The sequence below is a fragment of the Amblyomma mixtum genome, chromosome 6 (assembly GCF_055824585.1).
Source record: "Amblyomma mixtum isolate Tamu chromosome 6, ASM5582458v1, whole genome shotgun sequence".
Classification (NCBI taxonomy): Eukaryota; Metazoa; Arthropoda; class Arachnida; order Ixodida; family Ixodidae; genus Amblyomma; species Amblyomma mixtum.
In genome coordinates, this window is record NC_143017.1 from 112,195,984 (window position 1) to 112,340,162 (window position 144,179).

Consider the following 144,179-nt stretch of genomic DNA (forward strand, 5'->3'; position numbering starts at 1 on the left):
CGTTTCTTTACTTTATCGTCGTGCTTTTCTCGCAGCGAAGACTAAGCGTAACAATGAACAAAACTATCTCGACAAATTCTATCAAAAGTCCTGAACTCCTGTATTTGCACTCTTACCACCAACTCGTTTATGCGCATTTTACTCACTACTTTTCCCTCGCTCTTCATTCTCCAGATACCATTCCCAGAAATTCTCGACAAGTGCATTTTTCAAAGGGAAATAGTTTACAAGCGCAATGTTTTTTTTATGTATCGTGAGATTGCACTACAACAATCAATATATGCCCAGATCTCCCCGATGCAGGGTTCTATTTTCTTGCTACCGACATTTTTTTCTGTTCTCAAAAAACGTCCCTCATTGCTTTTCTCTGGCAGCCTTAAATAGTCGATGCGAAGATTTTGCTACACATCGAAAGAATAGACCACTACCTTCAAGCTATCCATAACACTACCTTACAATATTTTAATATTCAAGACTTACGTCCAAGCATACTGAATTTGAGTGCACAATTCTATACCAAGCATGCTGGCGTGACGGGGGCGCATTATGAAGTGCATTTCGTCCTCAGTTTCCCCATTCAAGCTTTTCTATGTCAATTTGTTGTCCTTCGCTCGCGGGAAAAGGTATTTATGAGGCAAATTCTTTTTGAAAACTATTCTAATCATTCTCCCGTTATTCCTGGAGAATGTGGTATAGTTTTCTATTACCTATTCGCCTGCCTGCTTCTTCCTTGCATTTGCACTCATTTAGATAGCCATGATTTGGACGCGTGCACACGCCCGCAGAGACGCTGACGGCGTCTATTGAAAGTTTGGTTTAGTTTTGGTTTATTTGGGTTTACCGTCCCGAAGCAACTCAGGCTATGTGGGACGCCGTAGTGAAGGGCTCCGGAAATTTCGACCACCTGGGGTTCTTTAACGTGCACTGACAACGCACAGCACAAGGGCCTCTAGAATCTCGCCTTCATCAAAATTCTGCCGCCGCGGCCGGGATCGAACCCGCGTCTTTCGGGTCAGCATCCGAGCGCCGTAACTACTGAGCCACCGCGGCGGGGTAGTTTTAGTTTCCGGACACTAAAAGACATTTTTCAGTGAAAATAAATTTCTGACTGTTTAGAATAACTATGTGAAGTGGCATAAACAGCCACTGATTGAAGCAACGTCCAGTGATGTGTACGCTTATCGCGTGCAGCGTCCTCATGGACAAGCATCTGGCCTTCATTTGGGCGAATGTTGTGCAGGTCTACGGAAGCAATGCAAATCCCTGCGCCGTCTGCGTGTCTGGCCTGACAACCCGCGAATAAGCCAGCCGGACACTTGACCGACAGTGGTATGCTTCAGTAATTCGGAAAATCGGGGACACCAGAACCGGCTCTGGCTAGTTCTGTGAGCTGGGAGTGGGTATTTGGGCTGTACAGTTCGAATAGTTCGAATAGTTCGAATGTCGCATGGAACTACGCCGTCACTCTCAACCGTACAAAAAAATTTTTGACTGCCAGTTGTAATTAACTAAGAGGTTAATGATAGGCAAGCTGCGTGCTAGCATCGGAAGTGGTTCATACCTTACTTCGCAGTAATAAGCGCGCTAATGGAATTTAGTGAAAGATATTCAAAGCAACTACATTTTTCAGCCACTTTTAGTTGGTTAAGCAGGCGCTCTGATACCGTTTATTTTCTTTTTAAAAACTGTAAAATTTAATACGCAAAACTTAACTTTCGCCATAGAGGGCTTTTTAAAGCCTTCTAGCTACTAAAGATAACAGAAATATTATCGTTGCAAGTGAGTTGCCTAAGCCTCCGCGGTTGCTCAGCGATTATGGTGCCCGGCTGCTTACCCGACAGCCGCGCGTTCGATCCCGACCGCGGTGGTCGCATTTTCGATGGAGGCGAAATGACAGAGGGCTGTCTACTGTACAGTTTCAGTGCAGGTTAAAGGACCCCAGGTGATCGAAATTAACCGGAGCGCTTTCATACACCGTTCCTCATAGCCTCAGTCGCTTTGGGACGTTAAACCCCACAAACAAAAACAAAACAGGTGAGTTACCTGGTGCCCCCACGAAGCGGCTAGTTTTGCCGCGAAGGGTCAAGAGCATACCTTCATAATTAAATATGCACGGCGGTCGACAGTGTTCACCGTAACGCTCACCGGTAAATTGCGGCAGAGAACCGGCATTCGGCATCGGCAACTGCTGGTCGTGCGTATGGCCGACTACATTCCGACTTTTGGATACTGCCGTAATGAAGGAAAGAAGAATTTCGGAATGGTTGCAGCCACTTAACCGACTCTTCTGCAGATATCGTGGAAGATCAGTGCTTGGAGTTTAAAAGGAAGCCACGACAAACTAAATGACACCGTCCGTGTCCTCAGCTGCCATAATTTTACGATGATCATAAATGTGCAGGGTCGGTAAAAGTTCCCAGGCCACAGGGTCTGTTTTTTAGCAGTATAGCCGGGCAGTTACAACTTCCTCGAAGCTCAAAATACGTCTAGATGGTAGAAGAAGTACCATTCTAACTTCTGAGATCCTTGATAGTTTTACAGGCATCATAAGTACCCGTCTATACCTACGAAAAGCATAACCTGTGCCCTGGGAACTTTTGAGCAGCCCTGTACATGTTATCTGCACGAACATCTATGTCTAGATCGGTAAGTGGAGGCAATTTCCTCGATCGTTATTGCCATACTTACTTGCTTACTCATTTCATTTATTTCATTTATTCTACCCTCAAGGCCCGAGGGCATTGAAGAGGGGCGTTACGTCACTGAGTTCCTTTACTCTCGTGACTTCTTTGCAATAATCAGCTATTTGAGAAGAATGCGATTCAACATTACTTCCCCGAATATATCACTGAGGCGCGGGTACGCTGCTGCCCGCACGTCGTCGCCTTATAAGCGCTGAACCGGCACAGCGCCGGCCGGTACCCAAGCACTCCGCACCCGCAGCCGTGGCTCCGTCAGGGATTCCGGGCGCATTCGCCGGCCACTACTTGGAGACGTGATGTGCCTGTGCGAAAGGCCGTCAAGCACCCGGCGGTTATGGCGAACCCTGCATCTCAAAGAGTGGCTGCGGGGCCCACCGAATGCAGGTCCCGTCTAACGCGCAAGCTCTTTTATTACGTATTTTGGCGTTCTTGTGTTTCAGCTGCCTTCCCACAATTCTGCCTTGTTGCCAACCAGCTGAGGTATCCTGCTTGCCCGTATGTGCACTCAGCTGTGGTTCCGAGCTGCTGCAGTCTTGTGTGGCATTTTCTATCGCTATTTTCATCCTTTTTATTTATCTTAAAAAGGCGTGCTCGTTCGGTTTAGTTTTTGTTCCTATATTTTGTACGTCTATTGCCGCTTATGTCAACCGACGCGGAGGTCCTTTTCATGTCACCCAGTTCCTCTTTGCACAGAGAGACTGAGCAGCTTTAACGGCGATAGCCGTCTCATGGGGGGGTCAAAGCTAGCGGTGCAGCATTTTGCCGCCTTACCGTTAGCAAGACGGATGCACACTGCACCGCACTGACAAACACATGTGATGACCCGGCTGGCCATCTGCCGCACTCGGCCGTGTTTATTCTTTCTTGCAATCTACTCCGTTATCCCAAATGGAAGATGGAACGATTTTTAAATTGCGTGAAATGGATTGGATGGGAAGAAGGGACCTTGTAAATCATGTGCCATTTTTTTCGGGATTCTCTCCATAAAAAGAGCCGAAATCGCTTGTTAAAAACCAGCCACCGACGCACCCTCGTGGCTTCCAGGAGCACCGGGTGGGGGGACGGCAAAAAGGGAGAACGGGCGGAAGTGACGCCATCTGCGGAGAGTCGGCCGGCCTTCCGGTTTTGCTTGCTTGCTCCGTTCCATCCCGCGCTTTGGTTAACGATGGATCGAATGAGCCTTCTGCCAGTAACTCAGAACAGGGGAAAAGTTGTCGAAAGAAGTTGCATTCCAAAACTTCTCTGAAAACAGACCCACACTCGCCGACACAGGAGAATAACTGGTAACATAATACCAGTTTTCCATGTCCGTAGTACCAGTGGAAGCGTGATGAACGTACCGAACTCTCATGAATAACGACCCTCTCGAACATTTATGGCGATACAAAACAGACAACAGACTAAAAAGCGAGAGATGCAACCGGAGCTTTGCTTACCGAGGTATTCGACACAGCAATTTCATGCATGATGGCTCGTTCCTGAGGGTGCATGGGGCCGTTCTACAAAGAACTTTCTCTGTTATCGCGCCATTTATTCGGTTAGCGACCGCTTGATTTTGTCTAAAGGACGCTGACGGAATATTCTCTTCCGCACGCCCAACAGCTTCCATTATCCCCTGCCTCGAAAGGCTTTTGAGGCATTCTGCACAAAGCACCGACTCCGGCTGCAATTACCACTTTACGAGTTTTCTTCATGGCCTGAGGCGAAGAGGCTGAAGAGCGCACAGGCTCTGCCTTGCGTATGCGGGCGCATCAGAGCTCCTCCAGAGCCAGCTTTATAGTCGCATTCGGGCGCGAGCGGCCGTTTTAACGACAATGCGGGCCGACGCGGTGGACCAGAGTTCCACTTTTCTGCCCTTGAAGGACGCTGAAGCAGAAGTAATAGCTGCAGTAACCTCGAGAGCACTCTTTAAGCATGAAATGCTTTTAGCGCCCTCTAGGAAACTGAGACTAATATCGTCTGCGAACCACGGCGAACCTCTGGCCGAACCTGAACTCGAACTTTGAATTGTTTTATTTGCCATCTTTAAAAAAAAAAAAAAAACTTGAAGCATTCCACAATTTTCCGTTTGATTGGTATTAAGCAGAAAATAACTTTGCCGTACAATTTGTCTGGGCGGGATGCGAACCAGTGCACCAGCAAACAGCGCAAGTTTGTTCCCCGACGCTTTATATTAATCGGCCACGGCCGCAGCCTCTCGCTTTACATCGTCTGACGAGTAATCTCTCGCGCTACTTGTCCTAAATCATCGTCATTGACAGCTTTTATTCCTTCGTTCACTTTATGTAGCCGCACATGAAGGTGAGAAGGCGGCCACGAGTTCCGAACGCGTTGCTAAGGCCTGTCAAGAGCGGGCGAGTGCTATGGCGCGTCAAACAGCGAAAGCAGCGAGGGACTTTGAACACGAAAAACAGAAGCGGCAAAACACTGCTGCACGTACTTATAACACGAAGCGCACAAACAAAGCTGAGCCCACTAAACAGCTAAGGAAAGGAGCTATGGCGGAGGCTACTCAAGCCGCCACGGAGACCATGTCCATGCACTGCTTAGCTCGAAGATGAGAAGCGGGTGAGGCCTGGGCAAAGTTCAGCAGCCAAAGGGCTTGGGCAATGGCAGAGTGCGGCTGCCTTCTATGAGTCGTCCCCGAATTGACTGCGCAGTGAGCAGGCCTGCTCCGAGCAACACTCTGTCCACTAGTCCTCGAGAGGCTCTCTCTGTTACACGATGAGAAAGGCGGCTTTGCGGCGGGGTCCGACACTGGGACCTTACCACGAGTGGTCATTTATAACTGAAGCCCCTTGTAGTAGGTGTAGAAATCTAATGTCGCGGCAAGCCAGACCAAGGGGGAGAAGAAGAAAGGGAAGAGAAATAATAAAAGGAAGAAGAAATAATAAAAAGCAAAGAAGAGGAGGCGGAAAGCCCGCCCAGAAAAGAAAAGAAAGGTGAAGAACAGAGAGGAGCTGAGATTGAAGAAAAGAAGAAAGAACCAGATGAGAATGAAAAAAAGGAGAAAGAAGTAGCGAAGAAGGCGGCTGAAGTCAAGCCATGCCAAGAGGGAGAAGAGGGAGAGAAAGAAGAAGAGAAGAAAAAAGATGAACAAGAGAAAAAAAAAAGACGAGAGAAACAAGGGAAGAAGGGCAAAGAAATAAACGAACATCACGGCTTTCGCCAAACGCTTTGAGCAAGCCGTAGCCTTGTTTAGTCAGTTTCTTTTTTCTTCTTTGTTCCGCCATTGGAGTTGGATGTCGGATGTTTATTAACAATGAGACACAAGAACTGTGCTTCCATTCTGAGATGACGTGAGGCTAGTTCACCATGCAGCGCTGTCGGATGCGCGCTCGCCGAAGGGTGTCGCCACTGCTGTCTGGTCCAGTCAGTGCTAAGTGATGGCAGTAACTCGGTAATGCCGACGGCATGAGACCGAACAGCGCAGTCGCTCACACACGCAGGCACAGAGGAGCAGGCCGAGGCTCTTCGGCGCAGCAGTCGGCGGCGGCCGGCGCAGCGACGCAAGGACGAGCGCCGCCGTTGAGCGTTGAGTCGGACGTTGCCAGGAGCAGCGGCTGGGCGTCCGAGCGTGGTGAGACCTCGGCAGCGCATTCCGCAAGCCGGCCGTGCGTCGGGAACGTGCAGTTTCTGCGGAGCCGAATTGCGGCCGAGGGCCGGCACCGACGCCACGCCTGCGGAGTGCACGCGATCTGCGAAAAGACACGCCAGTCGTTTCAGGAGCAAATGGGCGTGCACGGCCACAACCTTCATTTTCGTGCGCTCGGAAAAATTTTTGAGACACAGCCTGAAACCTTGAAAAATGTGTGGAGCATACTTTTTGTGCACAAAAAAAAAATCACGAAGGGCTAAACCTCAGCGACAGCGACAACTATAGTGCTAAGTACACAATACACCTTGGCGACCAGACGTTGCATGAACCCGAATCCCGAAGGTTACAGTTAGGTATTCCGAAATTCGTTGTCGAACAGATTGCACCGTATTCTTAGTACGTCGGTAATCGTCATCGATATTACTTGTGCCACTACGAGTCTATCAAAGAAATTGCTCCGAAAATGTTAATAACCGTCTCCGTTGTGCCCCGCAATCGAAACTCTCACAATATTACGCAGTTCTCTCTGCCACTCATGCGCACTTGGAACCACACAAACGCTGTTTCTTTTCTGACTATCGATTGCAATACGCCGTCTATTCATGAATGGATGAAGTGGGATAACGCTGTCGTTGAACTGGATAACAACGTGTTTCTAAGCAATCGAATCAGGTTTCCCGCGCTAAAAATTTTAATACCTTCACCTTTCTTACCTCCGAAGACCCATTTGCTTGCTGAGATACAGCGTTCTCGGAGCAATTTTAGGGAATTTTTAAAGTTGCTCACGTCATTTTATGGCCTTCTTGACATATCAGACGAAAGAAATAGTTTTCTCGGAAGAGCTTAAATGCTTTATGAGGTGGCCAGACTTGGCCACGACAGTGGGGACGGATCGCCTTCCCCCAGTAGTTTGAGCAGGTGGGAAGCTCCGCTTCTATAGGTGTACGTTGAGGTGGACCTCGTCCGCCCGCTTTTATGCCTTTCCAGGCAAGAGCAGCGACGTAAGAGGGGATGAAAACCCCGTAGGGGGTTATGGGAAGCTGAAGCTTCCCTATTTGAGAATTCGATCCCCAGGGTGTAGGCAAACCATGCCATATGTTTTTGTGTTCGCATTTAATATGGCAACTTAAAAAAATATTAAACCCGCGACGATATTCAGTATTCGACGATATTAAGATGTCATTTTCACAGTGTAGCTGTTAAGCGCCCGTTCATAGATTGAGCTGCGTCTGATGGCGGTGTAACATATCACGTGCCCTGACGTCACATGCACCTGAGCAGAGACGTTGAGTCTCGTCACCGGCGTTGTTGAAGCGTGTCACATGACCCTGCGTCGTGACGTCATCACGAGCACCGAGCCGTCTGAGAGCACTCCTCGCTCGCAGGTCACGTGACTGCAGGTTGACGGCCGTAAAAGCGCAAATTGCAACAAGTAGCAGCTGTGCTCGTCAAACGCATTAATAAGAAATGATAACTGTACAAGTTCTTTTGTTATACATTAAAGCCCGCTTAAATTTCTATATTGCGCCTACTTACGGGCAACCTTTGCACACAATGCATTATGCTTACCTATCAGCGCCAAAGGTAGAGACTGAGAGCAGACGCAGAGGTGACAGATCTTTGGCGCTGGCGGTTCAATATGTGTCACCAACTCGCCCGTCTGGCTTTATGTTCTCTCGCTTATGTTGTGCCTGGCTCTTATGTTTTCAGTGGCCCATACTATCCAGAATCGTGCTATGTAATAACAAAATAAATTAATGAATTCAAGCAACTGCCTTTGTCATTCAATGATATTCCGGATCCAACGGCATAGTTCAGACGGGCAACAAGAAGCAAGCAGATAGGACTGCTAGGCGCCCGAAGGGATACAGACGCCGAATCTGCACAAGTATCTCACCTGCGGGTCGGCCACACAGAAGAACGTGAACAGCAGGATGCCCTGAAAGAGGCAAGAGGAAGTGAATGCATCTCATTGGGGCGCTGTCATTCCAGTTTCACCCCTGCAGCAACGAGAATCGCGTGGGCATGCATCAGCTCTCTCGGCTGCACCGGTGAGGAGAATAAAACGGACGCCTGCGGCTCAGTGCCAAAGCGGTGGCCTCGCGTTGCGAACTGGAATTCAGCGATACTGTTGTTGCTAATACTGCGGTGCTTTAGCGGCAATGAAATGGGTTTTGCAAAGCCTCGACAGGGGCTGGAAAATCTTCAGCCAAGAGGTGGAAACGCAATGGAGAGCAACCAGGCATGTTACAAACATGGCGGGAAAGAAATATAAAGAACAAAAGTTCAACATGCAGGAATGATACGAACCATATTTTTATCAGCCCATGTGCCGCTGTATGTAGGGGAAAGCTCGTTATATCTAGTGTCACTTGCCGGGGCATTTTATTTTCAGTTCAGACATGGCAGTTGCGCGAAACACACACACACGACAGGTTACGGGACGAGCGCAAACTTACAACTGATGATGTATAATTTCCACACATGATGTATAATTTCGATGCGCATGCTCAAAGTGCATTCTATTTTCTTCCTTTAAATATGTGCTTTGCTTTTTAAATAAAATCAGTTGTAAGTTTGCACTCGTCCCGTAACCTGTCGTGTGTGTGTGTTTCGCGCAACTGCCATGTCTGAAATATTGAACCAACTAGCCCGACAACACGTTCTACTTATTTTCAGTTCTTTCTTCCCAACCTCAATATAGCATTTGTTTTGTATGTAGGGCATGGTAAGCGTTAAGCCATAATTGTTTTTTTCTTTAGGAATCCTATATCCGTCGTCTAAGCGCTGACGGGGGCCGCTTTGTGCGCGGAGTTAATAGCGCGCCATGGAAATCAAATGAACTTAGCGAAAGCTGCCCTTAACAGCAAGTATGAGCGGACACGACCAGCGCAGGAAAGATGACCATCGTGAAATGAAAGCGACTACTGAAGAGCAACTAATCAAGTCAAGGAAGAACGTAGAGCGTAACGTGACGAGCGAGAAGCGACATCAACGGTTGGTCTTGTCGGCAGAACCAACCCAACATATGATGTAATTAATTAGTATATCATGGACAACGAATGATGATGCCCGATGGTGTCAAACGACCGTTTTCTTACTCTGATGTATCTCACATATGAAGAAAAGCTCTTGAACGCCATTTTAAAGTATTTACCTTAGCTTACTAAGCAAAGCCAAGATAGCAAACTCTCTTTAATGCCCCTTTAACTAAGCTAACGCAAGCAACAAAGCCACCGCATCATCAGCCTTTGCGTACAAAAAGTTCAACTATTTTTATGATTTAGCATGTATATATATGAGACGGATCCCAGCCCTTTCAGCCGGCGCAGCCATTTACTTCGCCCTTAAGTCAGCCAACGGTAGTTTACGGTATATGTTCTTGCGACTACGTTATAGAAGTGAAGTTCCCATTTCCTTATCTCAGGAGCAAAGGCCAAAAACTGAAAAACCGCATTTAAACTGCAAGCGGTTTAGATAGCACTGACTATTTACATACCACAACTTAAGAACGTTCGTTTGATTTGCATGGCAGCTTGCTTTCGGTTTGGTTTGGTTTGGTTTGGTTTGGTTTATGGGGTTTAACGTCCCAAAACAACTAAGGCTATGAGAGACGCCAAAGTGGAGGGCTCCGGAAATTTCGACCACCTGGGGTTCTTTAACGTGCACTGACATCGCACAGTACACGGGCCTCTAGAATTTCTCCTCCAAAGAAATTCAACCGCCGCGGCCGGGATTGAACCCGCGTCTTTCGGGTCAGCAGCCGAGCACCATAACCACTGAGCCACCGCGGCGGCCCTTGCTTTCAATGGTACGCCAATTTTAAGCGCGGAGTTTTGGTTGGCTGTGTATTCCGACTAAGAGGAGCTACGAGTATGGTCTTTGTTACGAAGCGCTTGTTTTATGAAAAGAAAGCTAGGTTATAGCGGTTTGACTTAGTGGTTCGCCTGCTGCGGTGGCCTAGTCATTTGAGTGTCCGCCTCACAGGAGGAAGACTTGAAATTCGACCCACCAGTTTTAATCGATGGAACCTTTATCCAGGCCTGATGCTCAGATTTTCAATGGTGAAAATTCTTGAGAAAAGGGGTCTTTGATCTACACCCCTTCGACAGACAGTTGGTGCGTCGCAACTCTAATCCGCCATGTACGGCAACGCCCATCTGTACCCCCTCCCCCTTCACTGTTTATTTAATTTATAATGGCGTGCCTCGAAACCTTATGGTTCTGCGACATAGTATGGCTTTCTAAATATTACTACCAACTGACCGTTCACGCGCGTATGTAGCCGACTATCTGTGCTGAGTAGATGAGCGGTGTATTAAGTATCACAGATGGCATTGACTTGGTCCACTGCATGTGGCCCAGCCGACGTGCCCAACTTTGAGTCTGAGGATGGCACGAAGTGTAGCTTTGTCTAATTTCCCGTTAGTCGACCTCGACGTTAGGGCTCCTCGTTTTCGCCGCTGAGCTTGCAATTTGAAGCTTGCAAAATTCGTCTAAGTCCCTCGGCAATTACGATGGTTAAGCCTAAAGCATGCGAGGTCAATCACCGACAGTTTTAACGAAGCAGCGTTGAGATTTCGATCTCTGATTTGCTCGCATCCGCAAAGCTACCGCATTACGGTACGGCCCATCGTTACTGGCCTGCGCAGGTAGCCAGCGAAAACTGCGAGGTGGCAGCTGCTCACCAGGAGGCTGTTGGTGGCGGCGAAGACGCCCTCGAAGAAGGAGGTGGCCGTGCTCTCCAACGCGAGCACTCCGAAGAACCAGTTGACGGCTAATAGGGGCAGCAGCACGACGCCTGCCCGCTGCGCGCACCTGGGTACGCGGTGCATACAGTGAGTTGCGCCGCCTGACTGAGACGTCTTCATGGACAAGTTCGTGCATGTGAGAACATCAAATGCGCTTTCTATCCACACAGCTGACAAGTGCTGTGGCTAGTAGCTTTCATATTGGAAGATTTATTATTGGAAGTAGCTTTCGTATTTGGAAGATTTCGTATTGGAAGGTGTATTGGGAGAAAGCATAAGCGCGTCGTATATCATGGCGGCAGATATTCGTTGGAGGGCAGGTTTGGATAAGTCGGAGCACTTTCCTCTCTTCGAGCCGTCAAATACAGCTGAAGGTGTTGCTTGTTTTACCACGATCGAAGTTCTGCTTCGGGCTAGTTAATCCGTGCTCACAGATATTCAAGAAACAGTGCAAAGGACGCGACGAACGAAAAAATGGCGCTGACTGTCAGCTAATTTTATTCAGTGAAGAAAGCACATGTTCATAGCCTGTGCAGAAAAAGTCTATCGCGTGCAAAATGACCAAAGAGAGGCCAAGCGCTATGGCGCGTATGGTAGCGAAAGGGGTAGCGCGTATGGTAGGGCATAAAGTGACAGCGGTTCCTTATATTGTCGCGTAAAAGCGGCTCAACTAGGTGGCATGTGAAACCCGAAATGCGGCGAGGGCAGCCGAGCGCGCTGTCTATCTAGAAAAGGAGCGGCTGACGCCGGGTTTGACTTCACAAGCCTCGAAATCAGCCATACAGACTTCGCACGCTGCTCAACTCGAGAAATAGCAGCGAGCAGAGGCACCACCTTTAGACTCAAAAGGACCTGACCAGCACTCAGTTGCGGCTGCCACCATCTATAATAGCCATCCTAGAGAGCGCTGTGCCTTTCCTGCAATTCATTTTATGCTGAAACCTACTTTCAACGATGAGATATGGCAGGAATATTTTATCTTGGGGTGATGTTATCTGGCTTGGTCATTAAAGCAGCGTCCCTCGTTTGTTCAGCATATAGATTATTGCAGGTAAGGTGAAGCTCACAGATACTAGTCTTGCACTGAATTCGACGAAAGGCATCTTGTAAAACAAGATTAGCGCTTTCGATTGCCAAACATCACGCAGTCTATATCTAGCTTGCACGAACGCCGCACAACAGAATGATCCTTACAGCTATCGGCCTTCTTAACGCTTGGGGACAGTCTGTGTAAATACAGGATAACACTGACAGGTGTGCTATTGAATCCTACTTTGATCTTCGTTCTCTAGCTAAACTTTCTCATTTGCTGTAGTTGATTTTCATAAATGCTAGAAATCAGTGACGGAAAATAAGCCGTAATGATTAGGCTGGCCATTTTGCATTTATACCTCGACGTATGGGCAATATTTCTGAACGGCAACCTAGAGAGTAGTCCTCTGGGAAGAAAACTGGGAAGGAATTATGGCCAAAGCATGCTCACCTGATTTTGTCGATGTCATTTTTGTGCGTCGTCGGCTTTTGAGCGAAAAAATTCCTCAGCACAAGCACCATCAGCGTCGTGTTGGCCTGCATGCGTACGAGGAAGTCACTCGTTAAGACATGGTGTTTAACGGCAGCCACAAGCGCACTTCCTGCAGCTGTGAGCAAACAAAGGGCCTAAAGGACAGCGGAAAATAGTCACAGACGATCAATGCGATTCATGCGGTGAAGTATGGGTTAGCGTCATTGTTCCCCGTGACTGCGGCGGGCGGCCTTACCGAGTCCATCAATCACCGTGTGGCACGCCACACACCCTCGCCAAACTGCCCACAAATAGACTCTTATTGGCAACTGCGGTTTTAATCTCGTAACCTGTCTCCTCCAACCGGCTCGCCCTCTCTCCTGTTCTCTACTCCCGTTACCCTTTCTCTCCTACCCTCCTCTTTATTTTCCTCTTCCTCTCACCTTTTCTATCTCTCCACCTTGTCTACTTTCGCTTGAAACGTGAGACGCTTCCAGTTTAGGAAGCATAAAAAAATCGTAATAATCTTAATTTGTCCATTAAAAAACGAAGGAGGGAGCTGCAGGTAAAAGACGCATGACAGCTTGACCGGAGCACACAGTACCCACTACGGGGCAGTACAGGAACATACATGAAGAGTTAGGCATTTTTCAAGTAGACAAACAGAAAACTGCAAAATTATTTACATTCATGCAATACAAAGTGCCATAGTTCACGAAAAGTAGAGCGACCTAAATCAATTCCTGACGTATTTAAGTTAATAAGAAGTTTAAGTGAAATGTAAGATAATGATTTCATGCGATAATTGGCATGACGAGTGGCCACCTTCCAGAATTCAGCGTGGCGTGTGGTATAGGATGTAGCTTTTCGTTCCAGCTGAGCTAGGTTGAGAAAAAGTTACGGTTTTCTTCAATTCACTCTTAAATGCGACACTTAGTCTATAGTTTTATATTTTCCATGCAGGTATTATGTGTCCTTGAAGGAACAGATCGTGAGTATCAAAGCGGTAAATAACATCAAAAAGAAGCCTTAATATCTTTTTCTGCCGCATGAACGCCTTTTCCATGTTTGTTGCTGGATGTTGTAGAATCCCATAATAAAGAGCGATAATATGCATGAGAATAAAAAAGAGTATTGTATAGACTCTTTCTTACGCTAATTGGTAGCATCACTCTACATCGCGATAGAACAATTATCATGACACACAACCTCTAAAGAACAGTAAGCATTGCATGAAGTACATAATAAAACACGAACAAAGTTGTGCAAGACAGTCTTCTTGGGAATACAAGTAAAAGCACCACTTGCATAATAAATGGTCTCCTATGAACAACATAAGGATAAAAGAACAATAGGAAAGCGAAACATAAAATGGACAACCGAAACATGCAACATGCATAGGTTTATTCACAGCAACAGTCCATTCCTCTTACCGCGCGAAGCACCTTCACGCCCTTTTAGACACGTCTCGGCCACGCAGGATACGCTTCCCAGAGCCCTGTCACACTACAGTAACCTTCCACACATTACCGCTATCTGTTCACGGCGCGGTGAGAAAGAAGTTAGTTCAGCCTTATTCGCGCTAACGTGAGTTATCAACATACCATGACTGACAGGGTGTTGTGTTAAATTACAAGTTGCAATCTTCCAAGGCCGCTTTTTTCTTTCCTTGCTCTTTTATGGTTGCCATGGTCTATTTACGTTCTCATTTCCTTTTACTATTTTCGTTGTAACATGTTATGGTACTTTTGCGCTTGTGTACCTGTGTAGCTGAAAACACTTCTTGCTTAAAAACCGAGTGTACTCTGGTGTACACTCCCCGTCAAAAGTAAATGGAAGTCGACTTTGTCAAAAAAAAAAATTTATTTCTTTAAATCTAAAGCATAGTGGCCCATGTTTGTTGGTGAACAGTGCAATTCGCACAATAACAATTAGGCTGCACTTATGTATTATTGAAGGATGCATGAATAGGGGGGCAATGATTAAATTTTTTCGATAATATTGCCTTTCATTTACTTCTGACGGCACCTGTACAATCGGTTTTCAAGCAAGAAGTGCTTTCAGCTCCCTTTCTTGCCAGATGAAGGAAAACATTGTCCAGAAACCCCGGCGAACCTGAAGCCGAACACGGGGGCGAACGTGATGCCAAAACTGAAGCCGAATCGCGTGCCGGCGCTACCTTCCCTGCTTCGGCTTTTGGCTGGCACTGGTAACGCGGGTCGCTACACTTAAAAAACAGCCAACAAATCCGAGGGCGCTGTCCAGCTCAGAAAACTGGCGGATGACCGAGGCTCCTCAAGACTCGAATGGTGGTTACCACCCCCTGTGAATCACTACGCATTTCCTGCAATGCATTTTATGATTAAATCTACTCTCAGTAACGAGGTAGACGTCAATTTTTTATTGCCACTCTGTCACCTGGTTGCAATTTTTTCTCGATTCCGGTAAATTCCGTTGTAATCACTTCAACCTGGTGCTCCGCCCACGGCCCTTGACGTATTCGTCAGCAGAAAAAAAAACTTTGTCAAGACGGAAAACACCAAACATGGGTACTGTTTTTTTACTTTAGTGCGTGAAGCTGAGTACGCGTCAGTGAGGTCATACTTACCACAATGAGAATTGAAATTGGGACGATGAATGAGAGCAGCATTCCTCGCTGTATGGAGAGCCAGCAGCTGGAAAAATAGGTTGAAATTCACACATATTTCTATCGTTTGATCAAAACCGTTACTATCGTGGGGCGATGAGAAATGAATATATCCGCTGCTAGCATAGAATGCTTCTAGTTGCAGTAGAACCAACAGTGAAAACAGCATGTTTGCTTTCAGGATTAGTAACATAACTACGAGCTCTAACTTTGAGTGCGCGCTTGAACAGCTGTCCGCAGGAATAGGCATGCGTGTTGTATTCCTCAGCTGGAAGGTTGTTTGCGTTAAAGTCAGTTGTAAATTTACCCTTCGTCTCTGTCTTCTTGCTCCTCTCGCCTGTTTTGCGTTTGAATGATGTATTGTACTACCTTTCAAGCAATAAATCTTCCCAAACATACATAACCAGTGCCACACTGACTTTAATAGAGATCTTTTTACGGACAAAAATGATTGCGCATCAAGGTGAGCCTGTATAGATACAGCCAAATCTCCACCGTTTGATTAAAGGGATCAACTGTCTGTTGCAATAGTGAAAAATAGAATTTCTTTTATGCGTACAGAAAGACGACACAATAAGACAAGGCAGACAGGACGGAGCGCAATCCCGTCCTGCGCTCCGTCCTGTCTACCTTGTCTTATTGTGTCGTCTTTCTGTGCGCATAAAAGAAATCTGAGTATGAACCAACTAGCCCCACAACGCATATTACTGGAAAAATAGGAAATGAGGGCTTCTCTCATTACGCATGATGCTAACAGAATCGAACCGTGAATTCGATAACAGATTAAGCCGGTTCGACTTGACGCGTGTCCACTCACTATCGGCGCGTCTCGTATCCCCTCGGGTTGATGAGGACCGACAGCAGCACGACGAGTCCCGGCAGCGCCCACGAGAGCGCGCAGTAGAAGCGCGTTCGCGGTGGAGGCGCACAGGCATGTGGAGCTGCCCGGGCGGATGTGCGAAGCAGACACCGGTGCAGGTGCAGGCCGTACGACAGCATCCAGAAGCTGGCCACCAGGAACAGGTAGTGCAGCACCAGGGCCACACTATAGCACACCTCCTGCGCGCAATTCGTTCGCAGTACACTCGCAGTGCACCATTGTCTACCGCATCGAGAACACTCCACTCCACTGCCACTGCACCCCTGCGCTTCTACTTTCATTTGATCTCCTTGCACAGGAAGCTGTAGCAGGGAGAAGCTCATTTTATCCTCTGTGTTGCAAAGCTCCGTGAAGCTAACACATACTTTTAATATGCTTCAATTGAAATTTGTATTTCTTTTCGTTCAATTTCTGGAGATTATGTTTATGATCAAAACCCTGAGAAATTTCTCCCGGACAATTCGCGAGAGTGCCATACAGAATTGTAATTGCTGCATCTTGAACTCCGTCACCAAGCTTCTCCGTAAAATATCACCACTGCATTGCATATATAGCCAAGAACACTTTTTGATCTTGTGCGCTTCAAGCGATTTGTATTGAAATGAGTGACGCAGCAGCCCAAAATAAACTACATAACTAAATCGCAATAACTGTGTTCGAGATAGCACGAAAATTTTTAAGTAAAAATCACGCGCATTAAGAATAAACAAATATGACCCTCTCTTGAGGATATTTCAAATGTTGGTACGTGCTTAGTTCACCTTGTCTCATTGGCACGTAAAAGTCAAACCTTTATTGCTCAGATTATACAGGAATCAAACTAAAGTATCGCGAACTTCCAGTTATGTAAGTTAATATATTCACATTTAAAACCCAATTTAAAAATTTTGTTATCACAGCTAAAGTTTCAGTAATGAATGTATTGCCAATTAGGAAAAATAAACATTTGGTTCATTTTGTGGTGCTAGTCCAAATTGTCAGAAAGACCAACCCGAAGACCTAGAACCAACTTGAGGCAAACACCGCTTCGCAGAATATCTACAGGGCCGCAGTCTTTTGCAAATGCCGTCGGGGGTTATGCGAAAGGGTGAATTACAAGTGCTGGGCCCCGCATACTCGTTTCCTATCCGCAGCAGGCAGGGGCAGGGGCCCCGTCCCTGCAAAGCGCAGGAAAGTGTGTAAAAAATAGAAAAAAAAAGATACGACGCCCGCATTTTAATAGGCTCAGCTTTAAAGGACGAACTTTCAGCGAGAGAAAAAACAAATTTCAAATTTCACTTTTTTTTCAATCTCTTTATCCCGTTTAGGTCCAGCGTGGCTGTCTTTAGATGCCACACTTGTTCAGCTAAAAATAATCCTTAAGACAGCACTATCGAGCGTACTGAAATAGAACGGCCAAAGAACGCACGCTCTTGAAATTGTCAGTTGAGTCAGTTTGATCTTATTAGTTACTCTATGGTACAGACTTCATTCAACAAGTCTATGATGCCTGGAAAGTGGCCCCGCTGGAAAGCACTGAGTACCCACTGTGCTTTGCTCTGTGCTTTCGCTCTAACCCACTGTGCAGCTGCTACTAAGAAGTTTTCGTGCGCCAAGAAAGGTCACTCACACGAACGGACGTTGCGTGCACTCCCGCGATGTAAACCATCTGGATGAAGGCCACCGACGTGAGCAGGTTTATCTTGATGACGGAGCTTTCCGTGATGTCCCACCTAAAGTGGGCGAAGAAAGAGAAAATATCGCTGCCCAAGAAAAACCAACCAAAATTCCCTGCGCTTTTCTTGGCATCAGAGATTGATGGTTTCCTTCATATATATGCGTCAATAAATTTGTGCTTCAAACTACACTAGAAATAATAAAAAAAAAACTTCAGTGATAACTGTTTTGCGAAATTACTTTGTAGAATTCCACATGAACACTGTTCTTAATGTCGCAGGGTACAACATCGTCGTGCATAGCTAATTTATTTGAGCCATTATCAGTTTTTGAAACATATATTCATATGCCGAGACTATCACTGGTTCAGTGTCGTTATCCCTGAAATCTCGTGCTTTATAATAGAATCTGCCAGATAAGTAACGCGCAGGGTCCCCAAGAGTGCGGTAGAGAAATACACAGGGCTAGTGGCGAAAACAAATATTTTCTTTGAACTCTCTAATACCTAGAGCTCCCTCCTTACTGTAGCAACAAAATTTATTGCTCAGGATTTTCGCCATCACATATGTTTCTGTGAGTGCGAATTGCAAACGATCAAGCATGCCATTTATTTGCTTGAGAGTTTCTTCAGCTCCCTGCTACAATAGCCATTCCTTCTAAAGGGGCAGAACAGGTGAACTTCTCTGTAGTTCGAACGTGTGTGGACTTGTCCTAGTTGACAGTGCACAATGAGGTGAGGTCAGCGCAGCGCAGAAAAAGATAAACACCCTCAACGAAGCTCGACCAACGGTGCCGACATCTGCACATTCGTCGGTCTACTGCTGAAGAGCACTCTTAGAGAAATGTGTCACCGTAATAAAGAAGAGACAGTTGGCTGTAGGAATTCATCCCTACAGTACCTTTTCAGTTTCCGACAAGCGTGTCGGCTAGTTACAGAAGTCTAGAATGACTGACGTGCGAAGGAGTGGGCTAGGAGTCACACCATCGACATCAGTGACTGACATACAACAGTGGTGCGAGTCGCATCAAAAGCAAGAAGGCCACGATTCCATCAACTGAGGGCGTGGGAAATTTGAAGTCCGGCTACAAATAGTAGACACTTTTAGTTGGACGTACGCAGTGAGCTTGCGCACGCAACGACACCGCGGGTAACGAATGCGCATGCGCAGAACGCAACGTATGTAGCCGCGCGTTGCGGACGCCCGCCCGCTACAAAGCATAGCGTAGCGTACGCAACGCGGGACGCTACGTGCTGCGTAGAGAACATGGCGGCGACCATCTCGCCCGCTTCGGACCGATTTGACTTCGCCGCTGCTTCCTTCAACGCGATGGCTCGCTCTAAACTGTGCTGCTAGCTTTTATTTTGTCTACTCTCACCCACACACCAAAATATTAGGGACAAATGCCCCTTGTTTTTCAGATAATGAGGCGATTTTTGACCTTTTAAGCCTAACTGACGTCGTGTACGTTTATCGTCATAGCAACCGCACCTGTCGAATAATTTTTTTAGTCATGTGCCTACTTTTGCACTTCATTAAACATTATACATTTTTTCCTCCATTAAAAAGAGTAATATACTATTCATGTTGTCAGAAAATGAAAAATGTTCAGCCGAGCGCTACAGCGCTTTCAGTGTTTTGTCACTAGATGGCGACAAAACACAACACGCTACGCGGCTGCTCTGCGGCGGTACGGCCAACTATAAGTGTGACGGGGGTGTCCTTTACAGCGTACGGAACGTAGTGAGCGTTGCACTCGCAATGTCGCTACGTACGCAGCAACTAAAAGTGTCTAGTGTCAATGCGACGTTCACACACGGGAACAGAATGCCTCTCTAAGTGCACACCTTTTCATGCGAAGCCAGTTTAACCTCAGGGCCATTTTCTGTTCATTCCTGAAGCGACTTGCACTTGTTTATTTTTGTCTGTAGGGCTGAACGCTCGTCGTTCCATTCTGAAGTTTCAATCCGCCGCGGTGGCTCAGTAGTTAGAGCATGCAGCTGATCAGCCTGAGGATGCAGGCATAAATCCCGGCCACGGTGGCCGCGTTTCAAAGGAGGCGAAACGCTTGATCCAGTCTGTTGCGCGATGTAAGTGCACATTAAAGATCCCCAAGTTTTTAAAATTAATTCGAGACCCCCCACTGCAGCGTCCACTTCTTTCTTCCTTCATTCAATACCTCTTTCATCGCTTCACTGAAGGCGCTAAGGTAAGACAGAACGAAATCTATATAGAGCTGCTGTGAACTGAAATTTTATTACACATCAGGGTATATATACAGATAATGGAATGGGGGCGCCAGCGCTGGAAACGCATATGCGTGTCACATTTCGCTCTTTATCTCGTCGTTCTGCCTACGTTAAGCGCTTTGAAGTTACACAGAAGAGCAGCTCTAACGAATCCCTTTTCCTGCACTCCTGACGACAAATACCACACTCGTAACCAGTCATTACTAATGTCGTTATCGTTATGGCACTTCGGTGGTGCCTGAACGTGAAGCCCCTCACCTCATGTTGCACACGTAGACGCTGAAGGTGAGCACGACGGCTGCGAGGCAGACGACACAGCCCCCCGTCATGACGGCGCTCCCGCGGTGGCCCGACCCGGTTCTCTGCTCAGAAACCAGCCGCCATTTTTCTCCGCCCTTTTCCGGGCGGCTCAGGGAAGCTCATGCATTTGCAGTGGGCCAGGTTGGAACCAAAGAAAAATAAAGAATAAAAAGCTGTAGAAAGCAAGTGCGCTTCGTGTCGCTGCCCTGGCGATTCAGTAAGACAGGAAGAGCACTGAAACACCTGGCTGCGCTAAGCGTGGCTGGCAACAAGTTTTGATTGGATTGGTCAAAATAGGATGTTAACAGCCTACGCCTAGCTTCAGAAATGACAACCATGAAACGGCTTTCTATTCAAGTGGATGGTTCATCCGTGCTATAAATCGAAAGCGAAATATCCTTCATCATGGAATCGCCTCATCATATTTAGATTCCTGAGCCATAGTGCCGGAGTCGAATTGCGGGAGGCGTAAGAGAAGCGTAATCCACTCATTCAAGTAGTCTTCGTCCAGCTTCAGTTCTAACACAGTTCTGTTATAGCTAGCGCATGCTGATGTTGGAGGACGCAAAGAAGGCGATGCAAAAAGAATGCAAGCAAGCTATAATGTTTACGTCCGCCTTTCTCATCATCTGCGTGTGTTATGCAGCTAGGAATGCGTATCAAACAAACTATAGCTTCGCTGCATTTTTTTTAAGGTGCGCATGCGCATCAAGAGCAGCTTGGCGCCCGGGAACTCGTTCTTACTCGAGACATCCACGTTTTGTTTTTGAGTAGTTGGCCCTTCTGTAAAGAGGAGTTCGCCCCGTCAGTGATCAACGCGCGAGCTTCGTGCCAGGGCGGCGGCGTATAGGCGTCGTGTTCAGTGTTTCGAAAGGCAGAAGGCTGCCAAGCCCAGACTTCGCTAGGTAAGAATTGGGGGAGAGGTACGCCAGGTGGCGCTCAAGTGAGCCGCCAGTTTGGAGCAGGGCACCTTGAGCCAGTCCTTGCGGCGCACGGCGGCCACGTTTCCGGACTGCAGGCAACGGCAGGTGACTGTCTGCTCGGTCTGGTCCACCAGGCGGCAGTTCTCGCTGGACCACAACCTTCGGGAAATGAGAGGTATCGCTGAAGAAACGCTTCTGGTTGCATGGAAACTGCGTCTCTGTAAAACAATTGCTGAGAAGGCAAACCAACACATTGCCAGAGGTATGCTTCGAGCACCTTTGTACCCCGAGCATCAAAGCGGTCATCAATACTGCCACACTAACAACAACCTCAGTGGCGCCGTCACGCGGCTAGAGTGCATTATCCGGCCCGGCGGTAGCCTTGGGCATGCGAGGGGCTAGTGATTTTCCTTTTCCTCCCCTCAAAACCCCTGTAGCTTTGCGCGTCCCAACGTGTCTCAGTAATTTCTCCTGTGTATGTCAACCGTTTTAGGTGACAACACGATCTGCAGCGGCTGCGCACTGGCGGCGTTTCCTGGGGGAACGCCATCGTTACTGTAGAGAGCGGTGGTGCATTTGTCAACGTTTTGTTCATTAATGATTACCCATGCGCGCGCAGTCAGAACCTCTCAAATGGGGAATAAAGTCAGATTTAAGCGAGCTGTAATTATGAGTGATATTTACCTACCATACGTACGAGGCGGTGATGAACATTGAGGATGGTGGTCAGTAGCAATATGTGCACTTTGTGCCTGCCTGAAGTGTAATGTATACGAAGCAGCGTTGAAAGAAAACCCGCTAAGCTTTCAATCTTCAGCGCATATTCCCAGGCCACCTTAAAACGAGAATAGTCGTACACTTTATAAATAAGGACTAGAGACCGACATCGATGCCTAAAGGTTTGACGAATACACACTCCGTAAGACCTTCTAGTCAAAACGTCCATTATGCTATTTTCTCATTGAAACAACAAATTAAAAGGTGAAAGGTTTTATTGTACGAGTGGAAGATGCTCACAGTTTATGGCGGCCTGACATTATGTGTAATTGATGATACATTGCAGTTAACATTGTTTTTGCAACTTTCAGGAGCCCGGGAACGAATTTAAAGCTTTTAAATGGGACAATTCAAGATGAAGTGACCAAAGTAATGGAAAACAGCTTCCTATCATTACGCTTTCTTCTGTTCTCACCGCGTATGTCGACACTGCGCTTGTAAAGTTGCATGGATCATAACTTAAATACATTCCGTCTTGAGCCAACTGACGTCGACGTTCCCAACTGGCCCTGTGTATGCTGCTGGTTTTTACAAAATGTGAGGGAATAAGAAATTCGTTGTGTACAAAAGAATGCGAACAATAAAAATTGGTTTCGAACTGAATGGAATGTTCTGGAATAGTTCAGATTAATTCAGAAAATTTTCGAATACCAATACAAGAAATTCTATCTCAAAACACACGCTTGTCCAGAAAACAAACATTGCAAACAAATTTAGTTTCCACTGATCATGGGCCATCATCAGGCCTACCAGGCATTAAATAAGTCAAGGGTAACCGTGTGGCAGTAGCAGTAAACTTTATTTTGTAGACTAAAATCTCATTTACAATAGGTTGAATAGTTACTGTATTCAATGAAAAAAAGGACGTCTCAGTTTGGCTTGAAGCTTACATGGCAAAGGAACTTCCTAAAACAATCTAAGGTGGAGGTGACGAGATACCTCTTGATGGGAGGAGTGAAGACAACGGTCGATAACCTATGGGGCAAGGCGCAAGGCACTGCTGGCAAAATGCGACAAGACGGTTCGTGAAACGCGCACAAGAGCTGCTGCCTGACTTGTGGTCCTTTACGACACAAAGCGCCGGTTGTGGAATGCAGCTCCAAGCGTAACGCTCACAACGACAAGTGGCTCGCTTATGTGTCGCGTATCGATTTCGCCGGACTGCAAAGCCCCTCAAAAGGCCTAAACGTTGTCGCCAAACGACTGCGCATAAATGAAACCACGCCGTTAAGTCTGCCCCGCACGGAGAGTTGTTTGTACGCAAAAAGGCGCAGCCTGTAAAACGCGCGTGGTCGTGCCGCCAAACGTGTCCCTTCATGAGCGCAAGAAGCGGGTGCCATAAACGCCCATGAAAGTGCAAGGGCAGGCAGTCGATTCTGTAAGAAGGTAGCCAGTTTACTGACATGACAAGTGCAAGATGCTACAGTTTTCAAATGTCGCGATGTTTCGCTGCGAGTTTAAATAAACAAGAAATCCATTATTCCTGAATTTTAAGGAGGTTCGAATAGTTGAAATAATAAATACTGTTCGCAAACTATTGGAAGTTTTGAATCTTGACATACCCTTAGTTTTTACAGAAGCGGTGCAAAACTTTAGAAGAAATTCTCCTTAAGTCGTTGTCAAAACAAAGTAGAGTATCACCATTAGGCGCATTACGTATACTAAAGGAGGGCAAATGCACCATCCACTCCTCTCCAAGTTAGCCATGCCTGGGGCCAGCAAGTTTCCCAGTCTGAATAATTTTTCTGCCCGCACGGGATACGGCGCTCCTGTCCCATGCGTCTTCACTCAGTTAACCTAACGACAGTTCCGCGCATACCTGCTCATCGCTATGCATGCTCCTCCGAAGTAGTCCGGAGCAGGCTTGTCTAGAGCGCTCGAGCGGTGCTCTATAACCGAAACTATGCGGAGTGTTACAGCGTGTTCTGGGTTCCACAGACAACGCTTGCTCTGTAGTGAAGACTTGTAAACATTGAAAATGCACTGCTACGAGCCTCGCAGCAGTGACAAAGAGACTGAACCAAAAAGTGTTCCGCTTTTTGTTCAACGGCGTACAGCCCCAGCGCGCTAGACAAGCCTACTTCTAACAGTAAATTTCTTACTTTTTGTTCCCGCAGCGGTAGCATAAATTGCAGCTTGTTTTCGAACGCGCGCTACCCTTGACTATTAACGTATTTGCGATTAATATTGGTATCGCTTCCCAAAACCCGTATGCAGCAAAGCAAGTGTAGGCCCACGAGATGCGAGGTTTCCAATACCAACTAATATCCCCTGCAGAACTTACCACGTCGTGTTCCACACAGAGGCGCATTCGAGGACCACGGGGGGATGTTTGCTCTGAAACCAAAGAAACACGAAAGTGTTACGAAGTTCATACGCAGAACATTGTTTGGGGCTGGGAACACCAGAGTCCGTGGAGAATGAGCAAATGCGCTGCTTGTTGATCCTTCCCTGCCTCCTTCCACCCTGTCATCAGTATGTGGCAGCGGCAGGTGTACTTGGCCGGCGACAGGACTGGCCCCGTGCGAAGCAAGCTAGGGAAACTTCGATGCTTGACTTCGAACCCTTCGTCCTGCTCATAGCAGACGCCTTTGGACGCGATGAAATGCGCGCGTGTAGAAAGAGTTAGCAAACGTCTAGCTAGAGCTAGCAAATGTCCAGCAGAGGAGAGGAACGGGCTACCCATTGGTGGAGCCAGTACTTTGCGAGAAAAAGCTTCTTAAGGCGAAAGCCTTTATTGCCTCATACTGTCGTTAGCAGACGAGTCGGCAGCCGTGTCGACAGACGCGTCGGCAGCCGTGTCGACAGACGCGTCGGCAGATTTCTCCACCCTTCGGCGTCACTGCTTAAAAAGAAACTGCGCTGAGGGTGGGAATCAAACCAGGGCTTTTGGCATTTGAAGCGGAGACGCTACCACACCGCCACGAAGGCTCAAGGTTCGAGCATGAATAAAGGCGCATCTAGTGAATGCATGGGTTTCATAAATAAAATAAAAGGAATAAAATGAAGAAAATAAAAAATAAAAATAAGAAAGGAAACAAAAATAAAAACAAAATAAAAATAAGATATGAAAATAAAAACAATAAAAATAAGAAAAGAAGCAAAAACAAAAAATAAAATATGGAAAATAAAAATAAATAAAAACAAACAGTGCGTCAGGAAACGTATTCGCCTTGCAGAACTTCAGAGAGCCAAAGTGTCCCCTGAATCTTGTCTTCCTATTCGCTACTCCTCTGCGTATTGTTACGACTCAGCTTGAGACCCGCGTTTGACCAGACGACGACCCCAAAGAAGCATGCCGTGCGCTCAGAAAGTGCCTGCGGTATTTTCTCACGCTTCGCTGGTTGGGGATGAGCATTCCCGGAGAAGGACGCCCGGGGTCAGCGACCGAGGGCGGACGGAACCAAAAGCGCCCGTTCGGGGACCAAAAGGAACGGAGCGGAAGGGACTAGCCGTTTCTGTCAAGAGCCGATCTCACCGTAGACAGCTCGTCGCCGCAGTTGAGGCCGCGGCGTCGCAAGGACGAGCCACACTGCAGGAATTCGCAGCGGAGTTGCAATTTCTCCTCTCCCTTTTCCACGCGTGGACTCTGCAACAGGTGCCTCCGTTTGCTGTGCTGTGCTGAGCTGATCTGTGCGCCGTGTTGAATTGTCGCCTGGTGAAGGGGCGGAGCCTTAGGGTATTTAACCGGCGCCCTAAGTGAGAACGGACGCTCTGGGCCTTGCCGAAAAGGCCCGCCCAGACGCTCGACGCTATGAACTCTTAACTTTTGATTCTTTGCTCTTTTGTACAGTATGTAATTAAGTTTGTTAAAAGTGCCATTAAACACGCTTGTTTTTCGTTTCCCAAACTCCGAAGCTGCAGACCTTTCCTCATCCCGGACGAGCCCCCATGGTGATGCAGCAACTGGTGGCAGCGGTGGGATGCTGCTACCCGAGCTATGATAGTATAATGCGCTTCGCTTGGCATCCCGCGGTTGCCGAGGATAGCGCACCTTGCTGCCAACCAAGAACTACCGAATTTTACCTGTTCTGAATTTACCTGTTGCGAATTTTAACATACGACAGAAGTGCTTAACTGTGCAGCAAGACTGTCAACTGGACTAAGTGGTAAAGATTCATGGTGGCACACACCGCAAAAAGACGAGGAACCAGAGTAAGAACAAGGACAGCGCTTGTCCTGGGTTTTTCCTACTCTGGTTCTTCGTCTTTTTGCGCTGTGTGTCACTATGAACAACTGTGCAGAGCGTAGAGATGTATGTAGATGCTAAATGACACAGCTGGCTTTTTAGCAGCTTGAACCCAAAGAATAAATAGAAAGAGGACACCGGCATTGATTGCGAAAAATAATTATATGAAGTGTACAAAGTAGAGAGAACGCGTGTTTCGCCATTGATTGAACAAAGTTACTGCATATGTCCCCAAAACATGTCGGCCACGCACCTGGCGGTAGTTCATGGTGACGTCAAAGTGAGAGGAGAGGTTGGCGGCGCCAGCCTGAGGAAGGAAGGAGACGACGAGAAGGTCGCTGTGGAGAAACACGGCATCGTTGTCGAGAAGGCTGCCCAGCCCACGGAGGACCAGCACCGCGCGCACGCTGCCTGGCGGATAGTCGTCTGCAAAGGCACCGCGAGAGACTCTCAGCCGAGTCCGGTACATGCACGGCTAGACATTAAAATTGCATTAAGCATCGAATGTCACGGCACTTCATAGATGTAAATAAATGAGCAATGCTAGAATTCAAAGCCCTCAGAGCTGGAAACCATGTCAAGTACGCCTACAACTTTATTAGTGGTGCACTTTTCTGTTCGATAAAGCCTGACATTTCACAAATCAATCAATCAATCAATCAATCAATCAATCAATCAATCAATCAATCAATCAATCAATCAAGCAAATCAATCAATCAATCAATCTCTAGTTCAGGTGCCCACCACGAACATAAAGAGATATAGAAAATGAACCGTAACACAAATAGAGAAAGTCGGAACATTCGGCAGGAATCATTGAAAACCAGCTGCCAGTGAAGTTTGTAGATAACAGATAACAGGCTAAGAGAAAAGAGAAACTTTTCCCCCTTTTTTTTTAATTAGTAAGAAAATCGTACCTCACCCGCACCACTAAAGGTTAGTGAAATATTGAGGAATATGCGCAGAAGCGTAAGCATATAAATGTATTTAGTAGACGCGGGCAGACACCGAAGCTAGCACATTGCCGAAGGAAAAGAAAAAGAAAGTTGTCAGTATTATGCATAAATGAGAAAGTCAGCTAAAATATAACACTCGTCAATCATAAAACAACAAACAGTTTTCAAACATCTATAAACTATAAAAGTGCCGACTGTGGAAGACACCACTTACGAGGTGGCCCTAAACAGATCATCAAACAAAAAGTATCCTTGAACGAATTCGTAAAATAAAAAGTGTTCTCAGCCTCGTCGGCAACGCAGAGTCGGGAGAAACGTCAAGGAAGACTCGCCAGAGTTTGAATCTGCATTTAGGCCAGAGAAAAGGTGCAGAGAGAGAGAGATGCATACAAATGGAAAAAGGAAACGAACCTCAAAATTTCCTTGATAATCTCCAAACGGCACCAACACGCCGAAGAGTGCGCCAAGAGAGGCAGAGAAAGGACCTTTTTCTTTTTTAAGAGCGTATATATCAAGCGCCCAGCACATGCTGCGCCTGGATGACGATAAGCGAACTGGTCATCCGGCTACACGACGACATCCAGGCACTCAACGAGGACGGGTGAAGGAAAAGGAATGAAGAGAGTGGAAACGGTGAGTGGGCAGGAGAAGAGACAGAGCTCGAGATTGCCACAGGGAGCAGGGCAGTTGCAAGAGAAGATCTGAACGCATTCAGAAGACCAAGAGCCGGCCAGTTTTGCACGACTGAGTTTTACGAAGGATGTGCGCTGGGATTACTCTGAAACATGTGAAGACCCCGTATGTGATGCGTTGGTATAGCTGTATGCTGCCGTCTGTGTGGATAGCGGCGGTGAGTGAGGTAGTGGCCGCGCCTCCCTGCAGCTGTCATTTGCCTCAGGGGTCATGTGATGGGGTCAGAAGCGGTTTTTGGAGGAAACGGATGGACTCGTTGATAGGTGGAGGCGACATAGGCATGCTAAATATAGATCCGTCGATCTTGTACGGCGTTGTAGAGACGGGACAGCTGCTTGTCTCTGAGGAGGTGGAGCAGAAAAAAAAGAAGAGGTAAATGCCGTTGAGCGTCTGGAGCGGGGCTGGCATAGCTGCGACAAAGTCGCAATGAGGCCGGCCCTTCTAGCTTCTAGGCCATGCAAACTGCTCACTTCGCTAAGGAATCGTAGCGAAGTCGCTGATTCATCAGCGTTAGATCGAAACACGACTGAGCCTCACAAAACTAAGTGAAAACCCGAAAGCGCGTCGCAGGAAAGCTAGTGGAGGTTTTACAGCTCCAGGAAAGTGGTACAAAAAAGTTTTATTCATCCATAAATTTCAAAATTTTGTTTTATTGTAGGACATCATATTGCAGCTCATATACCTCTATTTAATGACATAAATAAAAAATTGATATATATTGCTTGCGATGTGAAAAAAATTGCCGAAAATTACGTTACTCCTAATGCGAAATTTGAGCGCAGCTCATCAGCTGTTTCGGCTTTTCGATAGATTGCGGCAAAGAATTCGAGCAAGACATGTATGTATATGCAATTAACGACTTCTTATTTTTCACACATATTCCTTCTTCAAGAAACACTCCACTAACAGTTCTTGATTGTCATGAAGTAAACTTTGTGGACGGAGAAATAGATGGATTTGCTCGATTTGCTGCACCAATGTCCGGTTCTCGAATACGAGGTGTGTGCAAGTATTTCACGAGGTTGTCACATTCGTGGGTGCTGGTGGTGAAAAACATTTACTGTCTATTTTTACAGAGAGGTGACTGGGGAGGGCCCTATTGAGGTAAGTGCCCCGGGGACTTCCAGCGGTCCGGGCGAGTTGACGGGGAAGCTTTCTAAAGCGTGAGCTGGTGAAACCGATGAGAGACCAGAAATCGGTGTCGCCTGAAGAGGGAGGGGCAAGCCTCATCTGGCCGCATCGCCCTAACAGCTAGCAGCGATGCACGGTGGCACCACTATCGTGAAAGCTTCGATGCGCCGCCATGTACACAGTGGCTTACGGTAATCGCCACTGCACTTGTTCGCGCCGACGTGTTTGGGTAGCAGTTACATGGCGGCTTGAGTAGCGGTCACTTTTTTGTGAAGCCAGAACACCAACTACTCCGCAATAGCAACTACAGAGCACTTTGTGCCCGTGCCGTTTCTGGAGCAGCCTGAACAAGATGGCCTCCAGAATCACATCACTTCGTCCACGCTTTTCTCACGTGCTGCGGTACTCGAAGGGCTTCTCCTGTATTATTCTTCCTGCATGTTTCACTCCACAAGGTGTCCCTCCCTCACTTCCTACCTACTCATGGTCCCCGTACCACGCTGTCAGTGGCCGTGACCACTGAAGAAAGAGACCAGTTGGTTGCGACACGTCGACTTTTCAATTGAAATAAAGCTTTGGTTGGTGTCGACGATGCGTCATTTATGATGAGGTAAATACCAACTAGCCTGGCCACACTTTATTCAAACACTGCGGCACGGCACACTTCAGCCGGCCGCGGTTTATTCTTCAGGGTTGTTTGTTGTAGACCAAGCAAGCAACATATGCGTGACGCCTAGATGGCCATTTAAATTCCAACATATAAATCTCAGAGTAAATTTATATTTAAAGAAAGGTTTTCAGTGTCGGATAATCGTGCTGCAAGATTATCTGCATTCGCTGTTTACGGATAACGCACACTCATAAGAAAGAAATCTCTTTGGAGAGGTAATTCGGAAACTTCATTTATATACAGCCATTCACAATTTTATACTTGTACCGCTTGATAGAGTACTCACGGATTTTCTATGTTTAAAGGTTGATAGTAAAGCAAAGCACTGAGAATCAAGAAAATATCGATTATCGAAATCGTTTTTTTTTTCTAAATTCAGTACATACCACGTCTCTAGACCATTCTGAGTCTTACGCATCACGCGCCTCCTGAACAAATTGTGATATGAGATTTATGAGCCACCTCGCCGAAAACAATGCTCATTAGGATTAAGCCGACTCAAGTAAAATATTTGAGCCCTAACGTACCTCATCATGTTGGTTTACAAGATGTGTACTAATAATTTGCATGCGATATCTACTGAGCACGCTGGCAACGCAGATCATCTTTTATTTACAGGAATGCCCAAGCAACTACAGGTATTTTTCGAATACCGCAAACCCTAGTGTCTGAAGCTTTCCTATCCGTTTATGTACGTTCAGTCGGCAACTAGATTTTAAATGCGATGCTGTATCATGAGCGACAAAAAAAAGGAATTCAGTGAGTGGGTGGGTTTTTTCTTAACAATATCATGCTTCAGGCGCTGCGTTCATATTACTGGCCGTGACTTAAATGCATTTAGACCACTGCAGCTATGGCAGCTTTCACAAATGTATACGCAATAAAAATGTGCTGAAATCAGAAGGGACCTGCACAAAAATAGCTCCAAGTATGAAGGCGAAATTAACGCATAAAACTGTCCTTAAGACATCTATGTTTTATGGTAGCTATGGTAAGGCTTTGGGGAGTGCGCCCGTTCGTTAGCTTGTTTTGGAATCGTGGAGGCTTTAAATTCCCAAGATGCACTGGTTTGTTCTCGTAACAAATTCTTACGGGGTAAATAAGTGAAAAGAAATACAACTGAGAATACCGCTGGTGCTCGTGTACCGGGCAGGGAAAAACGAGCGCGGTTCAGCGGCCACAGCTTCACGAACTGCACAGAACAGGGCGCTATCGCAGCATCTTTCAAACTGTTCAAAGTAATAATGGCGGTCAAAGTGCAGAAACGTTTCAGACTAACCGATGCGATTAATGTGCACGATGCCAGGCTAACGGCGCCCCTTCACTTATCGACTTTAATTGATTCAGCACAACGGTCATTACCGCCCTCATTGTGTTACAAAAGCGCTGGAACTAAGCAAAACGCTGCCTTCCTTCCTCTGGCCCCTAGATCCGGTAACTTAATTTAGCGGGTGGTCCGAATATCGGCCCCCGCGAGTGAAGTAAGCAAATAAAGATAAAAGTGTGCTTCAGGATAAGACCGCGCGCATAAGCTAGACTCGGAGGAAAGCAGGAGCAAAACGCTCCCCGCGTCAGCAGAGCGTCGAGAGGCCGCCCTTTGTTAACGACGACGACGAGCAGCGCTGACACGGCAGAAAGGAGCCGACCGGGCATCGATCCTGCGTCGCTAGCGAACCGCCGGACAAGCGGGATGCACCTCCCCATGTGCAGCAGGCGCGCGCTCCGATACCGTTCGCTAATTCGACTGCAGCGCAGGCCGAGTACGAGGCGTTTGCAGCGACGTCACAGCGGTCGCCATGCTGGAGCACCACGGTGACTGACACCGCGGTTATCTGTCGCCGCTTGATTGCAAGTGCACCATCACAGAACCCACAAAGTCGTGTGCGACTACCAGACGAGATTTTTCGCTGGGCAAATCTTTCACACGAAAAGGAAAACGTGAGCGATATAAAGAGAGTCCAAAAGCATGTGTTTACTCCACCGCTGCCTCAACATCTCCGCACCAGTACCAATAAGCGCACTTAATCCAGATGGATGGATGGATGGAAAACTTTATTAAGCAAGCGAGTTTGGACCGTGCAAGGTCTCAGGGCCACCGCACAGCCCTCACATTACGCGCATGTGTCCAGGCCACGTAGGGAAATTAGTTAGTTGCAATCGAACTCAGTACTTTGCCTTCTAATTCGCATTAACTTTAGAGCAACATTTTACGGAAACATTTGTAGTGCATAGGGACTGTGCATATGCAATATTATAACAAACGAGGGGGTATATTGCGCTCTCCGAGCAAGAACGCGAAGAGAAAGGCATCTTTGGGAAAGTTTTTGGCGGATCTTAAGCTTGCTTAGGGAAGTTCGGTGTTGTTAGGCCACCGCTCTGTTGTTTGGCATCTCTGCGTTCGCATTGAGACGTCTGGCCTGAGGTATGAAAATTTCTAATCAATATAATCGTCGAGAGTAGGTTAAAACATGAATTCAATTGTAGGCATTGCGCAGCGCATCTAGGACAGCTGATAGGTGGTGGTATCAGCGCACCGGTAAAGGCGCCAGGACCCTTGGCTGCTGGACGCAACCCTGTATCAGTCAGCTTTTGTTCTTCGAGCTAGGCAGCGCACAACTCCCTGGCTGTTTCGCGGCTTGAGGAGGTTCCGCCGTCAGCGCCTTACTTCACCGATTTTGGCAGTTTACGTGCATCTGTGGTCCGGTCTGGCGATTCGGCTTTTCGTTATGGGCAGTGCGCTCAGCGGTGAGGGTGTGCGTTTATGCACAAGGTGAATTCTTTTCTTCGCTGCTTTCGCTGTTTGACACGCAGTAACAGTCATCGGCCTTCGCCTTCCGTTGGGCAGTCTCGGCCACCTTGGCGGCTTTCTCACATTAGTGTGCGGCCATATAAAACTGCCGTTCGCAATTAAGTCGACCCTTTTCATATCTTGACCCAACCGGCTCAAGCGTACGGCTAAGGCGGCAGCTCTACACGCGCCGTACCTTTGGCAGTACGGAATGAGCGCAAGAGAGGTAAGGAAAACAACGACGTGAGAACACGCAGTGCAGCATCCTACGGCGGTGGCCGCGTGGTGCGAAGCATCGAAAAGAGAAACCACTCTGTATGCGGTGACGCTGACTCGAATCCTGGTCGAGGAAAGAGTGCCTTTTTTTTTCTGCACGCTACCACTCTGATGGTTAGCTCGGAAGTTTTCGGATAAGGTCCCTGCTTTTTTTCGATGACGTTCGCGCTGAATTTGGCGATAGTGTGAGCAAAAAGCATATCACGCTTAATGAATGATTGTCTGTGATTGTGTATGACGTTGCTCCGGCGAGTGAGGGCAAGCTGATAATGTTAATCACAATCTGAGGCCCCACTCATGACTCTGAGCACCACTGTGGTGGAGGAGTGGTCATTAACACCTACTGCATGGAGTACTGTGCGCCAGTGTCTTGGAGCGCACTCGTCTTGTGCATTCATGCTTTCCTTTCAACGAAACGTGGCAGGGAAGATAATCCACGAGAAGATCTCATCAGTGAAGCACCGTGGCAAATGAGTAACCAGCTTGGGCGGGGTATGTGACTTCTTCCGCGCATAGTTTATTGAACTGCCTGGTTAAAAACATAAATGAGAGATGTTTTCTGGGGCTAGTTAGTCTTGTATTGTAAATGAATGGACAGAGCATGGCTGTGTTGATGTACTGCTGCGCGTCTCTGTATTTATGAAGCAAGACATCTCTGTATATGTTCGTGAGGTCTAATAAATGTCGGTTTTGAATTCGCATGAATCTCCAAAAGGTATGAACATTTCTATTATCATTATACGAGCCCGCCTGCAGCCTTACCACATGCTACTTCGCTGTTTTACCCACGGATCTCTAAGCTGAAGGCGGGTTTCTGATTATTTGATTTGTCCCGGGCGAATGTTGGTTGGGTCCCCAATGGTATGCTCACATCTCTTCTCCTAGAGACGGCTCATTTCGACTTCCTGAACGTGTTCGTCATCTGGCGGCTTGAGTCCTGCTTCGCGACACTGAAGCAACCGCCTGCAGCGATAGAAGACTCGTGTACCCTTCCGTTACTTCCTGATCCCGCTAACAGTGGCCTGAGGCGCGCATCGTTTAGGCTTTTTCCACCTGCACGGATTCTATATATCACGCAGCGTCAGCCGTGACGCTCGTCAGCGTTGATCAGAAGCGTATATCAAAGAATAAATAAAGCACACGAAAATAAAAACACGAAATAATGGTAACTACAGACCACTACTTGCGTTTTTTTCCTCTTTGCTTATTGTGCGTTACTTCAAGCCTTTCATAGAACTCCTTGTGACGAAAATATTTCCAAGAATGGCCACTCACAATACTGCTTTGCAAATAAGTGAGCCTCGATGCTTAGCGAATAAGTGAGTGGGACTGCAGTTAGTGTAATATTTGGCACGAAAGCATCTCGCGGCAAAGATAAAAGAAGAGGGAACTTTAGCGAGCCACTCTTGTTCAAAGGGTCTTAACCAAAGCAGTACAATCGAGCCCACTTATAACGGCTACAGCTACAGTCGAGCCCACTTGTAACGAACGCAGTTATCACGAACACTGGTTTATTACTTACGAAAGCGGTATCACAGTCACAATACGAATTAGGACAAGGGCACTGAGTCACTGAGAAAACGAACAACTGAGGTCGCACTACTCATTTGCAGCGAACGAGAAGGCGCCGTAAACGCATCCTCACCACCCAGAAGCTCGCGCGGACCATCCAGAAGCTTCCCACCAGCGCGGACACCGAAGAGCGTCTACGAGACCCCTTGAAACCGCTGCAAAGTGAAGCTCCATAAAAAAGTAATTAAAAAAGCTGCATTTAAAGTTTACAAAATGGCCGTGCCAGCGTAAGCCGACGGGCAAGAAGGCGGACAAGGTCAATCAGTGGAACAAATCGCACAAAATAGGAGCAAAAGCGTTAAAGCGAAACTACTGCGCACCAGCGGTGATCACGCAATGACAGCGATGTGAGCGGTGACAGTGCCATTGTGATGCAGTTTATACGTTCTGCGCGCACATGCGGTGCACGAACTCACCAACGAGCGGTGATGTTGTCGGAAAACCACTTTATTAGGCGAATGTTGATATGTGGACTCTCTTCCTAGATGTGCAGCTTGCCAGGCTGTGCTGTTGTTGCTGTTGTGGATGATGACACGACGTTGTAGAGCCATGAACTGACGGAGCCATTCAAGTAACATACGAGCATTCCCTTAGTTACAAGAGTCCGATGAAGACGACCGGTGGCAAGAGGCCGACATATCAGGAGCTGCAATGAACTCACTAACCGCGGTTAGTTATATCGCGTGCCTGTGGCATATCGTTGGCTGCAAGAGCCTTGGCGAGGAGTATATTACCCCGCTGCAGAGTTTGGAAAGCGCCATGATAGGACACCTTTCAAAGAAGCAGACGCGGACTATGCCCTTTTTAATTTTTTTTATGTGGGAAGACAACTTACCACGGACTTACGATACAATGTACAGAATCCGCATGACTATCACTATCGTTACAAGTGGGCTCCACTTTATTAGGATTTTGAACTGCATACTGTTTTGTGCTATATCTCACTGTGATTTCTCAAACCTGTTTTCGACATTATCGCTTGGTTTTCTTTCTGAACAATTACACCTCACCACTGACTCCCATCAGAATTTTAACCCCTAATTCTAATTAACAAATGCTCGAATCAACAATGAAGATAGCAAAACAACATGCATAGCTACTGTACTCTGGAAGCAAACGTCCTAATGGCCATGCAAGGTTGGTCTCCTAGCGCAAGTGCAAAAGGCCTGCAAAGCGTATCTATTTGCTTTATGCTTCGTGTGTTGTGAAGAAAAACCAGCATATACAAGTCTTACTTTGAAGTGTTCGGGAATCTTCGAATGGTACCGAAGTATCATTAACAGGGACGTTTAAGTGCTATGTCGCACACGGTCTGCACACGAAACACTCGCGCTTAATCGCGCCCTCTGACTCGCATGTCGCTATACGATACAAGACAGTACTCAATAGTTGTCCGTAGCGTCGCTCCTCGGCGACTGATGGAAAGTTAATGACCTGCTTCGTGTTCCTTTTTGTGGGAGTGAACTACTCCGTATTCTCCTGGTGGCAACGGAGATTACCTGAGAGCGTCTTGATTTAACTTCTTCTCTTGATTATACCGAGCCCTAATGAACGAAGAGCACCAAAGTCTCGAGCGCTTTCTTGCTTCTGTTTTGGAAGGAGGCACTTCGTGATTCAAATTCGCCCGTCGACTCCCCCTTACACTGTTCAGCACTCCCCTAGCGCCTCACTTACGTAAGAAGAGAAACTGCTGGAGCACTAAAACGAATTTCGTGTAAAGCCGGAGTACCCGAGCAAGTTCCGCATGATGGAAAGCGCATTCAGGAATTGTTCGGCTTCCACCCGAAAAGCGCGCCCCACTCAGAGGTACCAAAGCACGGCGATTAGGTGATCGTGTATCCCTCTACGCACGCTGACGCGAGGTAGGAAACTCTACTTCAGGTAAAAGACGATGCGTGAAATGTTAGTCAGGAACGCGAGTGTTTACTCGAGATCGATACGCAAAACGGATGCGCCAAGTCATTTAACACTGTCACCGTAATGCAAGTCATTTAAGAGTCGAAGCGAGGTGGCTAAAGACACGGCCGCGCTCAGCTAAATGCATGCATGATTCATTAACAGATGAACGGTGCAGTACGTAATCACGCACACCAAGAAAAGTTCACGTTTTAACGCGAAGCATTCTTCAGCTACATCTCCCAGATCTCGCGATGTAACCGGCTAGTCACTGCGCCGCCGCGCACTCGCCGCAGCTGAAGCGCCTCGTGCGGCGCATGCACACAAATTGGCGGTCGCATCACCGGCATGCTGGCGCTCGCTCGTCGAACGAGAGGCCATTCGGTGCGCCACTGCCATAGCGAACTTGAAGAAGTCGTCGTGTCGGACGAGATGGGTCCTCGCACAGAACAGAAGGCCCGTAAAGAAAGCGTCCACGCGCAGGCGCCGAGCGCCGCCCATACGCAGCGAAGCAGCAACAACGCCTGCAACAAATGCGGGTGGTCAACCGCCGCAACTGCACACTAAAGGCTGAGAAGCGACGGCGACGACAGACGCGAGAAGCCGCCCGACAACGGCGCGCCCACGAAACCACTGAAGAACACGAGACGAGGCATGAAAAGATGCGTGAAGCTAGGTGCCATCGTGTGCCAGAACAACCATCTACTGGCAGAGTCGATGCCTACTTTGCGAAGCACTTCATGCAAGACGAATCCTGAGTGTCCACTAATAAAGGTCTCACGCACTCGGGCGACCGCCAGAACACCTATAAGTCCTGATTAGTGATTCATACAAGAACTTTGGCTTTTTACAAGCATGACTTAGCAGCTGCATGAAAGTAACGCCTTTTATGTACACTCCTCCGAGGACGCGCTTTAATGCCCTGTCGTCTGCTGAATCGTCGTGATGAGTTTTGCAGCTGTCTAAAGTACAACTTTTGTGAAAAGTTTGAAACCCAGAGAGTTTGCTTTTGAGCCAAGCCGTGTCGCATGTAATGCACCCTTAGTGATCAAAATCTCCTGAAGGCAATAAGATTTCAGGTCCTGCCCCCACCCCTCCAGTCGGTGGGCCTTCCATGAATGCTACAGCATCTTACTACACGACTTAGAAGCAAACCCACGAGCCCTAAACTTTTGACAAAGGCTGTACAAAGTTAAAAAAAAATTATGCGCAGCGTTTGCAGTACCATAGCGGAGGCAACGCTGGCAGCAGAAAGTATAAGCTGAAAGGTTTTAACGCCACTTTCTGCGCATCTTGTATCGATAACAAACCGTTGAAGCATGGCATTTATTGCGTTTCTCTGTGGAAGACGTCAGCAGAGCATACTGTATAAAAGACATCAATTTTTAGATGGGCAGGTGCTTACTAGCGAAATAGGTTTGAAGTGGCTCACCTGCCAGCCTTACGGCAGTAATCTGTGAGTCATTTGTGTAGAGTAGCACTGGCTGTTCTTTGAGTTGCTTTCGCCGCAGGTTCAGCACTGCGAGGAAGCGTGGAAACACAAGATCAAAGTGCAAGATCAGGTGCAAGTGCAAGATCAGTGCCAGAGACGCTCTTCTAAACCTTCCGTGCTTTATAGTGCCCTGTCGCTCAATATGGAGCATGAAATAAATAAATATGTCGATATAACTTCTCAACAATGAGACATGATTATTTATCTGCTCATACTTGGCTACAAAAGAACAGAAGGAAGATCACAGATAACGGCTGTCGTTTCTAGAGGCTGCCTGTGAAAATACGAACCTGAGCACCTAGGCCAACGGACAAAACGAATTTCCCCATGGGTTCTAGTCCCAGATCAATGTGTCTCCTGGTTCAGCAGTTCATCCAGTAAAATGGTAAGCTGCATGGGTTTGCGTGAGCTGTTCACAAGTCAGGTGACGCATTGAGACAAGAGAAATAACTTAGTCGAGGTCTATGATGCGGACACTGATCAGTGTCAAGTGAAGCTATTCTTCGCAAGAAATTGAAAAAAAAAAGGCTTTACAATTCTACGAGAACTCTTAGCCGCGAGTTCATTTACAGGAAATTCTAGTCGTCGCTGTACAGGTACCCCTAACACGAAAGAAAACAGCCAGTAACCTCAAAAAAGTCTGAATTTTTCGTTAATTCTGTACCAATGTTTAAAATCATGGGGATATTACACGCCAAGGGACAAACTCGTTAGAAAACGAGAAAAACTACGCACGTAACACGTAATTATAGAGTAACGCTAAAAGTCCAAACTTTGTTCTCTTAAATATCGCAGGGACCTCTGTGTTGTAAAACAAGGCGTGTGGATCACATTAATTCGTTCGGTCATTCTACAGTTTCCAAGGAAGGAGGAGGAGGTAGAAGAGGAAAGGCAGGGAGGTTAACCGGAAGAATAATCGGTTTGCTACTCTACACGGGGGGAAAGGAGTGAGGGGATAAAAAAAAAGAAATAGAAAGCAGAGTAGCAGTAAACTGAAGTCACTATGAAAAGTCAACGTTCGTTAAAGTCCTACAGTTTCAAAGGGCCGTATTTGCAGCATTTCCTTTCGCTTCCTTTTCACTTCGTCCTCTGCTATACGTCACCGCTCCCGTTGACGTGAGCAGTGGCAGATGACGTCACGTTGGCCGTAGCAAGAGCAGGCCCATGATGCCACTTAAATGCACAAGCTCGCACCACGTCCATAGCGTACTGGTGGATCGGCGTGGATGCGGACGATTGTCCGAACATGACTATGCGTCAACACAACTTTGACGAGCTTTACTGGAGCTAATTTAGACTCGGGAAGGAAACTGTGAGGTATTTATGGGATGCGGACTGGATGCGGCAGGATTAGAGGCTAGCGGCAGCGCTGAGATTAAATTGACCGTGCCTGTGGTTACTCCGCCTACTTTTGACTCCCTCACAATTGACGTCACAACGAAATAAAATGAAAACGAAATGAATCCGCTAATTACGGCCTCAGATTTCTTTATGAAGCGCACATATAGAGAAACAGCTTGGTAACAATATGGGCGCTCGCAGGGACGGCTCCTTTCATGTAGTAACCGTACCCCCACCTGTCCGTCATGTAGTCTCGACGGCCGCTTTTAATATAAAGAAGTGAAACATCTCGCATTTGGTTTTCAATAATGACGCCAGGGACTACGTCATTATAGAAATGAGGGCCAGACATACGATTCCAATTAAGACACAGCGCTCCCATGTGGGCGAGGCAGCGCGCGAGCGTGGTAGTTGTGTGTCACGGTATACTAGGCCCCGGAGTAATATAAAGAAATAGTAAGAAAGAAACAATTTAATATAAGAAGCATTTATTCGCTTAAAAGATCAATTTAACGGATTATGTAAAAGACGGAGTATTTACTCCATTGCCTACCCCCAAAGGTTGTTCCTGCTGTCGCTGGAAAAGAAAACTAGCCAAGAAATGTATGAAAGAACGGGAAGTTTAAAAGCTGGGGAAGTTTTCCGAAAGCAAACAGAAGACTTATAAGATCGCATTTTAGCTTGCTCAGCGGTCGCATAGAAAAAATCATTAAATATCAAATTGCAGTAAGAAGAAGGAAAGGTTTCTAAATTTTCTAAAACAAAAACACGAAAGGGTCCCGCAGCAAATGCGGCTCGCCTCACCAATGTTTTCGGAGGCCGAGAGTGCCACCTCCTTCAGGTCGCTGAGCCTGAATCCAGCCAGGGCGGTGTCCACGAAGGCGGACAGGCTGAGCACCATCTCGCCAGCCTTGGCCGTCAGCAGGGACTGCGAAGGACGCCCCAATCGCCTTAGCCCTGGACCCAGGCTATACAGGTTGCGCAACAGTTCGACAGGCGCAAACCAAATAGAACTTGTGATGAGCCTCCTCGTATCTTGCTTTTACATCGAACATCGCTTCGTGCCACACCGTATGTTTACACTTTTCCCTTCTACTTGCTCCCGCCTCGTTTTCTACCTTGCTATTTTGTTGACCTAACAATCTTTTTGGCCTCCCTATTTTTCGGTTCGTTCTTACTCATCGCTTGGATTCTGTTTTTTTTGTACATGAGTAGTTTACTTTTGCATTTTTGTTCTTTTCTCTCTATATTTTGTTCTTAAAGTATCTTGGTTTAATGCAGCTATTTTTGAGCTTGTTCCTCCCGTTCATGCAATAACCTCGCTGTGAGATTTGCGTGGGGTACTCTGAAAGAATAGAAATCCTGCAACTTCGCTCTTCGTTAGCGGAGGGAAAGGTTTTCATTTATTTGCAGGCGTTTTTTTACTTTAGTTATTTTTGTTAGAACGCCAGCCTGGCAATTTCATGCTGCTTGTGGTACTTGCCACGTGCTTCAACACGAACGCTTTTTCTGTAACATTAATATAAAACCAACTGTTTGCATCCAGGTGTTAACTGCATACAAGCGACAATTACCTCAAAAACATCATAACTTTCCCACAACCTCCAGCCGGCCGACGTCCCCACCTTTTCTTTTATTTAATTACTTTCTCTCTCTCTCTCCAAGACCTTAACTGGGATGAACAGATACTCGTCAGCCCAATATTTTACTGCAGGCCACCTGCTGGGAGACCAAACGAGAACGTGAACTGTAGTTCGCAAAGTAACCACGTGTCACCCCTAGTTTGCATGTGTCAATTATAGCACAGCAGCGGTGCATCACTCATGCGGCAGTGCGCTTTTTCCACCGTGCAATACCGGCGTAGAACTAATATATATAAAAAACATGCAGGTAGCATGTTGGCTACGATCACAAAACTTACAACTTTTCTGGACTCTGACGTGAACCCCACGGTCTTCCTCGTAAGGATTTGGTTCACAGATTCGAGCAAAGACTGCAAAGAGAGAAAAGACGATGGCACGCCGAAGTCACATTAAAAGTTTCTCTCACAGAGCTTCAAATTTCAGATTGAAGAAAAAAAAATGACTGTATCCGAAAAGCAGAAAACGCCATCAGTTCTTCCATTTTACCTAAAATGGTGACATGTGCTCTCTCCAGGCCGTTGGTAATCGCCAGAGTCAAGTTTCTTTCGAGCAAGACATCATCGCTTCATATTAAAGCCATGATTCCGTGTCATTAGAACGGCGGCTCTGCCTTTCGGCGCTTAGGAGAACTGACTGGCTGCTGTTCGAGCCACGACATGCAGAAAAGTTTCCTATCAAAAGTTTCGACACAAACCTCAAGTTTAAGTATCCTGAGAGTTTTCTGTAACGACGCTTGGTAATCACAGCGTAGCAGGATCCTATCCAGCCCTAAACGGCCGCATTTCGACGGAAGCTGAATGCAAACTGCCGCTTTTTGTGTGGCGCCACTGTACGCTATACAGATGGTCGTGTACTGCCCGACGTCCGCAAATATTAGAGAAGCACAAATGTGTCTAATTTAATCTTGAGCCCTTCATTAAATCACCGCCTTTTCCCTCCATCTCCTTTCACTCATTCCTCTACTCCTCCTCTCATGACACTGTTCATGCGTCCAGTGTGAACCAGAACGTGTGGCTATCCTTTAGCCATAACCACACAACTGAGCTCGCGCATTTATCCATGGCAGTGCACGTTAGAGAGGCTCCATTGGAGTCGCTGACGGCCCACAAGTCAGCAAATACAATGAGGATGTCTTGTCATTATAGCAAAGGACGTAAACCGACCACCTGGGGTTGTTCTAGAGACCTCTTCTGCCACAGCAGCCACAAAACTCTCCATAAAACTGTGTATCGGAGCATGACTCTCTATTAAGTTCTTTCGGCTGCTACAGACAGCAGCGACGTGCAATGCTATTCCTATTGGCCTATTTAGACGCTATTTGTGCTTTAGACAAACTCTAAATTGCCCGAACACTTGATCATCCCGCAGTACATGCACACAACTTGACTTCGGTCTCATCCAAAGAAGCCATCATGCAGTTAACTATTGCGTTGCAACACTCTTCAATACCGCACTCTTTTCTACCGCCCTTTTTCCATCTTTGCTTCCCTATTCCCTCCCCTACGCATCGCAGCATGTCAGCGAATATTCACGCCTGCTAATAAGAACTCTCTCTCTCTCTAGTTGTGACTGGCCAGAACTTTGATAGTAGACTGTCGCGATATCTGCGGCGTTCAAACTAGCTGTGCAGCAAACACGAATATGAAGGAGAATTTTTTTTTTCCATTCACCTCGTCCTTGGAAGGAGGTGATAGCGTGACATGCTTTGTTGGTGCAGCGCAGCACATTCTCAGTCTGGTCATATGTATACTGCTAGCCGGTCTCGACCACGGCTACTTTGGTGTTTCACGCGTTGCTCAGTCGATTTTATTTTCCCTTAGCGATGCTTTTGGCTGCCACCTTCAGCTCACGTGCGGCTACGGGACGCAGCCGTTAACAATAAAAGAAGTCCCTCTGTGCTCCAACGTCAAGTTCGCGTTTTGTTCCAGGGTAGACGATTTCTGGCCTTCGAGTCCTGAAGCGTCGCCAGCCGGTGCAGCACTGGTGTCGCCGAGCGCATGGGGGATGGTCGTACCATGCATGAAGGGTGACCGATGATGATAAGGATTGAAGCCCTTCGCCTTTGTCTCAAGGGGTTATGAGTCGTCACCACTGCTTACACGCAGTTACTAATTTCGGTCAAATGTTTAGGGGAATCCCCCAAGGTGGAGTAGATTTGTAGTAACGGAGCAATTACTCATTTGGATCCATTTGCTCAGTTGCTAGAGCGACTGCTCCGTTGAAGCGATGGTCTGGGTTCGAATCCCGGACCAGGACGAATTTTTCTTTAACTACGAAGTTTCTGAGAAAGCTGTATAGCTTTCTTTTGTAACCGTATACCTGCGCTTGGGTGGATGCAAATGAGTAATTGCTTCCTTATTACTAATTTCAAGGACCGTTAAGCCACGCCCGCATGGAGCTTTTCTCGCATGCGGAAATGCGCCGCGCGGGATACACACGCGCCCGCGCCGCCGAACTTGCATCAACACGGGCGTGAGAAGCGTCCATGATAGTGCGAGAAACGCTCCGAGCAGGCCAAGCTCTAGGCGTATCAATGCAACGACCTGCAATCTTCCCAGTGGCGCTGCCAATGTAGGGCCGTTCGTCGTCTGTCCACCCAGTTTCTTACAAGTGGAGTTCATATCCGGAAATATCCGTTAGAAACACTGTTTTTATCCTTGCATCAATGGCCGACTGGTATGAGGGCTCAGCCGAAACGCCTACTGGGTTCACGCCGACGTGCCTTCGAATTTAGCCAGGAATTCTTGCAATCGTTTTTTTGTTGTAGATTACCGCCTTCAAACGGAAATTCTGTTCCGTTCTGTCTTCAGTGTCCACTTTCATTTCCTGTCATTTTTTTGGGTCCTTAAAGTTAAATTGCTGAGAATGGAGCCAAAAGCATATTACGTCTAGATGCAAAAGAGAATTGGGAACCACCTTAAATGCCTTTCAAAAGTCTAATACTATCTATACCATCTGTCTCTACAAATGAAATGGTGAACACAAGGGGACTTAAGCAGTTGTTTCGCACGTTATCCAATCCAACTTTCAGCTTTGTTCCTTCAACTGACTGAAGCGATTCTTCACAGTCGACGTTTAGCTTTCCGGCGTCGAAGGCGAACGCGAAACATGCATGCTGTCGTGAACACTTCGCCTGCCCTCTCGCACATACTACCGCTGCTTTCCTGTCAACGCTACCATATGCATTGGCTTTAGCATCAAGGCTCTGCTGTTAAGCGACAGCACAATGAAGTCCCTGGTTCGAATCCGATTTAGCGAAGTTACAGTAAAATCTACAGCTGTCAAGGGCACGTTGCCAGTTTTCGGGGCTTCGGCGTAACACAGCACCGCGGTGATTGATCAGCATGCAGCGAAATCATGAAATGACGTAACTGAAACGCTCCATAGCGACGCGTCCCGCTCACTGGCCTGGACACAGCTGAAGTAACGAGTGGCAGTATAGTGATTGATATATCACAAGCATTTACCAGAGAAGAGCATAATGACTAACCAGTATTATATTGATCACGACCAACAGCTGTCGCTAAATATCGTATCACACACAGCGGTGACTGTCCAGAAATGTTTGCTTTGTTTTCGAAGTCATAACGAGGTTACACGATGACACAGCTGACATATTAAGGCGAAAGCCTTTAATGCCTCATACTGTCGTTAGCAGCCGTGTCGGCAGCCGTGTCGGCAGATTTATCCACGTTTCGCGCGTCACTATGTAAAAAGAAACTGCGTCGAGGCTCGGAATCGAACCAGGGCCTTTAGCATTTGAAGTGGAGACGCTACCACTCCGCACGAATGCTCAAGGTTTGAGCATGAATAAAGGCGCTTCTAGTGAATGCGTGGGTTTCATAAATGAAATAAAATGAATAAAAAATAGAAGTAAGAAAACAAAAAATAAGAACAATAACATAAGAAAAGAAACAAATATAAAAATAAAATAAAAACAAAACATGAAAAAATGAAAACTAAAAATAAAAAGACAAGAAAATAAACAATAATATGAAAAAGCTAAATATAAACAATAAAAAATAAAGAAAACAATAAAAATAAGAAAAGAAACAAAAATAAAAAGAAAAATAAAGTATGAAAAACAAATAAATGAGAAACAATGCGCCAGGAAACGCTTTCGCCTTGCAGGACTTTAGAGAGCCAAAGTGCCCCCTGAATTTTTGCAACTGACTGCTGGCACAGGCAGAAGAATCGACTGGTGGGGGAGTGAGGAGACAAATACACGGCGCTAATACACCTCACGGGGAAGTCTTCCAGCTCTGGAAGGGGCCGTTGGCACGCACCTGCACGAAGGCGATGTCGAAGCCATTGCGAAGCCTCAGCGCCAGCTTGGTTCGAAGCACCGAGCTGAGCGCGTCCATCGTGTCCAGCCGGTCCATGGGACTGCGCATGTCTGCGCTCGCCAGGTACCGCGCCAAGTCGTCCGCCAAGTGGTACAGCCCCTCGATCAGATTGTTGTGCAGGTGGTAGTATATCTGCGAACACACGAACGAGCCGCGTCGCCATCGCAGGCCAGTGCAGCGAGCTCGCTTCCCAATTTGCAGACAGAAAAGCCCCATCGATGGAGCGTTTTCAGGGGCACAGCTTAAACGCCGTCCTTTGACGCGCTCAGGCAGCACAAAGGCAACCTTTACAAAGTTCGGCGTTGATTGGTTGAGAGAATGGTGAATTCTGTTCCGATTGTTCGGTCATTGAAAGCATTCGCTAAGCTCGCAGTATCAGCCCTTCCACCGCAGTTATCAATGCAGAAAGGGGTTCACCAGTTGCAGGTGCTGCCAAACTCAGTCACTCCCCAACTGCTGTGATTAGGAAAGTTGAAAACAAAATTCCTACGAACACTTTTTTCTGACCACCAACAGGGATTATGGACAAGCTATTAATGTGGAGTTCCTTGTTGGGGTCAAAGGACGAGAATTCCGTTTATAATTTTCTTTTTTTGAAACCGGATCTGTGTTCTTATCAAATCACTTATCGTAATCAAACTTTTTCGCTAACCATTAGCAAAACATGCTGCATACGGATGCGTGAGTGAGAATTTTCTCTCTGGTGACATTTTTTCATAATAGCCCAAAAATTAGTGGTTTACTTGACCACCAATGAGTTCCCGACTGGCGACATTTTCTTTTAAACGTTGCATTTTTCCGCTCTGCTCCTTCCATCATGAAAAAACTTACAGCCGACGAGCCGGGTAAGCAGCACTTCTAGAACATTGTTCGTCTAACTAAAAAATAATGTTCAAAAGCCACATGCAAAGAAAACATAAAACAAAAGCTCTCAGTGAGACATCTGGACGTTTTGCGCTCACTTGCAGCGAGTAGAAAACCCACCAGGTTCCTGATGTTGGCGAGCCTCTCTAGGCGGCAGTCGGTGAAGTCCGACGCGCCCCAGAGGCCGGGCGAGTAGCAGGGCCGGTACACGGTCCCTTGATATCCCCCGGGGCAGGGCTGGGCCGCAACGACACCGCATTCGGTCTGGTTCCAGCCCAAACCCGTCGACTCCACGGCAGGGTCACAGCGACTGGCCGCCTGCAGCGTACGGAACACATCTAGTGCACCCTTCGCGCTGTCGAGGTCGTAAATCCCAAGTACCGTGGAGTGAAGCCACGCCGCGTTTACGTGCCACTGGAACGTTAACACGTATAGGAGAGCCCACAGTAAAGTAACCAAAACGCGGTGGGCGCGCAAACGCACAACATAGACACCGGAAATCATTAACACAAACGCGTTTAGAGCACCGCGTGCAATCGCTGCCTTCGTCCTTTCGACGATCACGAGTGGGCTCCCTTCATCTTAGTTGCGTGGAATTGCGGGCGAGGGAGTTTTTGAGGGAAAGTAGATCCCGAATGGTATGTTTTGAGCTGAGTATGTTGGGGGTCAGCTCCTGCGTACTCCAACGGGAAACGGTGGATATTTTCGCATTAATGACATCAGCCCAGCAAAGGGAGCAGAATGCGGATGATAAGCAGTGAAGCTTCACGTCGAACGAAGCAATCGCTCTTTAAAAGGAAAGGAGTCGTCTTATTTTACGCTCTAACTGAAAAATTACAATTAACAGTTCCTGTTCTGACGTTGAGAGAGTGGTATAGAGACTGTTTTACATAAGACTGAACAAAATTTTTAAAAATAGACTTCTTTGAGTTAGAATAGCGCTTTTTTCGGCATAGCATTGCCAGCGGTGCAGTACATCAGAATAAAGCTAAGACTTTCTAACTAGCAGGCTGATTAACTAACACTGTGTAGTTAACTTTTTAGCTATTACCGTTTTCTCCTTAGTCATTGAGATGCATGTAGCTAACCGTAAGTAATATGCAAATCAGTTTTTAGAATTTCGAAAACGCGGTTTCCTCAGGCGCTGTGGCTTTTGCATTTAATGATGACACCGAACTAACTAGCGTTAATTATCACTTGAGAATCCCTGTCGTGTCCCTCAGTCATGAAGGCCGTGTTATGAGCAACATGAACGCCACCGCACGAATAGACCGCGTCAAGGAGCCGAACCGTCCTTCCTGCAGAAACCGATAGCGGGAGCACGCTGTATAGCGTCAAAGTGGGTCCAGTTTTAAGGCGAAAGCCTTTAATGTCTCATCGTTGTAAGCAGCAGTTGTCGACAGAGAATGTCACGCTTTTCAGTTGGTCGAAACGGTCGTGACGTCACAGTGCGCCAATTTCAAACGGGGCCAATTGTACTTTGGCTAGTAACCATGCAACCAATTGAAGGGACCATATAGTGATGCTCCAAGTAAGTGGGACTGAGCTTAGTTAATTGCTTAATGCTAGTCAGGCGATATAAATAAATAAAACCTAGTAAGAAATTGGTCGAGCTCGGGAATCGAACCCCGGTCTTCGGAGTGCGAGACGAGCATGCTATCCACTCCGCCATACCAGCTCGATGGTTTGGAATGAACAAAGGCACGTCTAGTGAATACGGTGTCTCCCCTCACTGCAATCCTCCTCCCTTCCCTTCCGGCGAGGTTTAGGTGTCCACCGAGATATGAGAGAGAAATACATTTCCTTTCCTCAAAAACCAATTTACCGACGAGCGATGGTGGTGGTGGAAAACATTTATTTACAGATAAACTTCGGGAGGTGAGGTATGAGCTGACCCAAAGGGGGCCAGCCCTCACAAGTACTAGGTGGAGGTCCCTAGTTGGGGAGCCCAGTGGCGTCGGCCGCTGCCCGGGCTCGCGCGACCAGGGCCCGTTGGGCCTGCAGGTCAGAGCAGCCGAGCAGGGTCGCCTCCCAGTCCTCCCGGGTTGGGTTGGGGTGAGGGGGGATAGCAGGGTTGGAGGGGCAGGCCCACACCATGTGGTAGATGTCCGAAGACTTCTCCGCACAGTGCGGACAGCTGCCAGAGAAAGAAGGGTCAAAGTGTTTTAGAGCTGCCGGGCACAGCAAAGTATTTGTATATAGGCGAAGCAGAAGCCGCTCCTCCGCCTTTGAGAGACCTTTACACGGGCGGGGATAAAGACTATGGCCAGATTGATAAAGTAAAGAAATGTCTTTAAACGAGTAAGCTGGAGAGAATTCGAGTTCCTGATCGTCGGGGTCGGAGGGGAATGTCCGGTGAGAGAGCGCGCGGGCGGCGGCGTCAGCTGCCTCATTTCCCTCAAGGCCCATGTGAGCAGGAGCCCAAACGATACGCCGGTGAGCGGGGTCCCCGGTATAGACGCTGTTTTGGAGAATGCGGTAGGCTAGATACGGTACCCAGCCCTGCTCGACGTTCCGACATGCCCCTCGCGAGTCGGAAATAATTGTTTTTGAATTGGAATGAGATGCAGCCAAAGCAATGGCGACCTCCTCCGCGTGTGTTATGTCACGGGCTCGGAAAGTAAGGCCGTTCACTGTTTTGGATTGGTGGACCGAATGGGCGATGGCGTTCTATGGACTCCCTGGCAGCGTTGCAAGACGCTCTCGCGTTCCACTCTTAGAGGCGAAGCTTAACATCTTAACCACACATCAGTGACCACACTTTAGGTCGAAAAAGTGCACCCCCCCCCCCCCCCTGAATTCACTCCCACTTCCTCCGTTCCTCTACGGTGCGGTTCAGGTGTCCACCGAGATGACAGAGATTTACTGCGCCATTTCCTTTCCTCAAAAACCGTTCCTTTGAAACGGCAAGGCATCGCGCCGAACGGGTGGTGGCGTTCCGTGGACTCCCTGGCAGCGCTACAACACGCTGTCGCGTTCCACTCCTAAAGGCGAAGCTTAAGCTTAATTAGCAGTTAATTAGTATTCAGGCATTAATCAGTAATTAACCATTAATTAGTGATTTGTCATCACTTAGTAATTAGTACTCAATTACATGTGACGCCACCAGTGCCACAGAAGCACTGAAAGTGGTGCGGAAAACGCTTTCGCCTCTACGCACTTTAGACAGTCAAAGTGCCCCCTGAATTTTTTTTTGAATCTGTTGTAGATAAAAACTATGACACCCCCTATTCGAAATCCATGCCTTGTCCGAAAACTTGAAAATTAATTCGATTCATTTTGAATAATTTTGAACTTGTGCCACTTGGAATAGAAGAGTATTCGTTTCGCTATTCTAACATTGGCATATTCGCACACCGCTACAACAAACGGCTAATTGGACAGCTTTATTTTAATGAGCGCCATAGATAAAGCTTTTCGGCGTTTAAAAAAACGCAAGCGAAATATGAGAAAATCCCACGCAAACACGCGCTCGCGCACCGCTGCAGCAGCGGTCTCAAACGCGGAATTCGTTAACTTAGCCGCGTTCGGTGGCGCCCCGAACGTGACGGGGGGAAGACAATGTAGTGGGATTTGCCTGCAAAACTGAAAGTAACGCCTGCCGGTAGGCCACGTTCAGTGAGGACAATAGCGGGAGCGCTGGCTCCTTGTTGCGAGCTCCCGGAGAGCTCGAATCGGCTCTGGCTGCTAATGCTACACGCTCGGCTCCCGGTGAGGATGCCATTTCATACACCACACTTCGCAACCTTCCTGACTGCGCCAAAGAATTCCTCCTTAAAACCTACAATGATGCATGGGACAGCGGCTGCCTGCCCAGCTCCTGGACCTCCTCCCTCATTTCTATGATTCCAAAGCCGGGCAAGCCTCCCTCTCTCTCTAATCTCCGCCCAATGTCCCTGACATCATGTGTTGGTAAGACCCTTGCCACATTCAGCGGAAAAGCTACCGCGGTGTGGTGCGTATCGAGAAACTGAGGATTGTTCGAGAGGATCATGACGGCGACAGTTATCCAGAAAGCCTCCCCTGCTTTACGGGCAGCCGCGACCGGCGTTTGCGAGTCATGAAAAACTGAGCCAGATGCGTTCGCAGAACAACGAGCTGCGGCCATCTCTGCACCTCGTCAAGGCCGCCATTTCGTTCCGCATTTGCCTTTCCAAAAGGGGATGTCGCAGAAAAAGGCGAGGGGGGAATGAATCCGAACCGATGGTATGTGGGCGGTCTCAATGTGGCCACGGCTGGCGGCACAAATCTCCGTCCGTTTCTGCAGCACCCTTAATCTCCTCCCCTCCTTTCACACCGAGATGCCAGGCGTCCAGGATGGCTGAAATGGTTACAGCTGTCGCGAGGTGTTGGACATCTCGCGCTCTGCAGTGAGGTATTGCAAGAGAACACGGCAGTAGCGTGACCCGTTCGCTCTTGCATTCTGTGTTCCAGATGCTGGCGCCGACCCCTTGCGTCAAGACGGAGCGCATAATCATATGACATGGGGAAAGCAGTGGGGAGTAGGGAGGATGCCATGGGAAGAGCATGACGTGCAGACTGTCGAGGTAGCGAGGCCACCAGTGGCTACCGAAAACAATTACGACAGAGGAAGCAGCGCCAATGCTGCTTTCACGCATTCTCACCTGTACTGCGGCGTATCTGTCCCGAGGCGATTCACTTGTTGTTGGGGTGACCGCATCTACGCTGCCGTCCCCATCAGATGCGTCGGCCGTGGCAGCTGCAGAGGCGATGTCTCGCGCTCCCCGCATGTAGGTGCCACGGCTACCGGTTCTAGGAGGGTTCTCCGATGGCGAAGGGCCCGGAACAGAGCCGCTGGTCGGTACGGCATCCAGTGGTGCTGGTGGTCCGACGGTTTTCGAGGCAGAGACAGCGAGGCGGGATCCCGGTTCGCCGAAGTCTTTCAACCGGTGAGGAGGACCTGCAGTTTCCTTCGACCAAAGGAAGGAAAGGAAGGAGATCGGATACACGTACAGGCTCCTTAAATGTAACTGCAGCCGCATACCGTCAGGGTGCGATGAGTAATCAGTGCTAGCCGGTAAGCGCAATGATTAGCACAATGATGACACCGTGCTTGACTGCCACTCATCTGCCACTGATGGAGCACAAGGGGCGGCAGAAGCCTATGAATGATTGGCTGTATTCCTGGTTGGGGAGTGTAATGTGGATCACGGACCGGTTTAGTGCATCTCTTTCGAATCAGGGTGCCCAAGAGCTATTTCAACGGAGGACGGCGATCAGGATACAATGGCCGTGACATCGAGCTGATAGCCAGCTGTCTTTTTGCTGGGCATTCCTTTGTTGGGGGTAGTGGAGAATGCGGACGCGACGAAAACACCGACGACGACAACGCGAATTCAGGGCAACCACGAATGCGAATAGTGCTCTGAGCTAGCTGTAAAGGCCTACATTGGCAGCATATCTCCTTGTCTGAGGCAAATAGTTGTGGACGCCATAATTTTTATGCTCTAATATAGCACAGCTTTCCGCGACAGGTTCGCACATTTCGTCTTTTTAGTTTAGAAATGAGCATACTCTGGATGCGCTAAGCTCGTTCTTTATTACATTGTAGGCATTTTTTGTTACTTTTTTAACCGGATAAGGCGGAAGAAGTTTGCATGCAGCAGCTCACACACGTCTCCAGAAATTCGGAATAGCTGTGGTACAGTTCGCTTCTTTTGCCACTAAGTGGCGCGCCAAATTTAGCATTACAAGTTCGCCTGTCAACGGGAGGGATGAAAAAGAAAAAACACAAGGTGGTACCACAGGTTCGGTCTGAGTACCTCTTCAGAGTTAGTCCACTCGACGTCGGCGTACGAAAAGGCTACGTGTGGACTTAATCGCTTCTAATTCCTACAACGCGGAGTGGGGAGGCAGTGTTCTCAAGGCATCAACGTTGGACAGTATTCCTCTGTATTTGAAAGAATGCTGCCTTGAAAAACGGGAAAAAGCAATTGGACTGGAAAAAGCAATCGGAAAAAGCAACTGGAAAAAGCAATTGGAGCACTACACTAGTTAAGGTTTATGTTCACCTCATAAAAGCAGCTCCTAATTAATTTTGTCGCCTCTTTGGGCTCGCATTGTTTACACTTTGAAGGCTTTCGTATTATATATCGGCAAGGCATCGACATGCCCCTCTCATTATCTGGGAGATTACCTGGTACCTAAATCCCGACGAGTGCGTTAATAGTGCAGTTAGTAAACAGAAAAAAAAAACGGAATGATCAGACATGTGATGGGGCAATTCTCTGAAAGTCACTGTTTCATCTCTCGTGTGGGCGCTTCAACTGCGCCATAGAGGACAGTAGGAAGGAAAGAGTGAAAGAAGGAAGAGAAAAAGAGGCAACACAATGGAGGGCTCCAGAGTAATTTAGACCACCTGGAGATCTTTAAAGTCCCCTGACATCGCTCAGCACACGGGCGCTGTTAACGCCTCGCTTCAATCGAAACGCGGCCGCCGCGGCAGGGTTCGAAGCCGGATACTACGGCTCAGTAGCCGAGAAACCATAACGGCAGAGCCACTACCATGGGCATTGCATGCAAAGCAAAGTATGCCGCGTGGAAAGGTTATTTATTTATTTATTTATTTATTTATTTATTTATTTATTTATTTATTTATTTATTTATTTATTTATTTATTTATTTATTTATTTATTTATTTATTTATTTATTTATTTATTTATTTATTTATTTATTTATTTATTTATTTATTTATTTATTTATTTATTTATTTATTTATTTATTTATTTATTTATTTATTTATTTATTTATTTATTTATACTGCAATGCCACGAGGCATTTTAGCAGAGTGGGATATGAATACAAAAAAAAAGGAAAATTACAAGTACAAGTGTCAAAATCCCAAGCAAAAAGTTCAGAAATAAAAGTCACAATATTGAACAGCCGCTCATCGGCAATAAACAGAAAATAATACGGAGCACAGGTCTCAAAAGTGCAGGAAAAAAAACCTCAGACAAAGAAGGAACAGTATTACCCAAGCGCTCATCGGCTGTAAAAAAAGAAAATAATACGTAGTGCAACCATTACAACCAGTAAGTAACAAAAATATTTAAACATGATTTAAACCGAGAGAAGGCACTGCCAGTTCGCTACTTTGCGAGAGGGGGAAAGGGAAGAGGGGATACGAAGAGGAAGGGGAAACACGGTGGGATTACTGAAGTAGAAACCCAAGCCGTCTCGCGTTCAGTGCGCGCAGACGTGCGGAAAGCCATGTAATGCGATCAGAGCCAAGTATAATCGCCGGGCATTTGGAACTGACATGTTTACACTCGCCTTGGGTTGCAGCTGCCTCCTGCGCCAATCAATGCCTGTGCCGGCCTGTGTTGTACGCCTAATGGCACGCACACGCTTGTACTGGCGACGTGCATGTTGGTGTGTAGTTCAATTCAATTTTATTCACTACGCTCATCTGGATGGTTTCCTGGATAAAAGCTGCTATAGTCGGATACAACTTAAGTCTGCAGTGAAGCTCCGCCCACATTCAGCCTCCGGGCACTGAATTCCTCCACGACAAAAAAGTAGTCCGCTGCTTAAACGTTTCTTGTTGCCTAAACAAGAAGCTTATCACAAGAAAAAAATTACGAGTTATAAAACTTTGATACGTGGATTGTTCGATATAATCAAACATTAATAAGCTGATTTCGTTCACTGTTGCGATTGCCCAGCGGAGTAATACAGAACGCCGCGGGCCGCTGCCAGGTGTTAGCAACTGCTGTTTTTTTAAGTTGTATCCTACTATAGCGCAGCTTGACTAGGTCCAGGAAACCAAATACAAGGCATAGCATACAGCGTGCGACAACGGAGTAGTAACCATCAGTGACTAAAACACAATAAAATAAATGGTGAAGTTCAAAGCACAGAAAAAGAGGGAATGATCAGGTACAAACGTAAAAAAATATCCCTAGTTATACTGACGAAAGTAATTAGGAAACAAAAATGGAATTGCATTCAAAATATGTAAGAGAGAACATCTGAGAAGAACGACGAGGTAAACAACAAAGGAAATAATAGTACTAACAATGATATGAAATAAACATAAGTGTTCACAATTTTACAAAGTAGCTCCGTAGTTCCTTTCTTTTATAGCCAGTAGTGTTCTGAGATTGATTTAATGTACAGGGAAGGTTATGAGTTAAAGAGTGTAATTTATAGTTACTACGCAACAATGACATGGCCCATACACCCTGATATCGTGTCTCTATCAAAGCCTGGCGTTATTCTAAAAATGCCAAGGTTGATAAACAACTTTTAACATGGGTGGACGAAAAATTGTTTAGTTGAAATCAACTAAATTCGTATAGCCTATCTGCACGGATGATGGAATGTGATTGGAAGACGTTTGTGCACCGCCCACCACGGTGTCGCATCGTGAACGTAATTTTTGTTGTGTTCGCTGCAGGCGCTACACGGAGTATACAACCACGTCACAGTGACCGCTATTTTGATGAACATTCAGCACGGAGAAAGGCCGCGTGCATGGCTATAGGCTTATCCCGACCTGCTCCGGCCTGCACTGCTGAAGCTGCACGCGGTACAACAAAATTGCGCATACGAGGACACGTGAATACCCCTCCCCCGAGAAAACGACAAACAACGCTGTTAAGCGCTGCACTTGGCGTGTGAGAATGGCGCCGATTTTCCGATTCGCTACGTCCCCGACGGCTGTCGGCAAAATTTGATTTGATTTGATTTGATTTGATTTTTTTGTTTCTTTTCTGATACAGAAAGAGGAGCAAGAGCAAAAGGCGAAACGCCTGACGATGGCTCTTGCCCCGCATACAATTTGGCACAAACAGACATTTAACATAGATTTATGCAAAAAGTGCCACACCAAGATGTTCGGGGGGAAATAAGAAAATGTCACAGCACTGAGGGAAAAAAAGTTAAATAAATTATGCAACGCAAAAAAAACGCGTATGTAGCAAACAATAGACCGTACATGCCGACACAGAATAAAAAGCAAATGTTCACAATTCTGAACATGGTTGTTGCAAGTTTAGCAACATGATAGCAACATCATAATAGCAACACACAACAGCAAGATTCAAAACGATAATGCACTCCCAGAAAATACAAACTATGAACAGAAACATGGCAGATTAATTGAATTCCAACTTATTTTTGAGCAGCAGAGCTTTAAGCGTGTCAGGGGCCACCTACCGGGAGTTCGGACGCCGCTGTCCGAGGCGCGGCCAGCTTCCGGTCGCCGCAAGCAGCCGAGCTGTTGGTGGCAGTTCCTGGAGGTGCTTCGGCATCGGGCACCAGTGGCTCAGCTTGGTCAGGCTGGCTGTCTCCCGCCTGGAGTGGCTCCATGATCGGCAGGCTTCTTACTGCCGGGACGAAGGGAGGGTTGGCTGACGTCGGCTGCGAAGGCATCGCTGAGTTCCCCGAGGATGAGAGGAACGACATGGCTTGGCAGGGCCCCACGGCACATAGCAGGACTGCCATTCGCCACATGACTGCGAGAAAATGAGGATATGCTGCAGTGTTCGCGACATGGAAACAGATCATTCGCGGGCCCACCACAACAGCCGTCATTTGTGTGCGGTAAACTGCGCGTCTTATAGACCTTATGCAAAACTGCTGCCATCTACCGGAAGAAAACCGAAACGATCAAGCGACGCCATGTTGGGGGCTTGTGGCCACGGAGTCAACGTAGTTGCTTGGTGCGGACCGTGTGCGATCGGTTTTAAGTTTTTATTTTTTATTTTTTTTTTAAGTTTTTATTTTAAGAGCTTTTGATGGCTTTCGTGCTTTCTTTTGCTTGGAGAATGCAAACACTGATGTTACAGCCGTGTCAGCATACTGCTCCCACTAGCTATGTTCCTCAGGAAGTCATTTTCTGTGAAGTGTTTTAGCAAATGCGGGCAGTCGCAATGATGAAAGGGGATCCCTCTTTATTTCGATTAGGCATGCTTTGCGCACCTTCGACTCATCTGGGATGCAGTGGAAAGGCACCTGCAAAAGGAAAACGCACAGTAAAGTATGCTGCATACCTGGAAATATTTTTTCTGCATTTGGCTCAATGCATGCTTTGCTCAACATCTTGTTTACATTGGAACTAAGACGAGATTTTGTAGTTATGGTCTTCTGAAGACTGCTGCTTAATGCACAATTGCGAGATAACTTCGTGTACCATGCTACAGTGAGGTTAGTTATCTGAAATAAGTCAGAACAACAATTAGTCGAGATTAGGGACGTTATAAGCTGTTTTCAAATTTACATAAAGCCTAAAATGCCTGGTGATAGCATAGCCACCTGATCAACCCGTTGCGGTGGGTCAGTGGCTAAGGCGCGCGTTGTACTGCTGAGCCGAAGGACGTGGATTCAATCCCGGCTGCAGCGGCCATTTTTCTGATGGAGGCGAAAAACGAAAACGCCACTATATTGAGGTTTCGGCGCACGTTATAGATCCCCAGGTAGCGAAAATTATTCCAATGCCCTCCACTACTGCGCGCCTCATAGCCCAGGTGTAGCTTCGGCGCGTTAAAATAAAAAAAAAACAAACGACCTGAACATCTGTGTTGCTCGCATTTCTGCTCCCCACGATAGTAGGTATTCGGCAAAGTGATGACCCGACCATGACTGCCGACGCTGCATTGTGGGTCACGCCATCGCTTGGAAAATACGATATTCACAAAATACGCGGCGATCGAGCAGCCGACCACAAACGGTAAATGATCGATTTACGCTGCCTACTACGTACGTTAGTTACTGACACGGGCTACGCGAAGGTCCGTTGCGGATCCGTTCGCCTGTGACACTTCGCAAATTTAAGATTACATAAGACTTGTATAAAAGAAACCGAAGGTTCCGGATAAAAAAAAAACAGGCACATGAAGCCGAGCGGCAGACGCAAAACTAATCCCGCGTGAGAAACTACTAGCTGATCGATGCAGTGCGCCGTAACTGCTAGCAGGCAGGAGAGCTCCTCGGCAAATACAAGACAAGCAAACAGCCCACTTATTAATCTTTTTAGTTCTGTAAATGTTATTTGTGTTGTAACTTCGTCTACGATCTAATTATTAACTCTCGAAAAGCACTCAACACCCGCAAGAGGCTTCCCGCTGCCTCGCATCGTGCTCCAGGCGAGAAACAAAAAAAAAAGGTGCACGAAGCTAGCACTCTTACCTTGTTTCCTTGGTTATCATTGAGTCCTCTTTGTGTGCAGCAAGATACAGAGCAATATTTTGGCCTCTTGAACGACGATAAATGGCAACGTGTGCGTCGCTATTCACGTACTGCCATATACTGCGGCATCCGGAAGCCCCCAACATGGCGGAAACGCGCGCGGTCAACGCAAGGGGGCGCCAGTTTTTGCATAAGGTCTATTCAGTTATCTCAAGTCTTAAAGTCGTATTCAAAACAAGGTTGCGCGAATAGCGATCTGAATGTCTGCTTGCCTAATCAGTTAAAGAAATTGAGCACTGTATTTTGAACAAGTGAGAAACAAGTTTTGTATTATCCTTCCAAAACTGTTTCTGCAAACCACTTTATCTTGGCCCCTTCTGTTTGCGAACAGATAGACCGCAATTTTTTTTCGCCATATCAGCACGTATACATGACGTCTTTGGTTACAGTGTCAAATGAAATCCTTTGGCCATCTGGCTACGCGCTTTCCTCAGTGCTACGCCAGGCATGCGGCAGGAGGGAGGGAGGGGAGCATAATTGAATTTTTCCTGATTAATGGCTAAAGCCACCATAATTACGTGCCTATACATAGATGCATGCTTTTAATGTGCACATATCGACGTAATTCTTCTCAGCGCCGTGTCGAGGTAGCGAAGCAAAAGCACCGCATGGCGTTCTATCGTGTGTGGTGCGCGAGCGTGGTGAACGCAGCCACCTACCGTAATGAAGCTACTTGCGTTCTCGGGCGAGTGTATAAAGTGGCATCGATTTTGCAACTCTTCAAAAACAGCTTCTAGAAAGTGTGAGCACTGATGCCTGCGTCATCTGCTGTACTCGGCTCACTAGAAGAACAGTCTAAGTCACAGGCGCCTCCGCCTGTGATTTAGTCACAGGGGTTCCGCGTTATTCTACGCAGCGGCATAGCTGGTCGTATAGGCTATACATATCACACAGCGATGCACTCGTTCTCATACGAGCGCTCACATCTTCTAACGGGTCGTGGCCAGCATTCAGCATCAACGTCAACAATGGCAACGCAGTCACCCAGGAAGCCGTCATTCTGTAACTGGCACCCAGCGGCCATGGTTTCAGCGCGCCACGGGCGGCCGCTTTTTGTTCTGCTGCATTTATAATAACTTCAGAGTTAAATTCAGGCGCTGACTTTGCAAATAGGTGTTTTAGAGAAAGAATAGGACGAAGCTCCACAGAAGCGTCTTTCATTAGACGCATTTAATCCGAACAGAAACCCAGTGGTGTTATAACTGCATTAAGTGCTTTTTTTTCTCCAGTCTTGGAAGCTGCGTCTACCGGCAATAATAACCATAATAAAAATATTACTAAACTTATTTTTGAGTGATGAAGTGAAGAAGTTCAGGAAAGAAACGAAAATTCTGCTTGAGAAGTTCTTGATTTCGTTGGTTTGGTTTATTGAGTTTGACGTCCCAAAACGACTCAGGCTATGAGGGATGCCGCAGTGGAGGGCTGAGGAAAATTTCGAACACCTGGAGTTCTTTAACGTGCACTGACATCGCACAGTACACAGGCCTTTAGCATTCCACCTCCATTGAAATGCCGCCGCCACGGCTAGGATCGAACCCGCGCTTTTCGGGTTAGCAGCCGAGCACCATAACCACTGAGCCACGGCGTCTCTTTAAGGCTACGCACCAGGAAAAATAAGCTAACGTCTCAGAAACAGAAAAGTGCAATAAATCAATTAAATCTAAAAATAAAACATGGTTGTAGGGCTGAAACCAATGCCCAAGAAGAGTGCACATAAAATAACATATTAGAAGGCACACAAACAAATAACTTTAACAAACAGAAAGAATTTCACTACACTGAAGTAAAAACGTGTGTGAATTACAATCGTGGTCGTCCATGAAAGGATACATCAGAATGTTTTACATTGTTCAAAATTCCAACCGCAGGATTCCCATGACATCTGGGAAAATGATCTTCTGCGTACACATTACATCGAAGGAAGATATTTGGGAAACTTTTTAATATCTGTGCACTTTTACTAAAAAAAAAGTTTGAAATCCAATTTAGAAAACACTTCGTGTCTCAAATCTCTTAGAATGTCAAAGCTGTGGCAGTTTCCTATATAAGATTTTTTAATTCATTAATATTAGAAGTGCATGTGCAAGCGGAAATGGCGAACGCTGCCACTCGTGGCATAATGAACATAAATGTGCCACACCACCTCGGATATAAAATAACTTTAACGCGTCAATCTTGGATGTGCTAACATTCAAACTGTCCATCGATAATCGCCCAAGAGTTTTTTGTCCGTAACTTTCATCCTTGCCATAGTTCCAGGTTCCTGTTTCCGTAAGATATTTTTCTACAAAAGAATGCCAGTTGGAGTAGAAGATAAACTTCATCTTTAATGTCTTAACCTATAACATAAGCACAAACATTACAAGCATAAGGCTTTCACTTCTATTCAGGAGTATTTTATAAACAATATGGGGGAGGGGTGCTTCTTCCGACATTTTCAACACTCCATGGCATCTATTTTAGTCTAAGCTTAGTTTGAAGATTAGTACATATAGTTTCCCCATAGCAATGGACAATAAGCCATTGTCGTCGATAATGAGAGGCTGCGGCGGCGCCTGTGTCAACAGACTCGAGGTGGGGGATTCTGGCAGCAAGGCGTGCAAACATTTATTTGCCGGCGGCGGCTCATCCCTCCTGACGAGATTCTCCGCCGGGCTGGCTCTTCTCTTCTTCCCTGGGCTAAGGCGTGTTTCCCCCTTGTTTGTCCGCATCGATTCGGAACCGGCCGTGTGCAGTGTGTGCCATCCTTGTCGCCCTATTGGCTCCGCTGACGCTAATTGACGCGATGGGCTCTGACGATCTTCTTATCTCGTCGATGAAGACAGACGGGCCCACAAGAGGGGCGGAAAGCGAAGAGTCACGGTGCAGAGGAGTCCATTCCGCCGGCCCGTCAGACAGGATGGAGGGAACCCCGCTGCGTTTGTCTCGATTTCCTGGGGCCGGTGTGTCGCTGCGCCTGGAAGCCCATTTACGAATCCTGGCCAGTACAGAGTGCTTGGATACGCAAGAGCATGCATACCATATTGAATGTCACACCTTGCTGCCGTGATGCTGTACATCTACACCTTCTTAATAATATTTACGCCGCTCACCTAGCCTATTGCCGTTCAGTTTAACATCGATATGCACAACGTGGGAGATGTCCTGCCTACGAATCTAATTTACATTCCCTGGAACAGAGGCATGATTACAGCATTTTCCCGCTTTAAAAAGTCAGCTCCTTTTCTCTCCGCTGCTGCGCTCATCGCGGATACTCGGGGGACTAAGTTTACGCCACCGCACCGAAAGTGACAAGCTAGCAGCTATATAGTTGACAGAGCACTTAGTGCGGAAACAAATGATGGCGCGTCAAGTGGCGAGGGACGTCCGAAACGAGTTTCCTAACGTCAGTGCAATAAAAAGAATTTATGCCCACTTAATGCTGTATTGCTCTCTAGCGCAGCATATAGACTCACACCCAAGCCTTCGTCGTTATGTCACCGTAACGTCGTTAGCCGAACACCAACTTTCACATCCAGAGATATGTGGTTACCCCGAAACTTTACCTTGAGTTTGCGTTAGTCAGTATAGCAACCACGCGGAGCTCTGTTTACAGCAGGGCTTGGCTGCTTACACCAGCAGCGATGTCTCGTATCAGCCACCGGTGCTACGGCCAGGCGCTCGAGCAGTGAGAGAAGGGCGATGAGCCGCGTGCGCGTTTGTTCGGCAACTTGTACTCTTCGCTTACGAAAGAGTAGCCGGCACCGCTTTAACGAATGCTTGGCCTCTTGGGACAGCACAGCGCGAAGCGCCATTTCCGGCAGGCCTCTCCACAGAGACTACAGGTAGGAAATGGCCTGTACTTCTGTCTCGAGTTCCCCTCATTGCTCTTCATACATCGTCATAGGCCGTCGTCATGAAATGGATGAGTGTGTCTGTCTCATCTGTGCGCATATGGGGCTCATCACCGCTACCCCACCCACGAGGACCGGAACCCTACTCACCCTTCATAAAATAAAAGTTTTCTACCACCACAAAAAGCACCACCGCTGCCCTGCTCGTTCTGCGCATGCGTGTTACCTCTTCCACAGCACCGCTAGATGTCGCGAGACGGAGGTGAAGATTCACAAGCTCTTTAGGCTCCCATGAACTGCTTGCAGCTCAGTAGCGATACGAATGACAAAGAGTTCCGGATTCTATACTTTCTTAACGCCGGACCGTACCGTTTAAGCCCGACGAGAACTACACAAAACGTCATGCTTTAAATGATGTGATCTGTGGTCACTTTATATCGACCGAACTGAAATCACGTCCTAGTCGCTAAAAGAGCCTCTGTACGCGTGTCACTGCGGATGTTGCTTACGTTGTCATATACGACGGACGTTCATGGCACTTTCTGATTATCACAGACCTTTTTTTGGGTGCATGGGTAGTCATGAATATGAACTGTCATTTCCGATAAACGCGGCCTATCTTTCCAGTACTTCGGTAGCCAGGATTAAAATATACCCTTTTGCAAGAAATACGAGTCCTCAGCAGGAACAAGGACGGGAATCGCTCGCATCATCAAAAGATTTAAATGCACTGCGCAACCCACAAGCAAATCCCCTCAGGGTGCATATAAAAGATAGAGGCCGCAACGACCCCATTTCAGAAGGTAATTTTTCACAGAAAAACTAAGTTGGGCGGAATTTTTTTATGAATAAAGTTCAAGAAAAGCATCGGCCAAAAAATAAATGCCTGCCCCTTTGGCCCCAACCAGACCCTCCTAAGGTAGCCCATAACCCCGACCCACCATTTGGCATTTTCCGTGCCTTGTTCACGACCTGTTCCTAACGTCCAGCGTGGTGCCCTGCGCGCTCGCTCTTTCAAGCTTCTTGCTTCCGTCGGACCCACTCTGCCAGATTGGATCCGCGGGAGACGCTCTGGAGCGAGACCGCATCCATTAACCAAGAGTTGGAAGCGGCGTGCTGCCAGAAAGCTGACCCTAAATGCCTTTCGGCGCTTTAGCCTCCTCGCTTCGAATACAAGGAGGGAATGTCTGCTGTCGCCCTTCGACACATCGACAATACGTTGTACAACCAGCCTTTCTCCGTGGCGGATGAGCGCTGAAACCCTGGTGGAGGTCGGTGAAAACAATCTGAACAGCCCAACTGCGTGCAGCTGTCACAGCAGGCGTGTGGGGGGGAAAATTAGTAAACAAAAAAAACTACGGCTTCTATTGTATGTAGTCATCCACACGTCTAACAGTGACCCCGCCATGTCAGCGACGAACCGAGCAGCACAGGGCAGGCCGGGGGGGGGGGGGGGGGGGGGGGGCAACAGCAAGAAAGGTTACATCTCATCTCGTCGTCGAGATGGGCCTGCGGCAAGAAACGGATCTGCAAGTACAAAACAAAAATTGCGGAAAAGCCTGCACCGAGACAACCCGTGCCCTCTATTGTCGGGTAGGCATGCCTGTGCTTATACGGGAGATAGGCAGGAGTTCAGGTGTCCCTAATATCCCCCAAGCAGCGAGATGCAAGGTTGTGTTTTGCGCTGAAGTGGTAGATGGTGCCCGTCTGATTTCAAAACCATCCAGGTGAGCACTCGAAGTACTCTCATGGTTAGGCTGGCTATGGTCATTGCGGTTCCCGGTTAGACTCATCGCCGCGGGGCGCAGAGGAAGGGACGGAAATGCACATAGCGGGATAATTCCCGATCGCAGACTGTCCGGGGTCAGCTCCTGGGAGCGCAGAAGTAATAAATAACCTGCTTCGCAGGCTTCAAACGGTGGAGAAAGTTTCGGGAAGCAAGGTGTTGGGTTCGCCGATCGCTTCAGCCTTGAGTGCAGAAAAGTGACCAGTGCCGGAAAATTCTGTTTACAAATACTCTGTTCACGTAGTCTGATCAGCCACGCCAAAGGCTTCGCGAAAGTCAGGGAGACAAACAAACATATATCATATTTTCCCGGGCTTCCGGTGTGTTGCTGTGTGAACACTGCACATTGCTATTTCCGTCGAACGTGCTCCTAACAGCTATAGATGTACAATGTGGTGTCTATTCCAACATGTAGCTCATGTGACGGCCGCACATGACGCGAAATGGAAAGCCCATATTGTCACGTGAGTGGGGCTACAGGCACGTATGAAGCCGACGAAGTCGTGGCAGCACAAGGCCTAGCGGTCATGGCACTCGAACGAACTTCTTACGGGGCGAGCATACATGTTGCCCCACAGACAAACTCTGCAGTGGCAATAGCAACAAGTGCACACAGCGGCCGTGGAAGATGGGAATCCGTGCGGATCTTGGCTGCGTTCATTTTAAATGCATAGGGTAGAATAAAGTTCAAAAAGAAATACGATTGGTCTACTTCATCCTTAAGAGTAGATATAACCATGAAATGCCCTGCAAGACAGGCGCAGCGCATTCTAGATCAGCTCACTGGTGGCGTTATCCGCAGCGAGTCTTGAAGAGCCTCCTTTATAAGCCACTTTTCTTAGCTGGACACAGCGCTCAACTTCCAGAGCTGGTCATGTGGTGTTGAAGAGATTCACTGGTCGCTGACCATGGTCAAACACAAAATTGTGTTTGACCATGGTCAATGACCAGTGAATCTCATCAAGACATGATTCCTGACCAGACGCTATGCCGTCGAACCCTCGACTGGTCATGTGGGGATTCGCACCACTTCACACAGTCGCTGAAATTCGCATTACCAGAAACGTAAACGTCCGGTGAATTTTTTTCGCCCGATTTCTGTCGTGTTGCTGGGAAACTTAGTTATATATAGAAAGCCAAGGTAAAAATCACATCACTGGTTCACAGAATTGCCGCATGTGAGCTCGTCGTTATGTCTTAGCCCTTTTCTGAATTCCGCGCTTCCGAATGGAGCGGCCACCACAGCCTGTGCAGTCGGGAGCACAAACTGTTCCCCTCAATTACGGTGGCGTTCCCGTGTGCCGGGAGAGATGCACTCGCGGACATTAGGGAGGCGTAGCGGTGACAGCCACGGCCGGATAACTAATGGCGCAGAATACAACTTGCATGCTTCACGAAGCGGCGTCTTCAGCTTAGTACACACAGCTACTTTGTTCTGGCCTGTGTTGGGACAAATGACTATCATCACCCTTTAAAATAACACGTGCTCATGCAGCACGATCCAGCACTCTAGTCACGCTGCAACCATTCGGTGATGACGCATTCTTCTGAAGCACTGCGCCGGAGCTCTGTTTCCGACGGTAGTAATTGCTAGCGCACAAAACAAGCTCAACTTTCTCGAAAACGCATATGATTCTCTAGAAAGCCTTCTCTCGCCAAGAGACCGAATCTTCAGGGAAAAGAAGGGGTGCGAACCACTTCCTGAAAAACAGGAGCGGCTCTCAAAGCAAGTACAACCGCGAAACAAAGATGGCGCCGAACAACTCGCTGCATGCTGCGAAATCCTGCATCTGCCCCTCCTTAATTCAAAGGCGGCAAGACCGCACAACAGGATTGCGTGCGAGCTTTCGGGACATGGGTCTGTTTTCTTTCGATGGGTGCATATCTTAGTACATAAAATAATACTTGCAATATGTTAGGCGCTGCAAAAAAAGTGGAAGCGCTAACGAGCTCAGCGTCGACATTATGATGAGCTTCGCAAACCGCGTTTCGAGTGCATTAAGCAAGGAGAGCTTGCGCGATCCGAGTGGCCTTAGTAAAGCAGTTTGTTTAAAATGCCTGCGCAGAGGCAGCGTGTCCCCTAATGCCTCGCGAAAAAGGGCGCTGTCCTGTGTTTGGTTTTATGGCCCATAAGCTGCTGAGGCGAATATGCGCCAAACACAAGGTTAAAAAAGTCTGTTCGTCGTATTAAATAAAGTATCATTCCTAAAATGTTTAGTTTGTTTCAAACATTTGCTTTCTTTAAAAACCCCAAAACATGCGACAGATCAACAAGCGCATTTTCACCTAGGTGTAGCATTGAGTGAAAAGGAATGTGGCCGCTGTACGAAACAGTAAAATATTTTGTCCTGAATTTTTCGAGTTTGAGCTTGAAAATAAAACATATTTTAGTGTGAGGTCGGCTCCACATTTTCCACAAGGAGGCCTGCCTTGTTTCATCAGTATGTGTCATGTGTGCGCGTCTTATGCGAAGACGACATTAGATTTCTTAAAAAAAACGCTCCACTTGTCTGCATGGCTTCCATTTTCCCAAGACGGCCTTTGCGAAGTGTAGCTTGTTTTTCAGTTCATTACCCTGCTCCTTGTGCCATTTGTTCTTCAATTTACTATGCATCAACTTCATGCAGTCTTTATGCGGTGCGTTGATTTCACCACTCAGAGCTCGTGCAGTACATAAGTCGACTCTCTCGCTATCATCTATGCCGACGTGGCTCGGGAAACAGCGTAATCTTATACATCCTTGTGTTGTGACTTTTTCTCTGTCGTGTATGGCGCTTACTACTGAAGGTTCAACTGCATTTCTTGACTGTAGCGCTGTGAGTAGGCTCAGGGAATCAGTGTAGATTGTGCTGTTTTCTATGTTCTCATATACTTTTCTGCTCAAAGCCATACACGCTGCATAACATTCGGCAGTAAAGATGCATACATAATTTGGCAGTCCTAATGTTGTTGTTCTTTTTTTCCATTTCCCCTGTACTACTACACTTCCGACGTGCGTTGCTGTTTTTGAGCCGTCTGTGTAAAATTACACGTAACTTTCATGTTTTTCTTTTAGAGCCAGGTATTTTGTAGCAAGAGCTCAAGTGGTGTTTGTTTTTTACGAAAGCCTATAAGCATCAAGTCACCCGATGCGGGAAGGCTTAACGTGGGAAGTTTCAGGCAGAGTATCTAATATTTCTAGTCTGTGACATATATCTTCAAAGCGTAATAACAAGTATTTTCAGTAAGTATGCACACGTAATCATTGCTCTCCTGTTTCCAAGGTATGTTTGAAGTTTCTAAGTAGGGATTTTTGCGGGGGATGTTCTGTATGCACCAGTTTTGACACGTAGACCTAGGATTTTTACAGGATCCAGATTTTTAAGGTATGATGGCATCAATGTATCAATGTATCAATGGTATTGTATAGTATGGTATGGTATGGTATGGTATGGTATGGTATGGTATGGTATGGTATGGTATGGTATGGTATGGTATGGTATGGTATGGTATGGTATGGTATGGTATGGTATGTATCAATGGTATGATGGTATCAATGATATCAAACAGTATCAATGTCTATAACAAAAAGAAATCTAAGTTGTGTTTTTTGTACGGATGTGACAGTACGATCCTCAAAACAGTCACTGAATATAAGTACTTGGGCGTCGTGGTCTCTGGGACCTCTGGGATCCCAGATCTCTTGGGGAGATCTGGGATGGTCAGCTCATGTAGACTATGTTGCAAACAAAGCGGTGTTGAAGTTAATGTATCTAAAACGGGCCCTGTGGTACTGTACGAGGGAAGTAAAACTTTTGGCTTGTGTGATGTGTATTCGCCCAATCTTGGAATATGCGAACGTGGCATGGTTTCCGTTTGTCCAAAATCAGATTTCTACGCTCGAAGCTGTCCAGCGGTAGGCCACGTGTTTTATCTGAAACAGATATCATCGCACCGAGTCACCCACGCAGATGCTGACCGAGATTGGGCTTCGTACACTAACCAGCTGTGCGATGCTACAACGGCTGAAATTTTTATACCTTATCTTGTATAACATGATTAAAGTAAATCCTGATACCTACTTTTCTTTCAATACTTCTAGAGGAATCCGTCATAAGCATCAATTCACACTCCAAGAATATTTTTGTGCCAATAATACATACAGTTCTTTGTTTTTCCCGCGAGCTGTGCAAGATTGGAATTCTTCAGATCAGAGTGTGGTCTCGAAGTGTACTATTGACAAATTTGTTGAACTTGCTGGCAACTCTGGACTGTCAACAACGAAGATGTGTTGTCATAACTAATTTGTCTGTCTTCTGCTTTTTATGCATAAATGTAAATCTGTGATAATGTCAGTGCGTTAATGACGGTATCCGCAGTGTTTTTTTTATGTGCTTGCATAATTTTTGTTGTAGTGGTCTTCGCATACTCTTGTGTACAAACGTGTGTATGGCTGTATGAGAAAATGTATACGGGTCCTTAATCCACTCCTGTAAAAATCCCTAAAAGGATTTACAGTATCTCCAAATAAAATTAAAAAAATGGTCTCGCAGACCCATACACAACACATTCGTAATCTAAGGAAGAGCGTACTACGAAGCAGTAGATCTGTAACAGACACATTCTATCAGACCCCTCTGACTTTCAGTGTTTTCGCGTGAGTACATTGAGTATAATCTATATCTGGAAGCTTTTTATAGGGTGCTTATGTGAGGTGAGAATGTGAGCTTTTTTTTCAGAAGTTTCACTTTAAAATCTGTGGTATTGTTTTATTGAAAGTACAATATCATTCAACTGCACGGTGCGATTGTTCTGCAAGCTTATTTTGAGGAAGGAAAGAATAGCAAATGTTTTTTTTGTGGAGAGACCTTATATCCACTTCTCTATGCACAGATCGTTGTCTTGTCCAGTGTGAGTTGTGTCTGTTTCTCACATGTTCATAAGATGGAGAGTGTGCACGTCATTTGGAGGTCACTAGCATATACGGAATACATGATGGACTTTGGAATTACTTTCCCTACGGAATTCATTTTCACAACAAAAATCGTAGTGCTTAAAATACAAACCTTATGTACCCCATTTTCCTGAACTAAGTTCCTCGAAAGAGTTGAACCCAGGTGTACATAAAGTGAACGACCAGACTAAGATTATTTGAAATAGTTCAGCATCCTACCGCGGATACCCAGGTCTGCTAGGCCGCTGAGAATTCCGAACCTCCTTGCGGTATCGTAAGGAATCTTCATATCAAAGAAAACTGTTAGACAGTGTTGTTTCTGTATGAACGCTGCTCGGACTGTGTTTTAAAGGCGGAATACAATATCAGTTGTTGAACCCGTTTTTTTTTTTATCTACATTTCGTGCATGTGAACAAATTCACGCGATTCGAGGATAAATATTAACCTATAATTCAACGCACTGTCGAAATATTTGGCGAGTCAACCCGAGACTGCTATCGGTCTCAAACTACCACGAGAGGTTGGCGGCTTCCCGGGTTTCAGGAATGGCATAATACCTGTTTTTTCTGAGCCTCTCGCATTTTTCCTAGTGTCCTTATTTTGTTAAATGATATCAAAAGTGCCTCCAGGGCAGCCTCGGGGAGATGTTCTAGCATTTCGCAATGCACTTCATTAGGGCCGGGTGCTGTTTGTTTACCGGCGAAGAATACTTTATAGATAAGTTATTATAAGGCTGGTTTAAACTGGCACTTGTCAAAAATCTATTTTTCCGTCGTGTTTTTTGTACTTTAAAAATGGTTGTGTGGAGTTTGACTATAGAGATGTGTTTCGCTAGTGTGTCTACCCGTCCATCAACCATGTGGCTTCGACAGGTGCCAAAGACCGGTGTGGTGCCCTGCCCGGTGCCACCACATCGGCGAAAGTTGTTTTCCGGGTGCACTGGCATTTTGCTAATCGTTTACGTGCTTCTAGAAACGCTATACGTCTTCTTTAGTCTTGTATGTTATCATCTAGTTGTCTTTCTTCTAGGATGGACTCGAGTTCAATTACGGTGGGGGGGTCTACTTAATTAGCGCACTTTGGTGCCGCTTTGCAGTAATCGAATTGGTGTTCATTAGATGTAAATTTGCACAAGTTTGGCGGCGGTGACAACTCTGGGATCCATGGCCGAACCCTTGGTATTTGAAGCATTGTCGGAGATTTGGAATGTGTGCGGAGACAGTTAATTTTACGTATTTTACTTTATGGATTAAGGGAGTTGGCAGGAGGAGAAAGTCACCACTGTGAGCTTTGTTGGTGTCTCCTTAGAGCCTTTTGAAGTTTTTACATGTTGCACATCAGTGACGTTCTGGTTTTTGACGTCCTGCCACATTTCTTCTTCAATTAGAGTCAGGAAATCGCGTTTGGAAATTGCGCCTTTGGCTATATTCAATTATCTGCAAGCGCTGATGGAGACAGTGATGTTTCCAAAGATCACGATGTTCTGGAATTTGGAGTATTGTACCTCATCTCGGACCTCAAGGAGCATGTCGTCGCTGGCTAGTTTCGTTATCTTGTAGTCAAGGCCCAAGGAATCAGTGAGTCTTTTAGAAACAATAAATAGTGAAATGATTCGTGCTGTGGCAGAAAAAACTGCCTAGAGTAGTACGCTAGGCTAACAACCAGGCAGACTTCCCCTGTATTCATTAAAGTCTTTCTCCCTACCCTCCTGGTTCGTCCGCTCTTTCACTATGTACAACATGGTACATCGGGGAAGCTTCTTTTGCGCTTTGAAAGAACTGTGCAGTTAACTGGGGTCCACCCTCTATTTTTGAGGGCGATCATTTGTTCACTGGGTATAGCCATAAAAAAATATTTGTTCTTCGGCCACGGGGCCAGCCGCCCACCGTGGAGCCGAACAAGTGAACGAGACAGGAACTTCAAAGCAAGCCCTGCCAACATGCTGTAAACCCTAACTATAACTCAATATGGCGTAACAAAGGGTAGTTATTCACATGAGGCTAACCCTAGCCGCCGGGTAAAACAGGAAAAAGCAAGAAGAGAGGAGGAGACAGGAGAGTTGTGAGAAAGAAAAATAGGAAAGTGAGAGATGGAGGGGAGTACAGAAAAAGGCGACTGCCGATTTCCTCCGGTCGGGTAATGCTGGAGGTGCCGTCTACAGGAAGCTGGGGACAAAGTAGTGTGTTTCCTCAGCGCAGGGGTCTTAAAGGGCCAAACTCTCGGGATCGGCTCGACCACCATGCAGGTTCCCATTTTCTCCGGGCAAGGCTGAGCCAGGCACGCACGGCTGGTCGAGGGTGCGCATTCCTGACCGACATCCCCCTGTTGGGATACCTGAGTGGATGTTCGTTAAACCAGGGTGTAGCAACTCCCCATCATGTGCATATTGCAGATGCCCCTGCGGCGAAACTTGAGAAAAAGAAAAAAATTTACCAAAGATAAAGTGGTCAAACACTTCCCAACAGAACAAGGTGTCGCTTGACGACCATCCGCTGCGGGCGATCTCTGCAGTTTCAAGACACCCTTCCTGACGCTGAAACCGGCGCAGTCCCCGCAGCTCAGCCGCGTGTCTACACTTTCCATGTAGTGTTTCCCACGTGCGCTTGCAACAATGGCTAGGTAATTGTGCTTCGGGGAGCCTCCACAGTATACCTCTTTGGGGAGGACAGTGCACGCCGCCCCACATAAAAGCTCCGACACGAAAGCAGGCCATTGCAAACAACTCAATCCTTGTAATGCACATGCGTTGTACAATGATGGTCCTTGTTTTATGCGTCCCATTCACAAGGGGGGGGGGGGGGGGGGGGGGAGTTTGCTCAATTCAGCCGACGACGAGCAAATGCCTTTCGTGGCAAAGCTCCCTGCTACCTTCTATTAGCGGGGTTTACACTAACGCAGCACATATTTCCGACGTTTATTACAGGCCATACTCCGTACAAAAATTGTCCTGCGATGGTATTAGTCGAATCCCGGCTGTATCACTGTGTAGCGATACTAAGAAATAAGCTTCCACGGGCCCTTCTCTCGGAACAAATATCGGCCCACGGTTAAACTTGTAACAGTTGACGCCGCACCCAGCATGTCATTGGAGATATCCAGCAGCGACACTAATTCTATCGGCTTTAAGCACGGCTTAAGAGCGTCCGTACTTTGAAAAATATACCGGACAGCAAACCCGTTTGCTGGCACATGTTTGTTCATGCCATTACAGCACGAGGGGAGTTTAGAATCATAGGATAGGGTACGCAGACGCCGGGCGCCTTCCTGCGGTTTTATTCTGAAGCGCAGCTGCCATTGAATTGACCTTTCTATAGCGAAGCGAAAGCGCTACAAAAAGTCGGCGATAAACTATTCAGAGCCGAGGACTGGCGCTAAAACCCAGTGCGGGATCTCTAGTTAATCGCAGATTTCGAATTCATCAACCGTGCCTCTTTTTGCGACTAGACTCTAAAATTGTCACGATACGCCTCCTTGTGTTGGACGCTCTCCCTGCCGCTGGAGCACGGCGCACGCGCAAGGCTGCGCTCTGCGTTCTACGCGGCAAACAGCAGAGGAGACGCAAAAGCAAGCGTAGCTGGTGCGTATCGATTTCGAGCGCCGCTGAAAACAACTGAAAGACGGGGCCACGCGATCCCTGAGCCGAAGGGAATGCGAGCCTCTCGCAGACAGTATTCACTTTCTCGGCAGCGGTTTCATTTTTATGCATGCAACGAGCCGAGAGCAACACGCCTCCTGAGGCGCGCACGTCGAGCGAGTCGAAAACAGTCTAGGCATCGATTGAAGGGAGCTTCTTTGGAGTTTTAAACGCAAAACCTTTTCTCCCCATGAAAATTTCATGAGGCCAGTTCGCTGTCGTTGCTGTCAGCTTTCGAGGAGCTTGGCGCAAACGTTGCCTCTGAGCTGGAGGGTGCCTGATCTCTGTGAAGTAGTAACCACGCCTGCGTGGAGAGCACACACTAATCGCTCCGGCTTCGCCGATTTACAAACCGCCGGCAGGAACCATTCATAATTAACAATGGCGTTGCACTATTATTTATTTCTTTCAGCTATGAGTTTATGGCGTCGTTTGTAATTCTGCCCCCGCGGTGGCTCAGTGGTTATGGTGCTCGGCTGCTGACACGAAAGACGCGGGTTCGATCCCGGCCGAGCGGTTGAATTTCTTTGGAGGAGAAATTCTAGAGGCCCGTGTACCGTGCGATGTCAGTGCACGTTAAAAAACCCCAGGTGGTCGAAATTTCCGGAGCCCTCCACTACTGCGTCTCTCATAGCCTTAGTCGCTTTGGGACGTTAAACCCCATAAACCAAACAAACCAAACCATCGTTTGTAATTCTGTTTTTTTCTCTCCGAATTTACTTTACTTTTACGGCTACATGTCACTGTTATTGCCGAGGCTACCCAGAAAATTGCCCGACTGATGACACCAGTGTCTCGTACATCCGGGACTTGATCTACTTTCAAGGCGACAGCTGTTGCTCGCCCGAGTAGTGAAGACGCAAGAATATTCATTAAACAGAGAGACAGGAGGCGCGGGAGCTGTTCGCGCTAGACTACACGCGTCCTTTCTGCGCTCATACTCAGAGATTTTTTTTCCCGTGCCACAGTGGCAGCCGCTATCGTCGAGGAAAGTGAGCGAAGCGGACTTGCGTGCGAGTGGCTCTCGGGGCGAGGGAAGCTGCGAAGACTGGTAGCAAGAAGGCGGGGAGCGCACGAGGCGTTTAGAGAGGGGAGACATAGTAGTTAAGAGGAAACACGTTTATTGCGATTACGGGCAGGGATAGGATGAACGGTCGCGGTTGCATTTCGCGCTGCATGCGCGATTGCGTGGTCAGGACGTACTAGGCAGCCGCATTCGGCAAGCGATCGCCACCTACGTGTGTGCCACTGTCCGGTAAGACATCAGCCGCAACACGTGAGCCGAAGCTAATGAGAACTTGCACCGAAGAAAGCGTGCACAGGCTTTCACGAGCACTTTCTTTTCTCCGTTCTTGTTAGGCAGCCTCAGGTGACTTTAGGTGGCTTTAGGTAGCCTTAGACTGCGCAGTGACAGTATGCTAGGTTCATCAAGAAGCGATATTTCCAAAACAATGGCGAGAGCTCCACCACGTAGGCCACTCGTATGTTCTCGGACATTCTCGAGGTGTGGACTCTTGACCTCTTCTCTAAGCGTGCAGAAGGGCGAGCTCCGTCATCGTTACATTTCGTGTGATAATTAACGGATCTACAAATTATAACAGAGAATATTTGAATGTAGGGACTGCTCGGCGGGAGCACTTTCCAACTCGAAGAAGAAGAGGCAGCACAATCGCCACGCCAACACACTTCAAACGTGGGGCGTTCGGATTAGCCCTTTGAGCAGCGTGCCTATTTCCTCTTTATTGCGCTTTCAAGAAACCATGCCTTTTGTCGGCATAATAATTTTGGGCACGAGCGGGCACGAGCGGGAAAAAAATATTGGCTGTTTTCAATTACGAAGCGATCTTTTGAGCTGCCTCGTGGAGATGACAGCAGTCGCATTAGCATTACTCCAATTCAATCTCGCTTCCGCTATATTGCGCTTTGCCGAAAACAGTGACTAGAGAAATATTGAGGAAATGAAAACCAGCTCACGCGAGAGAAATGCGCACATGCGGGCAGAAACCGAAGGGAGGCCGCGGCATAAACCGAAATTACGATTCGAAACTTTTTTGCCCGCCACACAGTATATCGCGCCAGGAACTACCGAGGCGAACGTCCCCGAGGACGAGCAGGACATGGAAATGCGATCCCTCGTTCGAGAGCTTCGCCCGGGAAAAAAAAAATGCACAAAAAGAAAATGTCTAACCAGGAAATGCGGGCGTCGAAAGTTGCGAGGAGCCGAACAGCTCGCAGGCACGAACATTCTAGAAGAGCGAAAACAAACGTGCCGAGAAGCCCCTTCGTCGCGCGCTGCTCTGCGCTGGCAGACAAATGGGGCGGGTAGCTTGTGCAAACAGCGCACGAGGTGCGCATCTTTCACGCTTCTCGCAAAAAGCGCAGCGAAACCTATGTGGGCAAGAACGAAGAAAACAAGGGAACAAGCACGTGTCTAGTTGTTGCCATGGAAACTACCAACGGTGATCAGTGCAGAGGAAGGAACGCGGGCGGCAACCATATATTTATAGTAATCCAGTGCGTGGTTGCTGTCTTATTGTGTGATCAGGCAAAACCTCAAAATGAAATAAAAGTCGCACCGGGCATCCTGAAAATTGCAAATAAAGTAGCACGTAATCCGCAATTGCGCCGTGTTTTGAATCGGTCAATAAAAAAAAGTAAGAATAAAGGTAAAAATGACGGAAGGAAAACAAATCAGAAGGACAAAAGTAGACGGAGGGAGACGACTAAGGCGAAAAATAAATAGAATGGCGACGCTACAGAGAGATGCGAGCCAACAAGTATCAGGTTCCATCGCAAGCAGGATTTCTCTTTCCCTCCGCCGCAATCTCTCCAGTTACGAGGGAAGCTTAAGGCGACAGCAGCGCGCTGCTACTCGAAACGTTTTTCTCGCTTATTCCTAATGTTTTGCTCGGTGCTTCAGCGTGGTGAGTTTTCTTCTAGCGGCTTAGGGTTCCGATGGAAGCGGCTTGTGCAGGTCGGCGAAGGTGCTTTCGTGCAGTTTCTAGCTGCTGCTCAGGTTCATAGTTTGTTCCAGGTGAAAAAAAGCCATCTGTAGCCACTCTGCCGTTGCTTCGGATTCACAGCCCAATACGAGAAACATGGCATACCCATTTAAGAAACATGCACGAACTGTTCCGATGAGGTAAGCAGTATTGAGTAAAAGTAAACGGAATCATGACAATCCCGTTAAATCCAAAGCCGTTATGTACTGTGGCAAGAATAAACGGGTTCCTCTGCAGTGATCATATATTTCTGGTCGTCGCGGTGGCTCAGCGGTTACGGCGCTCGGCTGCTGACCCGAAAGGCGTGGGTTCAAACTCGACCAAAGCGGTCGAATTTTGATGGAAGTGAAATTCTAGAGGCCCGTGTACTGTGTGATGTCGCGCTGTTGGATTTCCTCTGAACATTTGACCAATACTGCTATATTTCGCCCATCTATAACTGCTATAACTGCTATAACTCGCCCATCAGCTCGTGCTTTCATGCTATATTTCGTTCCTTCCGCTACTGCCGGCGCCGGATTATGGCCGGCGCGCAGTGATTCATGTTATTTCTGACATTTTTTTTGTACAGTAACGCAGACATGCTGTCTCGGAGCCCTCGACTACAGCGTCCCACATGACCTGAGTCTCTTTAGGACGTTAAACCTCAATAAACCAAATGATTCATTTCTGATGACAAGCCCATAAGTATAGTTGACAAAGATTTGATTCACGGCGTATGTGAACAAGGCGTGCATGTGGGAGCCAAAAAGTTATTCTTTTTCATTCTAGTTATTCTCGTGGCATTCCCACCAGAATAGTACATGATTTGATTCACCATTCTCTTGATTTCAGAAAGCTTGGCTTAACGCCTTCTGGTGTTAGTCGTGTTATGCCACGCAGCTGCGCATCGCTTGCATAATGCGCTGAAATAGAAATAATCACACCAATACTCGCCATTGCATCCTTAGTACCCATTTCATGGCCGCATTTTATCTTCGTTTTTTTTTTTTTACCTCTTCCACTCTGCTCTCCTTCTGTCTTTATCTCCCAAATTCCCCTCCCTACGCAGAGTAGCATGCCAGCGATTTTTAAACGCCGGCTAAATTCTCTGCTCTTCATTAAAGAGTCTCTCTCTCTATAATCACACCCGGCTTCCTACCTTAACCAGTGTACGCTAGTCTTGGTCATGACAAGCAGAAAACATGAGCAAACCTCGTTTTGCAAAGCGTACTTAGTTGCATGGTTAAACACCTTTAATTAATGTCCATTGTCCTGTAATAATCCACACTCTAATATTTTAAAAGCCAACTTAGTTACATGATTATAAACCTTTAGCCAATGTCCTGTAATAATCCGCACTTTAATCGTTTACTCCGATATGGATTGGTGGTATATGGGAATTTCACTTGTTGCAAACCACGCACTTTTTTAACCGCCTTGCTAACTTAGTGTCACTAGCTTTCGGCCCCTGAGCCCAAGTTTGCTGAATTTAATCCCAGCCGTGGCGGCTGCATTTCGACGGGAGAGGCGAAATGGAAAGCTCCCGTGTGCTGCACGATGTCAATGCACGCTAAAAAATTTCTGGCGGCCGAAATTAATCTGAAGCTCTGCACTATACGACGCCATTTTTTGTCCATGTTCACGGTTAAGGTGTTGAATCTCGCATAACACAAACATCATGCACTCTTCTTGAATAGGTATTACTAAACACTTGACACGTCTTGCATCTCTTGATTATCAGACGACAAATGTGAGCACCCGAAGTGTATGCAAGTTATTCGGCCAAGCGGCCGTATAGTGTGGTGGAATTATCACCGTTAATTTCCTAACAAACCTCTTAAAATTCTAATTACTTGCTGAGGCTTAAGTGCTTGTTTTTGTGAAAACACAGGCAGTCATTGTGTTAGGGCGTTATCTTTGCCTGAATTTTTCAAAAAACGACGGCGTTCTGAGGTATCTTCAATGTCCGGTTAAATCGACGTGATTACGACCTGACTAGAGTGACCAAGGGCGCCAAACTTTTCCCTGGTGTGATGACCAGGTGCATCTCGTGATGTTTCTTCGATTTCTCTTGCCTAAAATGAAACAAAACACTTTTCAGCTTCATCTAGTGCTCGTCGTCATGAACACACAAAAATCAGCAACAAATGCCTTCTACCAGGGAACAGCAGTTAGCATACTTCTGTTCGATATCAAAATTTAGAAGAAATCGTAAACTACAATGGTCAAGCTCAAAACCGCTTTGACGTAATAAACAGAAAACCGCGGCTGGTTTTGATCGAAAAAAAGCTGAGATATTTATTTTGGGCACTTGTGGCATATGTTACAAAACCGAAATGCGGACCGATCGGTACACACCACTCATTCCCCCGTTCATACATGCTCGCGATCGTGTTTTTTTTTTTTTGTAGTTTCCCTATTTATGTATTGGTCGTCCTTACTTCTCTTTCTGAACTCCTGTCGTGGTTTAAAACTGTCCCGCTGACTGCATTAAATAGTTGATGTTTGTTTTGTTGTGAGCTACTACTGAATATCTTGTTTAAGACTTCATGCGTACTTTCATCTCGTCATGAACACTGTTAATCGCTGTTCCTGCTACTGCCACGCATGTAATAGCTTCCGAGGCCTTGGTCGTTCTTCTTGCACTAATTTTAGCCTAAGGCCCAAACTATGAAAGCTTCCTTTCCCTCGAAGTCTTCCTAACCTTACGTGAGGCCTCCTTTCCGTGAATGTTCGATGGAGGAAGCCAGCTTACTCCTAAAGCTCTCCTCGCCTCTCCTCAAGTAAGAAACGCATGCCGCGTGTCTGGGTTTGTGGGTTCCTTTACATCGGCCAATAGGACGCCGAGTAGGAAGTTGAGTTCCCGCGGCGACAAACATGACGGCGCCCTTCGAAGCTGGACCCCTCGATTCTGTCTGAATTCGTCGTTGTTACTGCACTTTTCAGAGTGTTCGCTGAACATAAATGGGCCATTGGTCTTTCGCTTCATCTCATCTTGCCTCTAAGGAAAGCATGAGTCATAAATTTTCCAAATTTTTTTTTATTTAGATTGACGATTCTGCCGCTTTTAGACTTAAGAGGACCGTCGGTTTGTTGACAGAAATGGTTTCTGTCCTAACAACCAGATGGCGCCACTAGGCTCAGCTGGGCGGAAAAGTCGCCCTCCAGACGCAAAGGGAATAGCCACATAATCGTCAATCGTCACGCCATTGAGTCTCTGTATGCATAAGCTGAACTAAAAGTGGGAATTTCAGAAATGTCGTAACGTCCCGCAAAATACCTGCGTTTAGCGTACGTAAGCATTCATACGCTTACGGTAAATAGACAGCGTCAATTTGTGCTTTTTTCTGGCCATATCTCTGCACGCCACGAGCGGCGACTTAGTGTCCGGGAGGTGTGAACGAGGCAACATTTCGGCGGCGGCGGATTGCGCTCGCTCTCGCCGCCGAATGCCTAAGTGTGACCGAGCCGCACCGGTGCGAAATGTGAACGCAAATTCTTCCTCTGAGTGCACATCCACTGGAGTCACCGCCTCGCGAAGCGACCTAGCTGTCGGAGGATACAAATACACTTCATCGAATGCATATTCACAAGCACGGTTAAAAAATTGCGTGTAGTCACCCGCGTAGCGGTCAGTCCTCGCTGCCATTTTTTCCCGCCTGCTCAACTGCGCTCACGCCAGGCTCGTGTCCATGTGTCGCGTCTCGCCGCCCACGCGAGTGTGCGGAGTCACTTGTAGCAGTAGTAGTAAGGTGAAGCGCTCCTCCCGGGCCAGGAGCGACGAAAGGACGCATGAAGGCAGCTAGTAGCTGCCTTAACTATGAGGATGCACCAAGGACGACCTCACTTAGGGCTCCTCAGTAAGAAAGCTTTCAGATTGACATGAGGGGGCCTCACTGCAGTGAAGGCTTCCTTACTGAGGTAAGGAAGCTTTCAGAGTTTGGGGGTAAGATTTGAAAAAATAAAACTTGATTTGATCGTCGCATGATCAACGGGGTCACGAAAGTGATCCCAATTGTCAAAAACGCGGGAAGCAGTGGACGACATCTGCGCTGAGGACGAGATATACAACATCAAGAAGATGCTTGGCTGTGAGAGGCGGCATCTCTGCAGAAGACGTCTTCAGTGGAACATGTCGTGCAACGTAGCGGGTGCCTCAAGTGAGGTACATTTCACATTGCCGTTATAGTTGAAAAAGCGTCAGAATTCATGAAAATGCAGCATTGGAATGTAATGAATTTTCATGTAAACATCCGAAAAATCGCGGAATCAGTTTTGGTTTTGAAGATGCCCATTATGCAATTGTAAAACAAATAATGATATTTTTACTGATAGCAAAGTCTGCCTGCGCAAAAACGGCGGACGACGTGCGACCTCACGCACTTTTCCGCGAAATATTATTTTTCTGCGTATCACTATATTGTGGAAAACAATTTTATTCCCGACCACAATTATGCGAAATTCACCGAAAACTGTAAAATCACTGCAAGGGGCATCACACACTGAGAAAAGTTCTCAGTTCGATGTGTACATAATTTTGTACAGAGCGCCTCAAAAGGTTAAGCAGAGGCAGGTTTAATGCGCATTTGGGGGGATGAGGATGCATGTTTATAGACTGAAAATGTATGCTGGCAACCTTAACACCTTGTGTGCGCATAGCAATTGGGCTTTTAGACATCGGAAAGCTGAAATTTTAAATAACTGCAATTTATAAAGCATGGATTGTGGCTTGGCTGTTCTTGGCACAGCTAAGTGGCACGCAATGTTGTTCCCACTCACTTCGAAGAAAACGCTCGAAGAAAATATGAGGTTGAGGAACAATAGAAAAAGTTGATCGGTCGATGGCTATCGAACGATGAGCGATGCGGGACGGAGTGCCTACTCTGGCTTAACTCCCAGGAAAGCCACGTCATAATCATCACTCACGACTCAGGACAGGTGGCACGAAAAAGCAGGAAAAAAAAAACTAAGCATCGATCATATTGCGGCCATAGCGTTACGGAACCGAACGATGCGGGCAGTAGGAATCGAAGGCTGCATTGACATAGTCATGTGTCCACCGCTCTTGTCTTTTTCTTTCCGAGCACTTTCAAAATTTAGGATGTGGCCATAAATACGCCCCAGTACTTCTCCCGTATATGTTAACGGGACACCGAGCATAAATTGAAGTTGGGCTGTATCGATTTAATAAATGATGAAAAGGCTACTTTCACAGAAGACGAGGCTTTTGTAAGCTATAAAAAAGGACGGAAAATGAAATACCCGCATCACTACTATCGGTCACAGGGGATCTCTGAGGATAGACCCCATCGGTGTCCACGGAGACGACAGGATTCCTAATAACCTCAATGTCCTCACTAACGTCATGAGCTTCCGTGTGCTAACCGGTGCGAAAACACGCAATTTCCGTAGCCAGATTTCCCAACATAAATATGTCCTTCGCGGCCGAATGAACCTCCGCAGAGCCCCAAAAACTGAAAAAATTTTCTTGTAACCCAAACTGACGGAGTTGTCTGTCCTGAAATTTTCTATGCAGGTGTAGCTCCCGGAGGCCGTTTAGAGCGTTCTCGGTTCATGCTCAATGGGTGTTTTCTATTTCCATCTCTTTCTGAGCGAGGTGCCCACCGTATGAACCTAACTACTCGTATCGAAGCACGAACGCTTTCAATAACGGCGCCGTGTACGGACCGCCGAGCGGTCCTTTTGCCTCTTTACAGGCACCGACAACCTTTCCTCATGGCTGGGCATCGGGATGAACGGCGCCCACGAGCAAGCGCCATAGAAAGGACCAGGCGCACGCACGGGAATCCGTGTGCACGCACGCACGCACGCACGGGGATCCGCTCACCCGCAGGCAACAGTGCATAAGCGCCCGATTAGTGGCTCGTTGAGGAGGGTCTCCATCTCGCGCCTAATGAGCCGCACGGGGGAAAGGCCGCGTCGTCGCCTTCGGGTATACCTTACAGTGTTCCTGGCATGCGAAAGCGACTCAAAGCACAGCGCAGCAAGTTGTCCATGCCTTCCCCTCTGCTTTTGTTCTCGCCGCTGTTGATGGTGAAAGAGCGAGCATTAATGCGGCTCTTCGTACAGCTCTGCTCAGTAGAACTTAAACTTCAGTGCCCATTGCTTCTGTAGATACTTGCAGTTCGGGCTAGTTGTAACGCATTATTCCTTCGAGGCCACGTAGCGCAACAAGCTAAAGACGAGGGGCAAAGAGAGGAAGCGAGCAGACGGGACTTTCAACTAACTGATTTTTTTTCGAACGTGTGCTCATGTTAAACCGTGTCAGTGAGCTATATCGGCGCAGTGTAAGTGCTAGAGTAACGAGCTTTCAATAAGGGATAAAACTGTTTTTATCTTTTTGAATACTTATAATTAAACGTGGGAGTTTTAGGAGAGAGGAAGTATACTTGGTCAAAAGACCTCGCGATTTGCTTTAGAACCGCAGTGTGTTCGTTTGTGCGTGTTTCACATTACTTTTTTCTCTCTTAAGATGCATCAAGGCTACGAGAAATACTCGCTTGCTAACCGCATCTTTGTAATTTTTGAACAAAAGAAACAGCAACAACAACAATGAAGCGCCATCTGACGTACATGAAGCGGAACAGAACGGCAGGAGATTTAAACTACCCAAGCAGGGTCACATCAATTAACAAGGAAAGGTCAAGCCACACAGTGCTTGATATCACATTCTGTCAGATCAGTTACATTAAATGCCCACCTTGTTTTTCGTTTTGCACCCATATTCGTACAAGTGGCGAAAAATCTCAAAAAATATTCAATTCGGTTCTGCCAATGTTCGATTCATGCTCGATTCGGATTTTAGCTCCACTATGCATACCCGATTCGATAGAAAATGTATACACTGTTCGTATTCTATTCGGTTCTTATAAAGTTCTAACACACCCGAGAATTGATCACGAGTATTCAACTTCAATGTTGGAGAAAGGTGGAAACATTTCCCCATTCACCTTGCAATGATGAAAACAATTCTCTAAAGCAAATGAAAGTTTCCAGCTCCATCTGACAATTTTCTGACGCCTGCTTAGCAAGCCCCATCCTGACTCTTCCTTAAGCGAATATTAATGATGCAATCGTTGATGATGTTCCTTACTACAGACTTCCTCTGGCTGTAAAGCTTAATTCCCCTTTTCTTGCATCTGGCGCTACGAAGGTCAACTAAACACTTTTTTTCGCAGACGTATGGTAAGAAGAAAAAGAATTCCATTTTATTTTTCCCAACTACCACACCCGAGATGCCAATCGTTATGATGACATTGCCATCTGAGCGATAAAGCCCTCAGATGATGTTTTTTGTGTGCCTCTCATATTTAGTACTATTTTTTGTAGCAGAGCGGCAAGCTGGGCTATTTGGTGGGTGCTCATCCTGAAAATGGGGTAACTCAGCTAGAAAACACGGGCAACGGAAGCCTAAATGAATAGAACGCGCTCGTCCTGTCCACTTGCACTTCTGTTGTCCGTGTTCTTTAGCGTAGTAACCCCATTTCCAAGATAGTTGAGAAAAAATTTAAATTACTGTCGTGAGTGCTATACATAAGGGAGGGAGGAGGTCTGAACTGATTAACTACAGGCCAATATTGGTATTGCCAACCTTTCTAAAGATTGCAGAACAAGCTATAAGCAATGATGAAAAAAAATTCTCTAAAGCAAATGAAAGTTTCCAGCTCCATCTCATAATTTTCCGACGCCTGCTTAGCAAACGCCATGGCTCCCGAAAAGAAAAAGTAGTGAATACGCTCTACCCAACATTAAATAAAGAATAATTGGAAAAACAGCTCATTAATATTAAAATATTTCTAGATATCAAGCAACCATTCAATTCAATAAAGCGTGAAATCTGTTTTGAAAAGCCGTAACTACGGTTAACGTAGGCATGCTTTAAAACTATTCAAAAGTAATCTAGATCACCGTCTCCAGTTTGCAGACTTACTGATTCCACGTACACTCTAGCCTGATTGCAGTACGGTTTACCAGAAACAAATTTTGGGCCCGATAATATTCCTGTTATATACCAATAATAGCGTGTTAATCTCCGGACATAGTAGCCTTGTTTGATAACGAAAAATGTATTCTTCCACGGAACACACGTTTACACAGTAACTACAAACACCGAATGCACGGTTTGAGATGAGTTAGCTACGTGCCTCTCTGCAAATCAACTTAGTCCTAAAACACAGAAATAAAACAAAATTGTGTTCAGGGACCAAATCCAAAACAGTTAACTCCAAGACAAGGATAGGATTTAGAGGGTAAATAATAGAACAAGTGTCATCAACGAATGTTTTGGCTCTTTCATTTAATGGAAATCTGAACTTGTCTAATCAAATTTATGGTTTAGAAGCGGACTAGCCAGAACTGCTTGGTTTCTTAACAAAGCTTAGGCATACCATGCCAACGTTGTACAAGCGGCAACTATAATATGCATTGCTATTCTCACGCAGATACCGTATTTACTCAATTATAACGTCCCCTCGATAGTAACGCGACCTCTTTTTTCAAGGTCACAAAAAATTGCATTCATAAACTCTTTTTCTTTTATAATTTCTTTTATCCATAATTGTTGGGTATGAATACGGGCAATTCTATTGCTAGATTAAAGTATCGCTGTGATACCTTTGGGAGATATATGTGCCCGCCACTGCCTGCTCTCCTTATTTTCGTGCTGCTCCTTGAAGATGAGCCGGCGATCTTAGAGAAGGGCTGATGAGTCACTCTTGGACGACATGGTTGGAGGATGTCGGGGGATGGTCTTACTTGACCCATGTAATATTTCGACTTTTTCGCCAGAAAAATGGCGGTCTGTGCGATGTCAGTGCACGTTAAAGATACCCCGATGGCCGAAATTGTACCGGAGACCTCCACTACGGCACCTCTTTCTCCCTTTCTTCTTTCACTCCTACCTCCCTTCCTTCCCTTACGGCGCGGTTCAGGTGTCAACCGAGATTTGTGAGACAAGTACTGCGCCATTTCGTTCCCTCAGAAACCAATTTACCGGCATAATATTTTTACGTAATTTTTTTCGCTTCTGGTGCCCTGCCTCCTTCTCCATAAATCCACCCCTGGATGACCATTCATAGGGCAGTCAAGGTCACAGGTGCACACAGAATGAATGACCCTGTGCGCCATCGTCAGGCAGTTTCCGGAAAATTTAAGGTCGGGCTAATTGGCTCGAGGTGAAGACAAAAGGCCACCGCGACACAGAGAGAAAACGCTTAGCCGAGAACACCGCTTGGGAAAGTCGTAGCGAACGCGCTCTTACTAGCGTTGGCCAGGGTAGTGGTGGGCTAGCCCATCGGCCGCGGTCAATTTGCTGCCCCGAAAAGCCAACGCACCGCCTTAGCTGAACCCCATAACCGCACTAGGCCGTTGCTCGTTCGGACCAGAAATCCTCACACGCGCCTGCTTGCCTGCTCTCTCGAGCTCTTCGTCTTCTTGCATTTCGTCATAAATCTCACCTTCTGTTGCATATTTCTGTTCCTGTTGTACGCCTTGTTAATCCTTAACCACTCTGTCCCAATCAGTTTTCTCATTATGGCGCTCCAATTGCACGGAGTCCATTGACGTTTAAACGCATTTTTGCTTGTCTCTGCATTCCTTGCCACTCACTGTCGAGCCCTCTAGTGACTCGGACTCTTCCATATTAAATTTCGTTGTTGATGCTTTCTTGTGTTGTTGCAGCTTTGTTCAGAGAAAAACGGCTTTTGTTATCAATTTTTGCTGTTGTTCTTACTCTGATGGCTCCGGTTAGTGGCTGCTCAGGCGTGCAACCTATGGAGAAACAGCCTGTTCTAACCTCAACCTCACTCTGGGTTAAAGGGAAACTGCATGAGAAATCGACGGGTTTAAAAAGGTCGAATGTGTGAAACTTGTAGGCAAAGCATGCGAAGGCCTTTTGGGCTAGCGTTTGAAATGGTGATGTAATCGCCAATTAAAATCGCGATGGTCATCGGCTTCTCTGCCGAGCACAGAACAAAGTGGGGGTGGGGGCACATGATGACGTTATCGAAGGAACGCTTGCTTTGAAGAAAAACAAAAACAAAAACCTGCGCCACCGAAGGAAAAGCACGCGGGCGTTTTTTTTTTTTTTTAATTCGAGCTGTTTGCCATTAGGCATAATGAAAAAGGAAAGAAAGTTATAAAAAGGAGTGCAAACAAGCCTTGCTTAAAAAGCGGCAAAAGTTCGCGATAAAGCGATTATCTTTAGTCCACTTGCTATAGTCGTCTGCAACGTCCCATCGCAGGCCAACCTTTCTTAGGAAACGTCGTCTCACGGAAGCTGTAGCCGGGCAAGTCCACAGCAAGTGTTTTTCATCACACTGGTCGGGCGCAGCACCACAATGGGGACACTTGTCTGTCACTTCGTAACGTTTGTCACGCCACCGATGACGCACAGAAGGAGTCAGAGCCGCTCCTGCCCGAATCCGGCGCACAGATACCTCCTCCTCCCGAGTGAGACTCCGGGGTAGAGGGTACGAACACGGAGCGCGTGTTCGCTGACGCAAAGACTGTTTCTCGGAAACATGGGACAGGAACGGATCTGAGGGAAGAGGGGAAGGTGGCGGGATATCGGATGTGTCAAGGTATGTCATTGCATGCACATGAATATTATGCGGATCCTGGGCATGCCCGCGAATCCATTGTATACGCACAGGACATGGGTATTTTGTGCAAAGTTGGTGAATGGATTGTGTAACTTGTAATGTGCGCCGGACAGCTTTAAGCGGCTTAAGGGCGGCAAGGGAGTCGGTGTAAATGTGTACAATATTGAAAGTAGGTACGAGTGGAAGGGAAGGAATGGCATTGTGTATCGCCTGAAGTTCCAAGGCAAGGGGGGAGCAAGTATCCGCGCTATATGTAGCGCGGGAGTTGAGATGAGGATGGGAGGGACTGTAAACTGCAGTAACTCCCTGCACTGCTGTGTGTGATGCATCGGTGTATATTATGCACCCTGAAGGAATATGGGCGGCTGATATCGGCGTCGAAGCAGAGGGGCGATTGTCTGTGAGCTGACAGTATGACCATGGAGGAAGAGTCTGTAAACGATGAAGCTGAAGCGACATCTTGCGTGCTCTGTTTGCCTCACGCTGTTCGATAAGTTCACTCAATGTATTAAGTTGAGCGTACTCTTGCAGAATGGGTACGGGTGTGATACGAGGAAGATAAGTTATGACGCGCATAGCCTCCCGATTGATTGATTCAAGGGAGTCCCACTGTCGGCGGGTGAGGCGATGAAATTGCGCCTGGTACACTGTCCGCGGCTGAAGGATGGAGCGCACGAGCTGACGGGCAGTATCAAAACGCGCTCCGCCAGAGCGCATAGCTATGCGTCGAATCAGACCGAGAGTAGCGTGAGCCGATTTACGGGTCGCGTTTAGCCACGGAGTCCCAGTCCCAGATGTATGAATTAGAAGACCTAGAACACGCATACTTTCTACATGAGGAACTGGAGAATTATCAACCGTGAAGCTAAAAGGTGCTGCTTTCCGTAAGCCACTTCTGTTTCCAATGCGAATGAAACAAGATTTATTACACGAGAGGGTCAGACCCAAAGGGGGTAGTCGTGATGTTAAGGCATCCAGCGCTTGCTGGAGAGCCGACTGTTGCACAGACGCATCTGGATGACAGGACCACAAGGTTATGTCGTCGGCGTACGCAAGGACGCGTACAGAAGAAATTTTCTCTAGGGCTCGGACAAGAGGTATAAAAGTTACATTAAATAATGTGGGGGCGAGGACGTAGCCCTGGGGTACACCGCGGTTGGAGGTAAAGTAACCAAAAGGCTTCCCATGGACACGTACACTGAAAGTTCTGTTTGTTAAAAATGAGTGAATCGAAAGGAGAAAGCGATGCGGGAGACCGAGATCTTGAAGGGTGCCAAGAATAGAAGAGTGTAGGACGTTGTCATATGGGCGTTGTTTGCAGCATTCAACGAGGCATCTCAGGGTGCGGTTGACGGCAGCTGCAATTTGAAATCTTACCTTCAGTGCCGTCAAACTAAGCTTCCCCGCACTCCTCTAGTGCTATGAGAAGAAGCCTAAGGTTCAACCGCCGATTACATCATTATTTTATTGGTTTATTGGGGTTTAACGTGCCAAAGCAACTCAGGCTATGAGGAACGCCGTAGTGAAGGGCTCCGGAAATTTCGACCACCTGGGGTTCTTTAACGTGCACTGACATCGCACAGCACACGGGCCTCTATAATTTCGCCTTCATCGAAATTCAGCCGCCGCGGCCAGGATCGAACCCACATTTTTCGGGTCAGCAGCCGAGCGCTGTAACCACTGAGCCACCGCGGCGGGGCATCATTATTTTATATGCTAGCGTAAAAACACATGGCATGCTTTACCAACAGCCTATATAGATTTTAATCCTAGAATATTGCGGAATTCTCCAAAAGTGGTGCAGTTTCCCTTCAAATGTTCGTCGCTCCAACTTCTCCAAAATATAAGTGAGCACAGCAGTGGGCTGCAGTGGTTTATTTTCGGTGGCTCTGATTAATTATATGGGCATGTAAATAGCATGTTTTTCAAGCACACGTCTTCGAAACATTGAACAGCTTAATCTAGGCGCGAAATTTATGGATAATTCCTTTCACTTCTTCTTTAATCCATTCAAAAAAGAACAAGTTTTGCTTCCATTCAGAACGCCAGTGCGGTAAATCTATTGGAAATAAAAAGAAACGTCCTTCGCAGTCGTTTAGCAGAGCCCTAAAATCCTACATTCCTCGAAGGCCAAACTGTTTGAACTTTTCCAAATAGCTTAGTTAGCTGTTTAATACATTATGCAAAACGATGTTTGCAAGCTCCCTGCGTGTTCCATTAGCAATGCGGCAGAATTCTGGGTGCCTTTAAAACTCTAAGCTGCTTAGCTTTTAACCAGTCCCGAATCGTCAGTGTCCTTACTTTCAGCAGTGAAGCTTGATTATCGGTTTGTTCGTTTTTCATGCAGTTTAAGTTGAAAGAGCGCAACGGCAAGAACATGGACACAAAGACGAAGTTTCTTGCTGATACTATTACCTATGACTTTGTATGCGCTTCCTCTTGGATCTTGGCATATTATTATTACATGTTTCAGAACTTTTGGCATTCTATATGTGTTCTCTGAGCTGCATTGCATAAATCATTTTTATATGTACCCAAGTAGCAGTACAAACATTTACCCTTCCTTTTTATGTGTATAGACGTGTTTAGTTGTGGACTTGTATATTCGCTTATTTTGCTGTTGTGCATTGTAAGGGGGCCAGGGTCCCGTAGTGCTGTTTAAATTTAAGTCCTCACTCCTCCTTTCTTGATAGGAGGAAATACTCTTGAATTCACTTGAAAATCAAGCAACGTTCCTGGTAGTTGTCGCTAAGGGCTATAAAAAAAAATGCGTCAATAAGTTTCCACCGGTGCCTACGACACATATCCAACTCGAAGAAAAATTGGAGGGGCACTTGAGCTCTGTCTTATGTGTATGACGCGATAGCGTAGTGGATTAAATCCCATATATGCAGAAGGCATTATCTTTTTTACATTCATATATCCCTGGGAGTCCTAATACCTCTCCTGGCGCAGTGGTGCAGCGGTTAAACGATGCGCCACTGCCCTGCGATGGCAGATGCTACCAGCGATGGACCTTGTGTGACCCAGGTTGCTCTTCCCCAGTGATCAATAATTAATTTATCTGCCACCTGCCACGGTGGGAAGTTTGCTCACTATCCCGTGTGCAGGTTATGATGGCGCCTCAAGGGCACGTGACCTAGGTAGCCCACCTGCCTCCTAACCCAATGGGCACTGAACCTCCCCTGGATGTCCTGGGGACATTCAGGACGTCTTGAGGACGTCCAGGGGACGTTCAGTGTTCATTGGGTAAGCTGTACTGTGGGGACCACTTGGCAGAGCCATGTCCGTAATTTTTCGCTCACAATGGCGACGCCGCCAACACACCGGATTTCGTGGTCAACGAGGCGTTTAGCACTATCGCGTTAAAAGTACAGCCCGACAAACGCAGGGAAATACGTTCTAAACCCGGCCGGTCAGTCGCTGCGTTTCAAAAATTTCCGAGATTGAAATCACTCACTCAAATTTAGAGACGTAAAGGCATATGTCACGAAAATGCTTCATCGCTTACGCCCTGTGCATTAGATGTCATGCATCAATCCCCTAGCGGAATTCAGCGAGCCAGGCTACTCTTCATAGCATCGTGGTGGAGCAGCGCAAAGGTCGGGACACAAGAAACAAGGAAAGACGTACACAGGCGCTGGAAACAAGGAAGGACGTTTGTTCTTCTGTACTCTTCATAGGCCCACTGTCATTTCTGGCTCATGGCGAGCCCAACTCGTCCTGTGTTTTCTGGCACTCTGTGTCTTGGTTAAAGCGAATAGGTCTCGTCTAATGCACATTTTTGGTTTGCCGACACAAGGGAGATGTCGCTGGCATTTGATTCGGCATCGCTTTCATGCCTTCGGTTATTAGCGCTTGCGACGTGCGTCATCTTGATGCAATAACCGCACGCAGCCTTCACTTTGCAGCTCACCAGCCTGTCCTAGTCGATGAGACGGTCGTCACACGTTTTACGATATGAGCCTTCCGGAAAGCATAACAGGCCTTAGCTCGATTCCGATGGTGTATGCGTTCTCGATCGTGCTGTTTTCGCGTGCACCCGCATCCTGGATAACGGGGCACGGCGCACGCCTGCTCTGCTAACCACTGCAGTAAGCGGTGGTGTTTCACGAAACACAGCAATATCGCTAAAATGGTGGCGAAGCGTGGCCACATCTGCGCACACAGAGCCAACTATAGTTCCCGCTGATGTGAGGTACTGTGCCGATGCACGTCAGAGTTAAGCTTCCGAAAAACCACTTACGTAAAGGCACCCCATCGCTCCTCTTTTTATCTTCATCGGCCATGCGGTGGCGCTTTATTATCGATTTTTTTTCTATTTTTTTTTGTGATGATCGTACAGCACCTCGTCTACTTCAGATGCTCCCATCGTAAGAGGAAAAACGAGACAGCCTCTCTTGCGTGCCAAATGGAGACCCTTTTTTGTTGTTGTTGCTGTTTTTCAGAGCATGAAGTGTTTTTCCGCTCCCATTCTCCGCACACGAAGACGAATATCGACCGGAAGCGACGGAATGAGGCCGAACATGAAGCCGTACATCTGAAGCATTACGAAACCTACCGTCCGAGTGATATCCAGCAGAAAAAAAGAACATCCTCGAGCAACAACCCAACCTAACGGCGGCGCAAACAGACAGCAAAGCGGAAAGTTGGGCAAGTTGGATAACGTTCATGATGTAAAAAATAGCGCACAGGGAACACACGGGACGGAAAGTAAACGACGCAGACAAGCGCTAACTCGCAACTGAGGTTTATTGCTGACAGAGCAGCTTCGCAGCTTCGCAAACAGAGCAGCTTCGCTTGCCATGTTTTACACCACACTGCCGTCGCCGTTTTTTAACCTGATATTTATTATGGCAATAAAATGTTTTATGTACACGCGCTATTTGCAAAACTTTTAGCGACCGCCTCGAGGACATCTCAGAAAACGTCAAACCAATAGAGCACTAGAAGGGGAACATGGTTGAGCATGCCACGTCACTCTTAAAGACTGCTGCCGCAACCCTGGCCAATAATTAGTAGGTTTCTTTAACGCCCATCCTTCCAAGGTCACTTCCAAAGCAGCAATGCTCTCCGCTGTTCGAACTCTTCCTGCACTACGCGAGACCTTACTTTATGAAGCAAAAGTTCACTCCGTCGCCTTTTTTCAGGCGCTTGCAGCCGTCTTTCGATGCTTGAATGTCGGGAGCGAAGCCGAAACTATCAGAAGAGTTACGTATTGGACGAGCTGGATATTCCTGCATTTGGAATTAACTGCGCATGTAGGGCATGTAGGGACATGAAAAGAAAATGAAAGGGCACTCATTCATGGCGTCTTTGTGTGCACCCATCATGCCCTGCTTTGTGTGTGCACAAATACTTCCAAAATCAGAAACTGCCATTGTGAGATAATCGGGTTTATGTAACGGCATCGCTCAGCATTTGTTTTCGCTGGTGGGGACCGCGCAGAGTACGTGCGCATGGCTCACTTTGCTTTTCGTTCTGAGGCTGCAAGGGCGGTAAATCAGTCTAGTTAATGCTGAAATTTCAGAGCGATGAAATTAGACAAGGTCAAACTAGCTATAGACGAGGAGGAGCGCTACTTCTAAATGATTTATTCGCTGCAACCTACACGCTACTTACACGTTCACCACGATTCCGGCATCATCGAAATCATTCCAGCAGACAAAAAGTAGCAGTACTAGAGAAAAACTGCATCATTTCATCTTCGCTCATGGTATAAAAGAAAGGAGCCTGTTTACCTTCCTGTATCTTCTTTTTTCGCAATTTTCGTAGCGTTTTTGGTCTTGCTGCCATGCTGTCATCATGGGTTTAATGAATGACTCAGTTAGAAGCTGCGCTCATTCATATCTCCAGTCCCTGTGTCACAGTCGAAATTTAACACTCCCATAAATGTGCTAAGGACGACATCCACCGTGCTAAGTGCTAGGAGGTGCCGACGTTGAAGGGGCATGTCGGTAAGGCTGCGGGTTGTCTTCATGGCCGGGAAAAAAATTAATAATAAAAGAAGGCGGAATGAAAATGCCCCGCTGCTTCACTTAACAGTAAGTTAACTTTGTCAGCCAGTACTCAGACTCCGCTTCTAAACTTGCAGCTCGTAAACCTGCCGACGTGGCAGACAAGTCTGCCTAAATTGTTCCTTCGTTCATAGATGAATATCAATTCGTTTTTCATCGTTGATTACCGACAAGTGAATAACCTCACACTGGCATTTTCTCATGTACACTTCTTAGGAACCGGGAAGCGGGCACTTTATATTTGGGGGCAAACATGTTTAACAAGAGCAAAAAATAAGAGACCATCTTCTACGTGCATGGTGACGTCGTCATTCACTTGGTAATGGTAGACAGCAGTGCACCGCTCAACCTGGCGCCAGAGTAAAACAATTTTTTAGTTTACGGGGTTTTAAAGTCCCAAAGCGACTGCGGCTATGAGAGACGCCGTAGTGAAGGGCTCCGGAAATTTCGACCACCTGGGGCTCATTAACGTGCACTGACATCGCACAGTCCACGGACCTCTAGAATTTCGCCTCCATCGAAGTTCGACCGCCGCGGCCGGGATCGAACCCGCGTCTTTCGGGTCAGCAGCCGAGTGCCGTAACCACTTAGCCACTGTGGCGGCTAAAACAATTTATTGTATTACCGCACATATGCATATATGCTCCCACAAAGCTTTGTAATGCTCAAAACCGCGGGCACCCGGCTTTGTCATTTTGTGAAGAGTGATGCGACGAGATTTATTTGGAAAATCAGCGAGCGTGAGCAACCGCTTCTACGTTGCTCGAGATGGCCGTAGGAGCTTTCCTCACCTTATCTTGGCAATTTTTCGTCAGATTTAAACTGAGCGCGGCCGAGAGGTGCGGTTATTCGACCCTCGACAACCCATAAGAAAACTTGCTGCCATTGCCGCCACTGAGTGCATGTTTTTTTTTTTTTTTTAGGGAACATCTTAGCCCAATAACCAGTTTGAACTGTACGCAAGTCTTCTGTCTGCGTGCGTGCAGTCATCCCAGCCGCGTGAAATCTGGTAGAGGGATTGGATCTTCCACTCACCACGCTCACGATGCTGGAACCTGGCGTCCAGTCATCACCGCTGATATACCAGCAGCCCTAATACGTGTTAAGTTTCCAACGCCCACAGCACGAAGACGTCGAAGAGGGGCTAGCCCAGTTTGATCGAATGGCCTTACTGAACTCCGGGGACAAGGCAACAGAGTATACGAATGTCTTGTCACTGGAAGGGCCAGCACGTACGGTGTACGATAACCGCGAGACTTCAGTGACGACAAGGAATAAATACCTAAACTATGGAAGAGCTCCTGAAGACGTCCGTGAGTTTCCTTCGCAAAGAAAAAGCTGAGCTCTTGCTCTAGTCCCGCATCCAGCACCCTAACGATGCTGGTGCTGTGTATAATTTAGAACACAAGCCAGCTGTTTAGCAAAACCAGCTGAGGAGCGCCTGCGCCAGCACTGGTGTCGGAAGCATGAAAAGCGCTTCACAGAGCGCAAACTGAAGCGACAATCTGACATAAAAATTCATAGCGCACAGCAAGACAGGGACGGCGAAGACAGACAGGAAACACTTTCTTTGCTGTCTTTGTATATTTCATTTCTACCTCACGTCATTTCATTTCATTTCATTTCATTTCCACCTCACCAGCAAACCAAACTATCACGTTAGTCAATTTTCCTGCCATTCGGACGATCATACGAGTACGTCGGCTAGACAAAGCGATGCGTCAATGCCCTCCAGCATGATCATACCTCATTCATATAGTATCGTCTGTGGGGAGCGCCTTCACCTTTCACTGTTTGCCCTTTGATTGAAGAGTACCTATCACTACGAACATTTGGGCAAGCACACAGGGGAATTTTTTTAGGGGGCTTTCTTTATTAAAAAAATGGTAAGGCGTTCGTTAGCAACACTTCAATCGTATGGTGCATACCAAATTCCATGGCACCAATTGGCAAAGAAATCCGCCATCTCAGCTTCTTACCTTCGGTTTTCCTGGCATTATTTCCAACATTGTACTATTGTACACACCTCGCTAACTTCGTTTATACTTGCTACTACTTTGACCACCTTTTATTCCCTGTGTCACGATTTATTTTATTCTTTTTCTCACGAGCACATTCTGCTTCTGTGCCTTACAGAATTCGTTCAGTTTTATTAATGCCCCGGAATTGTAATCGTCGTCTCACATCCCTTCTCGGTTCCTGCCCATTTTAGACGCATTAGCAATGACTGCCGCTAAGCAAAAACGCTGGCCAGTCGGTAAGGATCCGCCATGAAAGCAGCGCAAGAACGAGAGAAGCCAGAACAGAAAGACAGGGAACAAGCTGTCGTTTTTTGTTTCTTGCCTCACTCTCATTTTGTTTTCTTTTCGTCATGAGTGACGGATGGCACACCTCTTGCTGGCATTATCCGTCGCAAAGCCTATAAATGTTTGTCCACTCTGAGTAAATAAAACTAGTTTGCAGCCAGCCCCTCTCAATGCCGTTTATTTGCCTGTTTTTGTACTGTTTGGTATCGGCTGCGAAAGCGTACAAATTTTATAGCTGTGCTGCCAAGTGCGTTATGCAGTTAGATAGCAAGAAAAATGAACTCGTCAGAATAGGGACGACGATAACAAAAGTTCGATAATGCCAGAAATGAATCACACGTTCATGTGCACGTTATTTCATTGCGAAAACAACGTAGATAGTGCAACACTGCAGGTAATGATGGGCGTCAATTTAAGCAGCTCCACCTCGGACATAAGCAAATGTCTAAGTTGTGCAAGATAGTGCGCAACCACTTTTCTTCAAAGACTGCATTCAACCGAATTTCTGTTACCACGATTAAGCTGTATTGTAATCGGGCCCACTTGGTTAGAGAGGACCACCCTCAGGTGAAATACTTCGCATGGTATTTATTGTACATCGAATGAGAGGTAACCATGATTGGTATCCATCTGGCAAAAGATAGCTAGGTATAAAGAGCGCGGAAACACTTTTTGTAATGACTGATCAAGTGTGAAAGTTTTGCTTATGTTGTTTTGTCGTGACGATCGCCTTCAGCGTTCTGCGTTATGACTTCGCGCAGCGAGTTAACCTGCTTTCTCTCCATTCCAGCGTTATGTCAATAAACGTCCAACACGCCAAAGATAGGGTGCTCTTATTTTGTCAGCACTAGGGTTTGGTTTATTGGTTTATTGGGGTTTAACGTCCCAAAGCGACTCAGGGTATGAGGGATGCCATAGTGAAGGGCTCAGGAAATTTCAACCACCTGGGTTTCTTTAACGCGCACTGACATCGCACACTACGCGAGCCTCTAGAATTTCGCCTCCTTAGAAATTCAGCCGCCATGGCCGGGATCGAACCCGCGTCTTTCGGCCAAGCAGCCGAGCGCCGTAACCACTGAGCCACCGCTGCGGGCTGTCAGCAGTAAGGAGCACACAACATTTTACCTTAAAATGATCAACTTGGTCTCTTATGGTAACAATCCTCATTCGTTATATTGAACCTAGTCAAGTTTATTAAGTTTACTAAAGTGAAAAAGCTCTGTTAACCGCTGCCGATGGAGCACGGCGCATATGTTTAAGGTAGTGGCTTATTCCAGCCCCGCCCTTTCTGGGAGAGGGATCATGGATTCAACGTGAACGAGGCGTATTCTCCTCGCTAATGTCCGCGTAGACAGTCATTGTACATAAAAACGAGAGTTTTTCGCAGCTGATGGACGATATGATAAACATGTTTTATGGCTTGCTCCCGATCCTGGAATGAGAGCTCATTCCTTTGGAGCCATAGCATGCACACAAGGTCAAGAAGTTCCAGAACAGCAGACAAAGCAGTGAACAACTACGGAGCGCTGAGGTACTCTGCGCTAGTGAGGGAAAGGCTGGAAAGGAAAACAGAACTTCAGAAATAAACTGCTTTCTTTTCTGGTTTTTACCCGAGGAGGCCCAGTCTAGTTACCGTTACTGAAAGTAATGAACAGTTATTCGCACGACACTGCGTGTGAAATTCTGGTACGGCTTAGTCAAACAAGAAAAAAAAAGTCGAAGCAAAGCTTTTCAATTAGCATTATAATTTGATTGCAAAATAATCAGAGGATTAGCAATGATATTTACTATTATCAATGACGGTTAGCAAGGATTAGCAATGACGAACTACTGGATGGCTGTATTCTAATACGGTGTCTTTTGCTTTCCGTTAAGTGAGCTGTACTAAAACAATTAGAAACGCTGAGGGGTTCTCTTCTGATCGAGAGCGCGAGCAAAAATTTTGAAACTGGATATTAAAATCAGGTGGTATTCCTTCATTACCGCTTATCGATTTGCAAGACGTGTCGTTCTTCAAACAGAAAAAAAAAACGAAAGTTTCCTGCTGGGAGCCCTGTGGACATTACACCACTGCTGTTTTTAATATCTGAAGAAATTCATAACCCCTAATTGGTAAATGTGGTGATGACCGAGAAAAACAGACCTTATCCAACATATTCCTTGTGTGAGAGTTCTTTATGTACTTGTGTATGATCATTAATTCCTCTTCTCGCCTTCTAACAGTGTATTTACTTCAGAGAAAAGCAAGTTAGGTGCGTGGGCGCAAGAACCTATCGTTTTGACACGAGGCAATGATGGCTGAGGTTCTTCTATATGCGGCTTTCAAGTTGCTCGCATATTCTTAACTATTCGGAAAACTTTTCCACATCGCCAGACTTTCAAATATCCTTTGAAATCTCTGCAGAAACACTCCCCTCTTAGCCTCTGATAACCAGTTTCCACGGTACATCGTAGAGGATTAGTCCCGATAAAGCGTCGAAAGTTCATTTTGCTGACCCCGTGCACGTTGGTGCAGCAGCAGATGTCAGTAAGCGAGGATATCGGCAGTTACCGAGAATGTATTTATTTTGTTCGCTTCTGTCACTAGCCTCACATATTCAACCTGCAAATGTAGCCCGCCTAGCGAGTGTCGTGAGAGTTGCACAATCGCAAGCCCTTAAAACTTGAAGTTTTGAAAGTGCATATCGTTTCTTGCAATGGTAAATATTATTTGTTTGGCATTAAGACTTGTTCCAATACTTTGGCGCAATTAGGGTCAACACAAGATTACGCAAAAGTCTACCAACGGCCATCTTAGTCAGCCTCCTTCCTTTTCTTGGTGCTGGGAACTTCCCGTATCCGACTTGCAGATCTCCAAAGTTCATTGGATTGCCTCCTTTGAGTGACTGCAACGAGATGAAATTCTTGATACGCGGTCTAGTACAAACTGAGCAGATGACCTGTTGTCCGGCGGGCATTTCTCACATCTTGCAATGGTGCACCCCCTGCGCATTACTTGCCCCACCATGGCTGTGAGTGCCGACCACAACTGCACTCCTAAGAAACTGTAGTCTTCGGAAAGTCCCAGCTCACGGCAATAATAAATTTATGCAAACAGGGATTCGTAAAAACACCATTTCGTTGCTAAAGTGTAGGCGTATATGATATAAAAAATTCTGGACGTTTTCTTTATTCGAATATTTTTCCACTGAATTTCATATCGCCCCAAAAGAAACTTTTCTTTCCTCGTTTTTTTTTTTCTGGCGCTCAAAAACTTCCTGAAATGTCCAGGAGTCTACGCCAGTTCTGCCACATTAAAAGAGCCGAGAGGAGGTTGTGGTAGCCGTCTGCGATGTCATCATGTTCCTGACAGGAACGCTTGCACAAAAGAAGCTCACTGCTTCACCTAACGTTAACATCCATTTGTAAATAATATTGTTCTACTTCCACGAACCTTGAACATAAAAAGGTTCCAGAAATGCGGTCTCTACAATCATAGTACGGTACCGGTTAGCATCACTCGATCTGACAGAATCGCAGTTGCGATATTATAGTACGGTCTGTGTAGTGTCCTCAGGATACCGCCTGACTGTCAGGAAGCGTCGCCATAATTCATTCCATCACGCTTAGCAAGCACGTGGTGAGGGTGCGGTGCAGCTTTCGCTCTATAGCTGGTTGATGTTAACTCCATGCTGTTTAGGGCTTTTGGGAGCAACCCGCGACGCAACAACTTGGGCGTTCCCCTCCAGGTCACCGTTCGTACGCTGACAACTCCCGAAACGGGGTTGGGAACATGGTGCACTGTAGCGCTTATGTAATGCACCATGCGTGATGGCTATGTAGCAATTAGAAAAGTATTCGCGCTCTCGCCTGCCTCCTCTCCCTCAGCTACGCTACGCATGAGTGAGGCACCACAATGGGCGCAATAAAATCATACGGGAGTGGAGTGTTCGACGCTCCGCCCGCATTACTGACGACCCAACGTTTCAAATCAGCCGTGTGCGTGGTCTAAATACTTACTAAATGTATTTAAGCGAGGAGACGGCATCCACGCATGTGTCGCTCTCTCGAGAGCGCATGGGAATAGCGCACACGTGGAAGCTATGCTCTGGCGCTCGTAGCTTTCACTGCAGTGTAAAATATAGTGAGAGACAGGACAATTCTCGGTGCTTGGGGAACTGGCGAACCATGCTAGAAAAAAAGCTTCCGTTGCCACACGCAATGCCTCGGCTCACGTGGCCGATCGGGAGAAACCGTTCGAGTGACAGTTATCGTTTTTTCGTACTTCTCTGGGACATGTCAGGAATGAGGCGCTGGGTTCGCTAGGTTATGTGCAAATAATAGCTTGATTACGACCCGGCATAAATAAACTGTGGCTCACTCACCGATGTTTTGAGGAGGTTCCGGTCGAGCTGACTGGTGACAGCGCCGGGGTCTTCCCTGCCCGGCCACCGAAGTCCAAAAACGAGAAGCGTCCCTCGCGTCCACAGCCACAGATCGCTTCTCCTTCCACCGAAACTGAAAACGATCAACCCCCTGGCGGCGACGAAAATTCATACCCGCCGCACAGCAAGGACGTTCGGAGTAGAGGCGCAGCCTGTCGCAGCGTGCACAAGACGCTGCAGTGCACCCAGAGGGGCGCCTCTACGAGCGCAGCGCTTCCCTGCCAGCCATCCAGGGAGGTGGCCTCGAGTCCTCTGCGGACCCCGGGCCCATAGAGACCTTGCCACAGGGGCTCCCCGCCGCAGCTGCGTCGGCTCGGTGGAGGTGCACGCAAGCGGTTTGGGCCTCGAAGCAGCGCGCACTCGGGCGACTGTGACGACCGGCGACGCGCGTCGTCTGCTGCTCCCGGCGCAGACGGAGGCGGGTCCTCAGCGAGAGGCGCAGTGTTCTCGGCTGCTGCCGCGGCGGCGAGCGGAGGGTCGCTGGCCGCCGGAGTGGCAGCGCCAACGCCGGCGGCCGCTGGAACGAGCTTGTGCGCATGATCCTCGACACCGCGCAGCGCTCCCCTTTCTCCTTATCTTCCCTCGTCGCCCACGCCCGGTCATCCCCATTTTTTTTAAGACTCGCGTTCGGAGCACGCTCCTGCTGCCTCTCGCAATCGCCGCCTTTAACAGGAGCCTCGCTCTTTCACAAGCTCGTGCAGGTACTCCCGCGAGGAGAGCCACAAAGGTCGCCTTGCGGCTGCCCAGCCTTGGCGCAGCTCAGCAGTGTTATTTATTTGCTATATTTTTACAATAGGTGCTAACCGGCTGCACAGAAGCAACCTTACGTCCCTTAAGACACTAGTTGCGATTGTACTGCACGTGCGGGTCAAATCTTCCCGCTTCCTTCAAATCGTTGCCGCGCAAAGATAGCGACGAGCAAAGAAGGCGAAAGAGAAGGGCGCTTTTGACAATGAAACGTTGAACAGAGCCGCAGTTCCCCAAACGCCCCAATGTATATACTGCAGGACGACATGATGATGGCAGAAAATGTGGACGAGTTTAGTTCCACGATAAAAGCCGTAGCGTCGGAAACGAAGATGAAGAATAGAGGGTCATTGTCCTTGTGCTTAGTGCTACGGTTTTAACATGCAGGAGGCAGACCTCTTCAGTGTTGTGTGTAGGCAAACACAGCACGCAATTTCTACTTATTTTAATATCACTTAATTCCGAGGCCGCTGGCTGCAGAGCGTTCTAACACACTTTTACGAACAGAATGATTTGACGGGTCTCATCTTCCAATGCACAGCAAAGTCTTGCTTTTCAACTTCGTCCTGCGTTCGCACTAAGTAGTCAAGATTTCCACGTAAACCCAATAGGGTGTGGTCTTCACAGTATATAGCAGAAAACTTTTAGCGCACCGAGGGGCCATCTGCGGACCCATTGATTGTTATGGTGCAGTCTTAAGATATGCAAAATTGCATTAATAGACAAGTTTTCATTGAAAAGATGCGTTTGTCCACATTTTCTTTGTATGAAAAAGCGGTCAAGCTATACCACTCAATTGGAGCGCACATCCTTTCGTTGCCGAAGGCAGCCTTCCTAGACCTATACCGACGGTGTTTCACTGCGCATTCGTGTTCGAAGCGCACAAACTTTTTACAGTATTGCCCATGGAATCAGCCCCCTCCACTAACAATATATTATGTTTTAAATGGCTGTTATGATGTTGAAAAATGCTTGCAGGCTACACACATACACTGTAAACAAAAATATACCCAAAAGGAAGTAAAAATGGTGGCGGCCGCACTTTTTACTCCATTTTTGAAAACATTTACTCCATAAATGAGGAGTAAAAAGCTGGACTGTCCACCATTTCACTCCCATGAGGAAATAATGGAGTAAAAATGAGGATTTACCAGCATTTACTCCAGTCTAGAAAGGGAGTTAATTGCGCCAAATACTCCACCAGTGCCGAAATGGGGTTAAAAAAACACCATTTTGTGCAATCCGCCCCGCCGCCTAGCGTCTCGTCTGCTTCTGGTCAGTTGTCGGATAATGGCGGTGAGTGACGACCGCTTGGTTACCACCGTCGCTGGATCTCTGCTGACTTCTGCTTCTTCACGGGCGCCTACCGCGGTACAAGATATCGACATGTCGCCGTTTTCTGTTACAGTACGTTACATAATTGAATTTCTCCTGTGATGCCTCCAGTGCTCTAACGATACCTGACTTTAATTTGTTTGCGTCGAAACCCGGTTACAGCCCCCGCTTAGGCCTAATTCTCACAGGCTTTTTTCAGTGTGGTTCTCGCAATGCGTTGCAGCAGATTATGTGTTGCATGAACATGGAACTGTGATAGAACATAGTGTCAACGCTGAGCTCTTGATTGAGCTCATAAGGCCACATTTTTCCTCAGCCGTGTTTAGATTCAAAGCCTTAATGAAGTGAATATGAAAACAAACAATGCAATTCCAAACTACCATCAGGTGTATTTTCAACTTACATGCTGAGGTTTTGAGTCAAATATAGCGTGGTGCATGACCGTGAAAACTACTCAGCGTCTCCTTTTCAGTTTTGAACTACTGATTATAATGTTACATCCCTTATAATCGGCAGTTAAACCAGAGAAGACCAGAGTAGATAAACCAGAGAAGAAAAGATGAAAATACACCTGATGGTAGTTTGGAATGGCAGTGTTTGCTTTCATATTCATTTCATTAAGGCTTGGATTTTAAACACGGCTGAGGATAAATGTGGCCTAATGAGCTCAATCAAGAGCTCAGTGTTGACACTATGTTCTATCACAGTTCCATGTTCATGCAACACCAAATCTGCTGCAACACATTGCGAGAACCACACTGAAAAAAGCCTGTGAGAATTAGGCCTAAGAGGGGGCTTTAACGGGATGGCTTCACAAACAAAGGAAAGTAAGGTATCGTTAGAGCATTGGAGGCTTCCCAGGAGCAATTCAGTTATGTAACGTACTGTAGCGGAAAACGGCGACAAGTGGATATCTTGTACCGCGGTAGGCGCCCGTGAAGGAGCAGAAGTCAGCAGAGATCCCGCGACGATGATAACCAAGCGGTCGTCACTCACCGCCATTATCCAGCAACTGACCAGAAGCAGATGAGACGATAGGCGGCGGGGCGGATTGCACGAAATGGTGTTTTTTTACTCCATTTCGGCACTGGTGGAGTATTTGGCACAATTAACTCCCTTTCTAGACTGGAGTAAATGCTGGTAAATCCTCATTTTTACTCCCTTATTCCCTCATGGGAGTAAAATGGAGGACAGTCCACCTTTTTACTCCCCACTCATGGAGTAAATGTTTTCACAAATGAAGTAAAAAGGGTGGCCGCCACCATTTTTACTCCCTCTTGGGTATATTTTTGTTTACAGTGTAGGTGGGCGGGGGTTGCTCAGCTGCGTAGAAATGCGTTGTGCCCGATGAAATATCTGCAGTGAAATGTAAAATACATATACTTAAGTAAAAACTTTTACAGTGAGCACAGTCATCAACAGAATAATAATTGATACAACACGCAAAAATGAAATATGTCCGGCATTGCAGAAAAAAAAAGTGGTAATGTTATTTTCGCTGGAGAAAATACCTGAGAAGAACTGCATCACGGTGTTAGTTCTTCAAAGAAATCCTATTTATACCTGATGTAAACAGCGAAAAACTCAGCCCGAATTTTACGTGCCGAATCTAAAAAAATCAACTACGGAAACAGGGTTTTGCGAGAACCAGTCGATAACCAATTCTGCGTAGTGTTTCATTGCTCCTCAAGGCTCCGAGTTGTCTTCCAAAAAGCCCATGAACATCGGGCTCCTTCATAGCAAACATATTTTGTGCTACTCAGCTGTTATACACGCCTCTTGTCACCACTGAACAGAGGATTCACAACGCTCATTTATGCGGAGCGCTGGTATAATGAATATCATTCGCGCAACTTGATCAGAACTACGCGGCGAATAAATATAGTGAAAAAATGCATAGCTTCAGCTACAAAGAGGGAGGAGACTCACAGAAAGCACGAGTATGCGTGGCTGTTGGTCTCAGACTTTTTGTGTGTTGTGTCGCTCTCCATGCTATCCGTTTTATGGCTGCCTAGAACTCTAAAGGAAAACATTCTGCGGTGAGCCTCCAATCGTAGACCTTGCTGCAAAGCGATGGTCCATCACATCGACGAGTATCAAGTCCGGTCGCTCCGGCTTTGCCTCTTGCACCCTCTAGAAATCTTCCAATTAAAGGTCTCAAGACATATTTGTACCGATGGCTGAATTACGATGGCTCAAGTCTCTTCTTTTAGTGTAAATACTGGCATCGAAGATTCTGACTTGTTTTTTTTTCTCAACTGATGTTTACGGTTACCTTTTTATTTTTAGATCTTGAACTTTTTGTTTATGTGTATAAGAATGTTCAGATCGCTTTCATTGCTGCTTCAGTTGTGTGAGGATTAGAACCGTTTTGTTCAAGGAAACGCTGGCGAATCCAGGAAATAGTGTCCTGTCTCTTGCCGTCTTTGCACTTGGGTTTTCGCATTTTTCAAACTGGTGATGTCTGCCTTGAGAATAAGGCATCCTGCAGAGAGCAAGGAGCCATCCATCGTCTGTAGAAGGAGCAACTAAGACCTGTGAAGATTGGCGGATGCAACAAGGTGCCAGCAACAGTGAACCACATGATGAACGACATCCGCCACAACTATCCCTCTGAACAATGGCTACTGATCTTTGTACATCAGGATATATACCCTCCGCCGGAGAAGCTGTTACGCTTCAACTTCTGAACATCGAGGCCATGGTCGTGACTTCGAAACGATTATCGCTGAGTACGCGACGTCTGACAAGCCGAAGGCTCAATATCAGTGGCGCGTTGAGAAAGAGTTTGCGCGATCCCCCGCACTTCGCTTGGAGGGGATGACCTTCCCGGAGAACGACGCGCGGTTAAGCGACGAACGGTTGCACGCCTACATTGCTACCGCTGGACGAACGGTTGAGCCCTAGATGATTCGCGGCCGACTAACGGTTAACCTTCTTACGTTTAGTTTTGAGAAGGTTTAATGCTTGTGGCAACGCAGTTCGTCTCCGAAAGGATCAACTTTTGAAACAAAAACCGCTTAGAGTGAAGTGGCGCCCTCTCTGTTAACTTAGCGGCACGCTTCGTGCCTGAAAATGCCTCTTAAGCTCTGCGGAATACCTCAGCAATGGCCGAGTGGCCTCAGACGTAAAGTGAGTATGGAACTGCCTCCTTAGAGTCATGGGTACAAACCGGGTGCAAATTCGTGTCTTAAGCGGCGTTTGTTCAAACCTTTGTCTGGGAGAAAAAGTTGGCGTTGATTTCGGGTGATGTTCGACTAAACCTGTCGAAATCACAAGCAAACATTTTATGCTAACAAGATGTCAGGCTCTCACGTGCAAAGAAGACGCCGTATACGTTCGTATCAGGCGGCCGCACACACTGGCAACACCGAAAGGGTCCTGTGTGAATGTAAAAGAAGCAGTGGCGTCAGCAGTAGAACAAAGGGTAGAAGGGGCTGTGCCACGGGAGAGACCTGCCGACAAGACCTATGCGCATTCGCACTCGCTGATATAGAAAAGCGGCTGCGGCAGAGGTGCCTTCCCATTGGGAGCTTTCGCGAAGACTCTGCGAGGAGCAAAAAAGCTAGCGACACCGTAACGGCATGCCCTCGGGGGACGTACCATGCAGGTGCGCCACCTTTTTCGGCTGATCCTGGAAAGAACAAAGGGTGCTAACGGTAGCTCCTAGTGTCTTCGCTTACCGTGGTTTGCGTTTCCCCTTTGAGCGCTCGCCACGATTCCAACTCTTGCTCGCAAGCCACGTTCCCCCGCTTTTCCCAGCGACATTCGTGCTGTCGCGCTGGCCAATGCAGCGATTCGTGGACAGGGCTCTTTTCGTCCCCGCTAAAAGGGACTTTAGTGCGGAACGACTGCCTGACAGCACATTTGATGCACCGCCCGCAGAGAAGCAGGAAGCGCCATTTTTCTTCATTACCGCCACGTGCGCTTCCGGCCTCCGCGGGGGAGAAGAGGCGACGCTGCGAGCTGGTGCTAATGGACGCCTCGGATGCAGTCCGCTTTGTCTGCGACATCCGAAGAATGGCGAGACGTGGTGGCCGAGTGAAGCGAGCTCAATACTGTTTCGTTTATTGAAGCCTTAAAAGCGCACTGGCATTACCTCTGGCGGGGCAAAATAGACCTAAGGGGCGCTTTGACAACCGGCTCAAGAAAAGAACTATGAGACATGGTAACAGAGCCTAAATAAGATCATGTGCCCCCCCCCCCCCCCCCCCCCCCGCCCCCTGGCATAAGAAAAAATCACAGCAAGGTTCACTGAGATTTATAGGAGTTTTAAAACCAAGCGACGCAGAAGAACAGGATAATATATGCGGTATTACAATACATGTGACGGCGCTGAATTTTTGTTGAACGTTCTGTAAATTTTATTCTGTTGCTTTGGATGTGCAAGCACATAATAAGCTGCTGTACGATGGCAAATCCTTGTACCGTGCCAGTGCGTAGGATGTTCGTGACTCTAAACCAATTAGCTAACGGACCGTGGGCTGCTGGACGACTTTACGGGAACAGGCTTTCCGGCAGTGCCTTTGGCAAATTAATGCAGCCAGGCCTCCTCCGAGCGCTCCTTGATTACCGGTTTACTCAGCAAACGCGTTTACAGCGCTAGTTTTCAGGGGGAAAAAAAGTGACATTTACGCCACATTTATAGGAAGGTTGTACAGAAGAAAAAGTTTAATGCAGAAAATTGACCCGGTGCGTAGGATTTGCGATAGCATTCTTCTTTCACTCGTCAATCTATTCCAATTATGATTCCATTCCTATTCGGACTACGCAGCTGCGCAAAACCAGTCGCATTAATAGATCGCAATAAGTCCACATACCACTGTCGGCGCTGTGGCGCCCACGTGAGCTCATGACGTCATTGGCAGTGCCTAGATCGTCAGGAAAGAAATAAAAATGCCTTCAATAAAATTTCAACCCAAGTGGGTTTCGAACCCAGATCGGAGCAAACCGATCAGCTTCGCTAGCCACTTGATTAGAGCACTACGCCATCACAGCTTATTTTTTTTTTCAAATATGGTTTTGTTACAATGATGTTATGTACAAACCATGAAGAAAACGATCGCAATCGTAACAACAAATTTCATTCAGGGTGTAAAATTTTTGTGCATAGCACTTCGCCATCAAACACCCAGCTCTAGCCTCGAAAAGTGAAATGCTTCTTTCGAAATAGTCGACAATGTTTTGCTTCTAATTTTGGTTTTATTCGTCCCATGGAGCTCCTACGTCAGCCTGTCCAGCAGTTTATTTTGTCAATGAGCATTTTCTGAGGCTCCCACTTTCTGTTCCAAGGTCCCCGTACCAGCTTTCCTCCTCAATTTGATATATCTGTTTATTTTTAAGCCATCGTCTAGCATCAATACTGCAGGGGTATATGTAACTGAAAACTTCCGCCACTCATCGCTTCTGCTCCATTTACCTCAAGCATTCTTCCAACTCAGCCATATTTTTTGCCCAACAGGCTTACACGCTTGGAGCACTGATGACCCTATATCACTCTGCTCCATTTAATAATAATAACTTAATAACTTGTTTATTTTCATCAATGATGGGCGAGACTGTGGATAGTTAGTTCGATTAGTTTTTTTTTCATGTGCATCCAAAGAAAGCCTCCCGACTATCCTCGGTTTTATTTCAAGTACAAAATTTGTAGCAGAACCTAAGCGCACAATAGCGTTTCCCCACCCCCGGCTTCTCAAATCCCTTTAAATCTTGTATCCACAGAGTGCCCGATGCTTCGTGACAGCTGCATTTCTTTTCTCTTTCTTTGCTATTTCCTCCCTCTTATCAGCATGTGGTATCTGCCATCATTTATTCATATACCAAGATACTAATACGCCTTAACTGTAGATAACTGCGTATTTTGTAGCGTGATCCTGCCGGGCTGACCATTATAAACCACAAGTCTCAATTTTCCGGCTCTAAATCTCAATCCTAGAATCTCCGCCTTCAGCGCGCAAATTTCCGCCAGATAATGAAGGCTTTCCCGGCTGTCTACTAGACCATAAAAAGTAGCGAAAATAGGGACATCCCTGCCTAAGTCTCCTTTTAACCTTACTTTATTTTTCATTTCTTGCTAGATCACCACTACGTTGATTTCTTCGTATATTTCTTCTAACAAATATCGTTTCAATACCCACACGCACTCCTAAAATTTGCCCCCGGAGGGCATCGTTTACATTCCCGTAAGCCCCTTCAATGTCGAAAACCATCATCCACTGTGGTCATTCACCACTTGCAGCAATTTCGATGCATCACTTGACTGTAAATAACTTATCGTCTAATAGACAGCCTTGTTAGAAACCACTCTGCAGTTCTCCCAATACCTCAGCTTCTTCAGTCGAACCTTGCAGCCGATGCTTGATCGTTTGCATTGCTTTGCTATACCACACCGATGTCCCCGTTCAGACCTGCAGGACTTAGTGCAATATTATAAACTTTGCCTTTGTATAGCAGGTGTATTCTGCGCTGCGGGTTGGTCGTCGCTGCATCACTGGTGAAGGCGCTCTCTTCAACGTTCCGTACAGCCCGCCAACAACATGACCGCGCCATACCGGGCGAAAGCAGCGCTTCCGCATGAGTGCCCGCAACGCGCCGCTTTCGTCGCCCTTATCAAGTCTCATCACCCCAGCGATCACACATATGTAGACACCACACTTCGTGAGAAATAGTTCGGATATGTGCATCTGCACTGCACTAAAATTAGATCATTCCCCTCACAAATGTTCAACAACATTTTTTCTACATTGCATCCATTGCGTCCAGCACTACGTGATCATTCATACCTCCCAATATGAGAACCTAACCATCGCCTCGCATTAGCTTGATAGCTTCCGATGGGCACTCGATCAAAGCTTCGCGCATCCCTTGTTGATGCCGCCGTCCGCAAGTACAGTACATCTTATAGTTCTTATTTGCTTGACTGTTATATTTTACCCACACATTCTCCTCATGAAGTTTGTTTACTCTCTGCCAAGTAAGCTCCACGCCTAATCAACATTCCAACGCCTCCGCCTTATCGACCTCCAGCTTGCCTGTTGCATCCTTCCCAACTGTATATCCTAGAACATTCGAGGCTCCTTCGGGGCCTCTAAGGTGCGTTGCTGTGAAAGCATATATTGCTATAATGTCTGTTTCTATCCCGTGCTTGATGGCAAGCCTTTTTACTCGCACTCTGCCTCCCTGCCTATTTATGTAAGATATAGCGCTGACCTTAGCCTCCTACTTCAGGTGCTTTCTTTTACAATTTAGTTCATATTCCTTGCTTCGTTTCGTCGCAGTGTTCACGTTTGTGCCCTCAGGGCAGCTTCTGTGCTCAGCACAGAGGCCTTCACATCGAACCGCAGAATCCGAAAGCTTCCCGTCTCCTATTACTCCATCTTTCTTAAAGCTCTCAGACCTCTTAAAAAAGATAGCGCTCTATTCGCAAGGCACCATGGGTGCCGTCTCGTTGGAAAAAATTCTTTGGAAACAAATCTCGTTGGTCTCGTTGGGAACAATTCTTTGGAAACAGTTTCCTGCACGCTTCCGCGACCTCAAAATGCATTTCCTGTCCCAGCTTCCTAATTTCATGCTGTGCCTTTATACTGGCTATGCTCCCGGGCTACATTTCTTGTCATGCCGGCAAACCTAGATCCCAAACACATCCTCTTAACCTACGCTGCAGAATATAGTCCACTGGCTGAGAGTTTGTAATTTGTTTTAAAGCACGGCATATTTTGAGTACTCGTCGTTCGATATATGGTTTTTGCATAACTGCACATTTCCAACGATAGAGAATCATGTCGAAAACACTTCCTTTGAGAATGAGAAATTGTTTAGGTGCGTGCGGTTACGAGAAGTTGCCACAGGTGGCGTCAGCGACAGCAGCGACGGCCCGAAGCAACCAGCGTGCCAGGCGGCCTTCCTGCGGCCGAACTATTGGCGTAGTGACGCAGTTGCTGACGTACCGCCCTGTAACTTCCCCTGCACTCCCGACAAAAATTGTCTCCGAGTAGAGTGCTGCTTCCCCTTGCTCCTTGCTATACGCTCTCACACTGCTCCTCCTTTCCCTCTAAGGACATCGTTCATGCCTCCAGCTACTCCGACAAGGTTTCGCCTTTTCTCGTTCTCACGTAGAAAACTATTCGCCTTTTTCAATTGTAGCTTCCGCTATCCCTTCCGAACAAAGCTATGACCTTCCCTTGTGCATCTCGCCTCACCCCTTCGCTTACCGCTTCTTCTCGCCTGCGCAAGTTGGAGTCCCCCACGGCTATCACATTGTCTACTCCAGTCTCCTGAACTCCTTTTCTTGACTCCCTCACTTCTCAATTAGGGTTAAAAGTGTGTAAATATTGCGGTTTGTGAGTTTTCTGCTCAAAACCTGTCTACAGGAAACCTCAGTGCGCAGACCTTCAAGGCATTCCGCGTTAAAATTAGCAGCAACTAATCCAGAATCGTGGCCCATGGATGCTCAGTCTGATCACATGCGAACATGTTGAACAGAACATAATGTTCTGCAAGTAGACAAAACGAAATGGGAATCTTCGGTCCTTTCTCGAAGAGGGGAAGAGCGTTACAATGCTGTCCTGTCGTCTGTTAAACGGGGGCTGCTGGCTCCACGTTGTGCCCCGCAGCAAGCCACTTACTGGCTATTTTGGGCGTGGAACACGATCGATTCAGTGATCCCTCAGGGTCCCGTCCAACTTTCCAATTTGCTTCACGGTTTCTCCTCGTCTTTGACATAAGAGAGACCGAGCGCAACAGGCCGGGTCGGAAGGCAGACCTGAAGATAATGGGGGAATAAGTTTCTGCTTGTTCATCGAAGATCCACGGAATAGCAGCCAATTTACATGCAAATTGTCGCCAGCGTGGTGACGAATACACAAAGCCGGCGAGAGTCTTGTCGCCCCCGGCTCTCGCCCGTCCTGTGCCGAGGATGAGCCTCGCCGCCGCTACATTCACGCTCTGCAATCGGCGAAACTCAATTTCGTCCGCCTTCTGTCTCTGCCCCCGGCGCCTTCCTGACAGCTGGGCTGTCATTAGCGGCGCCTGTTGACCGCGTACTCGCACAGCCAGCCGCTTCGATTTCCCTTCGCGTTTCCTGGTTGCCGCAGGCGTTCTGCGCTTTGTAGTGTCTTGTTTTGTGTGTGGGCAGGATCGACTGAGAGAAAATTAGAGGAAAAAAATTGAGACCGAAAATGCTTTCTGTAGTGCGCTTTAGACAGGTGATGCCATGCGGGGACGCCTGAGATAGTGGCCCCGATTTCCTGCTATGCTGTGCCAGGGGCTATATTTCCCATGTACACACGTCAAGAAAACCCTTCGATGACTCGAAAGAAAGCGTGCCTGCCTGGATAGGATACATAGATCAAACCAGGGGCCGAGAGGCTTGACACCCGCGTCTTATATATCCGTGAATGCTCCCATCACATGCGGACGAAAGCAAGAATGTGCAGAGTTACACTTTTTTACAAGCTAGGCGGTGTTTTGTAGCTAGTCAAAAAACGATCAGTGCCATGTGGTTGTTTTGTTCTTCTGCTTTGTAATCACTCATTCTTCAAACGAAAATGATTGAAGTACTAAACTTTTTCAATGACGAACATCACAAATAAAACATATATCTTTCCCTTTTTTATCCCTCGCTCCCAGTAACTGTTGTCCTTCGCACATGTACCGTTACGAGGCCGTCATATCGCTGTCGTTGCCAGCCATTTAATACAGGCTTCAGTGCTCTATGCACGAAACTATTTGGTGCCGACCGTTTCCATTATATTTTGACCAAAGCGTGTGCATGGCATGTCTTATCGCCGAGTGAAGCAACCACTATGAAGGTATTTGCATGCCTGGTGCTGCACATTTCAGGACTGCGCACAGTATTAGTACACGCGCTCCTTAAATCGATCTCGAGTAGGCAATATGCAAAGTACACCGACTTAGCACGGTGTTAGCCCTTTTATCTTCCTTTTTGTGAGCTAAGTGTTTGCCGACACTTTCACGTTATCGCTATGCTGTGTTGCCGCCGAGTCGAGTGCTTCTTTGCTTCGGTATAAAGCAGGGCTTGCGTTCCAGCAACGCATTGCGTTTCTGCTCGCGCCGGTCCCCCTTGGATTTGCTCGAGGCGCTAAAGCAGTGCGGTGTCAGTTTCGTGAACATCGCCACCTGCAAAAAAAAAAAGAAACAGCTTCACAGGAGCCATTTGTCTCTTGATATCTATGAATTATTGTTTTACTATTGTGGTTCTTGTACGCGGAGTACTGTACGCTGCATGCACACTGTAAAAAATATGTGTAAAATTACAGACATTTTACAGAAAATTTCGGTTGGCACACAGAAAATATCTCTTAGCGACCCAAGACAGAAACCTGTTTACGAATAAACTCACATTTTCTGTTCTTACAGCAGCTGCACCCAAAATACCAGTCACGTACGTGGCCCTGAGCTTTAGAAAAAATTGCTTGGAAAATGCATGAAACTGATTATAATTCAGTTTCCATATTTTTACAGTTAAACAGCGAGCATAGGCAATTTCCGCACGGATTAATGTGCACTGTGTATTGTGCGGACCTTTGTTTTGCTGCGGTCCTGGTCTCTTCAAGATGGTTGCCGTCGTACAGACGCACGGCACGTGCGTTTTTTTCATGGTTTTACCAATCGGACTGTTTGCGAAAGAAGATAAGCAGTACCAACTCTTCTTATTTGTTATGGATAATGTGCTATACTTCTTTTTAAGAGTAACTTGCAGCCACGTGCCACTATTATTGTGTGGGCAACACGCGATCTTGCCGTACTGAATTAGTCGTCGCCGAACGCTGAACAGCTGTGCACGCTGAGTCGCTGTTGTCGTTACCTTTACTACTCCTTTCTTGCGGTGTGCATGCATGCACTCGATGACGTCGTTATTTAGAAAGGCCCCAGCCGGCGAGAGGGCCCACTGAGGCCGATCAAAATACCTACGTGGTCTTGCCATGGAAGTAGAGATGCGTGCTGTATGAAAGGTAACATAAATGTGCGGGGCCTTTGGCCCTTCTAAGGACGGAAGCTATGGTGGCGTCGGAGGCGTGATCATGTTGTCTACTCGACAGTGCAGGGCGGCAGTACATCCCGAAGGCTTTGATCGAACCGTGCTGTCGTTTATGGAATGGGAACCAGCTTTTTTTTAATTTGAGGGAACACCGTCGTGCTTATCACCAGCGCTATGCTAGTCACGCATATTCGTGCGCAGGACAGCAAACTCTCACAGGACAGTTACGACTGTGCAGCGCGAATCCTGAGCGTTAGCTGCGATGTGTGATGCTCGAGTGCATGTTCTCTAAATCACGTCACCTTGTGCACCGCGCCCCTTCCTTACAGTCTCGCCGGAATTCTGAACGCAACTACACTGGAACTTCAGAGAGAAGCATGCAGCGTCTTCGCAGGCTGCCCGGTTCGCTGATCGAGCCATCGGCGCAGGCGCTGCCATCAAAGCTTGAACACACCGTGCGGTTACTGGCGCTCAGCACCAAGGTATGCGGTGTGGACGGCGCCCCAGCCGACGGTGCCGGCTGGATTTCGCCGTCACCAGCGCTTCTTCTCACATTCTCAAGAATATCCAATACCGGCTCCTGACAGTGGCTGAGAGACGGTGCCCTGCCAGCCTTGGTCAAAAACCTGCAAGTCCCCGTGACTGCCGCGGTCAGCCTCAAAGACCAAGCCGCTAAGGGCGCGTTAGCAGCCCTCGGGCTGGCTTAGCGCTACCGTGACGGGTGACGTGATTGCCATCGCGAGTGAGCTTCCTATGAAAGCTTTTCGCAGTAAAAATATCGTGACCCACTCAAGACGACTGCTTACAACTCTGCCTTAGTGACATCGTCGCTGAGCGCGTGGTTTCTCTATTTCGTTTTACAGCTGTATCCCGTAGTACAAAGCTAAAACGCCCTATATGCATGCTTCAGAGAGTCTGTGGACTCTGTCCGTTAGCCGCCGGCCGACGCAGTAAAATTTGAAATCATAAACTGTATCCTTCCATTCTTTGAAAGTGTGCAGCCTCGGCGATCCTTCAAACACAATAACGCAGCAAGTTAGATGCGCTTTCCTGTACTGTCCTACCAAGGCGCAGGCCTCCAAGGTCTCAGCGTTTTCTTAATCGACATGCCAGGAACAGTGGCTGCGACGCTGCTCCTCCATCTTCTTCCTAACATGTTGAGCTACGACAGAGGAAGCCGCCCGGCAATGCGGATCACCGATCGGTGATCCGCATTGCCGGGCGTCGACGCCCCTTTTCTGAGCGAGCGTCCCGACATATGTATCATCACGCGTTTGCGACTACTACCTCTGTGCACACACCACGGCAAGCCAGGTGCACTCAAAGCGGCTGCACTTTAGAAATGAACACGTGATGACTCAGCAAAAAAAAAACCATCCAATTTATAACAGGTCTCCTTTTATACGTCGAAGCAATAAAAACGCCACTTCAAAATAAAAAATTGGCAGTGGTTTAGCTCTTGTTAAACCTGGAGGATTGCGAAAGCAACGAGGAGAAAGAGGCGATGGAGAGCGCGCGGCAGCGGCGGCAGCCCCGGCACACTAACTGTGCGCCTCTACTGCGCATGCGCAACTGGCGAGCGCGGCGGCGACACCTCTGAGTCACCCCCCGCGCAGCGACGGCGGCGGCGCGCCAGCTGTGCGCCGTGTGACGCGACTGCGCCTCGCGCATGCGCAGTATGGCCTTTCGTCAGCTCCGCGAAATGGCTCGGCGACTCACGTAGTGTTGCTTTCGCAACAAAAGGACACAGATAAGTGCAGCGTTTAAGCTGGCTTCAGACCAGGGAAGAAGGGATGTTCGGCCGCCAGGATTGAAATCGGTTTATTAGACGTGTCGTAAACTTGGTGGCTTGACGTTGATAACGTACTAACGATTCTCGTATTTCCCGAGTCCAAATGAGGTGCTTCAGTCCGCACACCGCTCGCGAAGGCAGGTATTCAATGTGGGCGCGAACTCGGTTAAGTCGGCTTTCTCGCGGGCGCGGACGTAGACACAGGCCGAGGAAGATCCAGACGACGCTACAACGTACGGAATGGAAACTTGAGCATTCGTCCCAGATAATGAGCGCTGTATTACAGCGCACGGAAACGTGCTCTGCTGCCTACAGCTTTCCTCGCAGGAGGCCGTTGGTTTCTCTCGGGACGAAGAAACCGCGCTCCTTCTGCCAGGCGCAACTCCCGCCTGTGGGCGCCTTGAGCATCCCGACACACATCGGGGCAACGGGGCGCCCGCCAGCTGTGATGACAGGACGTTTGGCACAAGATTCCACTGCAGGCTCCTGGCTTTGTCTTAATTGGCTCAGACATCCCCAAAAGACTGTAGTCATGCGAGAGTGCATGCCACTTTTAGTTGTACGTTTTGCCCTACTTTAGAGACATTGCACTTGTCTGCAACGTTCAGCTCTTAGGTTCGTTCGGAGCAGAATGCAGAAGTGGCTCGAACGACGGAAACCAGCTCATAAGGGACAAATAGCTCCAGCAATTTTTACTTCTAAAAGCAAGTCAGCTTATTTGCAGGAGGAGGTTCACAACGCCTTGTGGAGAGCAAAAACAAGACAAGAAACGTGCGTTCGTTTTTTTTTTTTTTTTTTGGGGGGGGGGGGGGAAACAAGAAGCACGAAACAAGCAGCTTACAAATGCGCGACAGGATACCGGCCGATGCGGACGACAAAAGGAAAGCCAAGAAAACCAAGCTGTTGTTCCGTTATGTGCTCTTTCGTCATTGTGTCTTGGGACGTTTTTTTTATTCTTTTTACAATGTCCCAGAAAACCTAACAGAAAATCCACAGAGGTTCGATCTGTCAAGTTTCTAGCAGCAGTTAAAGGCTAGCCCTTAAAGATGTACCGAAGAACCTTGCAGGTTCCTAGGGATATAATCGATATGCTGAACCTCTATGCGCAGTATACTGACCGTTCAGATCACACCTTCGCAGCTCAGGCTGTTGTTTCTGCTCTCTTGACTCTGCACACTCAGGTCTATAGCGCAAGAAAAACAAACAAAAAAAAAACAAAAAACAGGGGCATAACGCACCAAACAGCTTGAAATACTTTTGCAACCATTCAAGAATTTCAAGGTTGGTAGTAAGTGCAGGACGACCTACCATCTGCAGAGTCGGCTAGTTGGCCCATAATACAACGAGCAGCACAGATGGGAAGAAACGCGGGAGACTTAATTACAGACAACGGCGGAGGACAGCAGCGCGTGCGCTCTTTATACCGGGATGTCTCGTTCCGAAAAACTCGCCGTAAGTGGGAAAACCCGTAGCACACTTCCGCCATTCTCGGAGCAAACTCGGAGTTAAGCCTGCTTTCTCTTTACAAAGCAAGCACCCCCTTTGCTTGCAGCTTGCTGCTGCACTCTAACTAGCTCGGTTTAGTTTCGGTGGCGGTTGGCTTCCAGCATGCAGCTCTGTTACCGTGGCATTAACACTGGAGTGCACAAGGCTTGCTACAGACCCAATTTTGTTTTTTTTTTGTTTTTTTAGCACACAGTACCACGATGCCGCGTGAAGTTGCACGAGGCACCCTAGTCGAGCAAGGACAGAAACGCGCTTAGCGAGTGAAGGTTGTCGGTCCTCGGAGTCAAGATATGCATTATACGTAATATTCGCGACAGGTAAATTGTGCTATGACTGTTAATTCGCTGGGATCCGAATCTCACATGCTTGTGTTCCTTCTGAGCATAATAACAGACACCCAGGCTTATTGACAAGCATGGTCACACATAATTGAGCTTTTCAAAAAGACTTGGAACAACGCAGGGACGACACAAGCTCTGCTACGGCTAGTGCTGGGTAGAGTAGACAGGAAATGCGACTGCGCTGTCAACGGCATTCTTTCTCCATTTTTTCGTATTTCTTCTGCGCTATAAAGTTCGGCCCTTTATAATGCCTCTGGCCCTGAGGGTACACGAAATAAATAAATAAATAAACTGCGCTGTAGATGTTCCTTTTACTCCCGGGAAGAGCTCTTTCTGCAAGTCCGACTTTACTACAGTTGATTGAAATTTACGGCTGTCTAATTTTCCGGCAGAACAGGACTTCGATTTTCCTTTGTTTCCCGATTTCTCGACATTGCGCTTCCGCCTTTCTCGCGCGCCAGCTGCGACAGGACTCTTAGCTTGCCGCCATTCATGAATAACTGCTTCGGACTACAGTTCCAGAATACTTTTCTTGCGATGCCATTAGAGTTTGCACCTTTTTTTTCCATTCCTTTATTACTCCCGATTCCATACTTAGCTGCTTCTGCTCCCCTGTTCAGTGCTCTCTGAGGCTAATCTGTTTTGATTCTCGGAAGGGGGGAGGAGTCGTGCTAGCCGCGTCGGGTATTTTTTTATGTGGTGAAAGTGTTTAAAAATTACTATTCGCGTATCGAGATTTTGCTTTTGCGCTGAGACTTGTCGGTGAAAAATAAATTCCTTATTTTAGATGTTCTTCCTCTGCGTTTTGCATTGTTCACTTCGTCGACTTGACGTCATTATGGAAATCGACATTTAATGCTAAGGCATTGCATTCATTCTCGGCTCGGGTGTTAGTGGAAAGCGAACCCCAATTTCTCAGCCTACGAACTGACAGGAACATTGGGCCCAGCGACGTTAAGGAACAACAAAGGAATCTCGTTAAAAAACGTGCTTGTGCACCCTGGGCCTGTTCTCTGCGGCCTCTTTCACAGCGAAAGCTGTTTACAGGAGTCTTTCAGCGAAGCAGCACGCTGAGCCGCGTCGCACTAATTAGCGCGCCGCAAACCAAGGGCACTGAGCGCAGCACGGGCAAGTGAGTTAGCGTTCCAATCACGCGATGGCGCTGTGCGCGTTCATGTCGGATGATGCGAAGCACGGATGCAGCGAGTGCGAGGAAGAGTCTGTGGGTATTTATTCAAAGATTGGGGGGGGGGGGGGGGGGGGGGGGGGGGCGGTTGCCGTACGCCGTCTATGGCACGAAATTCGAATGATGCAGTATGCCGGTGTACGATGTCACGAGACATGCACACGGTCGTGCATGGTCATGAACGATGAAACACAAGTACTATTAAAGTCATGACTTATAGTCTATCTGCAACGTATCATGACTCAGCACTTTACAAGTAACGTAATGTCACGTCCAACATTCTTGCGCAAAAATCTAGAATTTTGAATTCTGTAAGGTAGAGTTAAGGAAATATTGAAGATAATTGTCCATTCTTCTGATGTGTAAAAAGATTTCTTTTAGAATGTTTATATCACTAGCATCGAGCAGTTAAGATTATCATACAAAACCAATGGAGAACGCTTATGACGACAGCAAAAACGTAATAACAAAAAAAAAACGGTGCAGGGCACTGCGGCAACCCGCATTGCAGTGATGCGAAAGCAATGACGCCTCCTCGGCACGTCAGAACGTTACTCCCTCAACTCACTGGTAACTTTTTTGGCAGACACAACATATTTTATATCACACACACACAATTGATCATTAACACGCATCGATCACTTATCAATTCCTTACAGATCAATTATCGATCACTTATCAATTCTTAACGATCACTCATCGACCAGTTATCATTACTTATCGATCATTTATCGATCACTTATCGATCACTAACCGATCACTTATGAATTACTTATCGACCATTACCATTCGTCGTCAACCATGTATCATTCCTTATCGATCACTTATCAACGGCTTATCGATCACTTGTTAGACACTTATGGATCACAAATCAATCCCTTATCAATTCCTCATCGATCACTTGATCATCTGAATGAGAGAATTAGTGCAATTCTTCTAATTCCCACCACGCTTCGTTTAATAATAATAATTGGTTTTTGAGGAAAGGAAATGGCTCAGTATCTGTCTCACATATCTCGGAGGACACCTGAACCGCGCCGTAAGGGAAAGGAGAGAGAAGGGACTGTTTCAAAGTTTCAAATTTGGCTCCGCGCGCGGGACTCACCTACAGTTCCGGTCACGTGGTCCAATCACGTGGTACTTCACGTGGAACTGCACTTCCGGCGATTCAAATTTGGCGGAACTTTGCCTCGGTCACACCCACTTTTGGAAAATTTTTGTCTCTAATTAATTAGTTATTCATCTCATTTTGAATTTGTTTTGCGCAGCATCCTCACATCATCCTCTTTCGATTACAGCAACCCGTTTGACGCTACCTCTTCTGAGTTGCCCACAGCTACAGCTGACACATTTTGCGGACACGACCCCGCCGACATAGCCTTAATGCTTTCGTATTAATAACAAAAAAATTCAAGCCTGCCGAAGGGAGATCTGCGAATATATTGATTGTTATAGTAAAATCTTATAATGCTTGAAAAAATTGCGCTCATAAACTGGTTCCAGTTCAAAAATGCTTTTGTCCAGCATTGTTGGGGATCTGTATAGAGTTTGTACGTATGCATAGTCAGTAATAACTCATGACTCATAATCATTCTGCAAAGTAGCATGACTCAGCACTTTACAAGCAATGTAATGTAAGGTGTATACAGTTTGTACAAAGTACGCATAGTCATGTCTTGTAGTCACAGTCATGACTCCAAAGTAGCAGTACCATTCAATAAAGTAGCATGACTCAGCACTTTAATGCTTTCGCATTCTCAAACGTAAGCAGGCTTAAGTGGTCTGTTTTAGTGTTACATTGCGTGGCAGAATCAAGCGAAAAGGTGAGTGCGAGTCCCGCAGAGGCGAAGTGAGGGTTTCGCGCTGAGCTTGCAATGCGGCGACTTCGACTTCGGTGCCTGGGCAGACGCATAGGGAAGAGAGTACCCGCTTGAGCGCTGTGTACCATTGAGCGTGCACATACATCTGTATAGGTCGCACCTTTAGTAGATGTCACGACTTCACATAGGCGCATGTAAAGGCGCTTATGTTCGCGGCATGAACCAACGGGTAGCGGTGTGGATATGAAAGAGTAGTGACTTTAACAGCGCGATCTGATAGGCAAAATGGTCTGACATGATGGTGAAACAATGCTACGGCGCAGGGACTACGACTACATATTTTCTTTCTCCTTGCGTAGTTGCACTGCTTGAACATCAGGATAGTGACGGCACGGCACCTTATGGAACGATGTGAGGCAATGTAGACAGGGATCGCGGCACTCTAGCGCTCTGTGTATCGAGCTTCTCGCTGTGTTTAACGACTTACGGAGTGATAGCGCAAAGATTGCGTAATTTTTCACCTTCGCTCATCTGTTTCTACCCGGTTCACATTGGCAGACGCAGTACAAGGTTGGTGTCTGTTTCTCCTCAACAAAAAGATGCAGAAATTCCAGGGCTTTTTTGGCAAACAATGCTGAGGAGTACCAGGCCTGCACCCCACCGCTCAAGAAACCTCGGTGGTGCGCATTGCCATGCACGCATGTGCTCGCTGCAGGGTGCGACAATGGGCCCTGGTGGCTCAGGGAGGGCTATCGTTGCAGCCCGGAGTAATTGGGAGGCGGATCGATGTGGCAGCTAAAGCGAGCGCAGCGGGCGTTATCTCCGAACCCCGCGCTGTCCTACGACTGCTGAGAGCACCAGTGGGTGCGCGGGCTGCCGGCGCTAATTTGCGCCGACATCGCGATTGATTACACGGCTTCCGACGATCGACCGGTCCTCCCTGAACCTCCGGCAAACAACCCCACACCACCTCGGTGCCCGGCTTTCAGGTGGGCCGCGCATAGCGCAAAGACCAGCGGCGCGTTTGGCTTCCGTCTTACCTGTGTGTGCTCAACGGATAAGCGTGTTAAACATTGCATACATGCACGGAGGCAATATGGCCACGTTAATGGAGTGTTATTGAGCGCAGAAAGGTAGCTTATGCCTGCGAGTGGCTTCCCCGAAGCGCTGTGCATGAAGCGACGCAGCTCGCGATGGCGCTGGCATGCAACAATTACGACCGCATGGAAGGCGGCAATCAACCCCACAAATTTGTGCGAGGAACGCGAAAAGACAAGAACACAAAAAAAATGACAGGACGGTTACCATTGTTTAACGCCATATTCAACGACAGCTGTTATTATATTAATTTATTCTTCTGATAAGTGGTGTTAGAAAATATGAGAGTGACCTCACATTTATATAGTTCTAGGGCACTTTTTTTAATCTTCTCACACATAGTCATTTCCCGCCTAGCTCGCCTCTCCAGTCCGCCGCTCTAGAAGCGCAGCGCTACCGATGACCCTCTCCTCGAGCGGCGCGTTTCGCAGCAGCTGCCGCAGATGGGCCGTGCTACATTCCTCCGTTCCCGCCATAACCTCCCTACTCCTCCCACGGCAACTACTTCCCGGATGGTTAGCTTGGCATGCCTTCCTACACTCCCGCCATACCTTCCTCATACCAAGGCAGCCCTTCTCCTTCTAGGGTTGGTTCCCACTGCAACCACGTACCGGTTGCCCCTACACACGCCCTCGCCGTACCCTCTCATTTCCAGGGTTAGCATCCTCCGGTTGGAGATTCCTTAGCTCTTGTCACACCGTCCTCTTTCCACGATAACCACCAACCACCTTTCGGTCGGTCCCCGTAGTAACCACCCTCCGGTTACGGCTTCATACGCTCTTGCCATTGAGCCTTCTTCAATAGGAACGCTCCTCGAGTTTCCAGTTTAACTACCCTACGGATGGATTCCCGTGGCAACCAAGACCATTTGCAGCTTGTTACGCTCTTGCTATGCCCTGCCTCCTTCCACGGTAACCACCATCCTGATAGTCCCTGTAGTAACCACCCCTCGGTTGCGCATTTGTCAGCTCACGTCATACCGTCTCCATGCATGGAAAAGTAACTACCCTCCGAATCGTTCCCAAGGCAATCACCTCCCCCCCCCCCCCCCCCCCCCCCCCCCCCCCCCCCCCCCCCCCCCCCCCCCCCGTATCCGACTGCCACATATTACTACGACGCGAAACCCAGGAACGGGCGCTTAAAAACTATCACTGCAAACAATACTATATCAGTGTTTTACCGCCTTAGGGCTTTAATCATCGAAATCTTATTCACCGTAGCAGCCAGAGGTGTGGAGTGGAAAACCCGTTGTACATTTCACGGGCGACTGTCCGGTTGGGCGTCTCACGGGCCCGTTATGCGCCTCTACACTCACGTGCATACTCGGCCTTTTATTTCTTTGTGGTCCTTCGGTATGATAGCGTTCTTGGTCCATTTCACGGAATCCAGTGCCAGTTTGCACGAAGCAGTCTAGTTCCCAGTGTTGCCTTATTCGCAGTCTAAACAATCCGTTTGTTTCGAGGAAAGGAAAGACGAATAACTGGCTCCCTGGGCCAGTGAACACCTCAAACGCGGTTTGAGGTACTACAATTGCGGTGGTATCCGCCTACAAAAACACGCTACGGGTAAGGCGTTACGCAGCTTCCGTTGTGCCCTTAAATTTCTTCTACTAAATGGCGCTGTACAAAGCTATTATAGCTTTCGCTGTAAAAACACACTGTAGCCCTCACAAGTCTGAACTTTCAACTGAGTGATCGCGATTCATGCTGTACAGCACACCTGACCCAGGCAAAAAATGGGATGGTCAAACCTGCATATCATCAAAGACATGGGCAAGCCTCGTTTTCCTGCAGTGCCAAATAAAGAACGCCAATGCACCCACCCGCATGATGCATTCTAAAAACCTGCTAGGCAAACTCGACAATGCGCTGGTCCCTACAGATCCCGTTACAAAAACAGGAAGCGTACGCACTTGGGGCCTCCCTACGGGTACCGCTGAAGCCGGGTGCGAAATCCTGATAAACTGGCTCTATAGAAAAGATCTGCTGATTTGTCGGGGTGGAGCTGCAGCTGAGTGACAGTGGTTAATCACACGAGCACCCATCTGTCCTCAGGCAAGGGAACGGTAAAACAGGAGAGCACCAGGAAGACTGGCGTCGCGGCCGCGAAGAGACAGCCGCGGCCCGCTAGGATTCCTGCATCATGAACCGTCCGCAAACTAGGGAACGATCGCACACGCGGGTGCACAGTCTGTTTCATATCCATACCGGGACGTGCCAAGAGGCGCTGGCTAGAGACTACGTTCACATTGGCAAGCGTACGGAAGCGTCGTTGGGAATATGTCAAGAAAAGGAAGCCAAAAATGAAATACTTGGCGATGCGAGGCCAAGGCTTAGACATACATGACGCACTCAGCACCTCACTTCAAAAACGGAGGAGAATGAAAATTTTGCTTGCGAATGTTTGTCGACCAGAGACATGAGAGAAACCAGCTAAGAGACAGCACAACAGAGAGAAGCATGCCAAAATTGCTGGATTGCGGCGGCTGTAATCTGGCTGTTAATGAGCTGTCTTAAAACAATTTAACCCGGGAGGGTTAGTACCACCGTGTCGGAAAAATATGTCTACAGTCGGCGTCGGCGACCGTTCGAAGCCCTGCAACCCAGGGGCGTAGCCAGGGGTGGTGCTTATGGGGCTGACCAAAACACCAACCGGCGCCGGAAGTCATTCTGGATTTTGTCACCTACAATGCCTTTTTCAGACAAGAAAAGACATTTTTGCGCGAACATTCCTAACTCGGGTCCGATTTCGTGGCAATGCCCATGCAACTGGAGTCACGTAACGCATGGATCATTTGGCATCATGATCAAAATCACCATGCGAATACGAAAATTTTAAGGACATCAATAACTGATCTTGATTGACCTTGCTTATTGAAAACCCTGCCCAACGCGGCGTTCCCCAACATACACACTCGGATATTGGTTATTTCAACTTGCGGCAACTTTCTTTGCTTTCGTTCGTCCTTCTCTTTCCTTTTTATCTAACTGCTTTTATTGTTTCTTTGAACCAAAGGAATACCTTTCTGTAATTATGTGTGCAGAATAATTGTCGCTGTGCAGGCAGTTAAAAAATTCGTACTTTTGTATTGATTTCTGCATTGTTCCTCTATTATTCTAACCATATGGTGCTGTCGCGACCGCAGCATGGCCCAAGTACATCATCGCGACTTCTGCTATCATAGCTTTGTTCTTGCCTAGATCGTCTGTCTTTCGGTTTGTAAAGTTTACTGTAAGTGATTGCGCAAGGGGTTTTTCTTTGCCTTGTTTGACGCATTATATAGAGCGACTTTTGCTTAGATACGCAGCTTTAACGGAGACATACGTGTATTTAAATACCTTGTTGCGAGGTTTTGTGTATACATACAGTGACTTTGTTTCCACTGACACTTTTTTGTCCTTTATCAAGTTGCATCTTCGCATTTCTAATACTCTACTTTATCTTCGCACTTCTAAGGCATATTTTGCAGAACTCCTCGTTTATACATGTGCTCGCTGTTGCGACTAAAATTTCGGTGCAATTACTCGCAATACATGACCGGTGACAGCTGCTGCTGCGCAGTACACTAGAACGAAGGACAGCGTCGTTGAGATTTTTTTCTGGCCGTTCCATATGTACAAAAATGTAAAGGTTCTTGAACGACAAAGATTCATTCAAATATTTGCCCTCTACACTTGCTAATTTCATGGCCTTTACGTTTTTCATATCAGTGGCATGCACTGCTTAGCTGATTTCGGACGGATATAGGTCTATACTTCGTTTTGATATTTTCTTTCCTTATTAAATAAGCAAAAGCTTGGAAGTATTGGCATCAGTTATGTCTGCCACGGTTTTTACGATGTACGAAAAAATTATTTTATTTTAAAAAATACGTATCTCACTTGTCAAGACAGTGCGTAGCGCTAATAATACACAATGGCATTGCCAATATGGCAGTGAGTTATTATTCTTGCCTTTGATCCCTCCTCAAATTCTATGAAGAAGCCGCACTGCAATATGAGCCAAATTACTGGCTACGCCACTGCCGCAGCCGGAGCTGCAGAAGCCTAGGTTTGCGACGTAGGCCATGTCACCTTGGGGCATCATCGCAACTTGCCCACCGAATTTTGAGCAAGCTGACCACCGTGGCAGGTAACAGTTTTATTAGTGATAGGTCGCAAGAGGTTGTTCGGGAAGAGCAACCTGGGTCTCACAAGCCACACCGGTAGCCTCCATGACAGGGTGTAATGGCGCATTGCTTACCCAAGCAGCACGGGTAATCAGCCCACTAGTGGAGATGGATGGTTTCACTTTAGTCCCTTGTAGAACCGGCCTTGCCAATACATTTACAATATTTGGTAGGTGCGTCAAAAGACCGGAAGTGGGCACAATGGGTGAGGGAACAAACGTGGGTTAATGGCATCCTAGTCGAGATCAAGAGCAAGAAGTGGGCTTGCTTGGGCAGAGCGTGTAATGCGAAGGCAAGATAACCGCTGGTCCTTAAGGTTAATTAACGCAGTGGACTCCGAGTGAAGGCAATGCGTAGCACGGGGCGGACGAAAGTTACGTGGGCGGATGAGGTTGAGAAGTTTTCGGGGATAGAGTGGCTGCAGCTGGCAAAGGACGTGGTTACTTGGAGAGACATGGGAGAGGCATTTGCCCTGCAGCGGGCGCAGTCAGGTTGATGATGATGATGATGACCTTTGCTGCTGGGATAACAGTTGCACCACTGCGACAGGAGGGGTATGACAACTTCCAGTGAAGGAATGCAAAGTGAGCGTCAAAGTTAGTGTTAGTGTAAAGGCGTTAGTGCAGTCCACAATGGAAGCCGACAACATATCCACTGAGTCCGTGCACATTAGTGGAGGCGAGCTAGCAGTCTAGCAGTAGCGTAACGAAACCACGAAAACGAACGAGATGTAAAAAAGGCGCTACAATAGCGCAGAATATGCTAAAAAATAAAAAGAACAGAAACCTACTACAGACTTTTTGAGCTACGCACTGTGTTTCTAGCGGTTCTGTGTTTCAGGGAAAGCAAAAGCAAAAGTTCGGAAGAAAGCTGAAGCAGTACGACGGCCGACCGAAATACTATGCGAACATTTGTCTTCGGAAGCAAGTTTTCAGTTCCACTCTGTCAAACGCCTCCCCTCCTAAGCAAGCCCAGACTCGCTGGATAACTCGAAAGAGCCCCGTTTCTCCCTCCTTGAATTGCTTTTTCTCGGGGAACTTTCTCCTTTTTTTGGATCCACCTAGACCGCGCTGCGAACAACCGCTTAAAGCAGCCCGATCGAAAACTGCGAATGCGTTTGAGCGCTGCATCGCTCCCATCGCAGTCGATCATGCTAGCTGGGACCTAATGGCATTGACCTTTTCTTGGGACTTACGATGAATAGTGTACCTCCACCGCGCATGGAACTCTGGGCCGGAGGAGCTGCCATGCAGCGTGCATTTGGTTGCACGCCAACCTTCGGTGCGGATATGGCCACGCCGGCCGGCGCGTCAAATGACAGGTCCATACGCTGGTTGCAAATAAACCAGACTGTATACGGCATAGAATGCTTAAAAGGAGGAAACATGTCTTGGGCAGAGAGCTTAGTTTGCACGAGGTTTAGCCACGCAAGCCCATTTTCATCTGCAGTGATTTTCCCCGCTCCCATCAAGTCTGGGCCAAGCAAAAACAGCCGGCTCTTGTAGGCAAAATATCTACTGGCCGCCAACAGGCGTATCTCTCACCTCACAACCGGGTCTCCTCCATGACAGCGCATTCGATTATAGAACACCTCGTCAAACTTGAGCCCAATAAAGCATTTTACTGCCTTCAGCTGCACCTAAGAACACAGCATCATAGCAACTTTTCCTTAAACTTCCATCTGCACCCCCCCCCCCCCCCCCCGTTCCTTGCGCTTGACCTTGTGATCTGCCGCAGGTAACCTTACGTGTAGAATTGAATGACGACGGACTATGGATACTGAAGGCACGCTTTTTACCTCAGGCAGCACTACTAAGCGCATTTTTATTTTGTGCAGATTACTAACATTTTGATCAATGAGTCCAGCTTGCATTTCTTCTGCTAAATGCAGAAAGTCATGATCACAGATGACACCGCGCACTGTATTCAGACACCTGTGGATTGTCATGAAGACTGCCATTTATCCGTAGGATTCAGCACCAATGAACGTGCGGGAGCGGCGATAAACAAACAGACGAAGCGCGTACTCACACTCGCTCAAAATGTCTGTACACATATTTGATTATTACAAATGCGCTTTATTAATGCAACATATGCAATCTGTTCGCTGCGACAGCTGGATGAAGCAAGAAACCTTCTCAGACTACGCCTTTAGCACTTTCTTTCTCTGCTTCCTCCATTTTTGAAAAGATGAATAAACTTCAAACTGACTCAGTACCCGGAGGACAGCTCGCTTTATATCTGAGACATAGACGTTATGACTCCTTGTTAAAAGCCAAATATATTATTTCACATCAAAATTAAAAACCAAATAACTCTTCCAGCAATCAGCGCGATGTCCCTAGCGTCTTATATTCGCTTTCCCCAAGCACGATGTTCGCCGTGCTCACACATGTTTCAATTGCGGGAGCCCCAAAGCTTCAACAACCTTCCTTTCAATTTTGCTCTCAGCTAATTTGTACTGGAGTCAGCAAAGTGAGGCGAAACCCACAATTATCAGGGTAGCAGCGCGAAGCCAGGTTGCTGGGGCGAGTAGTCTTTAGGCCCGTATCGATGAGCTCTCCGAGTTCATCCATCTTCCAGCGTACCAGTTGTGCTGCCTCTGAGTACTGAGCTGTTTCACACCGCCAGCTGTACAGGAGTCTGTGGCCGCTTTCACGACGTCCGGAAAACTGCCCAGGATGCAGAGCGGGGTCAGACTGACCTCCTCGGTGCCTTGACGACCGCACTTGCTGTACAAGCTCCGTTCCTGCTGTGGCTTCCCAGCCTATATCTTAGGGCAGCTCGTGAGCGTGCCGGCGCACATACGCTCGTTACTGTCCAGCGGAAGATGGATGACCCGAAGCGAGCTTCATCTATCTTTGATGAACGTCTGGTAACTTTGGTGTCTTCCCTTATTCCGTTGCCATTCTCAGTGGAGAACGCCTGATCCCACTCGAGCAATTTATTTGCGTTAAAGAATTGCGATGGTTCTAAGGTCCCACATCGGACTAATAATCAGTGTGGCAGTATAAGGTCTGTAAATAATGTAAGCACGCGTTTAGCAGCAAGATGCTGCAATTTTTTATTCGCACTGTTTTTAGTTCTTCCTGTAGGTAAGGTAGCGTTCTCGAAATACTAAAACGCCAAACTGTCCAGGTTGCTCCCACAACAACAGCAAACCTTCTCGTAGATAGACGAAGACAAGTCATCCTGTCCGAAGAGAAGTCATCTCAGCGAGCCTTCTCGACCATTGCTCACCGTTGCGTTGACTGCCTACGGCACCAATTTCGAACTGCCTGCGCTGTTGTTGTTGCTGTTGGCCTCTGGCGGACTGGAAAGTGGACTCAAGATAATCGCTTTATCGCGAACTTTTCCCGCTTTTTAAGCGAGGCTTGTTTGCACTCCTTTTTATAACTTTCTTTCCCTTTTTCATTGTGCCTAATGGCAAACAGCTCGAATAAAAAAAAAACATACCCTCAGTGGGAGATTGGCCAGGGTGCCAATCTCCCACTGAGGATAAGCAAATTGGCGTGATTAATTTTCAGTAATTTGTGAAATTCTGAATTAATTCTGAAATAAAAGTATAGTTTAGAGAATGATAACTAACAAAGGAATCTCCCTGACGCATTGATGTAATAAGGAAAAGAATCCCACACTAGTTTTAGGACATATCTCCTGGAGCTTGCCCCAAATGAGAGGAGGACCAGAATAAAAAGTGGAAGTCCCAATCGACCGAGGAGATCTCCAAATAAGCTCTTCGCAGAGAAGCAAACCGCCCGAAGGAGAGGAGAGATTGATCATGTGACTCAATTTCACCCCACATGACTCACAAAGGCTGGAAAGAGAGATCCCCAATCGGCATAAATGAAGATTTAATCGTGCTAATCTCCAACGCAAGAAGGTCATAGCGACCTCGCATTGCCGTGAACTGCATAAGTGGACGTTGGAATGGAGAAGGAGGAGGAGGAGGAATAAGAAGAAAAGCAGGGAGGAAGTCTCATGGCTCAAGTAGATCAGAAAATAAAACGTTGAAAGGGGGCTACTGTCAAGTGCAGACTGTTCGGAATAAACGAAACCGCAGGTCCGCAAAAGGCAGACTTCGCTACAAAGTCATTCAGCTCATTAGAGGCAATGCCACAAAGTACAGGTACCCAGTGAAAACGCACTTCTTTAGCGTGTGGTGGTATGAAAAAACGACGGGAACGGCTCAAAAGAGCTTCCCTCGAGCCTTCGAGTGCTTTCAGGACAGAAAGACTCTCAGCCATTTTAATCACATCAGAAACATTGCAAGGGATCTTTTGCAAGGCCAACTCAATCGCTAGAAACTCGGCAAGAAATATGGGTGCATAATCAGGGGCTCGAAATGAATAACTTCAATCGAGATCCCTGAAATAAATGCCAATAACTGTCTTTCGTTTTGCTGGGAGGCATTAGTGAAACTGCAAGATTGGTTGGAAAACACAATGGCTGGAATTGGTTGGAACACAATGGCAGGCAAATTCTTTGCATTCCTGGGGTGCAATCAAAGTCGAGTCTGCAGGCTGTGAACCTGCACTGAAAGATTTATTGCGAGTGAAGTTTTCGACAGCAGAGGACTTGTGAACACAGTCTGTGGAAGCTTTTATCTAGGCCAAAAGATGCCGGGAAACAAAGCCGGGCTCGCCGCAAAAATTGGACTTGCTAACCCAAGAATAAACTCTAAAGTTCTCATAAAAGTTCGCACAGTCACAACTGAAACTGTGAATTTAAATCAGGTATCCGCGCCTCCAAGAGCAGCTCAGCATTTGCCACGTCTTTTGGTAGTCTAAGGCAAAGGCGCAGAGCACGTCTCTTCAAAATGAGCAAAGCTTGATCTTGTACCTTCCACAACCGGTTAAGATAGCGCAACCAAATTCAAGTGGCGGCCTTACATAAGATTTATATAGAAAGAGCAAAGTGTCCCGACGCATGCCAATTTTGTTTGTGGCTGGTTCACAGCAACCTGCCAAGAGCGGGCTCACATTTAAGGACACTGGTTTTAATGTGCAGTCGCCAGACTAACTGTGGATCGTAGATAACACCTAGGTATTGTACCGAATCAACTTGCGCGATTAGAGTTGAGCGATGCAGCAAGAAGATGTAAAGAGGGGATGTCGGTGGGAAAACAAGGAGGGCTCTCTCATTTGCACTTAAAACCAATCTTAGACTGTCAAGTTAGACTTCTAGAGCTTTTAGACATGCTTGTAGCATCTGATACAGCGTATGAACATCCTTAGTAGAAACAAATAATGCAGTGTCATCGGCGTACACATATACTTTGACAGCCAGGTGAAGAGGAATATCTCGCATGATTATATTGGACAGTAACGCGACAAGATTGGACCCCAAGGCACACCTCTCGACCGCGGCAAGCAGCTTCTCTCGCTTCGTCGCCCTCGATGGCGAAATTGTTGTCTCTCCTTTCTTCTCTTCGCCAACGACAGCCAAGTCGTTGGCGAACCCTATTCCTTCTCTTACAGCGAAGTTTTTATTTATGCTCAGATAAGTATACTTATTGTTCATATTATTGCAGAAACGTCTTTTTCCAACTTATTTGTCAAATGAGCGCCTAAGTACAAGCACTATTACGTTTCGCAAGAAGTGGTTCGTCAGATCATCAATGCAACTACTAGTTTCCTGCACCAGGAGTTACAGTTGTAGGACTACGTGCTTCGCACGATGCCGCCTTTTGACAGCGCGAGCCGCCACAGTTGCTCAGTGGTCATGACGCTTCCTGCTGTCCCGAAACACACTGGTTCGATACCGGCCGCGGCGGTCGCATTTCGATGGAGGCGAAATGCTAGAGGCCCGTGTTCTCTGCGACGTCATCGCACCTTAAAGAGCTCCTTGAGGTCGGAAATATCAGGAGCCCTCCACTAAAGTGTCCCTTGCAGCCTGAGTCGCTTTGGGACGCTAAGCTCTATAAACCAAAACCAAACTTGACAGCGCACGTATAAACAGCGCGTCGAACATCTGATAACCACCTGCTTACTGCATGGTTCGTATCACAGTCTGGAATCTTGTTTGCTGTCCTACCAAAAGTTGGAACGGATTAGCAGCCAGACGTCCACGATAAAACCCAGAGATGTGGAACGTGCCAAGAGAAACCGCTGGGCAGTCCGCGGTGCCGCGAGACGTTTTCCAGTTCCTGAAGATGTGCTACAGACTGGAGATACTTAAGGGTGGGATCTTCAAAAATGTCTTTTGGGGTCCTATAGATCCCGACAGGAAGGGTCAGTTCTTAAGCACTTTTTCACATTAAAGCAAGCTCACTACTCTATAATCTAAAGCGATCTTGTGAAACTGAGTCGTTCATGCAAGACGAATCTAAAAATATGGTTCGCCAGTTCTGTGTACGGTAGGCAATTGGTGGTGTGGACTGGGTGCCCGCGTTTATGGCGCGCAAGAAAAAAATTTTCAGCAAGTAGGCAGCATAGTTCTCTCCGCCTCCCCAAGCCTTTATTTCTTTTTCACGTCCATAGCTAATATTATGAAACTCTGAATGGTTACGATGAACCTAGTATTAAGAAAGTGCGCAACTAGATTTTGGAATGCCGAGTCAGGGTGAAAATATCCACTGGAGAAAAGTTATTACAAAGGGGGGTGGGGGGACCCTTTTTAATCATGCAAGAATCTCTGCTCTGTTCCGGGTTTCCTGTGTTTGTTCTCGTTTTTCTTAGCTGGCTGCTGCCTGAAGAAACTGTGCATATCTAGAGGTACCGGCTCGTAACCAAAATATTGCAGGTAGTGAGACAGTTTCATTAGTGAGCCTGTTACTCATTTCTAACGCAACGAAGAGACCACAGAGTGCCCATATACGCGGCACAAAGAAACCTCCCCGTCCTCGGATGCAGAGGCGGCGCAGTTTGCGCAGAGGAAATAAAGATGCTAGCGAGCGCAGTCCTGTCGGAAAAACAGCACAACGCCGTGGCGCCGGAGAAACCTCGTTCCGAGCTGGGGAGAAGCGCTGTGGCGCCTTCGCTCCTGGCGCGCCGCGGTTTTGCACCGAGCCACGCAGCACGAAATTCAATGAAACCGCCGCGGCGCGGGCGCGTGAAAGAGGGACGCAGTGTTTCTGCCGCGCTAATAGAAAACTCAATGGAAGACAGACGACCGGGCCATTTATCACAGGAACCACGTATTGTGCTCGCGGCAGCCGGAAAAAGAGCGCGGTTTGCAGACTCGAGGGTAAACAGCGGGAAATGACGCGCGACGGCGTTGCCAGCAGCAGCACTGCGCACACATAACGCGAGACGCCGATTCAAAAGAGCGCATCGCCGAAAGTAGCAAACCCTCTTGACGTCAGTCGGGATCGAACTTTCCTTTTCTCTATGTTTTCAGCGGAAAACGAAACAAAAGAAAGAAAAGTCTGCGGCCCTTTACATTGCGTGTTGCTGCGCAACGCGTCGGCTCAGGGCTAAGCTAGGCGACTGCCCTTGGCGCATCTATTAGAGAAATTTAGAATAGCAGAGGCACATTAACCTAGACAAGCGCATACAGAGACACCGTATGCTAGCTGCCCATGCGCAGTAGTTGGTGCGCAACAAGTTCCAGCGGCCACGGACGATACTCGACTTTGAATGGCCTGTACTCACTGGCGGGAAGGTAATTCCTACATCACTGCACTGCTGCGTGAATGTGCGCTCCACATCTGTAGCCCAGTGCTTGATGGAGAGGATGGTTGGTCTGCTGTGTTGCCAAAGGAAACTGATGGTGGCATGTCTCCGCAAACTTAGAGATCGAAATTAGGTTGGCGTGTCCCAGTGGTCTTTAAAGACCTCTCAGTAGCACGAGGGACACCAAGACAGATGCGAAGACCTCTAGCTAAACGTCGACCGAAGGCAGCTTTCAAAGTTGTAATTTTCACAATTAATGCCGAGTGTGCATACAATAGTGACGCCGTAGAAGAGCCATATTTTGAGCTGGCAAAACGCCAAATGACAATTATTGCCGTGTTTGATGATGATCGGAAAAGAAATAGTAGAGGCTTTTTTCCTGCATTAGTCGTAGTTAGGCTGATGATGATGATGATGATGACAGTTTGGCGCTCTGTTCCTTGCACTCTAGATGGCCGTGTCACTTGTAGAGTGGTGCATAAACCAAACAGGCTTAAGCGCAGTTGCTTTCTTAACCTTCTTCTTTTCTTAAATGAACTTGATGCACTTAGATCTATTCACGAAGTTTGGATACGACTTTTTTTGTTTAGTTATTTGTTCGACTGTTTTGTTTTGCGCATTCAAGCTGCGCAGTCGCATCTTAATAAGGTGGACAAAGTTTCTTTGGCTTCCTTTTTATCACGGTCTCACAAGCTGTCACAGTTCAGAGAGCAGATTCTTCGGCTTTGTATGCAGAAGCAGCCAAGCATATGACAAGTGGCGTCAAAACGAGCCCTGAATTATTCATTCAGCGCTGTGAGTAAACATGCACCATGCGCTGAGTAGATTTTGCCCCCAACACCTCCGACAAGTTAGAGCGAGCTACGTAGCATTATCGCCATCACTCGAGGTTCCTCTCTCTGAACGACCTCCAAATGCTCTCTCAGAGACCGCAGTCTTACGCATTAAACGTTGCGCCCTTGCCTATTCGTTAATTTAGTTCCATCTAAAAATCATCAACTTATGTACCCTACATGTCAGTGCAGCTTTTTTTTGTGTCTCTCAAAGGTGCGGCTATAATTTTTCGTCTTCCAAACTACAGACGCTTATCTGAGCTACAGGGTGTTCTGTATTTATCGGTGCGGGTTGAAAGAAATTCTCCTGGGAAAACTACCTGTCTATTTGAGCGAAAGCACCGACCACATGGTACCTTATGGTAGTCTACAACTTTGATAAATAATTTAGCATCGGAACTTGCCTGGATTGCCCAGAATCGGCTGAAAACTGCAGTCATCTGCGCGCAGAATTTTCGTCGAGCTGCGAGGAAACCAACGTCCTTGCTCGTAGCTAGGGTAAGCCTCGCAGTAGCCCAGATGGCGCAACCAGGGAAACTTCCTGCTACGCTTGCCTCGACGAAAATTCTGCCTGGAGACTGCTGCCATTATTCGCCGACTTCGAAAAATCCAAGGAAGTTCGAATGTTAAATTACTTATAATAAATAACGCAGACTATTATAAGTTTCCTGCAACCGGTGGTTGAGCCCAGATAGGCGCAGGAGACTTTTTGACTACCCGGAGAGATAAAACGGAGCACGCTGTATATAGTGCCCTTGAATATTGGCCATGCATTCAGTGGTCCTTCCGTTCTTGGAGAGACAGCCTTTCTTTTGGTTTCCATGTCCAATATGCAGTCGGTTCACAGCAGTGCACGTAGGCGGCCACCCTGTATGCGACGCAGCACAGGCCGATTGGCCGAACACCGTCTGCAAAAGAAATGTGCACAGCAGTGTGCCCAAATCGCAGGAATGGGTTGCACTGCGTGATATTTCCAACCGCAATGAAGCCCCCTCACGCAACTCTCAGCGGGCAGATCCTCGAAGCGTTCTTCCTTCGCGCGTCACTTCTTCGTCGGTTTGTAGGTGAGGCACGTCCAATGAAAGCGCGAGTTCCTGAGAAAAAACAAAAGCTAGCCTTTTTATTAGCCACTCATGTTCCTGCGAAACGTTTTAGTGCGCCCCGCACCCATCGATTTCGCCGATCTTTGTCTGAAGCCTGCTTAAGCTTTGTTGGAGGTGGGGTTCGAGGTTGCACCTACTTTACGATACCTCGGTCAAGTCGACGTCCAGTCCACTAGGACAGGAGTGCCGTCGAGTGAAGGAGTTGGGTGAGGGGCGAAAGAATACGACTGGATTGATTTACATTATGCACAACGTAACGAGCAAACGAGAGAGTCCGCCAACCACACTCGTTTCCAGTTATATAGGGCTCTCATTCCCTAAAGTCCATAAATACCTCTGAGACAGCCTAGCCGAGGACGTAATTGTCTCTCACGTTCACTTCTGCACACAACCTCACACCTCCGCGCTTATGGACACACCCCATCACGTGTTGAGCCTGAGGGAGGTGAGGATGCCGTGGAAGTAGCGCAGGCTGTGGTAGGTCAGCATGTGTTCTTCCATGGCCTGCTAGGGGTGGACACGTGTCCGCCCCAACCGGGGTAAGATTTGCGATAGTCTGGCTGGCAATCTGTCCTCCAAACTTAGCTGGCAACTCCTCCGGCACTTAATTGACCCCACGCAATCCAAAACAGCCACACAACACCACGTCACACGCCTTATACGAAATACCGACCTTTCTCCCGACACACACATAAGTAACTTAAAAACACACATACAACTTCCGGTACCTCAAACCCCCTGCCCCCCTATACAGGCGCCCCGAATGCCAACCTCGACGCATATATCACGGAAGCAGAATTCATAGCGGCCCTCCTGACTCTCCGCTGTAACCCCACTCCAGGAGTGCACGGGATCACCAATACCATGCTCCACAATTTGGATGATCAGTCGATCGCCCAGCTCACGGAGTAATTCAACAAATGCTGGCAGGAGAGCACTCTCCCCCAATGGTGGCGTCATGCCAAAATCTTATTCATACCAAAGCCCCACAGACCTCTTACACCTGCAAATCGCTGTCCCATCTCACTAACCTCACGCCTAAGCAAGTTTTTCGAACACGTCGCACTCGCCCGACTCACCCAACACATGGCGGAGCAAGACCTCTACCCGCGCAGCATAGTGGGCTTGCATCCCCATCTATCGGCACATGACGCCATGCTCCAACTCACGCAGGACATTTTCGACCCCCTCATTCCGGGTCACACAAAAGCTGTCCTAGCCTTGGATCTCTCCAAGGCCTTTGATCGCCTAGACCATCAAGCGATCATGGCGGCCTTCTCTACTTCGAACATAGGTGAACGTATGTACACCTATATTCAAGCATTCCTTGCAAACCGCACGGCCGAAATTCACGTCGGTCCCCACATAACCTCCACACACACCTTTAGTGGGGTTGGCACCGCCAGGGATCCGTTCTTTCCCCTTTTCTCTTCACTGTCACTCTCATTCCCCTTGCCCGGAATATACAAACCATCCCTCACCTTCGGCATACACTCTGTGCCGATGATATCACGCTATGGACCACCCATGGCAGTGATGGCGACGTAGAGAATACTCTACAGTCGGCAGCTTACCTCACCCAAACACATGCGTTTAGTATCGGACTCTCTTGCTCTCAGGAGAAGTCAGAGCTCCTCATAATCCGCTCCACAACCCGAAACTGCCCCACAGCCCCCATCACCGTGACACTTGAAAACCGGCACATCCAGCAGGTAAACACTCTCCGGGTACTGGGCCTCCACATCTGGAACAACGGGAAAAACACACTCCCCATACGGAAACTCAAGCATACAACGGTGTCGATATCCCGCCTAGTCCGCCGCGTTTCTGCATACCACCGGGGCATGAAGGAGCATGACCTATGTCGTCTCATTCATGCCTTCATCCTCAGCCGCTTTATCTCCACGCTCCCCTACCTTAAACTCCAGGCCGGGGAAATCTCCACCCCGGAGCACTACACCTACCCCTCAACCGAAAAACTCCTCCAACTATAGGCCTGCACAATACTATAGGGGATCTTATTGAGGCCCACCGCCAGACACAACACATATGTCTCCCGAGAACCACCACTGGCGGACACATCCTACACACCCTCGTTATCCGCCTACCAGACGCGGATCCCGCAAAGCTCCAGGTCCCCCGCCATATTCACCGCGAACTACTTATCAAACCTCTCCTCAAAATCATGCACTCCACCTACCACGAACCCCGACGCAGAGCTCGCGCACGGGCGCTCCACAAACAGTATGGCATGGAGCAGTATGCCGTTTGGGTGGATGTCGCATGCACAGGCGAGTACGCGGTTGTAGCCATCACGAACCCATCCCTTCAACCGATTGCCACCCTTCATATAACCGGCATTGCCATTTCGGAAGAGCCATAAGAGGCCGCAATTACCCTGGCCATCACACGCACGAAGGCCCGATATATACCATCTGATTATAAAACTGCCATACTAAATTTTTGCTCGTGGGCGAGTACACGTCCCTGCATTTCGCATACTGAACTCCCTCGCCGCGCACCCTCCCTGCCACGTGGAGCTGATATGGGTGCCTGCGCTCTCCGGGAATCCCGGAAACGAGGCCGCCAACGCTTTAGCCCGAGGTTCTTTCAACCGGGCACCGGCGGCCTCTGATCTGGGGTTCTCGCGGGACCGCAAGCACTCATTCAGTGAAATGACTCAGGCCTGCAAAGCCGAGCATAAGCTCTACACCCCACCCTATCCCTCCCTCGACAATTATCACAAGACACTTCGGGGGCTCCTCAAAACACGCACTTTACCCTTCCCTCATATACGCTCGCGCTATCACCAAGTCTATACAAACCCCTCCCGTACCCTCTGCCACCACCCCGAAGCCACTCTCGACCCTATCGTTTTCCTCTGCCCGGCGGATCCTCCCCCGCGGGGCCTGGAGTACCTTACCACTTGGGAGGCTTGGGAGACCCTACTGTGCTCCGAGGACCCCGCCAAGGAAGCCATCGCCGCAGGCCGGGCTGCCAGCGTCATGAGCCTCCGGGACATGAACTTTTGAGTGCAGTGGGAGCGTGCGGGGGCCCAAGGACTTACGTGTCCCAAACTCCCCTGTTCCAGATAAAGTTTTCACCTGCCCGGCACCTGTACTTCATAGCACTCGATGCGCGAGGCAGGCATGCCGGAGGGGAACCATCGGAAACGAGGCCTTTGTCTCCTGACTGGCCGCGGCAATTGGGGAAACGCCCGCCTGCTTGCCTAGGAGGCTCTCGGCACGTGAAGAGACACCAGAAATTGAGCCCTTTGATGCTCAAACTTCAGATCGTCGTTCTTTTGGGTCGAAAATGGCCGCACTCCGACACGGCCAAGCATAGTGATTGGAGCCAGATGACATCCGGGTCTTCTTCTTGTGTTCCATTACCATAGGTATGGGAGTAGTCCTTGCCGAGTAGACAGGGGATGGTCGGAACCACCCAGGAGAAAAAGCTTTGCTGGCTACTTCTAGATGAGACTTTCTGACGTCGTTCTCAAAACCCTGAAACACCCTATGTGGGCACCTAGGTGGCAGATTGGCCATCTAGGCCACGTGACATTGTGACGTCATTAGTCTGCAAGCCGGATTGTGAACAAATAGCACAGCGCGGAAGGTGGCAGTTAAATTACTGATTGGTCGCGAGTGGTCACTAGGGGAGAGAAACCTGGGTCTCACAATCCCCACCGGCGCCAGCACCTGCCATCGTAAGGCAGTGGTGCATATAAAGGCTCACTAGTGGTATAAAGGCTCACTAGTGATATAAAGGCTCACCAGTGGTCTAAGAATGCAAAATAGATAATGACCAATTCCGCATATATGGGCATTATTCCATAACGCTATCGCGTCAGACCGTTAAGGCGGAGCCTAAGTGTCCCCTCCAGTTTTAGTGTGCCTGCACTTAGACCTGCACTTACCGATTTCGTCGATCTTTTTCTGAAGCCTGCTCGAGCTTTGACAAAGGGTCCTGGAACCGAAACTGAAACCGTAGTGCTAGCGCGCCTAATCTGCATTTGGCTCAACCACACTAAATCGTCCGTCATTTTCTTTCCTGGATGAAAGCGATCTTAATACGTCCGTCAGAAAAGGTCCGCATGGGGTCAGGAAGATGTAGTGTCTTGCTTTAGTTAGGGATGCAGTGCCGCGCAAATCAGCACCACCGAACAGTGGACAGCGGGTTTTCGAATACCTTGATATGTATTTACCGCCTTCCGAGCGCTGTTAACTGCTGCTCCGAATACTGGAAATAAGCAACACCAGAGCGCAAGTTTCGAGGCTGTAGTCGACAGTGGGGTATCACGGAGAACATGTATTCACGTAGGCTGAATTCAGCGGAACTTGGTGAAGTAAAGCGAACTAGCCAGTGATAGACCTTTGCCGGTGAACAGTAACCTGTGGGCATTTTACAGGTTGGTGCGAGCGCATTCTCCGCCTACGCTGTATGCAAGTAAGGCACAATGAGCGACTCAAGGCGAACATTATGGTCACCTCGCTACGGTAGTTTCACAACGCGCCGGGCGAGAACCTAGGCCGAAGGCCGCGGGCGTCGACAATGCGGTAATAGGCTCCACCGCATTTTCGCAGAATACTCGCTTAATATTCATGTTATTACTGATGCCCCCGTAACAGGTTTTATAACCGGAATTCTCTTGTACTCCATCCATCGCCACCCACCGGTGGTTATAACATTTCGCCTTGGTACGGTGCACAAGCCCGTACATGTCAACACGGGGAAGCGAATAATTCCTATTAATCTTTGAACAGTAATCATTGTAAAGAGGAGGAGGACGAAGTAGGGAAAAACGAAGCGCGCTCATGGTGGCGTAAACAAGGGCTCCGGCGGCGGTGTCGCCTTCCTGCAAAACGCCGCTGGCAGCCGCCGTCTTCGCGCCCTGCTATGCCACGCAACGCCAGGGACGAGCGCTGAGCTTGCCAGCATGGCATCTAATGAGATCCACGCATCAGAGGTACGTAAGGTGCAGCTGTTTGTTCTATCGCTAGCCTATAGAGATGGCGTTCTTGTAGAGATTACCCATTACTATATCTAGCCTGCGATGTTTCCCAAAATTCTTCCGGCGACGTCTTGTGTAACTAGAACAGAAGCAGAGCAGCATGTTTACGCGTGGCCCACCGTCTAGAGTACCACTAGTGCAACGCTTCAGGTTGTTCCAGAGGTGCTTTTCCAGGGAACCGGAGTAGAACACTATATACTTAGTCGTTCTCTCGCTGTCATAGTGGCGAGAATTTAATCTCAGTGGTCCATTGGGCTAAAGTGCAAGGAGCATATCTGCATATCAAGGTCTTATCAAGTCCTGTCGGTTAGGTGGCTTAATGTTACATTTTGGCCACTGATCTTCGCCTCTTGAGGTCTTCACATGACATTGCTTTTGTTACGCACTCCTTCAGGACGTAATTCCATCTTTTTGAGAGAAGCCGTCAGGAGTGCTGTAATACTTCCAGTGCGTGCGATTGCGGACGATCCTTGCCACTCATAGTGCTGACTTGAAATTTTCGCGCAGAACTGTGGAGGTTTATTTCTTTTTTTTTGCTTCCGTGAGAAGAAAAATGGGCGGACAAGCTGAATTAGTAATACTCCACGTGTCTGTTCCGTTGTTCGTAGCGCAATAGATACCCATTGGCACAAGCACAATCCTGACCTTTGTCAATGTTACGTAGACTAAGAAATTAGCTTGACGTTTACTGCCGGCGTTCAGCTTTCAAAATAGGATCTTAGGACATCTGTCTATGATTGCCAATGCAGAAACTAAGGCCCAACAGTGGTACTTAATGGAATAACTCCACCCAGAAACTAAACCAATTTACAGATGAACGGCAGCTGTATCTTACCGATACTCACCTATGCGACAGAAACGTGGAGGCTAACAGAATGAGTTCAGCTTATGGACAGTGCAGCGAGCTATGGAAAAAAAATTATAGGTGTAACGTTAGGAGACAAGAAGCGGGCAAAGTGGGTCAGGGATCAAACACGGGTTACTGACAGTCTAGTAGAAATGAAGAAGAAATGGTCCAGGGCAGATCTTGCAATGCGAAGGCAAGATAGCCAACGGTAGGTAAGGATAACTGGCAGGATACCAAGAGAAAGCAAGCGTAGCAAGCGACGGCAGAAAGTTCGATGGTGTCGGATGAGATTACGTAGTTTCCGGGGATAGAGTGGCCGCAGCTGGCCGCAGCATAATTGGAGAGCTATGCGAGATGTCTTTGTCCTGCAGTGGGCATAGTCAGGCTGATGATGATGATGATGACGATGACGATGATTATGAACGTAGGGTACCGCCTTAATTCTTTAAAATCTGAAATCGTTGTAAATGGCCTAATCGTTCTGGATCCAACTAACCGCGTCTCACTCATTACGAGGTCAAGGAAACCTCACGAGTGTTGTCTTCTCGCTACGTTTTGCAGAAGAGAAGAATTAGGCGACTGCCATGGGGAGTCCACGGATAGGCACTGGGGCAACGCCTGCTTCTGTCCACTAGCCTTTGCAGGGAAGGCTTGAACTCGCGACGAAAGCCGACGCATACTAAGAGCTGCGTGGGGCCCGGAACCATGTCGAGCAGCGCTAGCGACGTGCCAGCCACTAAGTCGGAGTCGGCGCCCGCTGTTCACGAGGCGTCAGTCCCCGCGACCGGAGCCGCGAGTGGCGAGCAACAAGCAGCGGCGCCGGCGGCGGCGGCAGCCCCGAGCAACGAGCAGCCGGCAGCAGCTGCAGCACCCAGCAGTGAGCAGCCAGCGGCTGCGGCAGCCCCTAGCAGCGAGCAGCCAGCGCCAGCGGCGGCGTCGGACGGCCAGTTGGCAGAGGCGGCCCAGAGCGTGCCACCGGACCAAAGCGAAGCGTCGGTCACCAAGGAAGAGATGGAGCGCTACATTAAGATCTCACGAGACCTCAAGTTGCGCCGGGGCTCGCTCATGCCACCCGGAGGCACGCTGCAGTCGGGCAAAAACATCAATGCCACGACCACCGGGCCCATGCCACTCTGTGCCAGGAAGAAGCCCAGCCTCACGATGGAGACCCGAGTCGAGCTGTACGGCAGGGGCCGCGTTAAATTCTCCTTCGACGGCGTCTCGGAGGAGGCGGGAGCGGCGGGGCAAGCGGGAGGCGCGCCCCCGCAACAGCCAGTCGCACACCCTGACGAGTCGGCCACCAGCCTCGTCAAGCGCGGCGGCCCTTCGACGGCCATCACGCCTAGAAGGCTTAGCCTGGAGGAGCGCGCGCCTCCGCCTCCGCCAACTCCCGCACCCTCGATGGCCTCCCTACAGAATCGAAGCAAGTCTATAGACTTCGGCACCATCCCCTTGAAGGACGACGACCATCAAGCGGAGCGGTCCAACTAGACCTAAAGCATCGTGCCCGATCGCGACTTCGTGGATGGACACATACTTCACTGCGCTACTGTTGCCTTTGCCCCCTGAAGGAACCGCATTTCATACCGAAATTCATATGACGTAATTGGCAAGTGGTCACATGAATGGAACTATCAGTAGGACGATCTTTTTTCTAGGAGCGATTATTGGCTTGCCCCGAGCAACCTGATGCAGAACACTAAGATCATGCTGCTCCCATACCATGCCCATGTTCAGACTGCGATTAAACTAGTTTGGAATTTACTTTTTTTTTCTTGTCAAAGGATGGAAGGCACTATTTAAGGAGAGGCATGTGAACATTCTTATCGTTTCTTCAAAACGCTCAAGAAATTAAAATAAGAAACACGGCTTAAAGCAAAGCAAAAGCAAAACAATGGTAAAGAAAAATACAGCACAACGCAAGTGACACTAATGGTTGAGAATAATTTCTTAATGTGAGTAATAAATTTGTTTAAATTAGCTTTAGCTTCACTAACAGAATTAAAAGCAAATGGGCAAACAACAGCTTACAAGGCACAAAAGATTGTAAGGGGCGCCGTCCGTGATATCCTTATAGGTATGCTGACTTTTCACTCTTTCGCGGAACGTTTTATGGAACTACGTAAGTCCACTGTGAGAAGAAACAAGAAACTGTTCATTTCTACAGTGCCGCTGGGAATGCTTCCTAAAGAATGATGATGATGAACTTTATTTACTCCCAGAAATAGGGGAATGAGCCGGAAGACTGCATGGTTGCGCAGCATTAGAGGCAGTCTGCTGGGATTCCTTGGAGCTGTGCGGCCTTCGTGCTCGCGAAATGAGCTAGACACTCTTGATCCAGCTCGGTGGTACGCAAGAGGGACTCCCACACATCTACGGCAGTTGAATCATCATCGCTGTCTTGTGTGCATGTCCACATCATGTGAAGGAATGTTGCCGGTTGTGAGCAGTGTTTGCACATAGGTACAATAAAATCTAAGAAAAATTGCTGTATAGCCATGGGTTTAGGAGAGTTCTTGTTTGTTTCCCGATGTGCTCGGAGGTACAGACACCGCTCGAGCTGATAATGCTTGAGGATGTCCATGAACGTAACAAGTAACGTAAGAGTGCCCTGGGCAGCGTCATAGAAGCGGCAGCCTGAGGAGAGCGCTCCTCCCGGTAGTTGAGTTCTCGGGCTAGGGCATGCTCCTGTGCTTTCCCGCTGAGGGCCTCATAGGCTGGGGCTCATGTGAGCAGACGAGGTGTAGAAGTTAAGGGGAGAGATCGGAGGATAGTGTATGGCGGTCGGGAGGTACGACCTGCATCAAAGTTGCGAATAGCCTGTCGGGAGTCGCTAACGACTACTTTGGTGGAGGGATCGGTCAGGGCTAGCGCGATGGCAACCTCTTCCGCGGTGGTAACAGTTGCGGCGTCGAGGATGCGGAACTTTGAACAGGCTCGCGGACGTCAGTACTTATACGGACATCCACGAGCCTGTTCACAGTTCCCCGGGTGTTCTTGAATCTGACCCCTTTGCTAACAAAGAACAGCTCTCGTTTCTCAACTCAGCTAAAGCGGCGTTTTTTCTGTGCCCGTTGTTTCTACCAATATCTTCGCAGGATTACGAGCGTTGCCTACGAAGCCTGAAAACGGCATGCGATTGTGGAAAAACACAATCTGCGTTGGCGTCTAAACGTAATCATGTTTCCGGGGTAACCGTGATACAGCTGAGCCTCGTTGTAATGAAGTCGAAGAGTTGCCGCAATCTCATCGTTATAGCAATTGCTTCGTTAAAGCCGTAGGTGATCTTACCCCCAAATTTTGCACGCGAACCGTGCAGACGTGGACAGAGGACAACATAGCGCTCAGTATGCCGCCGATTTGTGCTGAGAAAGCCTTTCTTTCGCTTCGTCGCTTTCAAAAATATCGGCCACGTTGGCCATGGCTACCCTTTTCCTTGCAGTCGACGAAGCACAAGAAAAACTTAGTGGAGCTAAGCTTAGCGCCTCAGGGGATTAGTTATCGTGAGCAATGGCGATAGTAAAATGGTGTCTCAAGTCCGGGCCTTAACCCAATGGACACTCGCGAGGCGTGTGGTGCATGGCTTTTCGAAAGTCTGAGTGGCGCACCGGCGTTCACAGGAGGGGGGGGGGGGGGGGGGATGGTGTTTCTTGCCCCTTTCCCCGGTGCATAAACGTTGTAACTACCCTTTGGCCCTTCTGTGTGCACCGCGCGCCGAACCTACGCGTGGTGTTATAATCTAGGCGTTAACGGAGCACTCTCTGGTGCGATTACGTCACTTCTGGCTGGGTGGTGTCACTTCTTGACGACACTTCCGGCTATGTGAAGTTGTTTCCAGTGGTCGATTGCTGAGTTTGACGTCAATTCCGGTTTATTTAACGTTTTTTTTTTAATTATATGCTTGCCATCATGGAGGACTAAGAACGTCGGAGGGCGTTACCAGTGATAATCATGAAGCCTAGTCGTAAAGAAATAAAAATGAGCAAATCAGCCCCCATGGGATCATACCACGTGATTGCACGTGGTGGTTTCTAGATTGCGGAGGGGGGGCTTAGTTTTTTTTCCAGAAGTTTACAGAAGTAGCCTGCTCAGCGCGCGACAGCACTGCAGTGGGCCCGCAGGCAATGGGCAGTGGGAGAGCCGCGTTTTTCTTCGCCGCCTACCAGATGGTATATACTATAGGGGGCTCATAGGATTGCGCTGGTTCCTGTGCGTTTCTGTTCGCGTTGATTGTTGCTTACCACAACGAGCGATATTTTTACGAGATGGGCAGAAGTTAGGAGAAAGGGGCAAAGACAGCTCTAATTTTACTTTCAATCTGTTTCTGGCGTTTAGGAAGAAAACAAGATAATTTCCGTTTCATCCTAGCAAATTGAATAATTTTTCCCCAGCCATCACCAACAAATCGAAAGTATATGCAGAGTTGTTCAATGGAGACCTCAATAAATCATTTAAGCAATGGTTCCTTCTTACTTCTGGCCCTCTTGCAAATATATCACCCGTTAGAGTAGACAACAGGAAGTGCGAACAGATAAGCACACAAACCGGCGCAACCCTTTGAGCGCCACAGTCGGCACACCGTCAAGTAACGTCAGAAAGAGGCGGTTAAGAGATATGTGGCTGGCTCGCTGCCCTCCGCCTTCGCTCCTGATGTAGCACGGACGCCTGCAAATCAGGCCCCTTCTGGAATCTACTGTAAAAATCTCTCCTAATTCCTTAACCTGCTTCGCGCGCGCGTGCCGGCTTGTGAAAGTAGAAACGTCCAGAACAAGACAGCCGCGCTTTGGCCAGCGCCACATCATAAAGTGTGCTGCGCCCGGCTGTGGAAGCCATTCAGAACAATCATCCTCGGAGGTATATCATTTCACCACTGAGTGCAGTTTTCTCCAACACGGAATGTGCAGACTGCTAGGGGCAAAATAATGCGCCGTGATTTCACTTGACAAACAGTCTAATGCCGTAAATGTTTCGAACATTGCGCGGCAGGTTTCCGAGAGACCATGAGGCGAGAATGCGGTCGATTGATGTACTGCAACGTTCAGTGAGTTGGTTGCCGACAATATAGTGTGTTGTTTGCTCCCTGCATTTTCATCCTGAGGATTTGGAGGACCTGACAATACAGCTACATCGATGAACAGAAAGCACAGGGCCATCACATTCGCTCACTTCAGTATGTATCATGCGCCTATCATAATTAAATAGAAGCTTTTTTGGAGCTGTTTGCTGGTTGCCTGCATACCTGCTTGACAACATGCATGTTTTCATCACCAACACAACAGCAGCCAAGCCATAACGGGCTCTTGAAGTGTATTTTTTACGCCTGCATGTTCTATTAACCTAACATTTAATGTCAATGTTAAGACACTTTGCCTCAAGACGATCAATCTGGCGCCTGAAAGCATTTGCAGTTAAAATTTTACATTGGCATTCTCTATGTTTTCTCTACCAATTACCTGCCTCACTTCATAATGTCTCTTGTCAGCCTTGCCTCAAAACATGTGTGGCTTTGTGAGGCGAGAGGGAGTGCCTTCTCATTTCCGATGGTGCGTCAGCTGTGGAGTGAAGTTGTTTCAGAAAATATTGCAGTCTTGTACGCGTTGCAGAAAATAAATAACCGATTGCAATTGCTCCATCTGAAATGTAACTGATAACAGTGGTCAATTACCGCCCCACAAAAGCAACTGAATATATACAGAACAGTAATCGATTACTAGTGCATTACTTTTCATCATTTTCACTTGGTCACCGAAGTCAAAGCTTCGACGACCAAGTGACTTGTCCAATTAGTGCTGGTTATCCAACTGAATTTATTTCCAGTGTTTGGGAATCATTATGCATTTTCAGCCTTTCGGGTACAGTCCACAGTAACGTCGACAGATTGCCTCGTTACTTCATATGATTGTAGCAGGCGTGCCTTACAATCGAAAGAAAACGTTCTACAGCATGCGCCGGATGCCTTGCCGGATTAATTCATTTTTATTTTTACCTCTCGCATCCTGCATGCTCGGAATTTTGAGGAATTTCCGGCAATAATCGCTGAAACACCGGGCATAATTAATGCGATATGACTATTGGAGTTTACTTAAGGTTTTTAAGGGATATTTTACTTCGTGATTCAAGGCATCAGATACATGGAGTTCTATGAGAGCTTCGAAGGGGAATAGCCATTCCTTCGTT

The 144,179-nt window shown here is 47.5% G+C and overlaps 2 protein-coding genes across 2 annotated transcripts; one reads left to right on the top strand and one right to left on the bottom strand.

Annotated features, from left to right (window-relative positions):
* Positions 1-5,940: 5,940 nt before the first annotated feature.
* LOC149340049 (adhesion G protein-coupled receptor L1-like) lies at positions 5,941-98,035 on the bottom strand. The gene is made up of 19 exons (XM_089550635.1): positions 97,535-98,035; positions 55,024-55,322; positions 50,469-50,774; positions 45,964-46,161; positions 44,920-45,111; positions 40,912-40,983; positions 39,795-39,918; positions 37,590-37,676; positions 26,429-26,601; positions 24,271-24,323; positions 21,257-21,368; positions 20,245-20,348; positions 17,692-17,794; positions 16,020-16,261; positions 15,164-15,230; positions 12,535-12,620; positions 10,989-11,118; positions 8,198-8,239; positions 5,941-6,400 (listed from the first exon to the last, which is right to left on the bottom strand). Exons 1-19 carry the CDS (start codon positions 97,704-97,706, stop codon positions 6,140-6,142), a joined length of 2,823 nt encoding a protein of 940 aa, XP_089406761.1. The 5' UTR covers positions 97,707-98,035; the 3' UTR covers positions 5,941-6,139.
* Positions 98,036-138,707: 40,672 nt separating this feature from the next.
* LOC149340050 (uncharacterized) lies at positions 138,708-139,493 on the top strand. Its single transcript, XM_089551044.1, has one exon. The coding sequence runs from the start codon at positions 138,708-138,710 to the stop codon at positions 139,491-139,493; it is 786 nt and encodes a 261-aa protein (XP_089407170.1).
* The last annotated feature ends 4,686 nt before the right edge of the window (positions 139,494-144,179 follow it).

Coding starts and splice junctions, on each gene's coding strand:
- LOC149340049 (XM_089550635.1), bottom strand. CDS start 97,706: ATGAATTTTCGTCGCCGCCAGGGGGTTGATCGTTTTCAGTTTCGGTGG. Junction 46,162..50,468: donor ACAGATACGCCGCAGTACAG/GTGAGAATGCGT, acceptor CGTACGCTGCAG/GCGGCCAGTCGCTGTGACCC. Junction 6,401..8,197: donor TCTGTGTGGCCGACCCGCAG/GTGAGATACTTG, acceptor GTCTTTTCGCAG/ATCGCGTGCACTCCGCAGGC.
- LOC149340050 (XM_089551044.1), top strand. CDS start 138,708: ATGTCGAGCAGCGCTAGCGACGTGCCAGCCACTAAGTCGGAGTCGGCG.